The sequence below is a fragment of the Hippocampus bargibanti genome, linkage group LG01 (assembly GCF_051943395.1).
Source record: "Hippocampus bargibanti isolate YZ-2025 linkage group LG01, ASM5194339v1, whole genome shotgun sequence".
Lineage (NCBI taxonomy): Eukaryota > Metazoa > Chordata > Actinopteri > Syngnathiformes > Syngnathidae > Hippocampus > Hippocampus bargibanti.
The window spans coordinates 30,912,574-31,056,752 of NC_142734.1; the positions used below are offsets into that span (position 1 = coordinate 30,912,574).

Genomic DNA, 144,179 nt, shown 5'->3' on the forward strand with positions numbered 1-144,179 from the left:
AAACATCACAACACAGAGTCACAGAGAAATTTTGAGAAATTACAAATCATACACCCTTGTTCAGTTATCAACATGACTACTAGCAATGATCCTCGACTATTTTGTCACTGCATCACACGCCAACACCCACTGTCACTGGGGGGAGTACATTAGTTGGGCGAATATTCTTTGTCATTCCTTACCACTGTCATTCTTTCAGAATAACAAATGTTGCTAAGAGCAACAACAAAAATAGTCAACGCAAGCATCAATTACACAAATCTGTTGAAGCTGGCTCAAAAGAAAGATGAATAAAGGCCTGCGTGATGATGGTTGCTGATATCGCATAATGACCACTTCAAAAACAAAACGGAATGGGTTTTCAGGAAATTTTTGGATTGAACCTCCAAAGTACAACTGGAATACTTTCAAATGGTATACCAATTGTAAACTACCCAAGAGATCTATCTAATATGGAGGCCACATTATCTGTGAGGCTTATTCCTTGTCAGTGCATTCCTATGCGTCTTGTTTGCGCACCTCAACAAGCCAGTAATCATGTGTGGAATTCAAACAAACAACTCCCACTGACACATATCAAAACCTGCACTTCCAGTGTCAAGCACGGGTCCCCATGCAGCGGTCCGCGGACTGCTACCAACCCTCGGCTTGTTTGGGACTGGGCTGCACAGGGAAAGACTGGCGTGCGAGAAGAAAAATTTATCCTTTGGGCTTGACGTTGGAAATAAGCATCCCGCCAATGAATAAGAGAAGAAGCAGGCAACAGAAAGTTATCTTTGCAAATTAACCAAACACGTAGGGTAGCTATACACACAGCTAGCTGCTGGGCATCCATGACTTCCGAAGATAAAGCTATTTTGACAAGAGAAGTTCCTCCCCAAGCGACGTGGTGTTGTGCGTGCCATGTCATTAAAAAACAAGACAGGAACCCCTTTAAATTGCTTGAACTAGTAGCAAAAAACTTTACAGTAACGAACGTTTACCTTATCGAACATATTTCGAATTCCTAAATGGGCCATTTCTTAATTATTTCTCTTTGTTATGCTATTTTACTTTACATTCCTTGTGCTGTAGAATAATAACACTGAAAAGAATGAGTGTGAATTAAATGTGGAATGACACCGCAATTCTCTTTGTTTACAAATAAAAACTAAGCATGTACTTGTCTCAACCTGTAAGCGACACAAAAATTTTGATTTGATTTTACTCAGTTAAGAGTGCAGTTTCCCCAACATATATGGAATAATGCCAGAATTAAAAAAAGATCTCTCAATGCATCATTATTGCTTCTTTTTAATACACAAGGGAGAAATGAACATGTAATTATTTGTAGTTCCTTCTTTTCCACACACAGGTTGGAATGAGTTGCCATAAACAGCATACTAGCACACAATAACACCCTTACACCCTTTTATTAAAGATTCTTAAGATCTTTTAAAGCTTTTTATTTTCTGTACAAAGTTGTATCTTAGGTAGATGACAGACAGACAGACTGACTGACAGACAGATAGACAGACCGACAGACAAACAGTTAGATAGATCGACATACGAATATGAATCTGTAAATACATAAAAATGATACTCTTTTCAATACACATCACCCACGGTTTGAGTGACCCAAAAATAGGAGCTACTGGTTGTTGTCTGTGTGAGAAACGTCGCAGGGTGGCTTTTAGGAGCCTCTTCACTCTTCACAGAGAAGAGACAATGTGGAGACAAGCTGTCGCGCTCAACTTCCTTCTTTCAAATACCAGCAACCTCACACCTTCTTGTCAGCGCTCAACATTGTTCACCACTGATCCAGAGAATTCAACTTGCAAGCGGCGCATTGCTCCAAAGTAGTAACTAAGCAGATAATTATGTCGCTCTGGGGATCATCTCAAAGGCCTTGAGTGGTATTTAGTTGGCTTGGTGGAGCAGTTGAATGTGAGGAAAGAAAATAAAACACTCAAGTGAAGACATCTCTCACTAGATGGAGCACAATGACTCCATGCTCCGTTGTGTTTACATTTTCAGCAAGAACAACTTCCTTACTTAATGTTCAGCTGGCAGAAGATTTATTATTGTAGTGCTGCTACTTGATGTGTTCCTATTTCCGGTGTTGTGCAAGATATGCCTCGGTTAGATAATGGAGGTGTCAATTAATGTTAACACTTGCAGACATTCTACACGAAGAGCGTGGAGACAACCCCCTCCTTCCGACACCCTCAATACATTTCAACGGGCAACACTTCAATGCGGATTTTTGCTATTCACGGTCAGACCCCCATCGACGGATGCAACGAGCATTGCATGTCTGATGAAAAATCGATAACAGTTATGATATACAGAAATCAGTTAATTAGCACGATTGTGAGTGATGGCGATACACTGCATAGAAATATGACTTGTTAATGAATTGACTCTTGAGGATTCTGGTGATTGTGTGGAGCTGATTGATGGCTGTTAACATCAGTCTTGAGGAAACAGAGGTAAAGCAATGTGCAAAGCTAAGTTTTGTTTGGCACAAACAAAAACCCAACCTGCAAAAACAAAGCCAGTGAACGATCCTTCAGCATATTAAAGACGCGATCTGATGACAGGCCATATAGTATAACTACTTTTACGCACACGGTGACGACTTGTGATAAATGTGACTTTGTGATGTTGAGAAAGAGCAGCTGCTCGTCGCTCCTGTGGATTAACATTCATTTCCATAGGGCTCGGATTACAGAAAGTAAGGAAAGTTCATTTCACCTGCCCGGTCTTGTTGCAAATGCACACTGTGAACACTCACCCTGCATTTTAAACACAGAAAATGTGAATGTCAATTGAGATACACAAAGAATTTCCTGTCAATGAGGTTTTTTTTTTTCAGAAATCATGCAGGTGCAACCGACACAAAGGGATCAATAGAAATTCATGCACTGTTGCATATGTTTGCCTTTGTGTGTGTGTGTGCGTGTGCGTGTGTGTGCGCGTGTGTGTGTGTGTGTGTGTGTGTGTGCGTGTGTGTGTGTGTGTGTGTGTGTGTGTTTATGTCTGTGACGAATATGATGCATTAAAAAAAATCAATTTATGTATCGACCCATCCAAAGAGTGAAAGACATACTGCGTTTTCTGTTCTTATCTAATCATCTCTGTGATAAGAATCTGGCATAAACACAAATAATCAATATATGCCACGATGAGCTTAAGTAATGAAACGGCTGCTGCAACACTTTGAGAAAACAAGACAATGAGTCATATCAGGAGATCGCCCACGCTTGCAGCTTTGAACCGATGCCAAAATACTCTTGCGACTCTGAGCACGACAAGCCATTCTGTGATGACCGTCAAACTTCTCATTGATCAACTTTCTCAAGCAACGTTATTGTATTTGAAATAATACCTTACCAATGTTTTACGAATGTTTCAACTGTCACCGTGATAATACCACAAATAATTACACAGGCTTTGTTGTACTACAAACGATCAGTCATCCTTTCGTCTTATCACATAGTGACAGCTCCAATTCTCGATAAATCCAGATTTTATTGTCTCAAATTATTTTGGAGCAGCGACGTGGTTTTATTTGTTTTCGTCTGTTCCTTTTCTGATTCAGTGCAATATTTTGCCACAAAGTGCTTTCATAGGTCAGGGTGACATGGTGGCTTGCTACGGGCTTCTTCAGTCACGGCATTCTAATGTAAGGATGGAAAAATGAAAGGTGATCAAGGTTTGCAGTCCTTGGCTTTCAAAAAGTGGAGTTCACTACAATCTCAGCAAAAAGCTGCCTCTTCTGTAGTTATTTTTGAAAAAAGCAGTCAAAACCAGTTTGTTGGAGCTTTTTACTAAAAAGTGCTCATTTTGATTTTAACCACATGCAACCACTTTGTGAATCGTTTCCTGTGAAAAGTGTTTTATACATTTCATCAACTTACTTAACGGAAGCAGCACAGCTGCTCTGCCATTTATAAGACAACCGACTGACTGGGGTGGCGATGCTGTACAAAATTGCTGCATTTTCCGCCACCGAAATGCATTATGTTTCAATTTTCTTAAAAGCTGATCGTCCACCTTGTGTATGCCTTCTGATTTCTTGGACAAAGTACTTTAAATGTTTTTTTAAGTGCTTTGTCTATGACTGGGTGGTTTGGGAGAGTTCAATATGAATAATGCTGCATTGTATTGTATTGTATTGTATTCCCCATTAGTGTTGCTTCATCTATTCTAGTGGATGTATAATGCATTCACACCCACTTTTGTGGCTTTTATTATTTTCTAATGTTGTGCACCCCGTATGTAAAAACATTTTAAAATTGGCCATTCATTGAAGGTGCACCGTATACTTCAAAGAGCCTGATAGTGCGGAAAACATGGAAATTGCTGTAGGTGAATTTGCTTGCTTACTTAACAATACCTCCAAGGAGATTTTCTTCCTGTTTCTCATGCTCGTTCTTTCTTTTCAAAGTCATTCCTTTTGTGATAGTTAGTTTCACATCAGGCTAATTAGTTAATGCGCGCTTTTATGATAAACGACTACTGCACTGGCATCAAATAAGATATCAATATTGCTGCAGGTTGGGTTTTTAAGGTTACTACCTTAAAAAAGGAATTGAATATTATGTTGTATTGCTAAATGTAAAAATGTTTTTTTCTTTTCAGATGATTCCTAGACACAATTACGTGATTCATGAGATTAATACGACAAATTACAAAAACGGCATTATGATGGTAAATCAAGCTGAAGCACTTTATTAGCTGTTTGAATAAGATGATGAGCTCAGCTTGTTTTAACCTGGTCTGCGCCTAATCAGTTAATTAATGTTCTGGCGCCGGTCCAGTGGTGCTCAACAAGCAGGTAGGTCTAAATTACAGATGAGACAGCGACCAAAGGAGTTGTATTTTACCTAGCTCAGTCTGAATTACAGCCTGTCCAACATGGAGTGCTGACAAAGGTAAGCCAATGCAAGTGTTAAAGCTTTGTTCTGTTTGCATTTTTTTGAAGCTCCAGGAACAAATGGGATTGTTTCAGTCTGAGTGCCAAACAGAGTTTAATCGCCCTAAATGACTCGGCCCGCATTGATGCCGAAGCCTGACAGAGTTGCTGTTCGGACTGATCACTTTTTAATACGCCAGGCTAATTCAAATGTGTTGTTTTAGCTGGCGAAAATCGCAGCGTCACTTTGTCTCAGAGATTTATGGGCAGACATTTATTTAAAATCTCACTGGGGATTCCACAGAATAAAATTGTGTTTTTAACCACAGTTTAAATTTAAAATAAAATGTGGATGGGTTCCAGCATGCCCGCGGCTATGCGAGATGAGAAGAGAAGATTTGTGTAATTATTTTTTTTACTGTCATTTAAGGTGGAGTATTGACTTTGTCTCACAAGCATAGAAGACAAAACAGCACTAAGACACAGGAATTGACATACCGGTACAAAAAAAAAAAACAACAACAACAGGCACATTAAAAAAATGAATTGAGATATTACAAGAAACCAAAGGCGAAAACAAATATTTAAATTTTATCTTAACAATGGGTGCTGTCATTGCACGATAACAGATTTACTCATTATGAATCTTAGAAAACCCTGCTGTTAAAAGTGTTTCTGTTTTTTCAAGCGTCCATTTGTTTTGAGGAGCAATCTCAAACCAGAAAAATGATTTATGATTATTCCCTAAGTTAAAAGGCCTCAGGTTGGTATACCTTGCCACACAGGTATCAAAGCATACTATCATAAAAAAAAGGTGTGGTTAAGTGGACCATTGTTTACATGAAAGCTGCGGCACAGGAGTCATCAACACAGAAGGCAGGAGAGATGGAGGGTATGGGAAGTGGAGAGGCGGAGGGTGGCAGTCGAGTTTCTGTGGAAAATATTCATTGCACAGGAGAGGGAAATCCATGGGAATCCGTATCATTAGCATATGAATCAAATTCCAGCAGCAGGAAAGAACGGACAATCAGTTAAGGCGATAAATGGAGAAGAAAAAAAATGTCGAAATGTTTTGGGTTTAAAAAAAAAGTCTTTTGAGGACATTGGTCGAACCAACGTTCTGTCCGTTAGGTCAGAGCTGGCCATCAAGCTGCAATTTGGGACGCTCATTTTGACTCGACTATTTGACAGTCAACTTGTGACTTGGTCTTCAGAGATTGTCCACCGTCTTCAGAAGAGTGGCCTTAAGGAACAGTGTGTGTTTCGACAAGAACACAGAAACGCAGCGAGATGACTTATTGCAAATGCAAACAGGGAGAGTCAATCTTGCCAACAGATTTTTCAACCATGCTAGCGACCAACAAATATTTTAGGTGGTTTTCCCAATAGAATCTTCTGATTTAATAAATAAATAAATAAATAAATAACGGTAATATCCATGTTCATCTCTTGGATTGGATTAGCCTTGATTTGTCTCACAATGGAGAAATTTAAATTTCACAGCAGCCAAGTTATGGAAAGGAGAGAAAAGGAAGAAGTAGAAAAACAAAACGCAAGAGCTGCTGGAAATGCAGCCACTCTCGCGGCGCCATCTTGAAGTCAAAAGAGCAAAAAATAAATAAAATAAAAATAATCTGAAAACAGAAAGACAGTCATTCAATTTTAAGCACTTTCTGCACCCAATTTGTTGTATGGGACGTCATGGTGAAATGTGCATGTCTACTATGAGCGAAGCAAACACGAAGCTGTAGCATCCATTGATGAAAGATATTGTCTCACATCTCCTGTCCCACGTAAATCTGCTTCAATTTCAAGCTGCGATAGTTCCACATACGCATCGGCGCACTGTGCTGACGATCTTTTCTTCTCATCGTGGGCTCCTTCAGCCATGCATCCATCCAGCCGCAGACTGTCCAACAGCACCAACCTTTTCGCTGAACAAACTGGGGCTGTGAAAATGCTGCCCATTACAGGCGCAAAAAAAGCACGATCACCCCAGAGCTATCCAGCAATGACAGTTGAATGGCACAGACATTCCTCCCAATGTAAAACATGGTGCAGGCATATTCCTGCTTGCGAAAAGGCTTCAATGTTTTATTGGACTACACACGTGCGGGGTTTCTGTTTTGGCAAACAGGGAAATGACAATTGCGGCATTGACAAAAACGTCCAGTTAAATCTTTGACGTTTCAGCTTACTCCAAAGAATATTTGTCACATGAACACAAGCTGTTTTCTCTTCGTTTAGTTAAAAACAACAAACCTCATGATTTTTTTTCTTTGTTCAATTGGATGCACTTTCTGTGTACAACTTCTCATTATTTCATCAGCAATTTACTTCAAAATATTGAAGGCTGCGGAGAAAACAGTGTAAGTGTACGTGCCAAGACATTTTTGGATACAGGTTTAATCGTAATGCGCTCCGCCGGTTTTTTGTCCATCCAAGCATTAAGGGAGGCAATGAGTTTCCACACAGCGGCCACAACGTCAGCGCCAAATTCTTTTCTCTTATCAGCAATGAAAAGCTGTCTTATGATGAGGCCTAAATGGCACCGTCAGACGAGTTCTTTTCCAGTGACATGGCCTGATTTTCTAAAAGGCCACCTGCGGTGCCCCTTATTCCACAGGTTCCAGGACCAAAACAAAACAGTGCAGTGATCCGCAGAGGAATCCAGCGGGAGGTGCCCGTATACAAAGTGAATATTTACTTCCTTGTCTTGGACTTGCTGTCACTGTGCTCTTCATTTATGTCTCAAAGTGAGCGTTTGTACGAAAAAAATACATAGAAAGTCTTGACAGTAAGGCTACTGTTGTCTAGATGAATGCGTGTGAAGCCATCTCAAGTGCCAACACGCCATTGCTTCATCGAATGTTTCCATCAATGAGTAAATTGTATCAAAAATTATCTGACAAACACGATGAAAAAACAAAATGAACACATTTAGCTGACTTCTACACAAAGTAGTCATCATTCTACGTTGCAAAGTTCACTGATTATGGCCCAAAGCATTTTCGATCCTCTCACAAAGCCAACAAAGGCCTGATGTGTGTGAAAAATTATGTGAAATAAATCCTGTCGTGTTGTTGGATGTGTTGAATTCAATGTTCATCTGCGTGGAATACATTCAAGGTGTGTTAAAACGTTTTAGTATTTTCACTTCTACCTGGTCAACAAAGGCCACATAGCATACGTAGGACGTAGCGTACACTTTTAGCGACATCAATAAAGGAGCTACTAGCATCCAACATTTTAAAAATGACAAGGGAATGAGTTCTGAATTACGACACAGATAGCCAACACTGTTATATTCAGCTTTATTCCGTGTCCCTCCGCGACTGTGAATCTTTCTTCTTGACTCCTCAACAAATCAGCCTTGATATCAAAGCTAACAATAGCTTGGCGGTCCAGTAGTTAGTGCATTGACTTCATAGCACAATGGTAGTGGGTTTGATTCCAGCACTGTACAAGCCACTCTGATTGTACTTTTTTTTTATTACAACCATCCCACCTCCATAAATAGACACATGACAAGCCTTCACTTCAGTTGCTCGATTTCAAACCGGCAGCAAAGTTATTTGTCCCCCCCCCCCCCAATGTGCGAGCCATTCACTTCACCAAACAGTTGTCGCCTCCGTGAGCCGTCACCTTTGCCCTCCATCGGCAGGGCCGTGGGGCACAAAGAACAGCGCTCAAGACATTTACTGAGCGGTGGTAAACGAAATCCTCATCCCTCTGCGGCAGCACAGTTTGAGTTAGCTGGAGACAGCTTTTTTTCTTCAGTCTGCGAGACAGAGTGATGACTCAATCATATTGTGACTGTTAGCTCTCTTTTTTAAACCGCCGCGTTAACTATGATGAACTCTCCCGTCAGGACTTCTGAAAATATTACACAAGCATTCCAACTGTGCAATGTCCGTCTAAATAAATTGCCAGACAAAAACAAGCACGCACGCACACACACAGAAAGGCATACACAAACGTTGTGACTCGCTTTCACTCGTTTGACATCTTCAAACTAGTCAATTGAAAGCGGGTTGTGATACCCGGGTGTCGTTTAATCCTGTCGAGTCCAAACACGTCAGCCATGGCCTGAGGGCCATACATATTTGGCCCGCTACAGCATTTGAAGTGGCCCACGAAAGCAATTCATGGAGGTCGATTTCTATTATGTTCATCAACTCCTTCGCTGCCATTCCCAAATTTATTCGGGAATTGAAAAGTGTGACGTTGTCGAATTTGTTCGGGTTTGTTTTTTCTTGCGGGGGGTGCCGATAAAGCGCTGGTCAGACCTCTGACAATGTTTTTCCCTTCCACAAAGGGACAGAATTTGCTTTTTTCCATTCACTTTGTCACAGCTTCAGCTGTTGTTAAAGCGCTATGTAAATCTATATGTATGTATTGTATTTTGTACAGCCTACCCATTTCAAGATCAGATAACTCCAGACCCATATAACTTGGAAATTAACACTATTTTTCTGAGGAAAGAAGAGTCTAAGGTTTCTTATGCTGCATTGAATGTTTTTGTAGTTCTAAAAGTCAATATTCTGTGGGTCCTGCAATTTGAGTGAAAATGACAAAAACCCTGCCACTAGAGTAGACATATTTTTGCACATCGTTTGGCAGAGAATGAGTTATTCATCATTTTTTTTCTAAAATATGTGGAGTTGGTTAAACATTTAGATAGTCATAATGGTCTTTCAAGACAAACCACAAAAACAGAAATGTTTTGGATACCACTGTTGTTGCACCGTCACAGTAGATAAGATCATATAAAAAAGATGATATTGCCACCTTGCCCTCTCTGTCAAATCGCATTTCAAGCACTCAAAATATTCAGAGATGAAGAATTTTAAAATCAACTGCTCCAACAGTTTAAACTGCTAATTCACACAAATGATGTTAGCAAAATCATTGATATGTAAAATATGATTACGGCACCCCTCCAGTAACCCAAACTCAATTAACGTGTTTTCTTTTTTTTCCAAAGGGAGGAGTTGGAGCATTCGCCACACATGTTTTAAAAAGAACAGCCTTCTCTCCCACAGTTTCAGAAAGATTGATGCTCATTGAAATTCTTTGCGGCCTTCCGGTGATTATGAGGTAGCTTTGAAGCAATTTAGCATCTTAATCCAGTTCAGAAACTTTATGCGTTTTATCAGACAAAAGCAGATCCCACAGTCAAATAAATCCCTTCAAAGGACAAACATGTAATCATCTGAAATCCACTTAGACGGTGACAGAAAAAAAAACGATACTGCGGCTATAAAGAGTCCAGCCCCAGTTAAAATACCAGGGTGTTATGATATAAAATTTAGACCAACACAAATACTAATCTTCTTTATCTACCAATAATGTGACCTATAACTTGAACAGCATCTATGAAAAGCACATATTTTCGAATGGGGAAGTAAAAATAAACAACTGAGATAATGTACAATATTTTCAGCACTATAACGGGCTTAGCAATATAAGGGGCATCTTCTGTGAATTTCAAAACTGTTTTCATATGTAGGGTGCTCTCTATCTGCCTATTTACCTACCTACCTACCTACGTACCTGCCTGCCTACCTATCTACCTACCTGCCTCCCTTCCCCTCTCTCTATCTGTCTGCCTGTCTATAATAATAATAATAATAATAATAATAATAATAATAATAATAATAATAATAATCAAGTGTCCTATGATTTACTGGCAACCAATTCAGAGTGTCCCCCGCCTCGTGCCCGAAGACAGCTGGGATTGGCTCCAGCACCCCCCGCGACCCTTATGAGGAATAAGTGGTACGGAAAATGGATGGATGGATGGATGGATGGAATAACTCCCATAGGCACTTTGCAGTCACTGGATGAGAACTTTTCGCTATTTATTTATTCATTCATTTATTTATTCATTTATTTATTTATGTGTTTGTTCATTTAATTGTTGATGTGTTCAGTCTGTATTTATTGATGTGTTTTTGTTTGTTTGTATGTGTTTTTACTTGTTTATTTGTTTGTATGCTTATGTATTCATTTGTTTATTTATGTGTTTATTTATTTTTTATGTATAGCTTTCATAAGCACCTAAAAGCTCCCTTTTGGTTTAATCGGACTGCAACACATGTTCGTGTTTCAGAGGTAACTGCCACATGATCTCAGGGCCCAGGCATTGTTGAGGAAGAAAACAGGAGACTCTGTTCGCAGATCACTAAACGTTGCGCTCATGCCGAGGAAGCTCTCAATGAAAAATGGCTTGTGCTGTAAGTCGGAACTCCAAGAATGTATTTTTCTTTATCTCAAACCTGGCGGCCGTGTGGTCTTCTTCCATCCACTGTAGATGCGATCAAAACAGCTGAAGGCGACCATTTGTTTTTATTGTTTCCTATTTGTTCATGCAGAGGCAGCTTGAATAATGTTGTTTACTGTATGGAATTGGCTGCCATGGAGTTCCCCAGCTCATCACTGATTAAAAGGCTGAGAATGTCATCCGCTGCCTGGAGAGGCTCTGTTGGCACTTGTGTGGATAACAAAGCTCAGAGAGGGAAAAAAATCATAGCAACAAAAATAAATAAATAAAATACATACAGTGTTGCGACACACCACATCACGTGTACGACCGATGCCATCAATTTATCTTTCGAGTTTTTTGCTTTCCAACCCATCCAGGGAAGAGCGCGTACAGTCAGACTCTTGGACCGTCCGATTAAGCAATTACAGCAGCAATTATCTCCTGCTCCTTTTTTTATAAATAGGTGGAGAGAGCATGCCTGACATGTCGCAACATATGCTGCATATACTTGTCCCGTATTGGGGGATTGTCTGTAAGCACAACTGGAATAGCTGCCAAAACTATGCTACAGTCTGCTACTCCTGATAAGGGGGGTATTTTTATTTCCCCACTAAAATGTTTCTCTTTTTTTTCAACTTTGTTGTACAGGTTAGTGGGCTCATTAATTGAGGTTAAAAATGATTTTTCCTGTTCCCATAATTTTTGTTTCAATAACTCAAAACCTTGGCTTTTCAAACACCATACTTTGAAATTCAGTTTCCCAAACTTACCCCACTGAAGTTGGGTCAAAGATAACACTGACAAAGTGTAAAAAAGCAACACTGTGTCACGTTTTGCAAGGTGATGATGGCGGGTGCGGATCCCAAAAAGCAGGCAGGAGGGAGCAGGAGGTTGTTTAAAAAATTGTATTAAAATAAAGGTCAGCAGGAACAAAATGTAAAACATCAAAATGATCTGAACAGAAAAAAGTATCAAAAGAAAACCAAGTGTAAAAGTCCGCCAAGGTTAAACAAACACATGCACAGCATACAATGCATGCGATTGCATACAAAGCATGCAACAAACAATGAACCGACACCGGACCGTCGTGCCGGGAGTCCTTTTAAGTGTCACTGATTAAAACGACCAGCACCTGCGAGGCGTCGCTACCCGTTGGTCGCCAATCCGAACGTGGCAGTCCGCCACTGATCAGGACGACCAGCACCTGTGCAGGTGCAGGCGGGGCCGACAGCGCCACCCATTGGTCGCCAACCAGATCATGACACACTGTTGTCGCAGTCTGGTTAAAATGACAGTATACATTATTATTGGTTAAATTGAATAGAATTACAATTTTTAAATAATATACACACCACTGACGGAAAAATATTCAATTACTTCTGGATTTTAATATCCAAGAAGTACTGAATGTATACCCTCTCAAGTATGAAAAGGTGATATAAAGTACTAGACACAAAATAATTTGCTCTCATGATTTCAAAAAGATATTCTGTTTTAATTGGATAAAATATCTCAAGGTGTGACACGGTTTACACAAAATCATGATTATGAGAAGAAGTAAATTCCCTATTGTGGATTAAAAGGGTTTTGTGGTTACATTATTCAGTCAGTGGGAGAATATAATGAGAGAGAATTACACCTGTTTTAAAATAATGCTGGTTGTGATTATTACTATTGTGATTTTTTTTTTGCACAGTAAGAATACAAATTATGTAATTTCAGATCCTGTTATTATTTCTATCCACTATTAAATAATTTTCCATATTCATAGTTGAAAAAGTAAAAACAAATGGAAGTTTCTCATTACACTTTTCTTTTTCCCTTGGATGAGACAAATAAATATGAGAAAAATATGTTTTTTGTTTTGTTTTGTTTTCTGTAGCATATTGTGTCTGCGAAGCATTAAACGGTATTTATGAATGACTCCGGTTTTTTTTTATGCCGCGGCAAATTGGCAGCGGGTGAAAGACTTCATCTGCCACAAGCAAAGAAAATATTTCAGCACAGCAGTGATGGCGATTTCCTACCGCCTTAGATATCCTCAGGAGTGTCCGTAATATGAGCTTCAGTCCGATTCAGATGTCCTATCATCACATTCCTGGCAGGATTATGTTTTATTTTATTTATTTTTTTGGGGAGGGGGGTCCAAATTTCCTTTCCACTGGCAGCCACCAATTTCTTTGACTGAATCCGTCAAGCCACTGCAACTAAACCTGAAGTCTCAATGAGACCGTTCCTCTATTTTGGACGTGAAAGAGGTCAAAGGACACACACACCAGAAGACCGCGTGTGTTGTGTGTGCGTGTGACGACATTTACATACTATGAGAGGCATGCACCCAAAGGCTTAAGGGAAATATTGCACTCCGCATGTTTGCGCGTGCACCGTGTCAGTGTCTGTCCTCATTTGTAGGGCAACCTGAAGTGTTGTCTTTAACTTCCTTACACATCCGGTTGATTGATGAGTGATTATGGTTAATCCATGCATGTAATTGTGTTTTCGAGGGAAGCGGGCTTAGCCTCTGTCATTTTTATTTTGCTTTTTATGTCATTTGCATATACTTGGAGAAGAATGTCAATGAATCCCTGGAAGTGTACCACATTGCTTCAGTTGGTGCACTTTCCAGGAGTGTAGGTCATAGCATTTTCATCATGCTATGATAGCATTTCACAATTACTCCATAACTCCCTGAGCACAGGTATTGTATTTGAAGAATTTTTGAATGCTTGACATTTCCTATTTATTTGTTTGTTTGTTTATTTATTTATTTATTTATTTATTTATTTATTTATTTATTTATTTATATGTTTATTTATGCATTTATACATTTATTTATGCATTTATACGTTTATTTATGCATTTATTTATGCATTTATTTATTCATTTAGTTATGTATATATTTATTTACTTACTATTTATTTCTGTACATATTGTATTTATTTATCTGTGTATTTATTGATTTATTTATCTGTGTATTTATTTATTTATTTATTTATTTATTTTAAAAATATCACTAACAATAATTTCGATCAATTACAACTGACAATTTAAGTTGACCGAAATTGACTTCATTTTATTTAAATAGAAAAAAACATTTGGCCTCGTTATGGATCTAGATTGGCGGCACGGTGTGAGCAACTGGTGCCTCACAGTGCAAAGGTGTCTGTCTGGTCTTCCTGTGTGGAATTTGTATGTTCTCACCATCCCAGAGTGGGTTTTCTCCAGGTACTCCGGTTTCTTCCCACATTCAGAAAACATGTGTGGTAGGCTAAATTGTCCCTAGGCTAAATTGTGTGATTGTTAGTGTGGATAGTTGTTCGTTTATGTTTGCCCTGAGATCGACTTGCAACCGGTTCGGGGTAACCGTCACCTTGTGCCAGAAGACTGCTGGGATAGGCTCCAGCACCTGCCGCGACGCTTGTGAGGATAAGCGGATTAGAAAATGGGTGGATGTTTCTATATTCAGATGTATGCATCATTACGACAATGACTCATGATTTGGCAGACCGTGATGACCCAAAGAAGCAAATCTATATTATGACATATGTAGGCTTATTTATGTATGAGTTCCAAGAAATATGATTTTTGACACATGCATCCATCCATCCATTTTCTAATCAGCTGATTCTCACAAGAGTCACAGGTTTGCTGGAGCTTTTTCCGGGCAGTAGAAAAGGGAATACCCTGAACTGTTTGCCATTTAATCGCAGCATTTTAAAATGTAGATAAGTTAAATTATATATGCTAAAATTCTAAGGCCATCAGTCCGTGTTTGTGTGTGTGTGTGTGTGTGTGTGTGTGTGTGTGTGTGTGTGTGTGTGTGTGTGTGTGTGTGTGTGTGTGTGTGTGTGTGTGTGTGCGCGTCTGTGTGTGTGAGTGTGCAGTGTTGAAAGGAAGCTGTTGCAGTCACCTAAAGCGTTCGTTCCCATTCAGGAATGTGAAGTGCAATTTGAGAGCAATTAAAGCAATGAAGTGGTTCTCAGAGATGAAGAAAAAGTCAGTAACAGGCAACATTTGTTGTCTCGGTTAGGGTCGCTGGAGCCAATCCCAGATGACTTTGGGGGAGTTGGTACATCCCACTTTATCGCAGGGAATATGGTGAAATTACCCAGAGAGAACCCACGCAAGCAGAGGGAATAACTCCACAGAAGAAGGAGACGGCAGACGTGCTAACCGCTCATTACTGGGCCGCCCGTTTGAGAATGCATTCATCATTCTGACAATAATCCAATCCGGTGCCTTTAATAGATCATATGTAATTCATTTCGTGGTTGCTGTTATTTTTGGTCACAGATCATTTCAAAAGGTGTGTCATGATATCTCTAAACTTTGTTGGAGCAAGAATATTGGATGGTGTAAGATTTGGGGGAAAATGAATTTGGGGAAACCATTAGAATGCTTCTTCTCCTCCACATATTACAGAGAGACAACAAAACAAATAAACGAATAACTTGTTTTCAAATCTGAAGACAAGAATAATGACTGTTATTAAGGTTTACATGGGACAATTTGAAATGTTGGTTCGGACCATGGCACCATGGATCAAATAAAATGATGTGGCCGGCCAGATTTGGCCCCCGGGCCTTGACTTTGACACCTGTGCAGTAAAGTAACGTTTCAATGGTGTGGCATGAAAACTGCTCAGACTCTCCTGTGCGTTTTCACCTGTGCTACATTCTAGATTCCAAAATGTATAATTGTCGTCTTTAAATGGCTTGTAGGTGTCATGATCTGGTTGGCGACCAACGGGTGGAGCTGTCGGCCCCGCCTGCACCTGCACAGGTGCTGGTCGTGCCGATCAGTGGCGGACTGCCACGTTTGGATTGACGACCAACGGGTAGCGACGTCAGCCCTGCCTGCAGCCTCGCAGGTGCTGGTCGTTTTAATCAGTGACACTTAAAAGGATGCCCAGCACAACCATCCGGGGTCGGTTCATTGTTTATTGCATGCTTTGTCTGCAATTGCATGCATTGTATGCTGTGCATGTGTTTGTTTAACCTTGGTGGACTTTTACACTTGATTTTCTTTTGATACTTTTTTTCTGTTCAGATCATTTTGATGTTTTACATTTTGTTCCTGCTGACCTTTATTTTAATACAATTTGTCAAACAACCTCCTGCTCCCTCCTACCTGCTTTTTGGGATCCGCACCCGCCATCACCACCTCGCAAAACGTGACAGTCGGAACATATGGAAGTGCCGATGTTTTGTTGAGATGGTAACCAGTCTGAGGTATACCCCAGCTCTCACACAAGGTAAGGCTAATATGCTACAGCACACCTCTGGAAGACAAGATGATTGAATAGGATTTATTTATTTATTTATTTATTTATTTATTTATTTTACTGCCATGGTTCACCCTAGTAATATTTCGGTAGCCTGACCCAATCGCAGTGGAGGATTCCCCCTCACACGCACACCCTTTTACCTCAAGTCACGCTAAAAATCCCCCTGATGCCAAGTTCTAACTGTAAGCATCAGCCTTCATTTCAAGAAGCCAAAAAAAAACATTCTCATTTCAGCTTGAATCTGCCTTGAACGCTATGGCTTGAACCTTGACCTTTCCCCCCCCCCTCTCTGGAGAATAGTGCTGGCACTCCCCAAATTGTCACTCATTAAAAAGGTTGTGCTCCGCTGACCTGTAAATCTCGCCGTGTTTGGCTGCGGCTCAAAACACTTTACTCCTCATAATTGACACATGTCCATTCCTCAGCATGTGTTAGTGATGTCAGAAGTAATTCTGGACTGGATTAAAAAAAAAACAAGCTCCCCCGCCCTCCTTCCCCTCAAAATTGACAACTTCACATTCAAGAAGCAAAAGCAACGCACTGATGGGCAGTGTGTTCAAACCTGCCATTTGTTTATATTGACCTTTGTGGCCATTTGCCAACGGTGAAGTGAAGAAACTCAGAAATCTGTAAGATATATTTGAGTGAAGGAGGCACACCTGGTGATTGGTATTACATATAAATCCCTCAATATCCTTTCGTCCCTCAATATCGCGGTTGTCCGGGATGAGACGAGGCTCCTGTGGTTGAACAATGCCCCCTAGTGACATCTCAAACTGGCGGCGGAAACCAGAGGATCAACAAAAAAGGTCGACAGACTCGAAAATCACGTTGACAGCCTTGCAGTTTAAAGGGAATTAAAAAGCAACAGGTTTCTCGATTTACATTATGATGTGATAACAGATTCTCTGTCTGCTTTTGACTCTGAAGCAAAGTTCAAATGTATGTCTTCATTTTTTGAAGCGGGCGTCCTCGTCGCTTCTATTCAACGTGATGATGTGTGGAGGAGGAAATAAATGTTTTCAAGACGTTTTCAAAAGTGATGTTGACTGCTATTCACCATCTGGGCTGAAAGCAAAAGTAGTTGCGGAGAGATAGTTATAGGAAGCCGGAATGCAAGGAAATGAACTTGAAAAAGTTTGAATGAGTGAGTCAGATCCTATACATATCATTCGTCTTAGGCATTTGAAAAAAAATACATTTGTTTTGATTACCGTCAAATGTTCAATTACATTTCAAACTCTTGCCCCACCATTAAAACAGTAAGTGTCTACTTGTTTGAATGGGAACCAAATATGCTTCCTGGAATACTCTGCAAGCATTCAAGGGGGCAAGCTCATCAAGACATCCGGCTTCCGTGTATTCAACATCGCACAAAAAAATCATCTCTGCAATTTGTCTTTTTTTTCATTGAATCTTTTCACAAAGTGAAGCTGCTCGTTTGGCAAAGTCCGTCAACTTAACACGAGCTGTTTCCGTGCATCCAATTTTATTATGTGGCAGTCGACTCTGCTCTTTCATTTTGGGGGGGAAGTAAAATCCTCTTCTGTGTGAAAATGGGATGAAATGTGTGAGAAGAGAAGGGCTTGTTTTCTGGAATTGGACATTCCATCTGAAAAAAAAGAAGCCATTGAGAGAATATCGAGCATCTGTATTATATCTGAGGAGAGACTTCACTGATTTTTATGGACTGATTACGGCCTGTAGACAACACTAGGACCATCAAGTGCCCCCATGCAAAAAAGCTGCACCGCGCTGTGCAAATTGATGAGAAGTTAACAGCTATGTGATGGATGCTAAATGGAGACTGGCTGGGAACACATGCTGACTGAATAGTGCGGTCAAAGCCTTCAGCTCCCAATCATTAATTTGACTCAAGAGGATACCGGATTTGCATGGAAGGGCTGAGGAGTTACATCATCACCATTTAACAGCATTACACGCAGCTCGTTAGATTATTGGTGCTTCAGGGGAAGAATTGAAATGGTAAATGACTTTAATAAACACGCACATTTGCGAAGTGTCAAAGGAGCGGCATTCATGTTGCTCAAGGCTCTCGTAATTTTCAAAAATGCTGCCTTTTAATGTGCTGTTGAAGCTCTTTTTTACAGTAAATCCATAGTTTTGCAGTATGGTAGAGAAATTATGGGAGTTGGATACAAAACCTACAACGCAGATGACACTTCACCAACACACCAAGCAGTTCTTTTCCAAGCTTCAGTCCCTGAGAGGTTTAAAAAATGGCCGACGATAATGTCTGGAAACATTCATAGGGAAATAATAATCTTCAAGTTTTTAAATTATGATTGAGTTTTGCTCTAATAAACAAGCCTTTGCTCGTTGTATACCTTACTGGTTTTGAAATTGTATGTATGTATGTATGTATGTATGTATGTAGGTATGTAGGTATGTACAGTGATACCTCTGATTATGAACCCCTTGGCTTAAAAAAACATTTTGGTTTACGAACGTTACATTTATGAAAATGTTACCTTGGCATACAAACTATTTTTCGGGATACACACGGAGCTGCCACAATGAGTGATGTGTCGTTCGTGAACGAGCCTGTTCTCCGAACAAGTAAATGGTGGCTACTGTTTTTCTCCTCTATTGCCCGCCCACAGTCTTCGGTTAAAGCCATGTGATTGGTCAAGAACGCAGCAGTGAGGGGGTGGGGTTACAGACAGAGAGAGAGTGAGGCCTTCTCCAAAAAACAAAATGGTGTCTTCGGTTAAAGCCACGTGATTGGTCAAGAACGCAGCATGGGGGGAGGTTAAACATTAAAGAGACAGGCAGACGACAGACAGAGAGTGAGAAAACACACACACACACACACACACACACAAAAAGGAGACGACAGAGCTTGAAACAAAAAAACAAAAGTGAAAAAAACCAAAAGTGAAATGGTGAGAAAATGGACAGAAAACAGTGAAATTTGGACTCGTTTCAACTTTGGTTCAAAAGCAGAGTGTGGACTGGAAGGTTAAAATATCCCATCAATCAGGCGACACAAATAACCCGCACAAGTCACAACCCAACTAAACATCACACAATTGATGAGGAACTAGGCAAAATGATATTTATGTTAAACATCTGTATTTTGTCATTGCTATCATACAGTTGAACCGTGTGGAATTTATCGAAGCATAATTAGGGTCAAAATATAATGAGAGGCTAATCTTCTCTTTTGGGTTGATTTATTTATTTATTTCATTTCCAGCTCCAGAGGCGTGAGTTTCTCACCAGGCCTGCCTGAACCTCTCCGCACGCCACTGGCATAAACTGGCAATTTCTCCACACCGACGGGCCCCCCTAGTGTTAGCTGGAATGTGTGGTCGAGTCTCGGCACAGTCAGAGTAGCAGATAACGGATGATGCATACTAATCGTGCTGATTCTAAAATAATCCTTAATGTTAATGAAAACGAGTAAATAATTCACGCATTTGAAATCCAAGCTGGACATTGTAAAACAGATTGGCTCACCTTGCACCGGATACTGATCATTCATCCATACATGATGGGCACAATTACAACATGGCCCCTTTTCAACACAGTCTAATATGCTAGCAGCTTCTAAAGCGCAAGAGATCATTGCTACATCGACGAGAGCGGAGAGAGAAAACATTCATTAGAAAGAGACTATTGAAAATCAATAGAGGTCTGCACCTAGGTCCGAGACATATTCAAAACCCACTCACTGGTTATGGATTGTTTTTATCGAACGCACGAGCACTTTGTGTCTAAACAAACAGCACAGAACCTTAACTTCTCTTGGGCACGCATCGGAAAAGAATGTTGGAGAACAACTTTATTGCTTGTTCCACTGGACTTTGCAGATCACTCACATATATGCTTTTGAAACACTCCAGAGGAAGTAAACACAACACTAAAATGCTTGCTTATCTCACCGAGGAGGCAAACATCTCTTTGATAGTCTGACAGCACGCACTGGCCTCAAGAGCATTGCTTCATAATGGTACTCTCCCTCCCATTAGATTTCTCATGTATAAAAAGAAAATCTGTGGCGCTTTGTGTGAAGGCGCAAAAAAAGATTTTTGGGGTTGCTTAAAAGAAATTGAATCTACCCCGCCACCCCAACCACTCGAATATTAAAGAAAATATCACTCAGACATTTTAAAATGAGGCACAAACAGATACTGAGGGCTTTTGTCCGAGACGAACCAAAACCACAGAAAGCGTGACGGCAACATGTCTTCTTGAGTCAGAACCCTTATGGACGATCTGACACTTCAGACAACTCAATATCGGTCTCTCTCTTGTTGAGTCCCAATAGTGTGGTGTTGCTAAATTGTCAGCTATTCAAGTCAAAGTCATCTAATTTATTTCAATTTCACTTTGGAAAATATCATGTTTATGTTGCTGCACTTTTATATTTGGGTAATGCTGAAGACTGAAACGCCAACACGGTGGGTGTTGAATAGCAGATAGATACAGTGTCACATCATTTAACCGTTTTTTCTTCAGTGCAGTGCTCTGATAATGAATGAAAATTTACGGTTTGAAAGATGCTGGCGGGATGGCAGTTTGAATTCCGCTAGCGCGTGAAGAGCACAGTGATCATCTTCCTGCAGAGCAAAGCTTACATCAGCACCGTGTGGTGATTTTAAGATCCTTTCATTCCTTTTTCTCCTGCCAAATAGCCAGGCGATGAGGAGAACTATCGCTAACACTCCTATATTAATACAAACACTGTCCTGGAGTTTGAAAAACATATAGGCAGCTGGAGCAACAGATGAAAATAGTGCTAAAAATTGTTTTTTTGGGTTTGGTGTGCCGTCACAAACAAGTACATTATATGTGGCATACGATAGTGAGCCTTTTTTCCCAGTGGAAATCATGAGAGGACAAACCATGAGACGGAAGGACAGTGAACAGTGTTCGATTGGGCTTTCCCGTGTGGACTTTACATTTTGGCCCATGTCTGCGTATGCTTTGTCAGTGTACTTACCAGATTTTCTGGTATATAGGGCGCACCGTAGTATAAGGCAAACCCCCAATGAATGATGTATTTTCAAACATTTTCCATATGTAAGGCGCACCGGACTATAAGGCTTACCTTCAATGAATATAAAAAGTTTTTCAATCTAATATATGAATGTATAAACTTATTCCATATATAAGGCACACCACATTACGCCAGGCGATGCAGTATAGGCTGCAGTTACTTCTCACACAAGGCCCATCTGTGGATAAGGCGCAGGGTCCTCTTTTGAAGAAAATCAAGGCTTTTGGGTGCGCCATATACACTGGAAAATATTGACTGATATCCCAATTGATCTTCAGCTTCCATGTAATATTTTCATTGCTTCAGAATTTTTTAAAATATGACAACCCGGCCTAAAATTACCTAGACACACACACATGAGGTCTGGTTGGGGACAAAAGCTGCTGGTGTAGTGCTCAACGAAAGTGATAAACTAATAATGTACAAGATGGAAGGTCCTAAGATTGTAAAAATTGTTTTGAGTTTGCCTGGAAGCGGGTCGAGCACACACTTTGTTTTGCCAGACCAGCCAGTTTTGTGTGGTTTTCGAGTGATAACTTGTTTGAAGTGTCCCTGAAGCGCTGATGCTTCTAAGTAGAAAATTACAAGAAATTGTGAGCCAAACAGGCAGAGCTTGCTGTTCTGTCACCTTTATTACCGTGTCAAATCATTGTTTAGAGTTACTTTTATTAAGGTTGATAATTCTGGAGAAATTATTGGTTTTAACAAAACAAACAAGAGCTTTTTTTTGTATTTCAGCAAGTCATGCCTGACAAAGGACGTCGTGTTTAGCCGAGCGCCATTTGCAATCATGCTTCCTACGTGATTGTTTATGTGTGCACGTTTCATCTGCAAAGCGGAGCCTCTTAGGACGAGTTTTAAGATTGATCAGGGCTACAGAGTCGTGAAATAAAACCGCAAAGAGTCTGTGGATTACAGAATGTGAACTTCAAATGTTTCGCAGAACGTGAACATCCATTGTTTTGAAGCCGTCATTTGCCCAAGCGCCAAGTTTGAAATTAGATTTTGTAATAAGAGCTACCCCAGTTGCTCAATATGTGACCTTAGAAAGTTAAGAGCAGAGGTATTATTTAGTGGTTAAAAAAACGTTCGCTATTATTAACTCATTCACTGCCAGACGTGCAAAAATGTGTCCGCTCCAATGTAAAGGTTTTTGTCATTGTCACTCAAATTCCAGGACCCACACAATATTGAGTTTTAGGACTACATAAACATTCAGTGCAGCATAACAAACCTTAGACTCTCTTCTTACATCAGAAAAAAATACTTAATTCCTAAATTATATGGGTGTGGAGATATATGAGTTTGAAATGAGGACGGCTGTCCAAAATACAATGCAATACATACATATTGGTTTATATAGCATTATAACAACAGCTGAAACGAAGCACTGACTAATGGAAAAAAGGGCAATGGTGGAAGGGAAAAAAACATTGCCAGAGATCTGGCCAGCACTTGATTGGCACCCAAAAAAAACCAAAACCTAAACTAATTTGGGAATGGCGCTCTACATCATATTTTCAATTCCCGAATACATTTGTGAATGGCAGTGAATGAGTAAAGGTCTTTATCGTGGTCTTTTCAGAACGGTTTGTGTTTTTTCACAGCATGGAGTTTAATAGCTGCCATTTATCTTTTGTCATAATCACGGGTGTAATATGTTGGTGTTATTTAAATATAACTCATATGGAAATTTAAGCTTTAAAAAGAAAAGTCTAAAGGACATTTATTATTATTATTATTATTATTATTATTTCAAATGTCTCTCTCTTTCTTTTTCTCTCGCTCTCTCTCTCACTCTCTCTCAGAAAGTGCATTCACTCGGAAACAAGCGATGAAATATTTATAGGTAATGAATATTTAGGTGATAGTACATTTGTATCATCATCAGCGACACTTTCACTGTTTAAACATTGATATGTGCTGACAAAAAAGGGTGCAAACACACCACCTACATGTTCTGGATGTTGTAAACTACACTTGTCAGTCTCTATGGGAGAAAATAGCAGCATTAAGAAGCGCGAGTCAAACAAGAATGGCACCTAGTAGAGCACACAGTTTCAGTAAAGACAGATCATCCCAATATCCTAAGTGAAGACAAATTACAGACCTCATTCACAAAACTTGGAATGACACTTTTATAGCTTCTACGTGAGAAGGAATTCCACGTTCACAAAATAAGGGACTATAGCAACAATCAACGATTGGTTCTCTTAACTCCTCCAGAATTTGATGTAAAAAATATACATTCAAATTTGCTGTAAACGATGAAATCAATTCCACCATATAAAACAATGTGATGGGAACAAAAACGAAAATGTATTTAGCATTAGGCAAAGTTCATTGTCAATTTCAGCGTCAGTGCAGTGCGCCGATGCATATGTGGAACTGTCGCGGCTTGGAATTTGAGCGGATTTACGTGGGAGAGGAAATGTGAGAAAATCTCTTTTCGTCACTGGATGTGACACGTTCGTGTTTGCTGTCAACATTAACTTTCACATTCCACCATGATGTGTCTGATCCACTGGTGAAAAGGATGCTTTGATCCTCAACTCTTTCATCTAGAACTGCTGGATACAACAAAGAGGGTGAGAAAGTGCTCTTGATTGAATGGCTGTCTGTGTCTTTTGTGTTGTGTCACAATTGTTATTTAGTTTTTGTTGTTTTGACTTCAACATGACGCTGCGAGAGCGGCTGCCTTTTCAGCAGTTCCTGTATTTTGTTTTTCTAATTCTTCCTCTCCTTGCCTCTTAATTTCATCACTCTGCTGCTGTGAAATGTACATTTCTCCACTGCAAGACGAATAAAGACTAATCCAATTCAATCCAATCCAATTTGTGTTTCCTGGAATGTCTCAAGTCGGAGACCAAACGTCCAACTCCATGGAAGGTCAGCAGCTGATTGCCACTGGGCTTCGAGGTAAAACAGATGTGTGATGGAAGTTTCTTGTAGTGGTCTGATTGACAAATGAGCCCACTTGTGGTGTTGGTGCTAAATTTCTCAAAATGTCGCAAAGAGACATCTGGGTTGTTTTTGGCAGTGGCGATCAACTGATCAGCTGATAGTGGCGAGTAGGTCAATGGGGGGTAAATGCTAAAAAAAGGATAATGAGTCATTTGAGATAAATATATTTAAAATATGAGAGTATCTGTTTCGCCCTGCGACCAAAAAAACAAAGATTCTAATAGGAAAGAAGTAATTTATATGTTTGTGAGGTGCGAAGCCATGACATATAAGTCAGTATCTAATGTTGACAAATTCACAATCTGTGTCACGGATGTGATTTAAAAAAAGAAATATGTTTGGTAAAAACAATTATCTTTCATGCATACCTGATATTAAAGACCCCCTGGCTTCATTACCCTGAAAATGAGCCAGTAATGAATGCATAATTTCATCAATGATTGTTTCGTTCTCTGTTGTGTCTGAACTCTCATCAAGACGCTTGCAAGACTTCAAACCTTCTGATATTGTCATTTTAAATATTACACGTAGTGCTGAAAAACAAAAGTTATATGGTCATGACAATTACCCCCAGTTCATTATTTGGTCTACATTTTACATTTTCAAAGCAAAATGGAACTTTGGGGATTTGTGCATGATGCAACACAGTCCTGCTATAAAGAACACTGACAATAACATTTATTGGAGTATTGGATTGGATTGGATTTGCCTTTATTAGTCTCGCAGTGGAGACATTTACATTTCACATATACACATATATATTGAATATTCATATTCAACTGGATGATATATTTTACGTAGTTGTGACACGCTGCACAGCGTTTTTGTTGACGTGAATCAAATTAGATTTTGGAATTGCTCTAAAGCTAGTTGGTTAGCAGCACGGAAAGGGAATTTGACAAGAAAAAAATGTTGGTTAATGCAGTATTACCGTATTTTTTGCTGTATAAGGCGCACCCCATTGAATGGTGTATTTTCCAACCTTTTCAATATATAAAGCACACCGACTGTGAAAAATCCAAATCCAGTATCATATGTAAATGTATATATATTGTCCAAATATAAGGCACACCGCATTATGAGGTGCTATAGTTGAAGCTGGGGTTACGCACAACTTCTTCTACAGGGGGAAAATGAAGTTGGTGGATGCTGAAAGTAGTTGTGAGACCGGTTGTTGCTCAATATTACTTCTCATACAAAGCCCACCTGTGTATATGTCACGATATAGTTGGCGACCGATGGGTGGCGCTGTCGGGCACGCCGGCACCTGCACAGGTGTTGGTCGTTCCCATCCATGGCAGACTGTCACGTTCTGGTTGCCGACCAACGGATAGCCTCAGTTGCGCAGGTGTTGGTCATCCTCATCAGTGGCAGTTAAAAGGACTCCCAGCACAACCATTCGGGGTTGGGTCATTGCATTGTATTGCAGTGTATTGTATTGCAGTGTATGTGTTTGTTACACCCTGTCAGGTTGGTTTCATCTTGGCAGATTTTTACTTGTGGTTTTCTTTGATACTTTGTACTTTTCTGTTCAATTGACTTTGACTTTTTAGATTTTGTTCCTGCTGACTTTATTTTAATACAATTTGTCAAATACAGCCTACTACTCCCTCCTGCCTGCGTATTTTGGAAACCACAACCACCATCACTGCCTCGCAAACCGTGACAGTATAAGGTGCAGGGTCCTCTTTTGAAGAAAATCATGGCGCACCTTATATGCCGAAAAGTACAGTATTTTTGCAAATTTCCAAGAAAGTCCACTTCCGTGTTTTTCTATGCCTATTCTGGTCTTTCTGCATCTCAGCTAAGCTTCATGCCCACTTCCTTCCGAGGCCAATGGCAAGGTACTGCCAATCAACGATTATCTTGTCAGGTAGCGCTACCGGGTGCCTATTCAAATGGGAGTATGTTGATGCGATTAGAGAATAGACTTGCATATTTATTTATTTTTTTACATGAAAATACTTCAACAAGCTTGAGGCACGGCTGCACAAATCTACAACATGTTGAGGTGTTTATTTTATTAATGCCAAAATGCGTCAGTGGCGATTAAAGGACGTCAAGATAGAAGGTCATGTGGTAAAACTGGCACAATATGTTTATGTATTTTTGTGCTTCAAAAATGTCACTTCAAATCAGACACAAAACACAAAAAAGAGCCCCCTCCCAGGATGAAAATAATCTGCCTCTCGAATTCCATTGGGGAAGATGTGCATGGTGTTTGAAAGCGAGCAACCCATTTCTAGTTATTGCCCGTTGTAAGCGCTTGTTTTCACCCCTGCGCCGCACTTAACATCCTTCCAACCCTCCCTTCTCCTCCAATGTTGAAGCCATTTTGATTTGCTTATCACTGCATATGTCGTCACGGGCACAATCATTTCTGAGAGCGCGCGTGTGTGTGTGTGTGTGTGTGTGTGTGTGTGTGTGTGTGTGTGTGTGTGTGTGTGTGTGTGTGTGTGTGTGTGTGTGTGTGTGTGTGTGTGTGTGTGTGTGTGTGTGTGTGTGTGTGTGTGTGTGTGTGTGTGCGCGCACGTGTGTTGCCACGTGGGAGGGCTTGGCCAGTAATGTCTGCTGCCACCTGCTTTGCGCAACAAGGCCGCAGGCGGTGCAGCACCTCATTCCGCACAATTTAAAGAGCTTTTAGGGCACGTCAAAGGCCTTGAGAGATTATGATAGCCCAACAATTTATTCTTTTAATTTATTTATTTTTGTCTTTACCCGTCACACTGGCCCTCCGAGTGGCTACAAACTGTGATGCTCCACCAGTTTGATTTCTGGAGCCGCAGTAAAGGCCATTAAAAGTGGCATACTATCAGGCGTGATGTAGCTGTTGATACGCACCGAGAACGCGGCTAAGGAGTCCTTTAGTCAGACACTAAACAGCCAAATTACTGCCAGGACAATGTACTCCTTCTACAAGGAATTACTATGTCTTTTTTGTGCCTCCTGTGAACTTGAAAGACTCGACATTTAAACCGGCAGCTTCAAAAGCGCGTTAAAGTAAAGATGAGACGTCGCCGGTCGCTATTCAACTTTAAATGACTCACTTGTGTGAAGATGCCATTTTGTTGAACAGGTGTCGCAGAAGAAATTGCAAGTACTCCTTACACACCAGGGTGTATCAGGCTAATTGTTTGGTGCGGCTAAAGAAAATTCTCAATCAATACATTTTACAAACAGCAAAGGAGAAGTGGGGAGGGATGAGTGTGATGGGGGTGGTGGTGTTGTGTTGGTGGCGTGGGCCCTCACCAACTGCGACAAAAAAAACACACCAAACTGTGACATTTGCTCGATAACAGCGCAAATGAAAGCCGCTGAATGGCCATTGAGCTTCTCCTGCACATTCAGCCATTATGGGCATCGCCGCATTTGTCTCTTTTGTCGTTGAGTGCACAATTTAAAGGATGATGTGATATTTAAAGTTCAAGCCTCCATCTTGTTTGTGTATTCTTTTTTTTTTGGGGGGGGGGGCAGCGTGCAGCAGGTCGCCGGTTCGCATCCTGCTCCGGTGTTTGCATGTTCCCCATATGGGTTTTCTCCGGGTCCTCCGGTTTCCTCTCAGATTCTAAAAACATGCATGGCAGGTAGATTGAACACTCCAAATTCTCCATAGGTGTGAGTGTGAGAGTGACTGTTGCATGTCTATGTGTGCCCTGCGATCGGCTGGCAAACAATTCAGGGTGTCCCCCTCTGAGGGCCGGAAGACGGCTGGGATTGGCGGTACGGAAAATTCATGGATGGATGGATGGAGGGATATACTGTGTATGATACAGTAAATGCTACAAACACAGTGATCAAAGTGTTTCCCATCTTTTTGGAACTCAATACATTTTTTTTTTTGCTGTGGACCTATTGATCAATTATAGAACTATAAAAATGAATGTTTGTTGATTGTTCGAGAATTGTTGCTTCCCTGTTGCAAGAATGCACAAGTCCCTCACATTATTCGTCCCTACTCCCTTGTCCTTTTACTCTTGGTTCTTATGAATAATGTAGAGCATTCAAAGGCATAGTGAAGAGCGCTCTCTCTGCTTCTGGCTGAAAGACACGCAAAAAAATGGAGAATATTTCTCCCAAAAGTTTAGACTGTGAAATGTTCAAATTTGTCAGACTTAGCAGTAGTAACTATGACGAAGAGGGCGGTGAGAGTGCTATTGTTTAGTTAGTGACATAATACATTTAAAATCTCAATATTGGAACCCTTCCTTGAATGCCTGACACTGAAATGCATCTTGCAATATAAAATACGTCGGCTCATTAGTCCACTCCGAGAAGCTAATGTCCCTAGAATCAGAGAGTGAGAAGAGCATCAGCACACAAAGAAACCACATGAACTTTTTTTCACAAAATGAACATATGTGTTTTAATTAGACAGTCACTGATGTGAGTTATGCTTTGTGCTGTGCGAAATGATCGCAGAAAAAAGGACCGCAGCGTTGGTAAAGAGGGATTTCACCGTAAGTGAATGTGCTGTAGGGTTACCTGTTTGAAACATCGCTGTTAAATATTTTACGACATCATAAAGTAGGTTATATATTGTCTGCCGACCAATAGATTCGATAAAGATTTCATTTCAGGCCTCAATAATTTATGGCTCCATTAACTTTGCGGTTGAAATGTGTGTCAAAGGGCTCAGGGGGATCAAAATGCAGTGCTTGCGAGTCTGCAAAAACAAACATTGACCACAAGCACCACGATTGAAAATGTATCCTCAATAAGTAATCATGACATGAAAAAAAAAAAAAGAAATTAGTGCGTGTGTCATAAAAGTCCACAAATATCATTATTTTTTTCCTGGTCGACGGAGAAGATGAGATCACCAAAATGAACATCTTGATAGCCGCTCAACGTCTGCTCATTCATGATTGTATAATTGCATCGCATCAACTTTGAGCGAAATTGTTGCGTTTTGCTGTCTGCGAACCAATCGGCAAAGTGAGCAAATTAGGTGCCGACATCACCCTCTGTAAAACTGGGTTAAATATGAGGGGGAACGCCGCCTTCTTGCAGATCTTGCAAACATTTGCACTTTTCCAACTCTTGTTCTCCCGAAATGGAACAAGCTGCTATTGTAGAACAATTGAAAAATGATTCTAATGGCAAAAAAAACAAAAACAAAGCAAAACAAAACAAAACAAACCCCTACCCCCACCCAAAAAAAAAAAAAACAGCCCATAACATGCATCAAAGCCACAATAAGTAGTCTGCGTATCTCAAAACAACATTTAGTGAACTGGGGTGTGAGAAGGAAAATTAGGTCTACCATTACCATGGCAACACCACAACACCTACTTTAGTGATCTATAACATAGGTGGACTTGTATTAATTCCAAAAGCAATGCATGGGGATGGGGGAGGGGGGCTGTCTGAATTAATTAGAAAAAAAATCCAACAAAAACATGCCGCACATCTGTCCTTCTTTTCTCACCATTTTGGAGGACAGACTAGTACTAGCATTATGGGACAATTTGAAGAAATGAATTACATCAGAAACAGCTCAATCACTTAAAAAAAAAAAATCATATTACACTGTCCAATCAGTGCTGTGTGAAATTGAATTCGCTTAGTTGTCAAAGGATTGTGGTAGAACAGCGACAAAAAAAAAAAACATAAACCATATACATCTGTGTAAGCTCTCAGTCGTACAGGAGTGGTCGAAACCTTCACTTTTGTACAGATGACGGCTGAAGAAACCTTCTCATCGATAAACCATATACACTATATATATATATATATATATATATATGTCGCTGTTCTACCACAATACTGTATATTGTGGTTCTTATATCTAAGAACCAATGCAGAAAACAGAAAAGTCGCCAGCTATAGCGGCAAAGGTGCCAATTTGTTACATTGCACACAATACCAGTCACGGAACATTAAATCCATTTTTGATCATAAACAGCGTCTGAATAGCAGGTCTGCTTGAGATGGAGTACTATCAAGCCAAAGTGGGAAACCACATACAAATTGCAACTGACTAAAATAAAACATGTAAAAGAGCTCAACGTCACCCCACACAAACAACACCTTCTCTCATCCACATGGCTACTGATGCTCATCACTGACTATCATGGCACGTAAATTCTGGCCACAAGAAAAAGTGTCCCAAAAATTGCAAGGGGCCAAAGGAAAATATAATATACAGAAAAGGTTAAAAACTTGCATCCGCCATCACTTCCCAAGAGTAGAATGAAAAAAACAAGGCAGGACGCGTGGTGTGTCGGAAGAGTTCAGATGTAAAGTTGATGTCAAAAAACTGTGTGGCAACATTTTTGGTCTCAGTATCTCTGGAGTGTGATATATTATTAATTTATTCCCAACCGTCAAGTCTCGTCATTCCAAAGCCATTCTCTTGGATGTGCTGCTGCTATTGTATGTTTGTGGAGGTTAGCCGTTATTTTTTTTTTGGTTTGTTTGCCCAACGGCCTTCAGAAGCAGCAGTGCCTGCTGATATAATTTAAACGAAGACCGCGGTCAATATTTTATTTCACTGCTTTCTGTTTTTGTCATGTTGTTAGTTTAATATTGATTATGAAATGCAACCAGTTCAGGATGTCACGCGCCATTGCCTGAAGACAACTTGGATTGGCTCCAACTTCCCCGTGACTCTCGTCAGGCTAAGCAGATCAGAAAATGGATGGATGGATGATTGTGAACCATTGTGAACTGTTGCTGATTATGTGCATGGCATAACTGTACGATGTTATGTTGCATTATTGTTGCATAATAATGTTTTACATAATTGTGACCTTATATCAGTCAAATGAGGAGTTTGATTGGCTACAGAAATTGTTCCACCTTCACATTTTCATCAAAAATGTTTAAATTAGTTAACAGATTGCCACCTGTCATTAAGACATGAATGGATCTGTTCGGAACATGTGACGCCACCTCCAGAACGTTAGAATATCACAACTGTATGGGGGGGGGGGGTTACTCCTTAAAAGGCACTGTATCCATTGGCAGTGAACACAACATCAGATAGTGGTGCACTTGGGAGGAGAAAACGATACCTCCAGGAGCTCTTATTAAGGTAGTTCCTCCGCAGGGCTCAGGAGGAAAGTGATAAAATATTCTGTGAGGAAGATTTTCACAACAAGCGTCCAGGCTCAAGGGCATGAATAAATTACAGGTATAATTAAAGGAAATGTCAGCTGGCTTCTGTATTGAGCTATAATATTAACACCCTGTTCGCATAAAAAGGGACCCTGCGTCTGAGATGAAGATGATCAATGGAAGTGGTGATGTGTTGAGGGACTGTGGGACAGACGACAACACAATTACATCTCTGTAACTGGCACAGCGAATCCAACAACCGATGATGACTTGTGTGATATAGGAAAGGGCAATTATCTGATAATCGGAATGACCGGGGATTTAAGAATACCAGACACTCAGACAAGGATGAGTAGGGCAGTTGTGTATACGGCACATTGTTAATAAATTGAGGGACAAAGGGATATATATATGACTAAATAAACTAATTATTTCTTTATTTGAAAACTGAATTTTGTATTTCTTTGTGTTGCCTCTGAGTGATAGTAAAATTGGTTTGAGGATTTCAAATCTGAGTGTGTGTGATAGATGGGCAAAAAACCATATACATTACAATTGCAAGTATGACACTACTTTCTTCGTGATGCCACAATGTGAGCACTTTGTCGTTTTCTCTGGTCCTGAGCCCAGGAAGAATGAAATGAGGTCGCCAAGATGGGTGACCTCAGCGGCGCTCTGGGTGAGGAAGAAGCATGCGAACCCTTTCATGTACGGTGTAACCTGAAAATATGAGAAGCTTATCCACTCTAGTCCACTAAAAGGGTTAAAATAACTAAAAGTAAAAAAAAAAACAGCATGATATGAACCTTTTCAAGGAAGTCAGAGGATCCACTTCTATTGACATGGAAGCTAGACTTGTGCTCAGAATTAAATTAGTGTAATTCCAGCTGTGTGTTTGCACTCCGTTACAAACAAGATCTTTTTTGTTGTTGAAGTGGACAACTAAGCCAATGATTTTCTGAGCTATTGTAAAAAAGAAAGTGGCGCAGGATACCATGAAATGCTACACCATTGGAAAAATCCATCCATCCATCCATCCATCCATCCATCCATCCATCCATCCATCCATCCGTACATTCATACATTCTTCTACCGCTTATCCTTCTTTATGACGACAAAAAGTCTGTCTGCATCACAGCAAAATAACATCATAGTAAAAAGCATATAGCTAAACAAATAACTCTTGGTCAGTGAAAACTCCGCATCATGAGTTTAGGAACGGGAGTATCATCCACATCCCCCGCCTTTTGGGTTGGAAGTTGTGGAGGTGTATATTCATTTGTGGCTTTCGAGCGAATATGTCCCATTCAGGCACAATATTCATAATAGAAATAAAAGGAAGTTGAACTAAAGCCATAGAAGTGTGCTTTTGATGCTGAATTCCCCACGGGAAGCCTATTAGAACACAATTATTGTCAACATCAATAGTACTGAGGGTTGAGCTCTTTGTTTTTAACATCCCACGTATTGCTTGTGATATTTTCACAGCGTCCAGATGGTCATCGGTGGAAGCGTAGACAAGAGGTGCTCTCCATTCCCCTCCAAACAAATTTGGTGAAGTCCCTCGACTCCCTCCTTTTCAAAACACACTCTGCATGGACACAAAGACTTTTTGAGTAATTTTATCACCCACCCGTGCCACTTTTGTGTTTTTGGTCACTTCTGGCTCATTAGATTGGATTGGCGTTACATGTACAGGACGCTCTGGTCCAGGTGGCTTCGTCCGACCTCCCACGTTATATCTGGTGGCTGATACTCACACCTCATAAACTCACTCATTTGATGCCACATGGCCTGTGTGAAGCGAAAACTGAAACAGGGAGGAAACAAACCGGAAGAAAATAGACGAACGAGAAATATCGCCAGATGTGACAGTGTCTCCTGTAGGAAATTTTCCAGAGAGTGAAGCTAAGTTTGTTTCAGCTATGAGTTTTTATGATCACTTTCAGCTTGTAAGTATGCATCTAAAAATAGATTAATATTGATTGTGAGAACTGCTGCACTTCATCACATTACCGAAGCAATCCACCCATTTAGTGTGTGCTTGGCATTGGGATTGAAAGGTACATCTTGCAAAACTTGGCCAATTGGGGAAACCTGCCCAATTTCCTGCCCAGAACAACAGTGTGAATGGATTTTGCGACGTTCGCAAATAATAACAGACCTGTTTGTGTACGGTGGAAAGATTCCCACTCTCCATCCACTTGAACAGTGTGGCCTGGAAAATTCTGCTTCAGTCTGATTTTCCCCAATACTTTTACCACATATACCCAAGCTAAACATTTTTAAATAAACAAAAATAAATAAATAAATAAATAAAATAATACCATAAAAATACTAAATAGATAAATACATACATAATAATATATCAATAAAAATTCATAAACAAATACATACATACATACATACATACATACATACATACATACATACATAAATGCACAAATACAAAAAAAATTATAAATATACAAATGAATAAATAGAAAAATAAATATAAATAAATAAATAGACAAATATATACATTAATAATAGATACATTAAGAAAAAACCTAAATATTATGTAAATAAATAAATAAATGAATAAACGAATAAATAAATAAGCAGATAAACAAACAAACAAACACATACATAAACAAATAACTAAATACATAAATTAATAAATTAAATAATACATCGTTTCCTTTTGGCTTTTCCCTTCAGGGGTCACCACAGCGAATCAGTGTCATCCATCTAACCCTGTTTTATGCATCCTCTTCTCTCACACCAGCTACCTCCATGTCCTCGTTCACAACATCTATAAACCTCCTATTTAGTCTTCCTCTCTGTCTCCTGCCTGGCAGTTCAAAGGTCAGCATCCTTCTCATAAATAAATAAATAAATAAATAAATAAATAAATAATCAAATAATCAAATAAATAAATAAACATTTTTTCATATGAATTGAAAGTGAAAAATCGTAAATGGGGATGTGAAAAATCTCTCATTTCACCAATTCATTGAACTAACATGCAGGTAAAAACGTGCCGTCTCCGTTTGGTGGCAATGATGTGATGTGGCGCCGGGTGGCGCAGTTCCCTGCCAGGTGCTTATCCCACCGGCACCCTTAGGTGGCTGCACGTACACCCATGCTGCTGCTGCTGCTGCTGCTGCTGCTGCTTCTTCAGCTGCTATTCCATTGCCGTGCTGCCCACTTCTCCTTCCTCCTCCTTCCCCTCCTGCTCCTCCTCCTCCTCGCAGGGGAAGCTGACTTGATGCGCATAATAAATCACCTCTGCAAGATTGCCCCCTCCACCTCACCTCCTATTTTTTTCTCATCCAAAACCGGATTTGAAAGCTGCGCGCGTTGGATTGGAGACCGTCGAATCATTTCAACGTGATTCAGCGCCACCAGCAACGTGGGTGTTGTGCGTGAACGCGCGCGAACCGTTCGTTTGCGCGCGCCCATGCTGTTTTCCTTTTCCCCCCTTTTATTGATTTTATTTGTCATTTTCATGTATGAATGTGATGAGGAGCAGAGGAAGAGGCGAGAGCAGTAGCTATGAGGCGCGTGTCATCTCCACTCGATTTCACCTGTAGTAACGACCTTGCCATTGCGACCGAAATGTTCCTAAAAGGGTTTCCGTGGAGGATATACTTGTCGCCCATTCCCTGAGAGCTCAACCCGGTCGCTGTTTGTTTCAAGACACTCAAAGATACGCGGTAAGATGCACGCTCACGCATAAACACACACGCACATACGCACTCGCGCGCACCGCGTACACGCACACAAAGGCGACATACACTACAACCTGAGTGCCTGCATGGCTATTGTAAAGGTGCATGTACGTTAAATTATTTACGCAGCGGCATATGTCTTTTATTTGTTATTGCACCTAATGAGGTTCAGCGGTTCTTGTCTACTTTCTAGATTTGCCTCAGTCAATCATCTCATACACTCATTGCACCATATAACGGGCCAAAATAGTTTATTGTGGGCTAGAAAATGGTGATATGCTCTCAAAACTGCATCCAATGTCTACACATGGAGTTCATTTATTTATTTATTTTGGTGTAGATAAGCATATTTTACACCATATCAAATCTGCATGCATCGATTGCTGTTTTATTTTGGGTCAGATAGTGATGCATGGAGTTCTATTAGTCACAGAGTGGTCCATGCTACTGGGGGGGGGGGGTGCCCTACCTGGCGTGATGCTTCACTGGCTGCAGCCTCACTTGTGATCACTCTGTCAAATACATGGCAGGAACCCAAGAGCAACACATTTCACGCCCAACTCGTTCTCAGTGGATTGCATTGCAAATCATTTTATGCTTGGAGCACCTTTTGCACAGGCTAAGGAGATCCGATGCAAGCGTTGGACATCTTAAAGTGTGTCTTTTTGAAGATAATATCCAGTTTTGAGTGAAGCTGTCAGAGGGACTCAATGGTATGTGTAGCACTACCAATCGGGGATGTGTGATCAGAGGATGCTGTAAACAAAAATATGATTCAAGAAAGTTATCTTCAATTTTGGCACTTTATATTGATACTACACGATTAAAAGGTCAACATTTTAGAATTTGAATAATATCTGTTTAAGTGCATGGGCGAGATGTGCGGCAACGAGTTGCCTCGCCTCACCTCACATTGCACAATACCTCACCAGCTGGACTGAGGAGTCTTGTAATTGGCAAGCGCCCGTTTCTGTCCCTCTTCACGTCGCAGGTGTAAAGTTGTCAGACACTTTTTTGTGAGCATTCCAATTCTCCATATTCATGCTATTTAATATTTGCATGTTATATTTATTTTTACTGCATGCATCAAGAGGCAGATTAAAAATGCCCAAGGTGAAGCAAACACTACTGAAGGGGCATATAAGAACACACAGGTTGAATGCTGTTCTACATTGTGGCTACTTAGGAGCTGCAATTCTAAAATCAAGGGGATGTGTGTGTGTGTGCGTGTGTGTGTGTGTGTGTGTGTGTGTGTGTGTGTGTGTGTGTGTGTGTGTGTGTGTGTGTGTGTGTGTGCGTGTGTGCGTGTGTGTGTGTGTGTGTGTGTGTGTGTGTGTGTGTGTGTGTGTGTGTGTGTGTGTGTGTGTGTGCGTGCGTGTGTGTGTGCGTGCGTGCGTGTGTGTGTGTAGGTGCGTATTTGTGTATGTAGGTGCGTATTTGTGTATGTAGGTGCGTATTTGTGTATGTATGCATGTATGCATGTATGCATGTATGTATGTAGGCACAGTGATACCTCGGTTTACGAACCCCTTGGCTTTACGAACTTTTCGGTTTACGAACGTTACATTTATGAAAATCTTATGTTTGTATGGATGGATGTATGGAAGGAGGTATAGATGTATGTATGTATGTATGTATGTATGTATGTATGTATGTATGTATGTATGTATGTATGTATGTGTGTGTATTTCCACTTTTTAATGATTCGCTGCCATGCCACTCCGTCTCATAAATTTTTAATATACCTGGCCAGCCACGAATCTCACAGCTTGTCACTATTTTGTGAATATGAGGATTTTCTTTCTGTGAGATTGAAAGTATTTTCTGTGAATGGTTGAAATGTTACATTTAGAATTATACTTTAAAAAGTATTATAATTTATATAATTTAATAAAAGGTAAAATTCAGAACATGAAATTGCAAGTGGTTTAGCGTATGTCAAAAAATGTTGGGTGTGAAATTTGTAATACAGTATTTCCTTGAGATCCAAGTGACTTACGCTTGGTTGAAACTTTTTGTGATACAATACAATACATATTGCTTTATATATCGCTTTAACAACAGCTGAAGCTACAACAAAGCGCTTAACATGGACAGGTATCATATACACGAAATAAAGCAGTCACAAAGATAGTAGGAAGTGAAACCAAGAGTCAAATGATAAAGAGTACAAGTGAGTTTCGAGACGGTTTTTAAAGATGGGCAGCGAGGGGGCTTACCGAATGTTTAGTAGCAGGTGATACCAGAGAGTGGCTCCAGCAACGGAAAAGGATACGGTCACTATCTTTTATTTTACATGTATTTTATTTTTTGCTTGAATTTGCCAATGAAAACTTGAGATAGGCCTACGAGTGCTTGATGGCTGATCCACGTTTGAAATGAGTGAATATGAATCACAATTTGTGAGTCAGAATTCACATTTTGCACCTCATTCACGGTGCCCTGTGAGTGGGCATTTATGTGGAAAAACGCAGAGCTGCCAAATGTTCCAGGAATCACCAAATGCCAACTCATTCCAATTGTAACACGGCGTGATTTGATTAAATATAATTGAAAAACAATCGGAAAAGCTGCACTTTTTTGGAATTGCGAATGTAAATGTTATACTATAGGATTGCAAAAATAAGCCTTGCAGTTAAAGTAATCCCAAAGCAGTCACCAACCCTTCCCTTCGAGTCACTTTTTAAACTGACTGGCCGCACTCAGTCATATATCCAAGCGTTGACCTGCCTCATTTCATTGTGGGCCAACAAAAACCTGAAAAAAAACCTCACACTGGATGAAAAACAACAATTCATTGAGCTATATTGTGAGTAGTTACCCACGTCACACCAAAAAAGTTTATTTGGACAGCACATTTTACAGCAGTGAGTTCTTGACTGTGCCATCCGTCTCCTCGCCGCATTAAAAATGTAATCCTGCAAAATACTCCATGTCTTTTTTTTTGTACCTGTAATCTGATTATGTGCTTTATTTTCACACATTGTTTTTTGGATAATGAATACCTTGCGCCAGAACATTACCCCCCAAGCCTACTGACAGCTTTAGTTGTGCTTCAAAAATTGATCCTCAATTCATGAACCCTGTAACTTGATAACATGATAAAATGGCCACTGTTCTCTTGCTCGAGCTAAATCCAGTCCTTAAAATTGTACTTGAAGATAGTTTCTGAACAAGAGAATCATTCAAACACTTTTGTTGACACTCATGAGAACTTTAATGAACACTTGAAATGCTCTAGTTATCCTAATTTCCGAGTGATATTGTGAAAACGTCGACTGACATAAACAATATTTGTTGTGTTCCTAGTTAGCTGGTCTAAGATCATAAACTCGCAGCCATAAACCCTATTTTAATGTTGCATGCTGAAATGCGAGCTGCTCAAGTGAATTTGCACGAAGGCTGTTATTGCCTTTTAAATTTAATGACAAAACAGTATATTTTTGGTCCAAAAAATGCAGAGGGGAAGTTTAAATACATAATTGGTTGAAATTGCCCCGTGAAAAAGTTTCCAGATAAGTACAGTTTGCTGCTATGCAAAATTAACATTTAAGAATTGCGGACTGCTGATCACATTTTTAAAAACTGGAAGCGAATGTTGTGTGTGTTATGAAGTGAAATATATATAATAATAAAAAACATTATTTATTTCTATTTACACCCGTTTAGGGGATTTCATTTTCAGGAGGGACATCCATATGCTAAACTTAGATCATTGGAACCCTATCTGTGCATTGTATTGGTTCATTTTTATTGTTTTTAACCAATCACGGGTGGGTTTACGGCTCTGATGAGCGGCTTTATATATTGGACAAAAAGCAGCTTGTGCGCCATCTTGTGCATTTTATGGGCGCTACATCGGAGTGTAGATCTTCACCGGTTTCATTGCTGGCAGACGGCTGGAATTGATACGGAATGACTTCTTTAATCGATTTGAATCATATTCATAACTGAATGAGTAACGAGAAAGCATCTTCTCTGAATCTGAACTCTCTGAAGCCATTGTTTTGATTCTGGAACCAGGCAGTGTGTGTCCCATAGTGATGTCACGAACAAGGGGGCGGGACCTTCTGAATCGCCCCAGTTTCGAGCTCATTTGTGGCAGTTTTGGGACACTTTAAGTCATTTTTATTGGTGTTTTGCATTGAACTAAAAATATCAGCCTGCGTGTTTTGGCTATTTTAGATGCTATTAGACGTTTTTCTGATGTCAGTTAGGAAACAAAAAAATGATGTCTAATTTTGACAGGAAATGCATTCAGAAATACATTCGGTAAACACACACATATGCAAACACATTCACACACAGACGCACTTATTCAGTAGGTAATTGCATACTGGTATGCCACCATGTCAGCTAAAATAGCTGTGATGAATGCAGCTTGGGCCTTCAAAGTAAGTAGACTCCCACTCTTCCAGCTGCGCTGTTTGTTCAAGCATCACCCTACTTGGATGCTGACAGAGTGTGATGGAGGTGGTGGATGTCACCATCTTCTTTTTTTGTCATTTAAATCCAGGATGGAAGGTGTACACTCCTTGGCAGGGAGCGATTCACACAGTGAAGCTTTCACACCACCTTGTATTGCCATCATCGTTAGCGCCATTATTCAGTGCAAGCTGAGAATGCGCGTGGTGTGCGGTAAGCATTGGCAACGGCGCGCAAGTGACATGTGAATCACTCGTCTGCTTCTGCTCATGCTAATTTCCATGGCTGAGTTGAACATTAGCATTTGGTAGAGAGGTGCATGTAAACCGAAGGAGGGCGGAGGGGGAACACATTGGTATTTGCGCATGAACCCCCCACTCCAAGTCTACATTATTACCCAGTGTGCCCTTCATCACTTCTCACTCGAGGTGCCAACCAACTGTACGCTGTGCTCCCATCACTGAATTACGGCGTGCAGGACTCGTTGCAGCAAGGAAGCAAGCATAAAAATCCAATTCAGCCGACTTTGAAGCGGGAGAAAGGAAAAAAAAAAGCGGCCAGAGCACACATGAAAGGTGGTGAGGAAAATCCTGGCTGAGGCTCCACGTGTCTGACTTGACATCCAAGGCAGCTGACAAACAATTAGACCCTCTATAAGTAGTGCTGTGAACCAGGCTCTCTGGGGATTAGACCACAAATGAGCCACACATCACGGCTTATGTCTTCTAAATGGAAAGTGAGTGCATGTGTGGAGGCACGGTGTTCTTGGGTATGTGTGTGTGTGTGTGTGTGTGTGTGTGTGTGTGTGTGTGTGTGTGTGTGTGTGTGTGTGTGTGTGTGTGTGTGTGTGTGTGTGTGTGTGTGTGTGTGTGTGTGTGTGTGTGCATGCGTGTGTATGTGTGTGTTCTGTGACATTTTAGCAGATTGGTGTTGATATCTGTCTGTGGGACTCAAGTTATCAAGAACCCCTTTCCAAAAAAACAGTGAATTTATTCGATGTCAAATGTCAAACTTAAGGCCCGGGGGCCAGATCTGGCCCGCCAGGTCAATTTATGTGGGCCGTGAAAGCAAATCACATTTGTCAACTTGCTAAGTTCTGTACCAAAATCACACACTGTCAAGTGTAATAAATGAAATTGAGATTTTACAATCATTTTTTTGACCCTGTTTACGCTCACCTGAAAATTTTTTTATCAACCCGACTGATTTAAAAAATAGTACCTTATTTTCCAGTGTATAAGATTCACCGGAGTATAAGGCACACCCCCAATGAATGATGTATTTTCAAAGTTTTTTTTCCATATACAGGGAACATCTGATTTACGACCGGTGCAACTTACGACCACCCGTACATACCACCACGACTGCCAGACCCTATTTTTTTTCATTTTAATTCTACGCCTGACACTGCAACGCGCTAGCAGCCCAGCAACGCGTATGACAATTTTGGCCAGCCAGCATCTCACTCTCGCACAGCAATCGACCGTGTGATGGCACCGGAGGGAAGAGCCTACATCAACGGCGTCTGTGGCGCGGCCATGACTATAGGCAAGGCGGGTGGGCGTGTGCGCTGGGGCCCCCGCAACAACAAAAGGGGGAGGGCCGCCGCGGCGGGATCGCGCTACAAGAACACCGCAACAGAAACGCCGCGGCGTTGTCGTGGCGGCCTCTTTCAGACAGTTTGTTCTTTCTCGAGGCGAGGTGGCAGGTGGGGCACGTCAGCGCCGCAGACGGATGTGGGGTCTGGCCGCGCCTTGGTGCGGAGAGCGGGGTAAGGCCGGGGAGAGGGCAACCGGTAGACCGGCGACCCAGACACACGCCCGCCCTCCTCCGTGCCGTCCGAATCAGATCATTTGCAAGTCATTTAGCACCAAGTCTTTATTCAACATTCTGAATGGATTTCAATTTACGACCATTTTGACTTACGAACATTTGGTCGGAACGGAACACGGTCGTTAGTTGGATGTTACCTTTATAAGGCGCGCCGTCAATGAACAAAAAAGGTTTCGGAATATAATGTATAAATATGTAAAGGTTTTCCAAATATAAGGCACAACACATTATAAGGCGCTACAGTAGAAGCTGGGGTAACGCACTACTTGTTATACAGGGGTAATGGAGTCGTTGGCTGCTAACAGTTGTGAGAGCTTTTGTGGCTCAATCTTACATCACATCTAAGGCGCACCTGTGTATAAGGCGCATGTTCATCTTTTGAAGAAAATCAAGGCTTGTGGGTGTGTCTTATAAACCGGAAGATACTGTACTCATAATCATTTTATGGTTTCACTGTCATCATGGCTCTCCAAAGGAAGACCTCCAAATTGGCATTGTGACTAAAATGAGTTTGACAACCCTGTTCTATGTGTTCCAGTGTGTCGCAATGCAGGAGTACACTCGGTGGCACTTGATAAAGTACAAAAAAATAGTTGCCCAAACACTTAGCTATAGTTGGCAGATAACATTTAAAAATACTGCCTGTCTGCAAATGGGCATCATAGTGTGTCAGCTGATATAATCAGTTTGGTTGGCAAAATAGTGCGCATACCTCATGGTGTCTTGAAGCCGGTGAGGTAAAATGCAGTGGATGCGTCATTGATTTTGTCTCATTTCCATTTGTGTTCTCAAAAAACGTGCCATATCAGACCTAATAAGCTGCGCTGCTTACGTACAGGCCCCCAGAGTCGGAATTTCTGTCAGCTTTGGAGACAAATTGAATATTGTTAGGTGCGTCTTATAGTGCGGAAAATATGGTAATTGTCTGACAGTTAAATGAAGTTGGATAATTTCCCTCTGCGCACCTGATGAACTTCATGACACACGAGTTGGCTCATTGGTGAGGAAACACTTTTATGTTCAATCACACCGGCAATGAATTTGCGCACAACATTCATATTAAGGTAGCTACTTACCACAAAGTCTTTGAAACACTGCCATAAGTCAGCCGTGCCCACTGGGCTGTTAGAATGACACTGACGACACTACGCCACTGGAATCGGAAACAAGGAATTCATCCAGGCTAAACATACCAAAGGTTATCCTATATTATCCGGTGTATAAGGCGCACCCAAAAGCCTTGATTTTCTTCAAAAGAATACCCTGCACCTTATACGCAGATGCGCCTTATATGTGAAATAGAAATTAGCCAAAATAGGTCTCGCAACTACTGGCAGCAGCAACCGACTCTATTTGCCCTTGTAGAAGAAGTAGTCCATAACCCCAGCCTCTTCTGTCGCACCTTATAATGTGGTGAGACTTATATTTGGAAAACTTTAGCCTATTTATATATTATATTTAAAATCAAAAATATTCATGGTGCACCTTATATGTGGAAAACGTTTGAAAATACACCATTTATTGGCGGTGTGCATTATACTCCGGTGCGCCTTATACACTGCAAAATACCGCACTATGACATTTACAATGTGTTACATGCACATTGTATTCTTTTTGTATATCACCTTACTTCATGCTGATTGAATATTTTGACGAAGAACTGAACCGGGAAGAAAAACAAGATTTAATCTGAAATGATTCATAATCTAACACACATGTTCATTTCACCACTTAAATTTCACAATGAACACATTCACTGCCATTGCCGATTCATTCATTCATTCATTCATTCATTCTTTAATAAAATTGAAACATAACCATCCCATTAATAGCATTTGAATGAAAAATGTCTTTCTTCACTCATTCGCTGTCATTGCCCAATTTATTCGGGAATTGAAAAGTATGACGTGGAGCGGCATGGTGTTCCTTGCGGGAGGGGGGTCGATAAAGCGCTGGTCAGACCTCTGGCAATGTTTTTCTCATCCAGGCGGGGCAGCATTTGCCTTTTGTCCATGTTAGCGCTTTGTTACAACTTCAGCTGTTGTTAATGCGCAATATAAATCAATATGTATGAAATGTATTGTATTTTGTACATTTCAAGCTCAGATAACTCCAGACTCATATAATTTAGGAATTAACTCTAACTATAACTGCAGGACCCGCTTAATATTGAGTTTTAGGACTACATAAACATTCAATTCAGCGTAAGAAACCTTCGACTTTCTTCTTTCATCAGAAAAAAAGTGAAAATGACAAAAACCCTGGCACTGAAGTGGACACATTTTTGCACATTGTCTGGCAGTGAATGAGTTAAATTGTTGCTTTGCGTGGAATATAAAATACATTTCGGTGGAGCTGGCAGGCTCGCTAATGCACTTGCCAATGTGCAAAAACAGAACTTCATGTCCACTTATACTCACTCACCTTAGTACAGTGTTGAGGATTTTTATTTTGCGTGTGTGTGTGTGTGTGCGTGTGTGTGTGTGTGTGTGTGTGTGTGTGTGTGTGTGTGTGTGTGCGCGTGCGTGCAGACGTTTGACATTTTGTAATTGCATCATTACTCACTCCATCTGCCCCACTCCCCTCTTGCCATAAGCAAGCGCATGGCAATTTGCAAACACATGCTCCAAGCAGACAGACACTTGTCCTTGATTACGGACCCGGGTGGAATGGCTTCCTCATTGGGCTGTCCACATCCACATCAGAATGTGGTTGAAAACGCATTTTGCCACTGTGGGTAGATCTAATTGATTGGATAGCACCTTATTGTCAAGGCCAAGTGTCCTGAGGCTGCCAGAAAGTGAACCCGTCGGAGTGATAGATGAGTTGTGTTGTGGGTCGCTTCCCTAATAGTGTAACACTACCTCAGGTTCTGTAGACCTGCCATGTCGCCGTCTAAGACACCTCTGGGGTCACTGTGACCACCACCAAGACTGAAAATGCGGCGTGATGAAACTCTCATCGTACAGGATTTGAAGTATTATTTCATTTTGTCATTCGCTACGCCATCCGGATGAGGTTATGGAAACGCATGAAACTGTTTGCGTCACATAAAAAATATGATTGGCTGCTGAGTTTGGCATTTTCAAGCAAAATTATCTTTTTGAAACAGGTCAAGTGCTGTCTCACCAGGATCACAAGTGCCATTTCAAAGCTTATTGGATGAAAGTGTCCTTTGCCCTTGGTTGCCAAAGATGACGTTGCCATGGAAACATATTCTGCTGTTATCGATCATCGAGTGTTTGGCAGGTAAGCCGCACTTGTATATTTTTTATGGGTGTCATTATTCTCTTGCATTTAGACATTTACAGATGCAGGATGCTCACTGAGCAGATGAAAATAATTTCATTGTCGGAGGCTTGGGGGCAGGGGTCCCATGCACTCACAAACACCCACTGCTCCTCAGTCTCTTTTTACTGTTGCAGTTTTGTTTAGTGTCACACTGAGAAATGTCTGTAATTTGTCTTCTACACAATATTAAAACAGAAAGAGATACAAATACTACTCCATTCGTGCATATTGATGAATATTTTAACATCTGAAATAGTTTCTGCTCTTCACCAGTCAGATTTTCACAGTGAGAAAATTGACTCCATTTTCGTCCCAAGTGTAACGCTCGCATGAGGCAGGGTCTTGCCCTGAGCAGAGGCAGGTTAGACCTCGATATGGAATTTTCACAAATCAGTACAAGCCAGCACTGTGTGGCAAGAAACAAAGAAACCATTGTCAGCAAAAAAAAACAGATTCTCTATTCGTTTAAAATCAACACGTAAGCGGTGCAAGGCCCCCCCACCCTCATCCACTCCAGCAGTGACTCATGGTGCTTGTCATCTTTATGAATGCTCTATGAGAAAATCTGCCACACGTCTGCGGTGTACAGGATAGTTCTTCCTGTGCCCCCATCAAATTCACCAAAATCCCATTACGCCAATGCTGACACACGGACGGTTCCAGTAGGCATAAAGTTTCATCGGGTCAAAGGGAAGGCCCTTGGTCCACCTGGACGGCCATCACGGCGCAGAAGAGCCTGCCAAATTCCCGAAACTGGAAAAATGAGGCTGGCACCGGCCGGCAAATGAAAACAAGCGGCGCCAGTTTTTATGCTCCAGTGCATATACGCCGTCTCCAAATACAAAGCCCACTATGTTGATAATTAGAGTTGTACTGTAATGTGTAGTCTTATTAAGCGCCTTGCAAGGCGAGGAACGTGTCTTTGTATCGCACCAATTATGGAAATCCAGAGTGCTTTACAGAGGTGACGGAAACTTGTTCCAAAATAAGGTCGTGAAGTATGAAAAAAACAAGATTACTTCTTCAAGGCGAAACAAAACACAAAAAGACCAAATCCCACTCATGATGAAGTGAAGATCACACATATAAAAGCTAAACGGTGAAATCAATATGTTTGATTGATGCAAAAAGCCGCTGTGAACAATAAAGTTTTCTGGACAGATTGACCTGAAGCGACGAATGAGATACCAGGGGTTCAGGAAGTTTGTTGTGTAGTTGAGACAGAAAATTGATTTGATTTATGTATTTCTCTTTCTGAAAACAGTAAATAAAGCCATACTCATAGCGGGACTTCAAGTAATTGAACATAATTTGCTACTGAAAGGTTTTTCCATTTTTTTGCCCATCCAAATGATCCAGCTAAAAAATTCGAGCCACTTCTCAGTATGATGCAATAAAAAAACAAATAACTATCTAACTGTGACAATCAAACCACGGTATTGTCTTTCACGGGGTATAAAGTGTGATTTTTGTATTGAGCTCTTGCTTTTCAATATCATCACAAAGGTGATTGTATTTGCCATCGAGGGAGCCCGTTGAGTATTTGAACCTGAGAGATGTTCACACACCAGTCAGAATGTTAATCAAATCGCAATTTGCAATTTCTACCGCACTACAACAAAACAGCCAGGCCGAAATTTGAAGTGAGTTGAAGACACAAAATATTTTTTGGGGGAGAGGTAATCATAGACGTTGCACCTTTGCGAACCGCAATTCCAAGACAGAATTTCCGAAAAAGGCCAACAATGTTTTATCATTACATATACTGCAGGAATACTTTAATTTTCATCATTTATGTCCTCGACAGATTGTCTGGATAGTGGGTTGTACCACGGTCCAAGATGGCGGATGGAGCCAGGCGATCTATTTATTCCAGTGGACTCCATTGACGAAGAGGCGACTTTGACTTGTGACGCCAAAAGTACCCCTCCTCCACAGTACAGGTTGAAGCAATTCTATTTGTTCTATTTTGTATACAATGTATCAATGTTAAATCAGCAACCTGGGTAGAAAACAGGATTAGAACCTTTTAATTTGGACAGCACTCCGGGCTGTCAGCGGCGCACGATTCTCGAGTGGAAGGCTTCCTCTCTCAATGCGCTATCGTAGCACATCATGGAAACGGTTCATCTCCACCCAGCCGAGCGTGCCCAGAACCTAATTTGTGCTCTGTGCACCTCGGAATAATTTACAAGATAAACTCAAACCACAGATTCAATGTTGAGATATCTCACAGAGGAATGTTATTTTTCTAGACTGAGAGTAGACTCGGGAGTCTTCTTTCATTGCGCAACGTGTAATTGTGATTAATGAAGGCGCTTTTGTTTTCGTATCTATTTTTTTTGCCCTCGTTTTATCCCCATGATGGAATTTATTTGCCAATTTATAGGTCGCAATATTGCTTTTAAATCCTGAAAACAGAGGCTTTTGATGTGTGGAAAAGTTCATTAGATCCATCCAACCATCCATCAATCCAACCATCCATTCATTCATCCGTCCGTCCATCCAGCCATCCATCCAACCATCCATCCATGCATGCATGCATGGATGCATGTATGTACGTATGTATGTATGTATGTATGCATGTATATATATATATATATATAGCCGCTCACTCACACGAACTGTGTCAGTGAGCAGGTCCATCAAAATATCTCCCCTCCAAATGCTTGAGACCCACTGTGCTGGACTATAAACGTCACCTGAGCTCTGCGTTCAATTACCGCAGCACGAAGGAGCCGAATGATAGTGGAGTGCATTATGTCAGCTCATTATTTCTCTCCGTGTGCCCAAGACCAGGTATCTCCATGTCGTGATTAAAGGTGAACGGAGCACGTTTCGACGTAGTGTCTTGTCAAGCTGGCTGTGCATGATTCTGCTTGCCCTCAGCATCTCCCCACTTCTTCTCTTGAAGTGTAAATGGGCCCCTATTGTGATGTCCTTTTTTTCCCCTGTCCCCTTGCATCTGATAGTCCTGTCACTCGGGCAGACAGATGATGTTTCCACAAGCAATAATTCTCTTCGTAGGGAAAAATAAATAAATAAAATACAAGACAATTTTGCACAGGAATGTGTAAAAGTCATTCAAGATGAGTTCCTTAATACAAAGGGACAAACTGGATCTCCAAATGACCCTGAATTTGAGAGTCAACAGTATAATTCACTTCAAAGATGTTATTTCAGTCTTCTGCCAGCAATTGAAACACCAATTCAGTCAAGTTTGTTTCATGTTCTGATATTTAAGTGCTCTTATTCAAAATGTGCACAATATGACATTAAAATATATTCTTCTTTTTGGAGAGCCGTTGGAGAATCACTCCTTCAAACAATTTGAAACACAATAAATAATTGAAAGAGAATATAATTTTCATTGACTTTTAAAAGCAGGAACAAATCTTTAGCTCATCAGTAATATTAAAAAAACAATATGATCCATCTTCATTTCTTGAGCGCTTTCACAACAACTACATTACTGTACAACTGTAGATTTAACACAAAATAAGAATAAAGAGCATAGATTACCCCCATTGTGCAGGGACTAAAACGGTTTACGCTCCATAAAGTATCCACCGCCCAGCTCCAGAAATTTAAAACTGCTTAATTGCATGTTTAGCAGACCATGCTTAAGGCTAATCTCTCGATGCCAAGTTATTATCTACTTTGCTAAATGATTGACACAGCACGAACAAGGCTTTATATTTATTACTATATTCTATTTGGCAGGGTATTGTTAAACTTTAGAATGTATGTTTGTGTTTCGTTTTAAGGGTGAATAAAAGTACAAACTCATTTTGATAATCTCAGACTGAAGGTATTTCGCACCTGCCTGAAATATTTGTGCCGGAATTATATCATGGAATTTATCCGAACGCACACCCAAACACAGAATCTTCGACAGTAAGCACGCATTGATTTGCAATGATTCGTATTTATTTATTCATTCATTCCGTTTTTTGAAGGTTAGACATGACAGCTTTTGTAAAATTTGCCATTTCCTCCACACCTTTCATTTCATCAGCGTACGGTCATGTGGCCAAGGAAATTATTTTACCTCAGGAACATTCTCGAATAGGTTCTGGCCTTGAACTTATCCAGGGTTTGTTATTCCACAGCTTCAAAGAGCGATGCATTGCTACAGTCGTTGAGATGTTCTTTGGATTTCATTTTTCAAGAGAATATTTTCCACACTATAAGGTGCACCTAAAAGCATTCAATTTTCTTCAGGGTTCACTTTATAATCCAATATGGCGTATATATTGATCAATGTTGAGTTTCCTTGGACATAGTATTTTGAACATTTTCTAAAGTGCTTTGTTACAGCTGCAGTTAATTATGAAGGCTATGGATAAGTAACGCTGTCTTATTGTATTGTATTGTATTGTATTGTATTGTATTGTATTCCCTTTAGTGTATCTCCATCTAGTGGAGGCAGCCAGGGCTCCTTATAAATAAAGCCGTACTCTATTATATCCCGTTTGCGTAGCGTGATCTAGTGAATGTATATAAATACAGTTGGATTGTATTATATTCCCTTTAGCGTCGCGTCATAACTATTGTAGCTTCTATTCTATGTGCCTTATCATGCAGTGCACCCTATAAATGAAAACGGGTTTTAAAAAGGCCATTCATTAATGCCGCATCTTGTACTCCAACTAAATTGACCTTCTTATATTTGTACAAATTGTTCAATTTGCAATTTTTTTGTGTCATACTTTTACATTGCCCCTTCAGTGTGCAGGAGGCGCACTATAATGTTAAAAGTAGCACAAAAGCTATTTCCGTGCCATGACAATGTCTCCTACCTCATGCTATTTTTTTTATCATAATGAGGGGCCAAGGTGGAAGAATGTCATATGATGTCAATCTAATGTGACAGTGAAGACGAAGTGCGATATTGATAATGTCTAAAATACCTTTTCAAACCTTCATCTTCTGTTCTCCTTTAAATAGCCGAGGACAGCTTTGTGCTTGATCCACTCAGATTAAAATTTAACGGTCCCAATGGGGAAAGCGAGATTGTTGCCTCAGCAGGCAGTGATAGTTGAAAGACACTATGGATTAAAATTGATAGAAAGGGAATATGACCGCCACATGCTTCCTGTGTAAATAAAACATGTCTGCTATGTTTTTACATAAATTAACTAGAGTTGCAAATCTTTGCCCTAATTAAGACATATCTTGATTGAATAGACTTGGATTAACAGGAAAACATACTCAATAACGCATTGTAATTTAACTCTAAAACAACAATGATTGCATTCTAATCAGGAGAATAGTGACTGAAGTTGCCATGGCAACCTCACATCACCTTTTTCAATGGTCTCTAAATGTGCTACAAAGGCGGACTATTCACCGAGGAGGAACACATTTTGCAGGGCAGAAAGAAGATCCTGCGACTGAGCCTATTGAGAGGCTGTGGATCATTTGGGGAAGGGAGCGACAGCACTGAACAACATACTTAAGCAATTTTAAGGAGGGTTGTCATGAAGAAATAGTGTCAGAGTCGATTAGTCCACCACATTTTCATTAAGTTTCAAAACATTTTTTCTTGTTTATTTGTTATTCTTCTGTGATTAAAAAAAACAACAACCAACCAACAATTGCCCGTAGGCAGAGGGATTGATGTTGTACTTAGCGACTGTTTTGAGGTGAGTCATTCCGTCATTGTTTTGGAAAGTAAATGCTTGCAAATGTCAATTTTCATTCAACACAAAAAAAGATAATGTCTCTGTTTTCATGAAGGGCTGCATAAATTAGAAAATAATTATTATTAAGAGGCTCAATGCCTGGACGAGTTTCAGTTAAACGGTGCATGTGAAACTTCGGTGTCAAACTCAAAGCCCGGAGGCCAGATCTGGCCCACCACATCATTTTATATGGCCCATGAATGTAAATCAAAGACAACGACGTTCATGATGCTTGTTAAAATCTCCACACACAATTAAAATTCTCACACGAGTGATACTGTGTGCATTTTCTTCTTACCAAACCCTTCATTACAAAAACGTAAACATTAGATGAATAAATCGTTCTGAACTTCCTTCGGTGTTAACGCACACCCCAGGGCAAACTGGAACTTAAATCTGGCTCAAGGCAAAAATGAGTTTGACACCCTTGTTCTGACCGATGAGTCAATCATTCAAATATCGTACAGACTCTTCCCACCTTAGAAACGAGATACGTTCCGAGCGGTCGTTCGTAAGGTGAATCTGATCATAAGTTGCTTCAGTGCTATATTTTGAATGGATTGTATGTTTAAGTCAAACACTGAACAGGGAAGTATAAAACACAGATGCTCGAACAGTCGTAAAATAAATTCACACCTACTGTTGTACGATGACATATATCCTTGGGTCTTCAATAAGCCATTACTGAAGCTGCTGGCACATAATTATCGAATATGTGCCATTACCTTTTGTTATGCATCGCCATTCGCCGCCTCCCACATACTCTACACAGCCAATCGTAAGCGAGCTCAGCGGATCGGGGCCTGAACTCGTTGACAACACTTCAGCATAGAGACCAAGCTACAGGTGTTGCTTGGTCAGCCATGGTGTCCGTAGCGTAAACATCCAGCCCTGGAAACCTCTAATGTGTCTAATGCAGGGGTGGGCAAACTTTTTGACTCGCGGGCCGCATTGGGTTCTAAAATTTGACAGAGGGGCCGGGCCAGGAGCATTTGGAGGGAGTGTTTGGGCCGGAAATACTAAACCTAAAGCATTAAAGGACAACCGACGCCTCCTGACAAGTTATCTCCATAATTTATAAAATCACTTCAAATGACTTCGACTGAGCGTATTTTACAAAGATTCCACAGCATATAGCTATAGTTTACGTTTTAAGACTTACACATTCCTTAATTTCATTTTCATTTTTTAAATTTTTATTTTATTTTATTTTATTTATTTATTTATTTATTTATTTATTTATTTATTTATTTATTTTTACATTGCCCTGACTTCTGAAATTGTCCACACATAAGACTTTTCAGTTGTCACATTATTCGTTTGTGGGAACAGAAGCTTTGAGGCAGCGCTAGGAGAATTCATAACAACTTAACCTTTCACGTCACACCATGCATTTGACACCGAGAGTGAGTGGATATTCAGGATATATTATTCATACTCAACTTCTCCCATTGCGTCTTGCTTGGTTGCAGAAAACGAATGGCGCATTCTGCCAGGGACTGATGGTGTTCTTGCCCTCACAGATGGTCGCTGAATGGGACTTTCATAAATCTGAGCCTGGATCGACGGCGGCGTCTGTCAGGGGGCAACCTCATTATAAGCAGCCTGGACCGCTATCAGGATATAGGCGTCTACCAGTGTATGGCCTACAACACTGCAGGAGCCATCCTCAGCAGGAGAGCACATCTCAAGTTTGCCTGTAAGTCACTCCCTGTCACTTTGTGTCTCTCGTCACTCAGAGGTGGCGTGGCCGTCGCACTCGGTCAGCAAATAACATGGAGGCAATTATTTGCAATATTTATCAGACCGCCGTAGCCTGCGTGTGAAGCTGCATGAAATGTTAAAAGTGTGTGTGGGCGTTTAGTGTGAAGACCTCTGACTCATCACTTTCAACTACATGACTGGAAAACAACCCTGATGACTTGTTCTTCTGAAGTATGATATAATATTGGGTCATCTGGGAGAAGCCAACCAGCAATTAGGTTTCTTTATGGTGAAGACAAAAGACACCAGAATCCTGTTTCACACCATGCAAATGCAGACAATGAAAAGAAAGAGTGGTTAAAATAAAGGATCTTTACCGCTCATTAAGGACTCTTCTCATGCAGATCACCTACGCTCGGAGCCATATAGCCACGCGCCGTTGGTTCCAATCAGAAGGCTTTTAACACATCCGCTTGCTGAGTTACGGTCAGATTTGTTGAGAATGCGATTTGTTGGAAACATGGAAAATAGATGTAAATATTTTGCCCTTCTTTGCGGAAACATTATTGCCATTAAAACTTAAGAGAAAAAAATCACCAGCGAAGGGGGCCAGTGAAGAAAGTCGGAACTGTTTTTCAATACAAATAAAGTGCGTTGCCACCATTAATCCAACGCTGCGAGCGTCAAAGATTATAAAAAATCAAACAAAGCAATTTCATGTAATGTTCTCGCACATTAGAATTAATGGTTGTTTAACAAAACCAAATGATTCCAAATGAATGGAACTCTCGTCGGAAATCAAACCTGGTATATTTGCATACCGTAATACGCTTGTTAGTTTTGTCCGTAAAAAGGAAATTCGGCTAAAAAAATCATTCATTAATAAAATTGAAACATAACCATCCCATTAAAAGCATTTGAATGAAAAATGTCTTTCTTCACTCATTCGCTGTCATTGCCCAATTTATTCGGGAATTGAAAAGTATGACGTGGAGCGGCATGGTGTTCCTTGCGGGAGGGGGGTCGATAAAGCGCAGATCTGACCTTGGGCAATGTTTTTCTCTTCCATGACGAAGGGGTAGCATTTGCCTTTTGTCAATGTTAGCGCTTTGTGACAGCTTCAGCTGTTATGAAAGCGCTATATAAATCAATATGTATATATTTTATTGTATTTTGTACAGTCGCCCCTATTTTAAGCTCAGATAACTCCAGAACTGTATAATTTAGGAATTAACTATTTTTTTTCTGACAAAAGAAAAGAGTCTAAGGTTTATTATGCTGAATTGAATGTTTATGTAGTCCTAAAACTCAATATTCTGTGGGTCCTGCAATTTGAGTGAAAATGACATAAATCCTGGCACTGGAGTGGACACACATGGAATGTATTAGAATTATTTTTAAGTGTGGAGTCTTCACATTAGAGTTGTTGTTTTTTAGCGTAGCTGGTCAATCACCATCCTGTCTCTCAACTGATTGTTCTTCTGCCTGCTAGCAAACTAGCTCGTTAGGTGGCCTCTCTCGTGGAAGGAGAGAGATGTCAGCACATTGTTATAATCTGCCGCAAACCTCTTCCCACCAGAGACATCGTATAAATATGTGGAGAGATATCCATGTGATAAAAGTTCTGATTTAAGAAGCCTTTTCCGTGAAGGTGAAACATCTCCAGCAAACAATAACCATTTGTTTTGCCTGAATGTCACATATGCTAATTTTACTAGGATGTTCAACAAACTGAATATTCAAGAGATAAAGATAATTGGTATGCATTAGCTGTAAAATATCTATTCTTAAAAGTGTTCATTATCATTATCATTAAATTGGGGCTGCTACATTATAGAGTAATTTTAATATATGCAAATTCCTTGTGCAATTTTTACTCACAAACAAACCCATTTTCTGATTTTCTGTTTATCCTCGCAAGGGTCGCAATCATGCGCGAGCCCATCCCGGCTGTCTTTGGGCTGTCAGCCGGTAACACCCTGAACCGTTTGCTAGACAATTGCAGGGCACACATAGATGAACAACTATATATATATATATATATATATATATATATATATATAGAGGATGGGTCAGCTCTCGGTTCCAATTTTAGGAGGGCTTTTTAAGTTTTCAGTTGGAGTGTCTTTAGTGTGTCTATCTGTATCACTCTCCCTCTTTCTGTGTTGCTCAGGCGTGGCTGAAGTGCAATTCCCCCAACAATCCTCTCTAATGGATTTGTGTCGGTGTGCTGCTCAAAGCTTTTACCCTGTCTCTGTTCCACTCATACTCAGTCAGTATGTCAGCTCCTGTCATCATGTCCCTTTTGTCTTCTCTCCCATCCCAGACCTGGATCATTTCAAAGTCCACACCAGAAGCGCCGTGTCCGTTAGAGAGGGACAAGGAGTAGTGTTGCTCTGTGGAACGCCCACGTCCTCAGGAGGTTTGAAAACAAACCATTGAAAGACACGACTTCCCTGAAAATGTTACGTCATGGTCAATATCTTCTTTTTCTGTTGCAGATCTTACATATGCATGGGTGTTTAATGAGTACCCGTACTTCGTCCAGCAAGACAATCGCCGCTTCGTCTCTCAGCAGACGGGAAATCTTTACATTGCCAAGGTGGAACCGTCCGACGTGGGCAACTACACCTGTGTCGTGATGAACAGCGTCACAAAGGGCAAAGTTCACAGCTCGCCTACATCCCTCATCCTCAGGACAGATGGTGAGAAAATAAATTGCCATGCCCTTTTTTATTTTGGAAAATGAGAGCTTTTTGTGTTTCGGCAGTAGTTTTGCACCTTGGTTGAATCGCTGACATCATCGAATTTAGCGTCACTTGTGCCGTGTATGGCAACAAAACAATGGACGTCACTTGCTTCCTTGCTCACTTTCAAAGCGCTCGCTGGTGAATTTCCAGGCCTCATTCTCTTCTGGTGCACTTTCACAAAAATAGTGACTAAAGATTGGTTTTGAAATGAATTAAACATAAGCCATACATCAGTGAACCATTACATTGAGTGTTCCAGTGGCTCGACCGGTTACTTTCCACTCATTGCGCAGTACATGTCTTCAATTCGGCCGGAAGTTTAAAATAGACACGCCGTTCAGCATTTAAAAATAATTCCGCTCAAGAGCAGATTTAAATTATTCCACATGACATTGTTGTGCATGCTTTCAACAGATTTTTTTTTTCTTTATATTATGGACGTCCATGTTTTTGTTCCTGTATTGCTTTTACAGCCTCTAATTTATATCATATTGCTTGTAAGTCCTGAATAATGGAAGAATGTGATCTTGTGCTTTCTCTTGGTAGGAGTGATGGGTGAATACGAGCCAAAAATAGAAGTTAATTTCCCAGACAATGTACCCGCCGCAAAAGGATCAACAGTTACGCTGGAGTGTTTCGCTCTCGGGAAGTAAGCTGGATTCCTCAATGCTTGTTTTCAATCCCTCCCCGTTGGGATGAGAAACTTGCGGATAAAGAAAAGTTACTGTCGCAATTATATTTTCTTAAATGGCAGAATTTTAAACCTTGACGGGGTCTGATTTTGTTGACGGCTTCCGTCCTCGTTTCTCTCGACTCAATCTCGAGACTTTTCAGCGGAACTTGAAATGAGAACGTGTGCTTTCTCCCTTGCAGTCCTGTCCCCGAGATCACTTGGAAAAGGGCCAACGGAGTTCCGTTCCCCAGCAAAGTCAAAATGAAGTACGCCAACGCAGTGCTGGAGATCCCCAGCTTCCAGCAGGAGGATACGGGAGGATATGAGTGTGTGGTTGAGAATAAGATGGGCAAGAATACCGCCGCGGGACTCCTGGCTTTCTATGGTACTCTCTTTTTAATTTCAAATGTCAAACATTCACTTTTGAAAGAAAAAAAACAACAGTTCATCCCTCACTAAATTTCGAGCGAGTCATGACTTGAACTGAACAAGTCTTCCGTCACACATACTTGTTGAGTCACACAGTACCTATCTATTCATACATAAGCCACTTTGCATTCCATCTCCCAAGTGGCATTAGTTTGCCTTTTTTTCTGAAACCAATCTCTGCACCATCGGTTGGAATATGCACATTTCAAAACGCAAGGCATGCACAATTTCATAACGCATCCATCCATTATCTGTCGCTTATCAAAGGTTGGGTCTCAGGGGAAGTAGCTTCATTAGGGAAGCCCACACTTCCCCTCCCCAGCCACTTCTTCCAGATCCAGAGCGTTCCCAGCTGGGTGACGTAGTCACTCCAACATGTCCTGGGTCGACCCCGGGGTCTTCTGACAGTGGGGCATGCCCGAAACACCTCACCAGGGAGGCGTCCAGTAGGCATCGTAATCAGATGCCCGAGCCACCTCATCTGGCTCAGCTCTACGTGGAGGAGAAACGGCTTGACTATGAGCCCCTCACCTGATCTCTCAGGGAGAGCCCGGACACCCTACGGAGAAAGCTCATTTCGGCCGCTTGTTTCCGGGATCTCGTTGCTTTGGTCGTGACCCATAGCTCGCGACCATAGATGTGGGTTCAAAGTCCGCATCACAGCAGAACCCGCACCGATCTGCCTGTCGATCTCTCGCTCATCCGACCCTCATACGTGAACAAGACTCCCAGATACTTAAACTCCCCCACTTGGAGTAAGATCTCCTCTCCGACCCACTTCTGACTTTCTACAGTCAGTAAAAGACATATTCATGTCATTTAACCCTCTCGTAGTTTGTTCCCTCCTCATTCCAAAAGTGTGTTTCCACGCTTCGCCTGATAGCCTTCTCAAACTTTATGACTTTTTAAAGTGCCGTTTCTTTGACCGGGTGAGATGTCACATGACAACTCACTTTTATATTATTTATTATTATTTTATTTTATTTCATTTTATTTTTTTAATGGGGAAGTGTACGATACACTCAACAACATGGTCATTTAATTGAACCAATTTTCACCTATACAGTCTGAACGGCGCATTGCAATATTCTCACAGCTGGCTTTCCTTTAATGCCAGTTATTACTGTTTTATTTTGGGTGGCATACGTTTGCCTGTTAAATTGAGAGTGCAATAAAATTGTACTTGATGTGATATTGGATTTGACCACTGTGTGTTTTTCCAATATTGTGTCCGAGGAAATGAACAAAAAGCCTTAAACTGTGCACACACAAAGAAAAAAAATATGCACTATGGGCATGCTCCATATGAGCATGGGCTGATGTGACCTGTTTTCATTCCGGTGACACCATTTTACCCCTTCCAAATATCTCGGCTTGGTGTTTGTGTTCCCTCAGCCAAGCCTCAGTGGATTCAAACCATAAAGGACACAGCTCTTGCCATAGAGGACAATTTGGACTGGGAGTGTCGGGCCAGCGGTAAACCCAAACCGATTTACACGTGGCTGAAGAACGGCCAGCCGCTGCTCTCCAGGGTAAAAATGGGCCTCTTGTCTTCACCGGTGTTTTATTCTCAAGACTTAATAATTCCTTTCAACTCATCCTTTGATCGTCCACCCCCAACATCAAACTCATTGCCGCTTTTCCAAGTGCAATTCATAGAGAGGGTAAACATGTCACCGAGTGAAAAGACACGGTTGCTCATCTACCTCGGCAGATCACATCGAGTGCAGCGCGGCGGTCCCGGCGGAGGTTGCTCCATTTCATCCGAATCGAGTCACTGGCAGCTCTTCATTATTAATGGCGCATATTTAAGACCGTCTTGATTAAGGGACAGCGAGCTTAATCTGGTTTGAAATACACCTCGCCACAGTCCGTGGAAGCCTTATGCGAGAACCACAGCTTTTTGCTTGATTGTCTTTCGCCTTGCGGTGATTTATTGATGCGTGTCGAATAACGCCTGACTGTCGGCCTTATTTAATGAGATTGACCCTGAACACAATCTGTCTGGTAAGAGCATTTATTTCAACTGGACGTGTCGTTTTTATCCTTCAACTAGATGCCTTTTCAGGTATTTACCGTGTAAGCAAATATTAAACGAGCTTGCCGGGCAGATCATCAGAAGCCAAATGATCAGCCTCGGCAATTAGAAGGTGCTTAGTGGGGCTTCAATTACTCCCAGGTTATTTTTCTGAATATTCACAACCGTGCTTTGGTCCCTGGCCTTCGTGAATAATGGAGAAGGAGGTGGATGATACACTGAAAAAAAAATCGGAATTTACTCAGTTTTATTTCTTCATCCAGATTGATTTTTTAAAAGTAGTTTACACCGTTTCATTTTTCTCTGAACCATTTCCTGCTCATTGTCATTCGGAACAGCCAGGAAGACAGTCCGCATTGTTTGTGGTTGTGGTTCAGGTTACTGTTGCAATGCAAGTCTGATGCAATTAACAATTTGCTAGGATGCTATAATGACATCCTGACTGACATGTCGAACTTTCCGGTGATTGTATGAACAGACATGTTGGCCAATTATAGCACAGTAACAGGCGCGCAGGAAGACGGAACCTAGAGACACGGGGAAATTCGTTTACAAACAATGCATAGGTTGCTGAGGCATTCATTTAACAATGTGTCTCATTACATGATGTTGGGTGTCAGGATTGGACAAGGTTTTCACATCTCAGTGTCTGAGTAATTGGATGTACTGGGCTAAAATAAATGTGATAAACATCATGTAGAAAGATAACATATTTCTTCCTCAAAATGACAGCAGAAAAGGATACAGATTTTACCACAGATTTGACAAAGCGTTGAATTGGTAATGGCTCTCATCTCCTCTCTGATGGCTTTCTTGCTTTCTGGGAACCAATTAAATTCGTACGCCAAGGTATCACTGTATTTATTTGTCACTTCATCCATTTCCAATACATTTTATCATGTTCATTGGGGTGAGAGTTTGCTGGGCTGTATTTTGGCAGGCACAAATATGGTTTCCACCTGGATTGATATATTTCGTATTTGTTAATCCAGTATTGATCCAGGCCCAATCCAATGCCTATTAAGCTTTGCCAGAGCCCACCGAGTAAAGCAAAGTGTCAGCCAATAATTACTTTCTTTCATTCCTCACAGGATCGGATCCTTGTGAAGGACGGCGCGCTCTCTGTGTCCGTGCTAACACTTTCCGATGCCGGAATGTACCAGTGTGTGGCCGAGAACGAGCACAGCGTTATATATTTTGCTGCCGAACTAATGGTTTTAGGTAGGGTGGCATTTATCTCTCCCTTAAATCATCAAATCATTGCTCCGGAATTTTAAAGGTCATTTGACTGACATTCGGAAAGGTTGTCCGGCTTAGCGGATAATGGGGTCAGTCAGGATGTTTTAGTGGAGGGCAAACACATTTAAAATACAGCTTCTGATATTTACCAGCAATGAGTACAGAAATGCCACAAAATGTTTGTTTGAAGTGTAACACTAATAATTTGATCAACAAACTCTTTGATTTTTTTAAATAAATTGAAACCATGATAACATTTCATTTCATAGCCAATTAGGGCTGCCAAGGTTTGTTGACTAGTCATGACTATATCGGCATTTATGACAATTGGTGTTTTTTTTTGGGGGGGGGGGGGTTACCATTTTGTTGAACATATAAACTAAATTCAAAATTGTAACCCTGCTGTATTGAGGTTCCACTGCTGTTCTCACCTTTCTACCATCGTTTTATGAAGTTAACATGGTGATTTTTTTTCCTATCAGCCTCTCCTCCAGACTTCACTGGGACTGTCCTCAGAGCTTTGCTTAAGGCGAAGGCAGGAAGTACAGTGACACTGGAGTGCAAACCTCAAGCATATCCCTTGGCAAGCATTTTATGGAAGAAAGGGAACCATCCTATTCTCACTAATAACAGGTAAGCACTGAAGTCGTCATATTTATTTTGCATTTGAGATCAATATATACATAAAATTGATAACCTTGAAGACATTCTGTCTTTTTAAGGATTTAATAAAATTCCCCATTGGAACATAAACAGCAAATAAAGTTGATTTGGGCACACGCAAAGTGCTCATTGACCGGGATCAGACTCCCGGACTCCAGTCGGGACTCTTAACGTAATGTCATGATAGAATCACTTAACATGAATTGATGTTGGCTCCAAAACTGCTGTGTGTGTCACTGGGCTCTTCTAGGATCACCCTTTCACCAGATGGAACTTTGAGGCTTGCCAATGTGAGCAAGTCCGACGCAGGCAGCTATTCGTGCTTTGCTAGGAATCGATTTGGAATGTCCAGTACAACAGGAAGGCTCCTTGTCACAGGTAAGGTAAACCTGAACCAATATATGGATCCGGTTTCTGAATCTATTTGTTTGTCAAAGCTGAATTATTTTATATATATAAAATGTATGTGATGGGTTAAAAATGATCCTTCCCTCTGGTTCATGGCTCTTCCCTCATGATCCTTCCCTCTGGTTCATGGCTGTTGTTAGAAGTGTGTTAGAAGATGGTAGTAAAATCGGCAGGAAGGTGTTGAATAAAATAGATTATTTTAATCTTATAGACAGCAGAGACAATGTGAGGTTGGTTGAGGAGGGCCAGAGAGAGAGATGGGGCGTGTTGGGAGAGCTTTTATAAAGACGGATAGGATGTGACATCATGTATAGGGGGGCAGAAATGTGACGTCATGTAAAGGCAGGCAGGACGCAACATGACAGGAAGTCCAAGAAAAACAAAATGACGTTAGCATGGGGCTTGTCAAAGTGCCACTGATATTCAACTGTTTCATTCATGGTATTGTTTCATTGCAAATTAGAATCACGGCAGAACATTTTCTCTCCACAAAGGCGAATCCTTTTTTTTTTACTCGTCGGGCATATTTAAAAGGGGGTGTTTACCTGTTTCGACATCAACGGCTATAGGTCAGTATCATCCAATCAAAAATGCGCTCTCTGCCAACTACCGCCCAAACCAGAAATGAACAGCGAAAAAGCGAGAATATGTGTTTAGTTTTATCGGCGAGCCAGATGCAATCATCAAAAGAGCCATATATGGCTCGTGAGCCATAGGTTCCTGACCGCTGCTCTCGAGCCTTGACACAACGAACTGACTCGATAGCTTAATATTTTGCGCGTTTTCTGCTAGGTTAATGAACGTGTCGCATACTATTGTCTCCAATGAAAAACTGTCATGGCCCATTATTCTTTTAAATTACCAATATTTTTTTCCCCCAGCTATATTGCGGCCAGTGACACAGAGCCATGACCTCGACATTGATTATGACCACCAACAGTCGCGAGGGAACACTCTTTCGATGTATTTTTTTTAATCATTTGGCAAGGTTTAAAAGGGTGTGGCATGAGAGCAAAGCTTCTTTGTTGCGCTTCGATTCATTTCAGTAGAATTGACTTGCCTTTCAAAAGAGGTGATTCAAGGGCCAACTTCAAAGGATGAAGCAAGTCGAAAGTTCAGTCGTGGTGATGCTGCATTGGGGCGTAACTTCAACAAAATTGGGTTTATCAACACACCTGAGTGAAGTAGAAGTAGTTAGATAATTCATTGAATATTATCATTTAAAGGACAACCGACGCCTCAGTACCAGTTGTGTCCATAATTTGTAAAATCAATTCAAATGACTTCTACTGACCGGATTTTACAAAGATTCTACGGCAGGCATGTGAAGGCGAGAGCGTCAGTGAGGAGTTTGTTGAGCGCGCGGTCAGGACAAACCATCTATGATTTGGCGGAATTTAACACAAGTAGGTATTATTGAGCTTGAATATTTCGTTGTGTAATAATATGTTTTGAATGTTGAAAGTGATTCCATTTTTCAATAAATGTTGATTTCTTTGCCCCTTCGATGGAAACTTAAAAACAGACGCAATCTTGATAAATCACAGTGCATGTTATTTTAATCTATTTCCATTTCCTCCTCCAAGTATCTGCGAAATAGTCTGTAAATGCCATATCTTGCCTATTCCTTGAGACAAATTTATTAACTGATCAGGGATATTTTTCACATTTGAAAGACAGTTAATAAATTGGGTTGTAGTGTTTTTACTGTGCTATGAGGTTTGTACATACTACATTTAAAGGACAACCGGCACCATTTTTTGTTTTTGTTTCCCACTGACATCAGAAAAACGTTTTATAGCATGTAAAATACCCAAATCAGGCTATAGCTTACGTTATATGCCGTTATATTTTACGTTTTAAGACTCGCGCTGAATATTCAGGAAGTCTTGTTTTCGAGTTGATGACGATGCCTGACGTGACGTCACGTCTGGAACGCCCCTGACCGAGAAAGCGACACATAATGCATTTTGTGTACTTTGTTTGGTCTGAAAACTTCGTATTGATCTGTGTTGATGGTGAAATTAGAAGGAAAACACATAAATAATGTGATGGTGAATCGTTGTGTGTTGCACCAAGACTACTATTTGATACTAGTTGACACAAATTCCCAGCAGACAAATCAGCCCATTTCCAACGGAGCTTGGGCGCCATCTCGTGCATTTTCTGGGCGCTACATTGGAGTCCAGACGCCTCAAAATGGTACGGAAGGACTTCTTTGATCGATTGCAAACATTTATGCTTTCCTCTTCAGAACTATTTGAATCATATTCATAACTGGATGTGTATCAAGAAAGCATCTTCTCTGAATCTGAAGCTATTGTTATGATTCTACAGCAAGGCAAGACGTTTTGATGTGACGTCATGAACAAGGGAGCGGGACCTTCTGAAACTCGGCATCTCCTGTGTCATTTTGAAGTAGTTTTGGGACACTTGAACTCATTTTTATTGGTGCTTTGCATTTAACTAAACATATCAGCCTGCGTGTTTTGGGTATTTTAGAAGGGTATTTAAAATTCTGTGAAACAAACTCCACGCGAGTAAATATATTGTCGATAAAATGAAAAAGTGAAAACGCTTTTGCACCGCTCAAATAAGTACAGTGTATTTCAGTCCTGTCAAGTCCGATTCATTTGATTTAAGCATCTCGAGTGTGAATAATTTCTGATTCCCTTCATCCTCCATTAATGCAGACAAGTTGTCTGTGCGCTTTCAGTGAGAATAAGACATACAATAGACATTAATTTTTAAACATTTAGATTCGGTTAAATCAAGCACTTTTGTTTCTAACTGAGAGTGCTGTGGCCCAATCCAAAAACAACTCAGGCCCACATGAGACAAGGTTAAAAAGTTCCCAAATATATATCATATCCATCAGACAGGCAAACAATAAGAAACACATACTTTTCCTAAGAAAAACAAAAAACGAAAATAAAACAAAAGCACAAAAAAAGTGACTCTCAAACATGGCAACAACCTCACAAGCGTTTTGCCAAAAATACCGTGGCAAAATGCTTGTAGAATCACTCAGCATTAATGTTGGGTAATTTCATTTTTTTGTTTCTGTTTTTTTTTTTTTTTTTTTTTTTTTTTTTGAAGATGTATGTGTTTCGCTTGGCTTCTTGTGTGATTGATTATCTCCATCGGGACTGTTTATGATCGCTTCAAAGATAGCTTTGAAAAAACGTGTTGTAGCACATTAAAAGGGATTTTTTTTTTATTATTAGTCTTCGTCTTAGTACTGTATTAGTATTAGTATTAGTATTAGTATTAGTATTAGTATTAGTATTAGTATTACTGTCATTGTTGTGATTATTATTATTGTTGTGGTTATTGATTGTTATTTTTTGTGACAGTTTTGGGGGTGAACATTAACTCATTCACTGCCATTTCCTTAATTTGTTTGGGTTTTAGTTTTTCTTGTAGGGTGCCGATAAAGCGCTGGTCAGACCTCTGGCAATGTTTCCCCTTCCACTAGGGGGCAGCATTTGCCTTTCGTGCATGCACTTTGTTACAGCTACAGCTGTTCTTATAGCGCTACATAAATCAATATGTAGGCATTGTATTTTGTTCAGCCACCCCCATTTCAAGCTCAGATAACTCTAGACCCATATAACTTGGAAATTAACTCATTTTCTGATGAAAGAAGAGAGTCTAAGGTTTCTAATGCTGGATTGAATGTTTATATAATCCTAAAACTCAATATTCTTTGGGTCCTGAAATTTAAATGAAAATGACAAAAACCCTGGCACTGGAATGGACACATTTTTGCACATCATCTGGCAGTGAATGAGTTAATGGAGCACTGAGAAACGTTCACAATGTTGGAGCAATTGATTACAAAATATTCTGCTGTTAGCCAAGAGCGTCACGAAGGTGACAGGGATAAAATTTAAGACTATTTACTTTCACTTGCAACCACATTTGCTGGTTACTGAGTCTCCCATCTCCCTCATCCTTAAAAAGAACAAAAAAAACAACTCGTGCCTCCTCTCCCCACTGGCCAAATCATGTCTGCTGAAATGTGAAGGTCTGAAATGCATCGGCAATGTCGTGTATGTATTACAGATGGGCCCTTTTTTTTAAACTTAGGATGACTTTTTAATGCAATTTATTATCACCGCTGGACCTCTCCGCTCGAAGTTGACAAATTACTTGCAGAAAATGCAGTGCAGAAAATGTCTTTGATCACGTGGAGGTATCTATTTTACAATTTACAGTAGAGAGGTTTGGCTCTGACAAGAGCTTTGACAGATGAGTGAAACTACCGTATTCACCCCCTCCAGCCCTAATGAGGACAGAACACTACCCAGTCAGCATACGTTTGTCTTCATAGCTCCATTCCGAGTCCCGTTTTGTATGCCTTCGCTATCGAGCCCCTTTCCGTTGCATTTTGTAGTGGCCCTCTCATTTCAGGTATTTTGGGAAAGAGGGTGCAACAAAGGTCCCTTTTTATCCTGACGATTTGCCCCGCTACATCTCTAATTTCTCTTCGTTTGACTCAGGAGGTGTCACACCAGACGACAAACTCAATTTGAATTAAAGTGACTCATTCCCTTCGAATAAGCCACCGCATGGGTACCTGCTCCGAAGCTTGACATTTACCACATAAGATGCTTAAAAGCCCTTAATCAAAAGGAATTGGGAAACTGAATTGTTTTTAATCTGAACTTGAAAAGCGTGTACCCGTGGGGCTGACTTCACTTCAGACGGCATACTTATTTTGTTGGCATGCAGCGTAGCAGCTAAACGCCTCTTCACCATGTTTGCTTTGAAACTCTGGACTGAACAAGTTGACCCCATTCAGATGAATTGAGCATCTCCTGATCCTGTAATCCTTCAATCTTAATATGCCTCCATATACCTCTCACAGCCATGCCGTTAAACATGGAAAAACCATGGGGATCTGAAGACTCAGCGGGGACAGTGATCAATCGATAGTCTATATGAGAGGTGTTGGTTGGTTTACATGTTTGGATGAGGGGGAGAACCAAAACAGGAAGAGTTCAGAAATCACACATGGTAAACGATAGGAGAAACAGGGTAGAGTTTAGAGAGAAAGGATTAAACTGTTTGTAGTTTATTTAGGAAAACAGGACATGGAAGTGAGACAGACAATATCAAGAATGACTGAACATAATTAGAAGCACAGTAGGATACTGGAAAAATTGGGGTTTGGCACTCGGGGCGAAGATGATTGTTGCGGGTGTGTTAATGGTGTTGGTTAATGGCTGATTCGATAGTATGGGAATAGTTGCAAAAGAAGTGATAGAAAATGATCGCAAATATGGAGGGTTAAAGCTATTGAATCAAGATGAAAAACATCACCAAAGGTGAAAAACCAAGCTGAAATATCGAAGGGAGATTGATGACCAAGTGTAAAAAGTGATTGGGGCTCAACAAATGTGGACGCTAATTTTTTTACACTCTATAAGAGGGGGTTTGAATACAACTGAGCAACAGGTTGATAAATGGAGGATAAATGGAGGTTATCAAGATTATTGGTTATATCGGAGGCCGACTGAGTTTGAAACCACAAGTCACATTTTAACTGAAATAACAAAACATCAAAAATGTTGTACTTCATATCAATTTTGTGATGGCCGCACAGTCGAATGACAGTCAATATTAACATGTTTATTCATCATTATAATTATAATAGTAAAAAAATAATGTATAATCAGAAAGAATGATTGCCGGGATGCACAATATAATGATGACTGCTTGAGAATAACATTTTTTAGGAAATAGGAGTGCTATTAGAGGAATTTTATACTTTGACTTATGAGTATCCACATATGGGGTGCAACTGAAACAGCATCGACACCACTGTGGACCACCTTGAGTTCAATTCGGGGAGCTCTGGGAAATCGGGCACGTTCCATGATTTCAACACTAAAGCCTTCATTTGTCTTATACGCCTTGTGTGAATTTGAAAGCGATCAGATAAAACACCTCGAAGGAGAAGATTGATATATGACATTTGTTGACATTTGCTGGCGGAGTTGTGACTAATTAAGCAAAGAGATCTCTTCAGGGTGGGAACTCAATCCTTCTTGACCTTGAGGAGTTTGCTCTGTCATGAGTCCGCAAATGTCATCAATCGTGTGTTCTTGAGATTTCTTCATTAATTTATGTATGTACTTATTGGTGGCACGAGTTACAAGAGATAAACTGATAATCTAATGCTGTGAAAAGTAAAACCAAACATTCCAGTGTTAGCGATGAAGTCAACTCACGGCTACCATGAGAATATTATAAAAACATCAAATGGCACGAAATATTTAACTCATTCACTGCCAAACAATGTGCAACAATGTATCCACTCCAGTGCCTGGGTTTTTGTCATTTTCACTCAAATTGTAGGGTCCACAGAATATTGAGTTTTAGGACTGGATAAACATTCAATGCGGCGTAAAAAAAACCTTCGACTCACTTCTTTCATCAGAAAAAAATGTTTATTTTGACCTTACTTTTTTTGTAGAGTTATCCTGATTGAAAGTGGGGGCGGCTGAACAAAACGTAAATGTTGCCCCCTCGTGGGAGGGAAAAACATTGCCAGAGGTCAGACCAGCGCTTTATTGGCACGCCCCTGCAAGAAAAACAAAAACCCGAACAAATTCGGGAATGGCGATCCACGTCATGCTTTCCGATTCCCAAATAAATTTGGGAATGGCAGTGAAGGAGTAAATTTATCTAACTGAAATAATTCAAAACATCTGTTAATGGTATTTTATCTATCTATCTATCTATCTATCTATCTATCTATCTATCTATCTATCTATCTATCTATCTATCTATCTATCTATCTATCTATCTGTCTGTCTGTCTGTCTGTCTGTCTGTCTGTCTGTCTGTCTGTCTGTCTGTTTATTAATCTATTGTTTTTTTGTGCTAGATCCAACCAGAATTACTCAGGGACCACTCAACATGGAAATCATCGTAGGAGAGAGCATTGTATTACCCTGTCAAGTGACCAGCGATCCAGTCCTCGACGTTTCCTTTTCCTGGGCCTTCAACGGACAGCTCATTGCCATCGATGACGGTCACTTCGAGCTGGTGGGCGGAGTGAGTGACCTTCGTCCGTCTTCCTCTTCAAAATGTGTGAATGGGCAGTTGGCACGTCTATTCCACCCCCGCTTTCACTTCATCTATGCTGTCTGTTTGGGGAGGGAGTTTGACATTGAGATAGTCCTTGGGAGGAAAAAAAGAGGAGAGTGCAACTCGTGTGATGCTACTTGTTTCTTTTTGACTATAACTGCTGTGGGATGGGGACACCCTTATAGATTTTCATTTTACTCGGATGAATGGGTTTTGTGTTGCTTGCTCTGTCAAAATACATCTTTTGTGAGTGTTGTTTTCATTTCTTTCTCACTCAGCCCGGCTGCTCTTTTCGGTTTCAGATGTTACTCTTACATTGTCACACGAAACAGAAAGCGGATACGCATAATTAAAGGTGTCTTTAAAAAGAACGAAAGCATGGCAAAGCCCCAAATGACGGCGCACTTTCAGAAGACCCACGCACGCTTCAAGATGAATCATTCTTCGTGCGCGTGTTTTCTTATCTGAACAGAGACTGCCTTCCCCGGAAATGCTTGAATGTCCCCAGCTCAGAGAGATTATCAATTTAACTTTGCTGCTTCAAGAAATCTAATTTCCATAATTAAACCACGTTGGCACAACTTGCACATTTTCCTCGCCGATGCGATTAGAACAATTTCTCCGCTGATTCACTATTCGGTTTTACAAATTCTTTTTTTTTACCCTCAATTGTCTCTGTAATCCAACAAACCTATAACTGCGCAAGCATGAAGGCCCAATCGGCTCATTGAGGGTGGTGCAAAGATTGCCATTCCTTAAAAAATAAAATAAAATACATAACTATCAAAATAAATAAATCAATAAATTAATAAATACATTGGTAGATAAATAAATGAATAAACAACTAAATAAATAAATACATAAATAAATGGATGGATAAATAAATGAATAAACAATTACATACATAAGCAAATGAATAAATGAATGAATAAATACATTAATTTCTGGACAGATCGATCAATAAACGAAGAACCAACTAAAAAAAATAAGCAAACAAATAAATAAATAAATGAATACATAAATGATTACATAAATAATTACATACATAATTACATAAATACATGATAGATCATGATAGATAAATAAATGAATAAACAAAGAAATAAACAGATGGATAGATAAATAAATGAATAAACTACATAAATACGCAAATCAAGAAATGAATTAATGAATTCATGAATTAATTAAGTAATTAAGTAATTAATGAACAAATAACCAAATAGATAGACATATAATAAAAATCAATAAATAAATAAATAACCAGATAAATAAACAACTAAATAAATAAATAAATACATGGATAGATAGATAAATAAACAAATAAACAACTAGTGAATGAATGAATGAATACATACATACATACATACATACATACATACATACATACATACATACTCACATACTCACATACATACATAAACGTAGATAAATAAATAAATGAATTAATCAATGAATGAATGAATGAAGAGGTGGGGGAGAAAACATGGTGACAGTTTTTAATCTTTGACCACTTCTCACCAGAAGACTACGTTTTTTATTACTGTCAATGCTGAGTCATGTTGGTCTTGATTCTATTAACGTTTCTTCTTCCCACTCCTTTTTTGTTGTCACTGTGACTTTTTTTAAATAAATGTATCACATTGTCATTTGATTTCTAAAAAAAGGAAAGAGAGAGAGAGAGAGAGAGAGAGAGAGAGAGAGAGAGAGAGAGAGAGAGAGAGAGAGAGAGAGAGAGAGAGCGAAAGAAAGATTTGTGCTAGCCTGCTCAAAAACAAACAAAAGAAAACGAAATCAATCAATCAAAGACTGTATCTATCATTCCAAGCAGGTCTTTCAAGAAAAATATCTGCAGCATCTGCAAAACCATTTTTCTTCTCTTTTATTCACACCACCTGAAACTCGCACCCCACCCCCCTTCCATCCGCTACAAAGTTGTCACACGCTCTATAATCTTCCATGCAACATTAATCTTTCCATGCAAATCTTTCTGTTCTCCTTGCCAGAGAACTGCAGGAGATCTGATGATCAGGAATATTCAGCTAAACCACACGGGCAAATACATCTGCGTGGTGGACACGGATGTGGAAAGCCTCTCAGCCGTAGCTGTATTGATCGTGAAAGGTAAGAGGAGGTCTCCACCGCTCCGGATGCGCTAATTAAAATGGGGCTCAGAGCAAAGGGTCTGTTTGAAAGTCCTGCATGGTAGAAATTAAAGCTCCCAGCCAACTTTGAAAGTCTGTGAAAGCCACACATTGATCCAAAATAGTATTTCGGCCCTATGAGTCGGCAAACTGTTTTGTTCTGAAAAGATAAAGTGTAATTTATCTTTGGAGAAAAGTCATCATGCACGCATGCTTCTCTCCGGCTGCGTATTGTTCACTCAGGCTTTTAAGCTCAAACAGGCTTGGTTTCAGGCAGTGAATGGAAGGAGGCTAAATAGCCCACGTTGTCATCAATATTACTTCGCGGGTTTTATTTGCAGGTTTTGTTTGCAGGTTTTGTTTGAATTGTCACACACTTGATGACAACCAAACCAACAGCCTTGTTTTTCTATCCGCCATCTTTCCGCTATTCCAGCCAATCGTTATGCATGACGATATGGGCTCCCTTTGTCATGAGCGACATCAGACATTTTATTTTATTTAATAAAGCTGATTTGTATGGCAGCTGGGTAAGAGAGCTTGGCTCCTCGATTGGATCAATGTGCCAAATTGCGGCGCAAATTGACACTGCACAAACGTGTTAAATGCCAAAGCCAAGCAAGTGCAGAGAGGATGTGCAAAGGTTCCAAATCCACAGGCTCACCGTCACAAAACCTTATCCGTCACCGTCACAAAACCTTATCAACTGTTTAGGCATTTCTTAACTTCCGTCAAGTAGAAAATGTGTGTGATAGGAATATATATATATATATATATATATATATATATATATATATATATATATATATATATATATATATATTATATATATATATATATAGAGAGAGAGAATTTGTAATATATATATATATATATATATATATATCATATATATATAATATATATATATATATATATATATATATATATCACACACATACCGGTGACTCTACACTATTTATACAGAACATCCTGCTGACGGCAGCTGTCACCACTGTGCCATTCAACACGCATCAAGCGGCTTCAAACGTTAGGCAGCAAACCATGAAGCCGGTGGCAACCAAGCGATGTGTCATTTCAGATATTACTTTCCAGTGCAGCTGCCAGCTGATATGATGCGTGGAAACCTTGCCCGCTTTAAACCTGTGGCCAATCTATAATGATAACAAGAAAAAAGGCTCTTTAAACAATGATTACAATACAGAAACAGAATTTGTAATGCCCGCAATTGGGCGATCCCACGTTTACAGCAGTCGAATGGACAGCAGCAGCACATAGTGTTCATTTCACAGGATCAAAAATTCACCAAACATCTCCATCAATTGTTGTCACTCTCACATTCTCCGGGTAGTCCGGTTTCATGCCGTGTTCCGAAAAACATGTATAGCTCGTTAATGAAACACCCTAAATTGTTCCTAGGTGTGAATGTGAGGACAGATGTTCGTTCGTCTCTGTGTCCCTTACGATTAGCTGGCAAGCGGTTCAGGGTGTCCCTGCTGACTGCACAAAGACAGCTGGGATAGACACCACGACCCTTGTGAAGATAAGCTCATCAGAAAATGGATGGATGTTATTTATCAGTTGGTAATTAAATTGAAATAACGATGCTACACACATTGTCAAGTGGCAAGTAGGCATTGGCAATGTTTGTGATTTTTGCACAGCACATCGGATCAACAACGTAAAAGAAACGAGCAATCATAACTCCGCAGTGAAACATTGTAATCATTTTCGGCTGAGTAAATTTTTACACTGTTCTCAATGCCACTGAAGGTCAATGATCTTTTTTCCTCTTGGCGCTCCGGAATAGTTATTGCTCACTTCCCTGTCCCTCCCCCCTCATTATATTTACCACGGGAGGGTTTTTGATTCCACTCTACTTAGTATTTCATAAACAGTGCACCGTGGCATGATGGCCCTCGGGAAAGTCAATGCTTAAAGACGATATACCTTGTGAATGAGGTCTGAAATTGTTGTCATTGTCCCTGTCCTCTAGACAGATGACAATTTGATCATCTTACCCAAGCTGTCACATTTACGTATCGTTTCTATATGACAAAGCACGTTATTCTCATGCCACGTGTTTAACCCGAGCCTTATCTATCGCCATAAAGATCTAGAACCCCCCCCTAATTGGCACACATTTTCGCTCCTTCCAGCAAAATGTAATCAAGAATATTTAGAATTGAGTGTTGATTGCTTTTGAGTCGCCATGACGACTGTATTTGCAAAGCCATAGGTTGTTACTTTTCTGATCAAGAACCACAAATGACTTCTTGAGATCAATACTGGGAATTTCTCAATTGTGTGACCAGTAATGGTTGCCTTCTCTTATCTTATGTGACCAGTAATGGTTGCCTTCTCTTATCTTATTTTATCGTATCGTATCATATCTTAGCGTATCTTATCGTATCATGTTGTGTCTTGCCGTGTCTTATTCTGTCGTATCGTTTCTTATTGTATCTTACCGTATTTTAGAGTATCTTATCATATCTTATCATATCTTATTGTATCTTATTGAATCAGAATCATCTTTATTGCCAAGTATGCAGAACACACAAGGAATTTGTTTCCGGTAGAACATGCTGCACTAGTATCATCATCAAAAAATTGATAAGTGGCACAATACAGTTCCATTTGGGCTACTGTTGAAAGAGTTCAAAGAGTTCAATATCTTATCGTATATTATTTTATCGTATCGTATCTTATCTTATTGTATCGTACCTATCGTATCTTGTCGCTCTTGTGTCTTATTGTGTCTTGTCATATCGTGTCATATCATATCGTATCTTCGCGTAGCTTATTGTATGTTATCATATCGTATCGTGTCGTATCTTGTTGTGTTGTATCGTGTCGTTTCGTATCATATCGTGTGTTGTCGTATCTTATCTTATCGAAACTTAGCGTATATTATCATATATTATCGTACTGTATCGTATCTCGTCATATCTTATCATATCGTATTGTATCGTGCTGTATCGTACTTTGTCGTATGTTGTCGTAGCTTGTCGTGTCTTGTCGTCTCTCATCTTGTTGTGTCTTGTCGTGTCTTGTCATATCGTGTCGTGTTGTATACTAGTATAGTAGTAGTAGTTGTCTTGTCTTGTCTTGTTTTGTCTTGTCGTGTCGTGCAGTGTCTTATCATATCGTATTATATCGTATCTTAGCGTATCTTATCGTTTTGTATTGTATTGTATCGTGTCATATCTTGTCGTGTCTTGCCGTGTCTTGTCGTATCTTGTCGTTTCGTATCGTGTCACATCATATCGTATCATATCTTGTCGTGTCTTATCCTATCTTATCTTATCTTATCTTATCTTATCTTATCTTATCTTATCTTATCTTTGTTGAAAGTACAAATATATCCCGCCGAGGTGGAGAACAACAGGCGAAAATGGAAATACCGTCAGTGGACTGTACAAATTCATCATACCTCAAAACCTATTGTTTGCTGGTTAAAAAAACATGTAACCCCTTCCATAATTAGAGTATATAATTTGTATCTGTTTAAAAGCCAGTTTAGTGCGTGAGCCCTGGCTCGGGAGGGGGGGTTATTCTGCGGTGTCCCTCATAGCTCCATGGAGGTTTATTATTTCTGATGAGCTGACACCTTCATTAGAACATTAAACGGGAGATGAGGATGAATCACCCCTCAAAAGAAGGAGTAATAGAAATAAATGATTAAATGCTCATCCTTCTCAACTGTGAAACCCTTTTTCATCTTTCATTTTCTTTTTTAACGCGACTCCCGGCATCTACTCGTGTTTGCTCTTTCATCGATCAGTTACCAGGAGGGCCATGAAAGGAAGTCTTGTGGCGTGAATGAATATTACGGGATAAATTGTGAATTCAATTTTAATTCCCCGTGAAGGGCATCACCTCTATTTGAACCCGAAACTCAAGAAATATTGCCCCTTGCTCAGATCGATTTGAAGGTGTTAAGACTTTTCGCCTGATGGCTAACGATCACTGGGAGAAATATTTTATTCACGGCAACACGTTTCTTGGGGCGTGCTGCATTAGTTCGTACGCCCCATGTGGAGCATACCTCTCAATGTGTGTGTCGTTCTGATTGAGCCAGGCCCGCCCAGCCCACCAGACTCTGTGACGGTGGAGGAGGTGACAGACAGCACAGCCCAGCTGGTGTGGACCCCTGGCCGGGACAACGGGAGCCCTCTCATCAGTTACATCATTCAGACCAGGACGCTTTTCACAGTGGGCTGGCAAAGGGTGAACACCGGTAGGAAACCCTTCAAAGAATTGTTCATTTAATTGCACACTTTCTCTGACATCTTGCGGCCCTCCGTAGGGAGATTCAACTCGAACTCTGTGAAGTGGACAGAGTTAGAGGTCAGAGGCACGGGTGGGTGGGGTGCCTTGCTTAATCAATGTGGTGGTCAGTCATGCTCACCAGAACCACTTCACACCTGTTTCAGTCAAACCAAAGGCTGCACATCTTCTCCTCGGGTTAACCCTTTATTGTGCAAGGAGAAATGGTTTGTTTAGTAGCCGCAACTACGTCACCGGCAAGAAAAATGGCGGAACCTAACTTTTTTTTTTTCCATATATTGTGCATGAAATGATACAATTTTGCATGAATTGTAATTCTGTGTTCCGAATATTGGAATTTCCATTGTAGGGAATCGATCGTTGCTATCATTTGGTGGTAAAAAAAAACTATATATACTCATATACGTTTTTTCCCAGATTAAGAAATATCTGTTTGACAGAATACTTACTGTATTGCAGAAAACTGATATCCCCATTTTTGTCATTCAAAATGTTTTTATCTTGAAGTAAAAAATATCACATTCATTTTTTTTTAATGATAACACTGGAAAATAATGTTTTTTTTTCACATGATTGCAATGATGTCCAAACATAACAAAAAGGGTGCCAGGCATTGACCTAGAATGGGACGCCACATGTCATGGCCATTCGATCAGATTCAAAACTTCGGTTGGTCACAGAGTAACTGCTTTCCTCTACGTAGGACCTGAACCATTTTAGAACTGTTTCTTTTCATCTCAACATTTGCCACCTTTTCAAAAGTACTGTATACGTACTGTTCTGTTTTATGATCAATTGTATCAAATAATGTGATGGAATAATACAGTTCCCTTTGTCTGTGTTTGATCTTATGCCATTTAAATTTTAAATAAGAGCACATTTTGTTCTGCAATGAGGTCACAAACCTTATTGGGATTGATCAAAAGGTCAGTTTGACTTTAAGGAATTGCTGAGGTGATTAAAAATAACATTCTGGACTATCTTTCAATTAAGAAAGAAAAGGTCGTAGTCGGTCTATTATTTGCTAACAAGGAGACGTCCAGCATTTTTTTTAAATAGATACATAGTAGTTACTTGGCAGGGGCTATTTTCGGTTGGTGAGAAAAATTGCCTGACTGAAGTGAACGATTCGTTATTTTTACTCAGGAACTCAGTTTGAATAGATTTCATGACAGTTCTGGAAAAAGTAACATCAAGTCAAAATACTGAGGGTGTGGTTTCAACTGCTAACCAAATCTGTTTGTTTTTTCTTTTTGTTTTTGATCCACTGTATCAAAATCTGTTCTGTTATGTGTTACTTGTGGGGGATTTTAAGTGGTGGATCATGTTATAATTTTAGTGTTTTGTGATGAAACTATATTTGACATTATGAATTGCACCATATTTTCCCGTGTATGAGGCGCAAAAAATCAGAATCAGAATCAGAATCATCTTTCAAAAAGCCTTTATTTTCTTCAAAAGATGACCCTGCGCCTTATATGCAGGTGCGCCTTACACTATATATAATATTGAGCTACAACAGGTCTCGCAACTACTGTCACCAGCCACCGACTCCATTTCCCCCTGAAGAAGTAGCACGTAACGCCAACCTCTACTGTAGCGCCTTATAATGTATTGTGACTTATATTTGGAAAACTTTTTTTCATTCAATGAAGGTGCACCTTATATATGGAAAAAGTTTGAAAAGACACCATTCATTGGAGATGCGCCTTATACTCTGGTGCGCCTTATACACTGGAAAATATAGGACTTAAAAACATTTTACAGGCAAAGTCATAGCACCTATCTGTTGAGAGGAGTTTTGACGCTTTTTGGTGGGTTTGTGTGTTATTTGACCAAAGCAAATGGCATACAAGGATTGTTTCGGTTTTTGATAATAACTTCTGGGGGGGAAAAAGAATTGTCTAGCTTTTGCTAACTTTTTCTGAAAATTACAGACGTAGAACTGAGAAAAAAACAAGGGGGAATGAGGGTCTTGGATAGCACTTGAGTAATTGTCTGGTGCTGAACATTTGCGTTACGGAAAATAAGATTTCATTAGAAGAACATGTGGTAGAAATGTGTTTGGACAAAAGCAGCATAGACAGGACTATTGGAATAAGGCTGTTATAATTGGAAAAAAGAAGTGGTGAGCGCAATGACTCATTCAAAAATAATGTTCCTCTCAATTCAGTTCAAGTAGTCTTTATCAATTCAGTTCTTTCACCATTCAGGGTCCCTGGGAAGATCGAGGCTAACAGGTTATTTTTAGAGGAGAAGCATTGTGAACTGATTGTGTGTTACTCACAGGGCACACGCTGTACAGACAAATAATTTATATATATCGCTACAGGTGATTTTTCAATTAATCACCTTGGGAGTAAAAATTAGAGCATTGACGCATGGAGGAGAACATGCTAACTCCATACATAGGATATATTTTTGATTTTCTTCGTGTCATCTAAATCAGAGGCCGCGGACTGGTACCAGTCCGTGGGTCATTTGGTACCGGGCCGTGTGGAAAGAATAAATAATTTAAATAATTTCTGTTTTATTTATTATCTGAGTCCGAACTATGTTTTATTTTGAAAAATGAATAATTACCAGATTACATCCGTCTATGATTTACTCTTGACGCATGTCAAAACACTTGTCTAGGTCACGTAGGTATCATTTTATGTTGTTGTATTTATCCGCCGGTCCATGAAAATATTGTCTGACATTAAACCGGTCCGTGGCGCAAAAAAGGTTGGGGACCACTGATCTAAATAACATACCGTTTTTTTAGAGTTAGTCTTTGAACGCCTCTTAAGCCAGATGAGGAAGAAAAGGCACATTGTGGGCGAGAGACGTCCTTGTGTTCATCTGAGAGTTTTAAAGACTTAATCGAGTGGACATTAAAAAAAATAACGCTGCAGATCGTTTTGTCGCGAAGCTGCAACAAAAAGTGTAGTAAGCAATGTAAACCTGTAATTTTTTTGTCAGTAAGACTCAACACTCATGTAGTGTTTCTAGACCTGTGATTTAAGATAGCGAAACATCCCCTCCCCCCCCCCCCCAAAAAAAAAATGGTTGCTGAATACATTTTTCTTTTCTATCTTGCAAACTAGCTTTTTGCCCTGCGATGCTGTTGTGATTATGAAAATGTACTGGCCCGTGTGATTACATTTTTGGATGTCAACTCTGTTGGGGACCTACAAAACAAATAATAATAATAATCTCTTGCAATAATTTATTACAGCGGTTCGTAATGTGAAATATAGTCTCAGTACACTGCTTTTTCTAAAGATAGTGTGGAACAAGAGTTGAATATGTCGTGAATCCTCTGGAGGATAAAGATTGGACCATTTAGAAAAAGCCTACACAGGCAAGAAAGGGGGAAAAAAGTCCCATTCATGTCCAAGGTCCAGCTTTCTAGAAGAAGGAATGAGAATAAAACAAATTTTGAACTCTGCCTCCAGATCAGGTGAACACAAACTTTCTTAATTGGATATCATCAATTCACAGTTGGTCAGCAAACATCTCTTATGCACTGGAGACCCATGAACCTGAATTTCACGTCACCATTGCCCATTCCTGACCAACTCCAATTTTCGGCTCGACTCTGAATCATCTAAATTGTCCTCAGATTATGGAACGCACAATTGGCCTTCAAATTCCACATTCATGGTCATTAAAAGTCTGTTTCATTAGCAAATGTTACAATTTTTCAATGGCTCATCTGTATCACTTGGCTTATCTGCATCACACCTCATATTAACTCATTCACTGCCAGACGAAGTGCAACAATGTGTCTACTCCAGTGCCAGGGTTTTTGTCATTTTCACTTAAATTCCAGCACCTACAGAATATTGAGTTTTAGGACTTCATAAACATTCAATTAAGCGTAAGAAACTTTAGACGCTCTTCTTTTATCAGAAAAAAAGAGTTAATTCCCAAGTTATATGTGTCTGGAGTTATCTGAGCTTGAAATGGGGGTGGCTGTACCAAATACAATTTAATACGTATATTTTGATTTGTAAAGTGCTTTAACTACAGTTAAAGCTGTAACAAGGCGTTAGCATGGACAAAAGGCAAATGCTACCCCCTCATGTGAGGGAAAAGCATTGCCAGAGGTCTGACCAGCACTTTATCGGCACATACATGTTAAATTTCAGAAATCAGAAATCGGGAGATGTTGGTACTGGCGACTCTGGTGCATGTTAAAATAATGTGTGTGTTACAAAAGTGTAAATTAGAAGTAAATAAAACAAAAATGTTTTCATTGTTTATTTATAAATTTAATTGGTGTAAAAATGTAATGAGTTAAGTCCAGAAATGTGAAAATATTCTCGCCCAATACCGTAGCTGTCCTCCGATGGCCAAAGAAACAAATAAATCCACTATTATAGATTTGTTAATTAACATATTTCTGGGGGTGGAGGGTGAGACCAAAATACTTGAGGAAAACATGAAAATGACAGAAAAGCTCGACATTTATTCTCCTTTTCTGAGTCTGCATGGCATACTAATCATGTGCCCCGCCATGCTGCCTGCACTTTTCAACAACAAAACAAGCTTAGTATTTGACTGAATTAGGTCGTCATCTTTTTTTTTGTTTTTGTTTCATTATTAATAAACGTTTTGTCACTCTTGTGGAACGACTACTCTTAATGTGAGGATTTGTTTTCAGTTTTCCATCCATTCCCATTGACAGGTATTTTTTTTCCTCCGGAATTTCCACGACGGCGTGGTTTCAATTGTGCTTTATTTTCTATCTGTTTTTTTTTTTCAGTTCCAAAGACAATTGAAGGCAGCACGCTGACGGCTACTGTGGTAGATCTTAATGCCTGGGTGGAGTATGAGTTTCGGGTATTGGCTAGAAACAGCGTTGGCGTAGGAGAACCCAGCCCTGTGTCACTCAAGACAAGGACTGAGGATGCAGGTACGTCAATTTAAAAAAGATAATTTGGCTTTTTTTTAACTATAACTATTTTGTCAACTTCAGCTTGTCCAATAACTGTATTTTCCAGTGTATGAGGTGCACCAAAAAAACATTCATTTTCTTCAAAAGATGCCCTGCGCCTTATACCCAGGTGCACCTTATATGTGAAGTAATATTGAGCCACAACAGGTGTCGCAACTACTGTCAGCAGCCACCAACTCCGCCCGCCAACCACCCCATAGAAGAAGTAGCACGCGTAACCGCAGCCTCTACGGTAGCACCTTTTAATGTGGTGTGCCTTATATTTGGAAAACCTTTATATTTTTTTCATTATTATTATTTTTATTTTAACTTTTATATTTCATTCATTCATTTCATTCATTGAAGTTGCGCCTTACAGTCCGGTGCGCCTTATATATAGAAAAAGTTAGAAAATGCACCATTCATTGTGGGTGCGCCTTATATTCCAGTGCACCTTATACAGCGGAAAATATGGTATGTATCGGTGCAATTTCAATGGCAGTATTTGTTTGGGTCTGAAGTTGATATTTAACCTTCTCATGAATACGACCATGGATGACTTATCATATGAGGTCACTGGGTGCATGAAAGGGTAAAAATGCTTCCTCCATGTCTTCTTATTAGACTATTTCCATTTATGATGTCATTAAAAAATATTTTTTCCTCGGCCAAACTTTGAAACATCTTTGCCCGCTTTTATTTGATTGTATCCAATTTGGTTGTGTACGCACTATTTGCAGAATTAGTTTTATCTCGACCTGATTTAGATGATAGTAATTAAAATTCCTCATTGAAAATCCGGTCAAGAGCCTATTAAACGCCCTCAGTCTCACCAAATCATACCGTAGAGGTTCTCATGAAATTGAGTTCCCTTGAATGCAGAGAAAATTCTTATTTTGATGATAACCTTGTCTCTTTGAAGCCTCGGCAAATGTCTCTGCTCTCTGTGTGCTCTTGTTCTTTTTCAAAAGTTTTGTTGTTGGTGGAGGTGTTGACAAGTTGTCTGTTGTGTAGTCCCTGATGCGGCGCCAGGTGATGTGGGCGGAGGAGGCGGAAGCAGGTCAGAGTTGGTCATCACGTGGGAGGTAAGTCATCGATCTTATTTTGTTCCTTTTTTTAAAAGAGATCGTAAACCCGCAGAGATGTCAAAGTAACCGCAGACAATTTTTCAAGACGCTGGCCTGTTTACTATTCTCCCATCAGCTGTGCAATGCAATGAAGTGGTGGCACGTGTCACTTACTCTCAGTGTAATTGAAGATACAGAAGTCAGGCGGTCGAGTGGTGTACTGCAGAGGTCGTGGGTCGGTTCGATTCCAGCTATGGATATCCTATAGGGAGTTTGCATGTTCTCCTGTTGCATGCGTGGGTTTTCTTCGGGTGTTCCGGTTTCCTCCCACATCCCAACATCGGCATGACAGGCTGATTGAGCACTCGAAATTTACTCTAGGTGTGAGTGTGAGCGCAGATGATTATTCGTCTCTGTGTTCCCTGCGATTGGCTGGCAAGCGGTTCTGGGTGTCACCAACCTACGCACTGAAGACACTCCAACACCTCGGGCAACCCTTGTTGAGGAAAAAGTGGATCATAAGCGGTCCATACACACAACTCCATAAGCCCACTGAAACATTTTGAATCTTTAGGCTTTACGGCAATTGTGGTTGAAATTAATTCTGTCAATCAACAAGTAGTCAGCCATAGAGGTGACATCCAAAAGCATACTACGATCGGACGATATGCACATTCATTTATTCATTTATTCATTTATTCATTCATTCATTCATTCATTCATTCATTTATTTATTTATTTATTTATTTATGTATTCATCCAGCCATCATGTCTTTATCAGTTTTTTATTTATTTTTATGACTGTGTATTTATTTATTTATTTATTTATTTATTTATTTATTCATCCATCCATTTATCTATTTTTCTGTTGTTATTTATTTTCATATTTATTTGCTTATGAATTTATTTATTTGCTTATCTAATTATTTGCTTATTTATGTATTTATTCATTCATTTGTTTCTATATTATTTTGCGCTGTCTGTTTTTTTTGGCATTTTTTTACTGGTATGCAACCCCATGACTATAAGTTCATACTGAACCTGTAAAAGACTGCACGGCGAGTAGGGTTTTCTTGTTTTAATGAGTAGACCTCAATGAGACGAATGTGCATGTATAAAAGGTGAATGCAGTTTATATTAAAAAAAAATCATCATTCCTGTTAAAATGTCAGGCGCTTCATTTTCATTTTCATGACAGGAGGGCTCATAAATGTGTTAAGCACCACGTGTAACGGTTTCATTGGCACGATGCACTGTTGTGAGCACGGACACTTTTGAAGCCATTCATTTTCTTGGTTCCATATTGTCTGATGGGTCTCAAAAGCAGTTTGAGGGTCACACAAACCGATCGCGTCGGCCCAAAGGCAGGATAAACGTGAGTGGTTTGTATATGTTTTAATATCACTATAGTTTTGTGTTTCAATCTCAGCCTGTCCCAGAAGAACTGCAGAATGGCGAAAGCTTTGGTTACATCATCGCTTTCCGCGCTTTCGGAGAAGTCAGCTGGACCCACGTGGCCACCTCTGCCCCTGGCGCATCCCGCTATGTGTACCGCAATGAAAGCATTGCGCCTTTTTCACCCTTCCACGTCAAGGTGGGCACTTATAACAGCAAAGGGCAGGGTCCCTTCAGCGCCGTGGTCACGATCTACTCCGCAGAGATAGGTAAGCCCATGAGGACTCGGAAAAAAATAACAATAATAATGAGGAAAAGGTTTCTTCAGCCGTCATCTGTACTTCTTTGAAGGTGTCAGATGTTCCGCTCCTCATCCGAAGAGCTTCGTCAGCAAACTACAGTTGTGCTGGTAACCCTGGCACTATATCCCAAATGGACAGAAATGGCCGTGCCAGACCTCTGCTCTGATTGGATTGGATTGGATTGGATTGGATTGGATTGGATTGGATTGGATTGGATTGGATTTGCCTTTATTAGTTAGATAGGTCTCTGTGCCGCACCCCGGGAGCAGTGGACCATTCCCTGAAGCTAATCTGATTACTCCTATTATTCTATCCCTGGCTCTGATTTCACCTCATTAGCCAATCTAATGTTCTATCCCTGGCTCTAGTTTACCTCATTAGCATGACGAAGCCTACGTGGTATTCGGCCCAAGATGTCTGTTGTAAGCATGGTCTAAATTAAACCTTAAACCACCATGCCGATTTAGTGAAGGGTTTTGCTGTTTTACAAAAAAATTGCTTCTTTCACTCCTGTTTCAAACCAATGAAGATTTTCAATTCATTATAAAAATGAATATAATAATGAAACTAAACAAATGCTCAAAAATAGACTTTGTCAATATTGTATGGACAATGCAGTTGGCCTCAATCTACAGTACATCTGCACCTAAAAGCGAGCAACCGCTCATTTAACGACAGTGAGGTTAAAATCTTACCTGAAGAAAATGGATGGTTTGAAGCAGAGTCCATTGTAATAATCTGTCCATTATGGATATAGGGCCAGGGTTACTGGCACAACTTTAGTTCACTGACGAAGCTCTTCGGATAACGAGCGAAACGTCCGACACCTTCAAATATGTACAGATAACAGCTGAAGAAACCTTTTCCTCGACGGACCACTCCTGTACGACTAAGAGCCTACACAGACGAAATAATAATAATATTCGCTAGCCTAAGAAACTTTGTGAATGGCAAATAAGAATAAAGGTGACCGAAATGTTTTCGGTGCTCGAAAATACCACACGCGTTCCGAGCAGGGCAAAATAAATCTTCAGATTGATGGTTCAAAACGACAAGATTGCTTGGAAATACTATTTTGTATATTTTGAAAACTCAGAATGCAGTGCCATTTACATCCACACCCTTTGAAAAGGTTTGTTCTTGCCATCATTTTGAAATGCGACCAACGTAATTCATGTTTAGGGAGACAGATTCATTCTTTGTGCTGATGTAAGAAGGCCGTGATGTTAAATCCGCCCCTTATTGTCTGCTTCAGAGCCAAGTGGGCTGCCTGTGGGAGTTTGGGCCAGAAGCGTCTCAGCCTATGAGATCCAAGTGAATTGGCAGGCTCTTTCGTTCAGCCCTGAAAGGGTTCTCGGCTATGAGGTACATTTGACTTCATTTCTCCACTTGAGAAACACAAATTTTACGTAATTCAATTCACATATTCTTCATCAACATTTGTTACTCTGGGAAATGATTGCTTCACAATAGTCATTGTTGCTATTGCCGAAAATGATAAAGTGCTTTGTACCATTGCGACAGGCAATATGACAATGACAAACGGTTTGCACTGAAACAAAAGAAAACCATGCGCCTGCACTTTTCTCCGTGGCGATCAATGTGGGGTGACATGGTCAATGTATCGGGCAGTCAAATTGGGTGAAACGGGGAAAACTTGATTTTATCCAAAACTTCCCTTTCGTATTCTGTATGTGGTACTTGCATCGACTGTCTGAGTGTGATTTTTTTAAGATGATAATGTTTATAATTTGTTCAATGAATTGATTTATACTTACCACGCACGTCCACAAAATCCCCCAATCTATCCGTCTTTGCCTCCATTAAATATCGTATTTTCCGGTGTATAAGGCGCGCCCAATAGCCTTGATTTTCTTCCGAAGATGATCCTGCGTCTTATACGCAGGTGCGCCTTGTATGTGAAGTAATATTCCTTCCCTCCCTCCACCTCTGCGTGCCCTCTGCCCGTCTCCCCACGATGGGGTGCAGAGCCTTCAGCCGCTCTGCTACCAAACTCTGGGACTCACTTCCACCCAACATCCGTAATACTGACTTTCTTCCCACTTTCAAATCCCACCTCAAAACCCATCTGTTTAAAATTGCATTCACAGTTTAGTTTAATCAGCTCTTTTATTATTTAGCATTTTGTTTATGGTTTGATTGTTCTGCTGTTTATTGTTCTTTTAATTCCAAAGTGTCCTTGGGTGGTTTGAAAGGTGCTTATAAATGAAATGTATTATTATTATTATTATTATTATTATTATTATTATTATTATTATTATTATTATTATTATATACTTCAGCATGATTGGTCAGCCTTGGTGTCCGTCATGTAAACATCCACCCCTTGAAACCTACAATGTCTGTGTGCATGCCTGTGCATGAGGCAAAGTACACAGCTCGGCCGGAAAGAGGCATGCAATACAAAATCTAACTCACAGCACACAGTACGTATCGTCGTAACTTGAATGTTCGTAAGTTGGGCAGCGTCTGTAAATGGAAAAAGTTTGGAAGTACACCATTCATTGGGGGTGTGCTTTATACTCTGGTGTGCCTTATACACCGGAAAATATGGTATTTCTATATTATATTTGGAAAACCTTTATATATTTATATATTAGATTTGGAAAATGTTTTTTCTACCATTGAAGGTGCACCTTATATTCTGGTGCGATTGATATATGGAAAAGGTTTGAAAATACACCATTCATTAGTGGTGAGCCTTATACTCCGGTGCGCCTTATACACCAGAAAATACGGTAAAACAAAATTGCGTAGACCACCTGCCCTTCAAAACAAATATTTCAATGTCTTGTTTTTTTCCATCAAATTGCAAGTTTCGCAGAGGGGGCACAGCAGGAACGCCAGTGAGGCGTAGCACGTCAACTCAATTCACAAACACGCTGAATTACTCCTTGTCTCTGTCACGAACATTTTTTCTTTTTACACAGAGTGAGGACTACATTCTGTTCCCGAATTAGCAGATGCGTCAGGGGCACGGCTGATTTATACGCTGGCGCTCCGAAACAGGCGCAACGTGTCTCCCAACATGCTAGACTCGATGTTAAACCCATTTTTATGCTGGGTCTATGAAAATAGGGCCCTCAGAATGTGTTCCTGATATATGAAGCTCGATTTCCAACCCAAAAAGCTCGTCTTGAATTCAATAATATGTCGAGATTTTATTATTGATTTTTCCTCCACGAACAACACTGTATGCAGCGGTGCAATGGTTGTTTTAAAGGTATATATAAGTAAAGTTGTTTGAATGTATGTAAACAGAAGGAAAGCATAGCCTGGGAGACATTATTTACTTACAGGGAAGTTTTGGGGATTTGATTTTTAATCCAAATGTGTCATCTGCTATGCTTTTATGGATGATAATAAGTCACTCACTCTTTGGATTATACGAAAAGTTCATCTTTATTGCAGCTTTATTGCTTTTTGGAGATGCTTTGTAACTCTGACTTGGCATATTGTGATGAAAAAAACTAAACAACTTATCAAAATACCTGTATCCAATATTTGCTTAAAATTGTCCGTCTCATAAAGTTTCTTTTTGTGCCATTTCAATACAATAATGTATGCGAGTTTTTTAAATTGAAAACCTGTTTTGCTTTAAAATCGGCCCTTTAGGATACTTGAGTATTGACTTTGTATTGAGATATAGGCAACAGATGGATCTGTGTCCCTACAGCAATTTTTATTATTTTTTTTAAATAATTTTATTATAAAATAATGTATATATCCAGATTAAATCATATTTTTACAACTGGAAAGATGTTGTAATTGAAATATTGTTTTGATTAAAATAAACAAATTAATTAATTAATGGATACATATATGTATGAATGAATGAATGAATGAATGAATGAATGAATGAATGAATGAATGAATGTGAGCTGTCGTTTTTAGATCCAATATGAAATAAACTGGATGACGGCATCAATCGTATATAATGGTTTTATTTCTCGGAACATCTATTCTGTTGTTAGCAGTCATTTTCGACTCAGGCATACTATTCTTTTTCTCTCTTTGCCGGTATAATAAGATATCTTCAGAGTAAAATAAAATAAAGTCCGGCTGACTGACATCTCAGCGGACAGTTCAAATCCTGTGATCTCTCTTCAGAGGATGCAGTCGGAGGTGATCATTTAACAAGACCGCATGCTGACAGAGCCCAAACAAATCGGCCCTAATGGTTTTGTGCCACGCGTGAAATGACGCTTTCGTCCATCACTTTCCCATAAAACTTCTAATTCGTAACACTTTGAGTCGATTCATGTCAATTGATGTCCCACCTAGGTGGTGTACTGGGAAGACGACACAAAACCAGAGACCATGGGGAAGGTTCGTGTTCCGTGGAACCATACCTCTGTGACGGTTAGCGGCTTGGCAGGGCACACGCAGTATTTCCTGACTGTCAGCGCCTTCAACACAGCGGGCACTGGGCCCTTCCTTCCGGCAATCAATGTTACCACGAAAAAACCGCGTAAGTCTTCCAGACACCCCGCTGCTCTGCTGCTTCTTTTTGTTTACACTGGGATGATTATATCGAGGCAAAAACTGTGGAGGCTACCAAGTTCTTTGTCCTTTTGTCTTGGCTTTCTGATGTAATCTGCGATGTCAGGGAAGACAAAGTCAATTACAGAGTGCCGGTACGTCCTATTCCCAGTGCGACAAATAACTAACTCTTTATTCGGCCATTAGAAAACTGTCAGACTTGAACTAAAATTCCCGCTCCCTCTCCTGTTCCCCATTGGCTTGCACTCACATGTGAATCACATCTGCAAATTTCCCCATTTTGGGACTATTAAAGGCTTTCTGATTCTTGTTCTGCCTTGACTTTTCCATACAGCGTTACATCGTGGCAGTTTTCCCCGATTCTGCGGATTAATTATTTGCGGTAGTCTGTTTATCAATATTCTGCAAGTTGAATAACTGGCGAGAGGGGCAATCACTTGCTTCACGACGCCCCGCAACACATACTGTATGCATGTGCTTGTCCATTCGGCGTGTCCGTTTATTACTTGACATAAATACTGTAGGTATGCTGTGTGCTCATTTGCATGAAGTTCCACTGACTTTATCAATACGCGAATATGTCTAAGTTGAATTTATTTATGTTGTGCATGGTGGCATTTCACATGAATCACAAGCGAGACTGACCGTCAAAATAATGACCCGATAGCATCAACTTATTCCAAAAGTTGCCAGTTGAGTATGAATAGGATAATGTATGTCTCTGTCTATGCAGTACTTATTAAACAGTTTTAAAAATACAAAATACAAATACTCCCCAAATACCGCGAGGATGACGACCCTATTTTCCTCATTATAAGGCACACCTTTCGGGATTACAATTTTCTCAAAAGCTGACAGTGCACTTTATAATCCAACATGCTTTAAACATGAACCAATCTTCCCATTTTTGGATAGAGTATTTTAAATGTTCTGTGAAGTGTTTTGTTACAGCCGCAGCAGTTGCGAAATCTCTGTACAAATCAAACTGTATTGTATTGTATTGTATTGTATTGTATTGTAATTTATTCCGTGCAGCATGGCTGCACCTAGTGGATGCATATTGAAACGACGGTCGCAATTGTAGCTTTTATTCTATGCGCCTGTTTCAAAATAGATCCAAGAAGCGTTTTCATACCAACAAAGTATATATGTTATTATAATTTATAGTGCAATACTTTTTTTCATCAATATATTGTTAATGTAAGCTAAACGAAAAAAAAATGTCACCGGACCGCTCCGACTGTGTGTTCCAATATGACTGTTCAGCTCTTTTTTTTAATTATTGATGACTGAAATGTATTCATAATATTCATTTAGCCCTTTCAGTCAATTATTTACCTCGCCAAGGCACCACAAAGTCCTTTGCTGTTTTGCTCACTCTTCTTATGATCCTTGCTTGACTAGGACGACAGTATATCTCGTCATCTCGTCATTTTGTCACAATTCCTAACTTTGCAACTATCTCACGTTGCAGCACCATCTCAACCGCCGCTGGATATTGAATGGACTCTAATTGGCTCGCAACTTTCTCTCTACTGGGAACCTGTGGTGGCACTGGAATCGGAGTCAGAAGTTACAGGTTACCAAGTGAGTTATTGCATCTTTTAACATCACCATGTGTAATGCTTAGCAAACATATTCACTGACGCTCAAAGGTACTCCTCTTCTTTCTTCTTTTCCTTTCGGCTTTTCCCTTCAAGGGGTCGCCACAGCGAATCAGTAACCTCCTGATTTGCTAAAATAAAATCTTTGATGTCTACCATTATTCGTTTCACAATGGAGAAATTCCAATTTACAGCAACAAAGTGATGAAAGGAAGAGAGTAGACGAACAAAAGTATGAGTGGCTAGAAAGGCAGCCACTCTCGCAGTTCCATCTTGAAGTCATAATAACATAACAACTAAATAATACGACACAACACATGCGACACAGACGGTCATTGAATTTTAACTATTTTTCTGCATACTTTTTGTATTGTGCAGACAGAGAGAGAGAAAGAGAGGGAGAGAAAGATGGGGAGACAGGGGAGGGAAATGGAAAGAGAGAGAGAGAGAAAAGGGCAAAGAGAGAGACGTGGGAGGGAAATGGGGGGAGAGTCAGAGAGAGAGAGACAGAAGAGAGAGATGGGGGCGAGAGAAAGATAAAGGGGCAGAGACAGAGAAAGAGAGAGTGTGAAACAGAGATGAAGAAAGCGAGAGAGGGGGGTGATGGGTGAGCGAGAGAGGGGGGGCGACAAGTGAGAGGGAGAGAGAGAAAGAGAGCAAGAGCGAGATAGAGATAGAGAGAAAGAGATGGTTGTCGAGAGAGAGAAAAGAGAGAGAGAGACAAAATCTTTACTTATGAACAAGGCTTGCTTGGGCTTCTTATCTGGCCGTGTTTATTTCAGCCACCTTTTTTTCCCTTTCAGTTGTCATATAGGAGAAGTCAACTCAAAGACATAAACACACTCACAACAACCAATTCAACAGCGGAGTTGAAGCTTCCTGAGGTCGACGATGAATACATCATTCACATTCAGTCGCTGAGTGAAGGAGGCCTGGGCCCCGCTTCAGATGCTATTCGAGTCCACCAGCTTAGTAAGCACCTTCTTTCACCTTTAAGTGGTTCAAGGAAACTTCTTTTTTTCACTTGCATGAAAGGCAAACACTGACGACAACACTTTTATTTGCCCACCTCAAACGGCATGTTTTACTTCAACACTTTGATTCCTCATCTTGCCGAGCGCACCGAACGTGACATGAGGATACGCTGGGTCGTCTGAAAGATCTGTATTTTTCTCAAATTGAAAAATTCTTAAAAAGAAAACACTTCACACTTTTAACGGACGGTAATTTGACCGAGAGTTCACACCCCACCTTGCTTAAGTCCCCATACCACTCAGCGGGATGGAACTGGTTTCGATTTGGCTAAATATCGCGGCGCAATTCATCCCTGTCTCAGGTTGACTTCCTGCATAACCACATTCAGTGACTGTCCTGTGTGACTCCACGGGGGCTCGTCTTCAAGTGGAGATGCTCATTTGCATATAAAGCTACCTTTTATGCTCAGTCCCAGAGAAAAAAAAAACAGTGAAGGGATATTTGAGTCTCAATGTCTGATGACGTAAAAACTATTTCTTTATGTGCTGACACCTTTGAAGGACAACCGACACCATTTTTTTTGTTTCCTAACTGACATCAGAAAAAGGTTTTATAGCATCTAAAATACCCAAAACATCAATAAAAATGAGTTAAAGTGTCCCAAAACTACTTCAAAATGACCCAAACTGTTCATATGACATACACAAACTGTCAGCAAATTGCGTTTCCGTCCTACACAAACTGCTGCCATAAAACAGCATTGAACTTGAACTTTAAAGGAGAACCGACGTCACTTTTTTGTTTCCTAACTGACATCAGAAAAACGTTTTATAGCATCTAAAATACCCAAAATGCAGTATGATATTTTTAGTCAAATGCAAAACACCAATAAAAATAAAGTAAAGTGTCTATAAAGTACTTCAATTTGAAACCGGAAGTGGCCAGTTTCAGAAGGTCCCGCCCCTATGTTCGTGGTGTCACGGCAAGACGTCTTGCCTTGCTCGAGAATCAAAACAATGGCTTTAGATTCGGAGAATATGCTTTCTTGTTACTCATCCAGTTATGAATATGATTTAAATAGTTCTGAAGAGGAAAGCATACATGTTTGCAATCGATCAAATAATTTATTCCGTGTCATTTTGAGGGGGGAAATGTAGCACCGAATGTGTGTCATCTGGGGGCGGGGGTGAAAGTAGCACCGAAAAGAGGCAGGGCGACTCAGTGGAAACGGGCTGATTAATTCCTTACAATTTCTGTCAGTGAATATCAAATAGATGCTCGGTGCCACACACACAAGGATTCACCATCGCATTATTTATGTGTTTTCCTTCTAATTTCGCCATCAACACGGATTAACACGAAGTTTTCAGACCAAACAAAATATTGCAAAATGCATTGAGGTGATGCAAGGTATGTCGTTTCTCACTGAGGGGCGTTCCTTCAGTGACGTAGGGTGAGGACTCGTCACCAACTCAAAAACAAGACTTCCGGAATATTCAGCGCGAGTCTTAAAACGTAAAATATAGCTATATGCGGTGGAGTCATTTGAAGCCATTTTACAAATTATGGACACACCTTGTCCGGAGACGTCGGTTGTCCTTTAAAACAGTCATTTATAGTCCTTTTAAAAATCTGTTATTAAATCTTCTGGTTCTCCATCTGGACTATCTGATTTCGACAAGAACCGATTCGCTCGGGTGGCTTTTTGAAATCGCTTTCTGTCTTCTACAGGTATGAGCGCTCGCGGCTCGAGAGCCTTGAATGCTGACGCATCCCTGCCCTCCCTGCTCCTCCCCGTTGTCATATCAACATTCAGGTTGACACTGTGATGCTTTCGCTCAATTTTATTTTGGTTTTATTTAAAATTTTTGAAGTGTGTCTTTTGGTTTGGAGATATTTTGCGGGTATGAAGTAGAAGAGGTGTGGAAGCACTGGCTGTCTCCATTTTCAGCCTTTTTGTTTCCTCTCTAATCGAGAATGATGCAGATGCCTTACTTCCATTCATGTGCCACAGTTGTTTCGACCTTCCTTTTATTATGATCCCATATGCAGATTTTCATTAGTGAAGATCTTTGCGTAATCCGGGCCACCGGATGAGAGGTGACGGTTTATCTTTTGTTTTATTTATTTATATTTTTTTTCTCCCTCCAAATTGGCACGCAGGAGCACAATACTTCTCATGCGTCTGTGCCTTTTAAACTCATTGACAGAACAAAGCGACACTTTCAACTATCTTCATCTTTACTTGCTTGTCAGCAATCCTGTTCCATACTCCAACTCATAAAAGTCAATTTACCTGATGTGATTTGACGATGGGAGCGCTCCGTTTAGCATGAGGTTTTTATGCTTGGGAGCGGTCCTTGTGGTTTCCCGCACACTGATGGATCGGATTTTACTGAGCATTTACCAAGACTGCATTGCGTGGTGATTGAGTCAGAGAGGTCTTTGAGTACCGCGGCGGTGCAAAAATCAATCCGACTTCTCCTTTGGTTTTGAGGCGGGGGGGTGTGCTAATCAATACATCACAAGCTAACTCATTGGCACTTTATATGACAGCAGTTAATAGATAAAAATTGAAAGATCGCTGTTTAAACATAATTACCAAAATAATGACATGGTCAGGTGCCAATGTTTTTTTTTTGAGCTTGTGTACACAATGGGCCCACAAAAATGCAGGAGGGGGCGTTGCTCCACGTTCTCAGCATAAATTATGTCCAGTAAATAATTGTTGCTATATAGTAACCTTATGGAAGGCCTTGTTGGCATTACTGTGGGTATTCAGTATCATATACAGAGTACAACGGAAACAATAGAAAAAAGAACAAATTAGGCATCTCAAAGTCATTTTCTTCTTTTTTTTTTTTTGTTTAATATCGACAAAATGATATACAGTCAAACCTCGGTTTTCTAACGTCTCGGTTCTTGACCAATTTGGTTTTCGACCAAAAATTTCGGGTTTTTGATGCCTCGGTTTACACCCAGATGACGGCTGAAGAAACCTTCTCATCCATGTTGTATTACCACCATTATATAGTCCACCACTGCGTACGTGTTAATTCAACCGCGCTTCCGCTATTTTAGGACTGTCACTGTCATTTTGCAAGGGAAACAAAATTGTCTTGAGTTAGAAAGTGTTTGGACCACTTCACAAAACAAAAATGTACTTTTTTTTAACTCTTAGTGCTATTCTTTCCACCTCACATGCCGATTTGACAAAGTAACTTTGAGTTCCGGGAAAACAGTTACAAGCGTTCTCTGATTTCATGTATGACATTTTTGTTTAATTAATAAGACGTACATTAAACAAATTAATCAACAGCGAAATCCCTCTGGGTGATGCCGTTGCCTGGGGGCTCAGTTTGCTGTCAGCAGGAGAAGCTTTGAGAGCTGCCACAAAAAAAACAAACAAACAAAACAAAAAATAGACGCCAGTCTGATCATAGCAATCTCTCCACCGGCTTCTTTTGGCAAAATGTACATTCAGCTGTGTTTATCACTTTGTGAATCCCTCCGCTGTTGCGTATTTGGATCGGCATCTTTCCACAATGTGTGTTATTTGTCGTCATTGTTTGTTGTATTCAAGCCGGCCGGCCTCAACTACTTCATCTTTCGAATGCTCTTTTCGTGGCCAGATAGGTGCTGTCATCAGATGTCTGACAACTTGTGCCACAAGTGGCTCGGTTTGAATACCGACACAATGAATGGAGAATCCCAAAGGCCCTTAATGAGCAGACATTGAAACAGCTTCATATATTTGATGAGGCTTGGGGAGGCAGGGTGACAAACACAAGTTGGAATACCAGGTTTCTCTCAAACAACTTTGAGGGCAGAGCGAGTCTTGATGTTCGCTGGATTGGAGGATTTTATTTTGAAAAATTACCCAAACCTATGTTAGATACGTCTACAGCTGGGGTGTCCTAAACTTTTGCAAAGGGGGCCAAATTTGGTGTGTTACAAATGTAAGGGGTGGGTGGGGGCAACCATGGCGGGTGTTTTTTACATATAACAACAATTATTTTAAATACATTTCAACGAGCCATTCTGTTTTTATGTATTTCAGTGAAGCAGTTGCCCAATTTCCTCCCATCCTTGAACCATCTGCGCTTGCAGTCAATGTTCCTCCTTTTATTGATTGTCACCATTTTACAACATTGGGGGGCTCATTCAGTCTATTACTCATATAGTAATTTGCTGTTCCGAATTGATCCTCTATATGGCAGCATTTAGCACAAGCAGGTATCAGCACTACTGCCCAATGTAATAATTCTACATGTGAGCCAGACATTCTTGATTTTATGACGGGCAAGCTGGATGAAAATTGATCACGGGGCACATTTGGCCCCCGAGCCAGATTTTGGACATACACTGTACTAGTCTACAGTATGTCATTCTTGACGCAGGCCAAGGTGCGCTTCTCTGTCATATGATAGGTTACCGCTAAAATGAAACCCAGGAGATAGCAAAAAGACTTGAAAACAAACGTCTTTGGAAAGTTTCTTTGGAAATGAGAGAAAAAAAAACAGTATCAGGAGACTTAGTTTAAAAATTGATTTTTCTCAACGGGAGATTCCCACGCACCAAGCTCACTCGGTTTAGAATGCGGCGATGGTGAGCCATATTTTCCAAGCACTTTGTATTTGTAATGTATCTTATTTTGAAGACACATTGGCACATTTAAATGTTACCGTTGTAACGTTTAAATGTTGCGACCAGATAGGACGTTCCTTGTGTCATGATTCGTATTTGGTATTCTATTTAGAAATTACTATCATTTTCATGCAGGGTCCATCATATTATTTTGTTGTCCCTGAAAATATTGTCTGACATTAAATCGGTTTGTGGGGCAAAAAAATATATAAATTTAGGGGCCGCTACATTAGAGGACAAAATGCTACTGTCCATCATGAACATTTGTCATTTCTTGCATCATTGTATGCGGTTCTTTTGTGTACAAATCTGTTACTTTAAGTAATGTAATTTTACCAGTGTTGACATGGGAAACATATCTTTCAGTTTTTAAATAACGTAGTGAATAGTTAAAAAATGCAATTTTTCATTAATTTCCAAGGAAGCAATGGCGGCATCTTTGTTTTTGTATAGTAGCAGTACTGTGGCGATGTTTTAATGAATAAGTGTGAGCGCTGCCAAGCACCTCCACGTTTTGTTTATTTCCTGACCTGGATTTTTGGATTTTTGTTTTTAATTGAAATTCTGCACAAAGGTCAAGTGTTGCTTTGAAAGAAATCGGAACACGATGACAAAATTATGTTCATGTGTCAAACTTGAAAAATATATGAGTGGGTGGTAACATTTCTTAAGTTGAGACAACACGGGCGACCTGGCATCGTCTTTCTTATTCGATCAGAGACAAAAAGCTGCCAAAACGGTTTACAGTGTCACAAAATGACAAGTTGCGCGGCCCAGCATGTCAACGCTTGGCCTTTCTGTTCACTCTCGTATGTATTTTGCCGTGCGAGTGATCTCTGTGAGATCGTGGCAGCAGCGTTTTCACATTGAAAAGTCATTTGCTGATCATGTAATGCTGAAGCTGTGCATGTATAATATCGTTTGGTGCATTATGTGTTTTCTAAAGGAGGCGGTTAATAAAAACAAACAAAAAACTGTGATTTTTGACTGGATATTTGCGAGACACTATAAAGATGTACGTTATAATGTGATCGTCATTTTCAGCATCGGTAGCTTCATTGTCTTTAACTGCAGGTTAATTATAAGTGGAGCCGCGCGGGGTGGGGGGTACAGAAGCTATAAAATGCAAATTAAATGACAATGTTGTCTTTCTTCATAATCAAATGTTAGGGGGTAGATAAATGTGAATCCGTTATTCATTTCTGAATTGATCTCATAAGGGGATTCATCACATGGAATCTTACGCTTTTGCACTGGAGCATCTAACGTTGGCTGTTTTATCTCATTCTTCGAACATGTGTAGGGGGGAATGGCTTTTAAAAATAAACACATTGACATCAACATTATGAATGAAAAGATGCAGAAAGAAGAATACCTTTAATGATTTGGCCTTTATACACACACACATGCACCATAATTGATCTCTAGTTGTTGATTATGGTAGCGTAGGCTCTCGGCTATTAACCCCTTTGACAAGAATATGGAATTCAGCATTTATAATTCCGGTTAGTTGGTGTCGAGCAAGGGTGTCAAACTCATTTTTTACCGTGGGCCACATTGAACTTACAATTTCCTCTGGAGGGCTTTTATAAATTTATTACATATAGAGTGCACAACAAATTCACGAATAACCAATTTGCAATTTTGAAGTAAAAAATAATGACTGTTATTGTTGTTGACGTGGAACAATCTGAAATTTTGGTTTAAACTAAACAAGCATCATGGCACTTAACATGATTGATTTGATTTTGTGGGCGGGATAAAATGATGAGGTGGGCCGGATCTGGCCCCCGGGCCTTGACTTTGACACCTGTGGTGTGGAGTGACTCAATTTTCAAGCCTACAAAAGTATTTGGACAATTGACATGAACCGTATCTGATTAAGATGCCCCCTGCACGCCTCCCTGGTGAGGTGTTCCGAGCATGACCCTGGGGATGATCCAGGACACGCTGGAGAGACTATGTCTCCCGGCTGGCCTGGATAATCCCCGGGATCTGCCAGGACGAGCTGGAATACGTGGCTGGAGAGAGGGAAGTCCGGGCTTCCCTCCTGATGCTGCTGCCCCCGCGACCCGTACCGGGATAAGTGGCAGAAGATGGATGGATGGATGGATGGATGGATGGATCGATGGATCGATGGATGGAAATGAGCCGTATTTTCCAGTGTATAAGGCGCACTGAAGTATAAGTCGCACCCCCATTGAATGATGTATGTGTTTCCAAACATTTTCCATATACTGTATATGTATATATACTGTATATCCCTAATGTCTGGACATTAGGGATATATAAATGGGGCCGATACGACCAGTCAGACTTTAGTTCGCTGACGAAGCCTCTTGGATAGGAGGCGAAACGTCCGAAACCTTCACTTTTGTACAGATGACGGCTGAAGAAACCTTCTCATCGATATACTGTATAAAGTACATCAGACTAAGGTGCACCTTCAATGAATTTAAAAAAATCAAAATACAATATGTAAATATCGCAAAGTTTACCAAATATAAGGCATACAACATTATAAGGCGCTACAGTAAAAGGTGGGATTATACACTATAGGGGCAAATGGAGTGGCTGGTGACAGTAGTTGCAAGACCTGTTGTGGCTCAATATTGCTTCACATAAAAGGCACATCTGCGTATCAGGCGCAGGCTCATCTTTTGAAGAAAATCTAGGTTTTTAGGTGCGCCTTATACACTGGAAAATACGGTACTGTAATTGATTACAGTTCATGACTGATCTCCCAGGAAATGCTGAGTCGAGCCTGATCATCTGATCCCTAAGCCTGATAATGATGTTGTTCAGGTATGTTGGAAGATTGAGAGACATCGAAAACATGCTGGATAAGTGCTCTGGGGGAGCGGACTGGAGCACCCCTGCTCCATTGTGCATTGTGCTACCTATCCATCTGCATAGTAAACTGCTGTCCTATCAATCTTCTTTCACCAGTATGTCACATCATCAATAAAGACCCGTGAGCAAAACATTATTCATTTTATGAAAATATTTCATAGCTGAAGCATGAAGTTATATTTTACTCTAGATACAGATACAGTATACCCAAAACAAAGTGCCTGCAAATTGTTAGCTCGTACTTTTTTAAGGCAGTTTGACTCCCACTGTTTCGTAATAGGAGAACAGAAAGGCCAGCTCAAAGACTGATTTTCAGTAATGAGCAGAAAACTAAAGATTTGGACATGGAATCATTGATTTTTTACACTTGATGGATTGGCAAGACAATCCAAAGTCCAGGCATAACTATTTGTACACAACTCATAAAACAAATCGATTTTCACGATTACTGTACATCCCATTGAACTCATGGACTCGCAAGTATCATTTCATTAAAGTTCTAAATTACCCAAGTCCACATCGTTAGCACTAAAACAACAGAATGGCATAAAAATGTGCTGTGGATTATCGATCCAAGGCAGTGTTGTGGAGATGCTTTTAAGATAATAAGGAGTCGAGGACCCCGTAGAGAAATCAATGAGGAAAGAAAGTAAGGAAAAAAGAAATTTCTCGTCACACGCCACAGATCATCCATAACGAGGTGGAGTGTCGATACTTTGCAATGGCTCCTCACCTTCATGTATTGACCACTTTGTCTCCGCGTCAGGAAACTTAAACTTTCTTTTGCAGCGCAGACAGGAGGAAATAGTTACGTAACTTCTGCAGACTCAGTACACACCGTTTTCTACGAATACTGTATCTATTGCAGAATCGCAACTTGTGTTGATTCACTCCTCGAGTGGGATGGGCTGAGAAGGCATACGCTGTGGATCACCTCTCATCAATGAATCAATCAATGAGCAGTGAATCATTGCCATCCGTTTTCCGTGTCGCTTATCGTGATTATTGGTTGCAGTTGAGCTGGAACTGACAACAGCTGACTTTGCGCAAGTGGTGGAGTACATTCTGGACTTTCACAAACCGGGCATTGAGAATAATCAAAAAACACTAACGTTCACACAGTGGTGAGTGGTCCATTTGGTTTCTGGGCCTTCAGTAGGGATCACTATCACATGACAAATTTAGAGTCAACCCTTCACAAAACCCCAATAAAATAGCATGTAAGTGTGCTAAATGTATAATTTTGTCAACAGTAAATTTTAACCAGATAAAGCAATAACGTATTCTTGCCATTCTTGCTCTTTAACGTATTCTTGCCATTGATCTAAAAACAGTGATGAAAGCACATCCGTTTCTTTTTTTTTTTTAGAGTGGCACGGTGGTGCGATTGTGAGCGTTTATCTTTGAGTACCCTGCCGTTGGCTGGCAAGCTGTTCAAGGTGTCCCCAGCCTTCTATCCAAATAAACGTATGGATAAGCAGATTGGAAAATGGATCGGGGAATGTTTGTTTGAGTTAGAAAAGCTTGTGCAATATCGATTTTACCGTGTGCTGTAATTCATGGTGTTCCATAAGAAAATATTATACTTATTACTATTATTCATATTATTTTGAGTATGATACATGTAGTATTACATAAAAATATACATAAAAAATAAAAATAAAATAATAATACTAATAATACTCATACTACTACTACTAATGCTGCTACTACTACTACTACTACTACTACTACTACTACTACTACTACTACTACTAATAATAATAATAATAATAATAATTGACTCAGCAGCAAAGCTGAGCTGGCCCGAAATTCCCACTACCTCATTCACAACACAAACAGACTATTTTGATACTTTTAAGTACCCACAATCACAAAATAAAATAGGAAAAGTCCATACGTGAAATGAGATATGAACTCTGTCAAAACCGTGTAACCGTGCTACTACAATTTCAGCGAAATAAGTGAATAGCAGCCGACATCAAATGTCAACACTGCCTCCCTGCGAGTCAAGGGTCTTGGTGCAGTCAGTGTACGTATAAAGTTGAAGATGATACAGTGCAATACATGACCAATAACAAAAAAAAATCCCCCAAGTCAGTCAAATCAAACAAAATGGAAACATTAGACACACGTAAATGCTATTTGTAGTCTTACTATTTATCTAATATTATTGAGACTGCAGTTACGTTTGAAGGCCGCTAAATGCCAAATCGCTACAGAGCTCTTGTCCATATTTTGGAGCAGCGTAAAAGAAGAAAATACGGAAGTAGTTAGCGAAACTCTCACATGTATACAAATTACACTATAGGATGGACTCTTTAAATAAAAACGACGATGCAAATCGATCTTTACAAGACACTAAACCTGGTGACCGAGAAGGGGAGGTCAAAGAGTTCTGTCCAGGTTACCAAGACGTCGATGCTTTTGTAAATGTAAGTGGCGGTGTTCGTGTTTAGCGAAACAAGTACTTACGAGTCGATAATAGTAACGTGCATGCGCGTTCACTCATTTTTGGTTCACTCCAATTTCAATCATTGATATTTTAAAGCATTAATAGTACAACTCCTTCGGCTGTCGTCGAACCACCGAGGGCGCGATCCGCTATTTTAATAAGTTAACAATTATGAATTAAAGAGGAATCTAGAAAATATGGTGTTGAATTTGCCATTGAAAACGATATTCCTTGGGAGTTCACAACACATCTTACATTTTCAAGGTGCATTGTTAACAACTGAAGATAAACATGACAACTCAAAGTCAAATATTAATTACACAAAATACGCCCTCTGTGTTTTACACTGATGTATTGGCATTGATCTCGTCCGAGGAAAGTACCTTACACGGTACTGTATCTTTTGTTTTGGAATGTGTGGAAGGTGTGTAATGTTACATCCCGTGTAATAGCATCGCCGACAGATGCCAGTCAAAATATATTTTCCCAATAAAAGACGAGTCCCACCAGGGCCTAATTTTAATGGGCCGTTTTTGCATCCAGACTTGTCACTTGAAAATCCCTGGTGTATTGGAGCAAGTGTAGTTACTGCTACTGTTTTGGTAGAAGTTCGCGAGTTGTTATGGAGTTACCCCTCTCCCCTTGCCCCCATCACTCTTGGCTGTGGTATATGTTGTGCTCCAAATATCAACAGTTTTGTTGGCTACCCCATTTATGTTGTAGCTGCACTCTTGTATTGCTAGATGCAAAGGCATCCCTGGGTTTCTGAAGTGATTTATTCTGAGCATGTTTTTTTATGTATTTTATGTCTCCTCTTCTCAGCATGGATTGGCTTCGGTTTTGTTGGCCACCAAAGCATCTGGCAACTTGCCTCAAGCTGGGGATGAATTTGATTTCTATCGCAGTTTCCCCGGTTTCCAGGAATTCTGTGAAGTTCAAGGGGATCAGCTCTTGCTCTGGTGAGTTTACAACATCAAGCATGATGATGCTCCCTTTGAGGCAATAAACATCCACCTGTTAGAGCAGATATTCAATGTCAAAAGTCAAAGTCAGCCATAATGTCAAATATGCTAATATGCATGACATACAGCACAGATATTGACTGCAAAGTAGAATGAAAATAGGCCTTTGTGTAAATAAAGTCAACGTTTGCTTTTTTGATATATGTAACCCTCCAAAACTGAAGAGTTGCTGTAGTTTATATAAGCTAAATATAAGAGATGTCAACAGCTCAGCTTATTTTTCTACCAGACATTTACATATGCCTCTGATACACATCCCTGTGCACAAATTTTCATATTTTTAGTCCAAGGTGAATTAATTAGGTGAGCAGTGGGAGTGAAACAGCTAAAATTAAAACATATTCAAGTGAATAAAACTTAGCATTTAGTTCTCAATTATTTGCTTGCAATAGATGTTTATCTGAGATTGACCAAAAAATGTTCCTTCTTCTTCTGTGGTGCCTTTGCTGGGTTTTTCTTTTTTTTTCCTCTTTAGTAGGTAAAATGCATGTGATGTACGGCTTAGGGCCAGACACATACTAGGAGGTAAAATTGTGGAAGACTTGGTCATGTGAGGGCTAGTAAAAGATTTTAAATCTTGTTCACCTGAATCCATTTCAGTCAATCTATTCCAATACTTTTGCATACCTTATAAATTAGTTAAGACATATATATATATATATATATAAGTCGCTGCAAATTAAAATGCAACAGTGGATTTCTTGCCTCATATTCTCTAATTGATGTCAAAACCAAGTCAGTACTTTTGAAGAGCCATCTAAATACTGACACGTATCTCTGCATTAGCATGAGTCAGATCATGCGGCACCACAGCTGCCGATCCCGTATGAGAGACCGCGATAAGCTCACCGGGTTGGAGGAGCGGTTTGACTTGGTGGTGGATTCCAACGACGTTATCCTGGAGAAAGTGGTATTTGCTACCATATTTTGGCACCGCGGTTTGAACACCCCCCCCCCCCCCCCAAAAAAAAGATACACATTAACCAGAGATATGAAATCCAATTCCCAGGGGAATCTTCTGGATGAGGCTGATGGCGTGCACAGGAACCAACAGCCCGTCATGCCCGCAGGCTTTCAGCCTCCCAAGATTGTCGTTTCCAGTTGGAATCGCAAGGTTGGTTGATTCGCCGCTCGTCTTCCAGATACGAGTCTTCTGGCGCTTATCTGAGCTAAAAAGCCATGCTTATATTGATCAGGGTTCAAGCTCTAGACGTCGCTCCGAGACCTTCAGACTGCTCCAAGCCAAGAATATCCCGAGGCCTCAGCTGAAATTCAAGGAAAAAATTGACAACAGCAACACACCATTTATTCCCAAGATTTTCATCAAGCCTAACGCGCTTAAACCACTTCCTTCATGTAAGATCATGGTCACATTATCGATGCAATCCCCTGTAAGATTACTTGAACGTAAAAAAAATGTTTCATAACTTTCTTTAGAGGTATTTTGAGACTTATCACATTTTTAACCACTTGTCTGGATTGTTATATTATGTTTGTGGATAGATTTCACGAATAAAATCCATAAAGAGAAGCCGGAAGATCTGGATGTCCCACCAGCACTGGCTGACTTGATTCACCAGAAACGAACGCAAGAAAACGTCGAAGACATGTAAGGACTTTACCTTCATGAAATATTTGGCTTATTCTGAGTCTCTTAAACATTGCCCCCCCTCCCCAATAGGTTTGTACATCCTTACCAGTTTGAATTGGATCATCTGACCGTGCCTGATAGCCTTCTGTCCAAAACGGAGCCTCAGGTAGGATGCAGAAGTGCTTGGGGGAGGGGTGTTCCGATGGACACTTGAAAAATGTTTTTCCAGTGATTTAGAATTCCAATTGTGTGGATGGAAGGAATATGCATGTCCATTTAATCATTTTTCAAGTGTGGTCTCAACTCCTGCTTCCTGCATTTGCAGATGTACAAACCAATTGAAGAGACAAACTGCTCCTTCGTCGACACTTTGGAGGAACTAGCGGCTCTGAACGAGAAGCTAATTGAGGTGTCTGAATTTGCGGTGGACCTCGAGGTACAAAAACGATTCCAGTATCTCACGAAATTCATGCCACTCATCGTCCAGGTACGACGTCACTGCCAGTTTGCTAACTGACTTATCCGCAACTCCTGGACAGGCCCATTCGTATAGGAGCTTCCTGGGAGTCACATGTCTGATGCAGATTTCCACCAGAGAGCAGGACTTCATCATTGACACCTTGGAGCTCCGCAGTGAGATGTACATCCTGAATGAGGCCTTCACCAACCCATCTACAGTCAAAGTATTCCAATTACTTTGCTTATTCATTGATTTATTTGATTGGTTTTTGTGGTGTTATGTTTGGAGTAGTGATGGGGAAACAAAGCTTAATGAAGCACATATTTTTAGACTCTTGGTTTAAATAAAGATTATTACAAAGGAGATGTCTAGCTATATGTGCTGGAATCTTTGTAAAATACACACAGTATAAGTCATTTGAAGTGATTTTACAAATTATGGACACAACTTGTCCGGAGGCGTTGGTTGTCCTTTAAATGCTAGCAACCTTTATATTGCAGAATACGTGTCAGCCTTTGTACTACAATACAGACTCTTCCCTACTTACGAGCATTCGTGTTACGAACAACGGTACATACGAACATTTTTGCGGGTATGTCAAAAATGTTCGTACAGAGATGCTGTAAGTTATATTTTATTTGCACGCCTTTTTCCGTCGGTCTCCACTGTGCTACACGCACGCACACTGGATGTTTCATGGGCTGGATGTTTACACAACAGACACCAAGACTGACGAATCGGCGCATGGCTATGCTGATATGTTGCCAACAAGTTCAAGCCCCGATCCGCCGAGCTCGCTTGCGATCGGCTGCGTAGAGTATGTAGGCGGGGAGTAAATCCCTCTTCCCAATTGAGGCTCCAGGAGGACGCGATGCATAACAAAAAGTAATGGTAGCACGCAACTACTGAATTGCGTGCCAGCAGCTTCAGTAATGGCTTACTGAAGACCCAAGGATATATGTCGTCCTACTACAGTAGGTGTGAATTTATTTTACGACTGTTAGAGTGTTTGTGTTTTATATTTTGCCGTTCAGTGTTTGACAGAAACATACATTCCATACAAAATATAGCACAAAACCAATTTATGAACAAATTCACCTCACAAACGACCGCTCGGAAGGTATCTTGTTCTTGAGGTGTGGAGCGTGTGTACACTAATAGTCTACGATAACCAAAATAGCCTGAAAATGATCGATTGGTATGTTAAAATGCAAACCACACAATTTCATTATTTATTTTCTTCTTGGAGCATTGTGTCCAGGAATCAGGATCTAAAAGGAACTTGTTTGTTGGTGTTAATTGAATGCAACCCAACCTCGACTTGATTTTAATTCTCTACGTGGCCCTCAGGTGTTTCACGGAGCAGATTTGGACATCGAGTGGCTCCAGAGGGACTTCGGCTTGTATGTAGTCAACTTGTTTGACACGCACCAAGCCAGTCGGGTGTTAAACCTGGCCCGGAATTCGCTCGACCACCTGCTCAAGCACTACTGCAGCGTGAATTCGGATAAACGCTATCAGCTTGCTGATTGGAGGATCCGGTAGCGTGCCTTTTTTTGTTTTTGTTTTTTTAAGTAGGATCCGATTCAGTGATTGCAAATATGCTCAAACCGTTGACTCCGCAGGCCACTGCCGGATGAGATGGTGCTCTATGCTCGCAGTGACACCCACTATCTCCTTTACATCTACGATCGTATGAAGGCGCAGCTCTTGGACTTCAACCACGGGCAGACTGGTCTGCTGCAGAGTGTCTGGAACAAGAGCAAAGACATTTCACTGAAAGTTTGTACAACTCTTGACTTGTCGCTCCCAAGAGATTGTACTGCCACTCCGACGTTGTCTTCTTTACTCCTTGTCTTCTCTCTCCCTCTAATATTTCTTCTAATTCTCACCATGGTCCTTTCACCCACGCAGAGATATAACCAAGCCAATATTCACAGAGGAATCCTATCTGGAGTTGCAGAGGAAGCAGAAAAGGTCTTTTAACACCCAGCAGCTCACTGCCTTCAGACTGCTGTTTGCCTGGAGGGACAAGCTGGCTCGGCAGGAAGATGAAAGCACCGGGTAGGGGTGTTTGGGGAAGGGATCTCAACTCTTTCAGACAGGTTTTCGCAGCCCACGTGTTCAGCGAAGATGTCAGCGTACTCTTCTCAACACAGTTGATGTTTGCTTTTTTGTTTTTTGTTTTAGATATGTCTTGCCCACCCACATGATGATCAAGATATCTGAGGAGCTGCCCAAGTAAGTTGACTAAGTCTCCCGCTTGAACAATCGTCCGTCTGTTCAGTCAATTCTCACATCTTTGTGCGTGACTTTTGTGTTTTATTCATAAACACGACACATCATTTTGTTATTTTCCTACTTAGGGAGCCTCAGGGCATCATTGCCTGCTGTAACCCCGTACCCCCGCTGGTACGGCAGCAGGTCAACGAGCTACATTTGTTGGTGCAAGAGGCTCGAGAAATGCCTCTCCTCAAGGTGTGAGGCACTTTATCCTCCTGCCACGATCGCCCTGTTTGACTTATTTTTTCACTACTATGAGTTTCTGTGTGCAGGCTGAAATTGCGATGCAAAAAAGAAAAGGACTCACGCCAGTCAAGAAGGTGAGAGAGAATCCTGTCAATCAACACAACCATTCCCTGTAGTAAACGCTGATTGTTTACAATTTCAATTTTATTGTATTTTTTTTTCAGCCACAGGTTACGTTGTTTGGTCCTCACGATACATCCAGGGTCCCTGAGTGCGCTGAACGTCACATTTCTACTGACGGTGAGCGGTAGAGTCTCAATGTATCTTTATTAGCCATTTGCGGATTGCGATGCATATGTAGCAGCAACAAATGGCCATAAAAAGTACTTATCCTCAGACCGTTATCAACCAAAAGAGGTCTAGACAAAAGCCACGACCAGAAAAGGCAGACGTGGATGGATGGATGGCATTATGGCAAACAAAAATACATTGAGGAAAAGTAAAATAGTCATCGGTATAAAATTAAAATATCAGTGAGTCAATGTCGCACGGGACATCCCGCTTATTCTCATTCACGTTACGGGTGAGTTGGCGCCTGTACCAGCAACCAACAAGTTCAAATATCTGTCGGGAAAAAAATCACTCAGCAAGGAGCGTGTCTGAGCTGAGATCCGAATTTCTTAACTCATTAGAAGTCATACGAGCCACTTCCATCATGCTAAAACTTCACATTTTTGAGTGTGATGTGTCTTACAAGCAAGTCAAGCAAAAGGGGGAAAATCCTGTGCTAAATTTAACGGCAATGATAACATTAAAATACAATTGGACAGTAGACCCAAGTGCTCATGAAAATTAACTGATTCACTGCCAAACAATGTGGAAAAATGTGCACTCCAGTGCCAGGGTTTTGTCATTTTCACTCAAATTGCAGGACCCACAGAGTATTGAGTTTTAGGACTACATAAACATTCAATGCAGCGTAAGAAACCTTAGTCTCTCTCCTTTCATCTCAAAAACAGAGTTAATTCCTAATTTGTATGGGTCTGGAGAACAAAAGGCAAATGCTGCACCCTCATCGGAGGGAAAAGCATTGCCAGAGATCTGACCAGCGCTTTATCGGCACCCCCATCAAGAAAAAACAAAACCCAAACAAATTTGGGAATGGCGCTCCACGTCATGCTTTTCATTTCCCCAATAAATTTGGGAATGGCAGTGAATGAGTTAATACAGAGGTTACAATCTGAAAAACTATATATATATCATCGAGCAAGCTCCTGTAACATGGCGCTAATCCCAGTCGTCTCCGGGCAGTAGGCGGGGGGCACCCTGAACTGATTGCCACCTAATCGCCGGGCACACAAAGACAACCATCTGCGCTCATGCCTACGGACAGTTACAATCAGCCTCCCATGCATGTTTTTGGAATGTGGGGGGAAGCCCTTCATTTGTCAATGATTTTCCCTCTTCAGAACTGCCTGTGAAACAAGGAGTACTCTTCTCTGATGACGGCCACAAATCCGACGATGTTGAGAAAATACATCGTCTTGTGGCACCTGCCAAAATTACACTGTTTGAGGTAACCTTAACCTTTATTCCAATTGTTTGAACAGGAAGCCAAGGCAGCTGTCCTGACAGATGTTTGTCTTTTTTCAGGAACCAGAAACAAAAGAAATCCAACAGTCCTTTGCTCAAAAGAAAGCTCGGCGAATTATTGAGTCCTTTGAAAACCCTTTCAGAATGGTAAGAGTTGATCATACATCAGCCCCCAAAGAATAATATGTATACCATATGAACCCGGGGTGCCCGAGTCCTGTTCTCAAGAGGCCCTAAACAGCTCTTTGTTTTATGATTTCCTCCTGCAACATACCCGATTCAAATGATACCGAATTACAGAAGGCTTCTGATCATTTGTACCAGATGTATTGCAGGGAACCATAAACCAGGCTTGTTTGATGCTTGAGAGGACTGGACTTTGGCTCCCCTGATCTAAACTGAAGCATAATATTTGTTGTTCTTGTGTGATTGCAGTACTTGCCTTCCAGTGGTGTGCATGTCAATGAGAGTGCAAAGTTAGACCCTTCATCAAAGATATATGAGGTATTGCACACAGCTGTACGTTGAAAAAAAAAATGAATTAAAAAAAGAAATAAATTAACATGCGACCCTAAGTCAACTTTTAATTTTTCAGATCAGCAAAAGATGGAAACTGCAGAGTATGGAACAGCAGCAGGGTGAGTTGGAGTCAGCGAAGAAAAGAAAGGACGAAGCCAAACAGCAAGCAAAGAAGGCAGCAGGTACTAAATATGATCCGGCACGTAGGAGCTCATTTTTGTTTCACCTCTTATTGACAGAGGAGCAATGCGGGAGGAGGTAGAAATATTTTGAAGAAATCAATTAAACGTGCCTCCTAGTTCCTTGGACATATCTCGTCAGCTAAAAAAACGACGTTACATCACTGCCACGCATGATAAAGGAATTACTACTTTCACCGCGTCAATGCTACGCTCCATGTTACAAGTGGAATTACTTTAAAGTCAAATTCAAGACAATAATATTCCTCAAAACCCTGCGCCTCCTATATTGGACTCTGATTGCTGGATGTATGCAAATCAGTTGTTTATACTGCTGATGCATGGCATTCATATCCCATTTAGATCCACATACAAAGGAATTATGAGTCCGATTTGGGGAAAAAAATCAGAATTTGCTATTTTCACCAAATGAACAAATCAGATATGTCTCATACAAGAAAAAAAAAAAGCAACTAATAATAAATCTGGATGAAGCGCCCGTGTGAAAATAGCTTTCTCTGTCTCTCAGTTGTGTTTCGCCTCACCTCAATTTGCTGCATACAAGTTCCTACTTTGGAGGGTTTTACGCCATCTTGTGCCATCGTGGAGCGATGTAGAGTAGAAAAAAACTAATGGTGATTTTTTTTCAGCAATTACTTAAGGTTGGGTTCCACAGAAAACCCAAATTGGTAAATTCAAAAACAAAATATACACTGGCTTTCACTTTATGTGTCATTGTAAAGTCAATTTTCCATGCTTCTACTTTGATACTGCTCATTATAATCCAAATGACATTTTATTGTTGTTTTCATCAGAAGAAAGACAGAAGGCTAAACAAAGCTATCAAGAGTCCCTGCAGAATGTGGCCTCCGTGCGCCAGCAAGCCGCCGTGAGTAATTTTCCCTTTTACTGTTGTTTTTTTTTTCTTTTTAAAATCCATTCAATTTCACTAAATGGACACCGTGCACTATCAGTGACCCCTTTTTGAAAGACTTTTTAAACTTCCCAACACTATTCTTGACACATGGCTTACTTAAAAGCCCGCTGATACATTTGATGTCTCACAAAGGTGAACTTTTACGATTTATGTGCTTATCACATAATGCGCTTGGGGGAAAGAACCCTTCCATGGAGGCAAAGAGTCACTCGTCAAAGACTGACGGTTTTAGTGAAGCTGTGATTTCCTACTAAAACGCAAGTGGCACACTGGCAACCAATAATAATAATAATACATTACATTTTAAGCACCTTTCAAAGCTCTCAAGGACACTTTACAATCACAGACAAGCATAGGTACTATAAAAAATAAAATACAATCACAAATAGAATACAATAAATGAAATACAATTATAAACTAGAAATAGAGAGCTACACAGAAAATGCAATTGTAAAGAGGTGGGTTTTGAGATGGGACTTGAAGGTGGTGGGAAGAGAATCGATGTTACCAATGTTGGGACGAAGTGAGTTCCAGAGTTTGGGGGCAGAGCAGCTGAAGGCTCTGTCACCCATCGTGCTGAGATAGAGCAATAAAAGATCATCCGCGGTGCTGTAGCTAGTTAGCCAAGTTTCCCTTCATTTATGTCAAAAATTGTTTGATTTTCAATACCAAACATATGGTTGTTTATTAAACTACTAATAATAAGAATCCATGTTATTTATAGGCGCCTTTCGTAACACTCAAGGTCACTTTACAGTCACAGTCACAATACACTGACAATAAAACCACAGATAAAATTAGAAATAAATGCATACATACATAAATACACACATGCATAGATAAATAAATAGATAAATACATAAACAAATACACAAATGCGTAGATAGATAAATACATGAATAAATACATGCCTACATACATACATAAAACCATAATTTATGTGACATCCTACCACCGGCTTCTTGTGAGCTTCTTTGCTTTATCTTCAATTAAATGGGGCCAGATTTCACCATCATGAAATCGATTTCTAACATTTGAACCAATGCTTGTCACGTTTATTTATGTGGTTTTTTTTTGGGCGGGGAGCTACTTCTCAATGCTTTTCGAAAGCACCTTCAGTCTGCATTGCAGAACAGTTTCTCCACGAGTGTGTGAGCACTGAGCCATCAATCACTTGCACACATGCATGTCCTGGTTGAATATTGGTGGACATGTTTTACCTTCTGAATAAACAGTCACTAAAAGATGTGGTTGGGAAAAAAAAGCTCGCAGTAGCTGCGTGTGTACAGTCAGTGTTGTGGCGTGTGGATAGTCATCGGTGCGGGGGCAAAAATAAAACAGGACTTCTTCACCTCCTGCAGTGAAAAGATCTTCATTATAACACAAAGACTGTGATTCACTTGTTGGTTTCAAAATTTTAATCATCAAAGTGGGAGGTCATATTTTTATTTAAAGGATTAATTCGGTACACATCTGAGTCGTACTTTATTTTATTTATTTGTATATTTCTTTGTTTATTTATTGGTCTCGCTCATATCCTCACTGAGCATACTCTATTTAGAGATGGCGGTACTTCTTTGGAATGGGTGCGGTTGCCTCTGGAATCTGATTGAATAAACATATCAAATGCAGATACAATGTTCGCCCGGCAACAACATATTTTGACTTGAAGACACAGACGTTAACCATTCATTACAGAAAGCGAAATGTTTTGTGCGTACCTCTAACTGTTGACAAACAGGAACATTCGGAAAGTTGAGGTTTCCCTGAACTTTTGGCTCTCAAACATAATGTAATGATTCTAATCTTGGGCTTTCCCGTTTGATCAGGAATGTGCAAAAGCAGTTGGGAAGAAACGTGAGAGGGTCGCCAGTGAGCCTGGAGAGTCGACTCCCAAGCTGAATAAGAAACTGAAGTCCGTCGAGAAAAAAAAGGCCAAAGCTGCTCCAACTCAAGAGAGCTTCAAGCCTTTTGACTACAGCCAGTCTGACCTCAAAGTATTTTCCAGTATGTTGCTTGATGTATTTACATATGAAAAATACATAATTTTTCTGCAAGCCTGTACTCTTCAATATATACTTGCATTTTTTAATACAGATGTGAAATCAAAGGATAAGTCACAGTTTGATCCAAACAGACAATCCTGTGACCCTAAGAAAAAGGTATTATTATTGTTATTATTTATCTATTTATTCAGTTTTTATTTAATACAAATGTAAATAAAACTGTGGACTTGTTTCTTCTTTGATTTTTTTTTTTTCTTCTCATTTTACAGAAAACACCTGGCGGGAAAAAAAATAATCCAGGGGCCGGAAATCGAAGTATGTCATACTTAGCTGGAACTTCAAACAGGTAAGTAAATGTAAATATTATATACAATTATATATTTTCTTCTCATCACTGAGGTATTATTTCATCTTATTCTTTCCAGAGGATTTCGCCACAACTGGCCCAAAAGATAGGTATTTATTTTCAACCGCTGGGATTTTAATTAAAAAAAATGCAACCGTTTTCAATCCCCACCCCATCTATGTGAACAGCAGTGCAGCATTAAAGATGATTTTATTAAAAACGGATTGCTTGTCACTTTGTTATGAAAACATATTTCAACTATGGTAACTTCCCAAACTCCATTCATCAAGGGTGTGGATGAAGCGGTACCAAGCCAAATGTTGGCTAACGAACCTTCTTCCACATTTGGATGCCCCCAGGCAAGTACATGTCAGTTACTTGCCACTTTATTGACAATTTCAAAGTGGGGACCTGTCTGCTGGATTGTTTTGAGTTCAATGAAAGACACATTTCTGAGAACTTAGTGGAGGATCTGGGGAGGTACTACAGGACGCATGCACTGTTGTAGACCCCATTCACTGGAGATCAGTGTAGACAGGTACAGTGGACAAATGTTATGACGTTATGCTGTTATTACTATTCAATTATCATTTTTACTAGTTGGTATTATAGCATTATTAATATGAAATGCAAATTAGTGACAGCTGACGATATGACCAGAGTAACCACAGGGAAAGTGAAAGTTAGTGGATGCTTTCTGTGCACGTATAAATACAATTATTTGATATTGTGTATTTTTTACGTGAGTAATTTGTTTTTCGCATAATTTTACATGTCTCTGTAAGCTCTCAGTCGTACGGGAGTGGTCCATCGACGAAAAGGTTTCTTCAGCCGTCATTTGTACTTTTTTGGAAAAAAAAACGGTGATAATTGATAATTTTACATGCTTTTTGGTAGTTAATTAATTTAGGCAACAGAAAAACTGAGGAGTCATTCTGGAGCCAAAAGAGCAAGAACGTTTTAGGCAGCCGAGCCAAAAAACGGTCTCTGAAAGGAGCCGGAATTCCCATCGCTACTATTAAACATATTTCTTCACCCTTCCCTGGTCAATCCAAAACCGCGCAGGCGCATTGGCTCCCACGTCGTACCCACGTTGGCTCCCATGTCTCACGTGGGCTTCGGGGGGTGCTGGCGCGTGCGTTACGAGTCAAGCAAACTATGCTACCAACCTTCATCTCCTCGCAACCCATTGGTTCGCCCCGCTATGCGTCGTGACATCAGAGGCCTGCTATTCGTTCCAGTGGCTCAAGTAGCATGTATGGCTGTCAGTCATATCCAAAGTGTCAAAACCTAGTCGCGTGTCACGTAGGCTCGTTTATAAACACGTTTACCTCAGCGCGCAGGGCACCGGCATGGATAATATCACGGATGGCTGGTTTAAAGAGACGTGCACGTTATGGCCCGGTCAAGCTACTAGTCTCCAAGTAGACGAGGTCCTCTATCACCAGAAGTCCAAATTTCAAGATGTGTTGGTGTTCAAGAGGTGCGTTCTTTACACTTGGCTAACGATGCTGCTAGCTTCGGAGTGCTGCACTACAGATGGACTTTCTATTCTAAAACAACAAACCAGCACCTTCCTAAAATCACAGCGATTGCTATTCTCATATTCTCATTTCTGATAGATTCAACACCAGGGCGTGTACATTCCAAAATATTTTTTTAAAAAAGGTTAAGGTAAACAGGACTACGCAGAGTTATCCAAGTTTGTGCAGTCTAAAGCAGTTTTTGTGCAACCCTATGAGTTGTGTAACATACATGTTTCAGTAAAACGTACGGCAACGTGTTGGTATTGGATGGAGTGATCCAGTGCACGGAGAGAGATGAGTTTGCGTATCAGGAAATGATTGCCAACCTTCCACTGTACAGCCACCCCTGCCCCAATAAGGTAGCACATGCACGTGAACAGTAATTGCATTTATTTCATGTCATATTGTTTGTTTTTTGAACACATTTATGCATGAGTACCAAGACAAAGTCCCTGTCACATTTTTAAAGGTTCTCATTATTGGAGGCGGTGATGGTGGCGTGCTGAGGGAAGTGGTGAAAAATCACCTGGTTGACTCGGTGGTTCTCTGTGAGATTGATGAGGTGAGGGCAAATGACACTCAGCAAATGACCTTAACTCCCCGCCCTTCCCTCATACACACATACATAAGAAAGAGGACTTTCTTGATTTTACAGGAAAATGCCCATTCAAACTTCACCCGTTTTCTGTTGCGTGCACAGGACGTTATTAATGTCTCAAAGAAGTTCCTCCCGGGCATGGCCAAAGGCTTTTTTAGTCCAAAGGTTACCGTCCACGTTGGAGATGGCTTTGAGTTTATGAAACAGAACCAAAATGCCTTTGACATCATCATTACCGACTCATCGGACCCCGTTGGTAAGTGCGTCGACGTCTCCCTTCAACGGTTCTGATCAGGGCAAGCTAACTTGACTTGCCTGATTTTGAATGTGCTCATGTTGCAGGCCCTGCTGAGAGTTTATTCAAGGAGAGTTATTATCAGCTGATGAAGACGGCATTGACCAAAGGTGGAATTCTCTGCTCCCAAGGTACTTTTTATTGCATTCCTTCTCAGGGCTGTAAAACCAATTGATGTTTATTTGGAACATCAGTTTTGAAAAGAAAAAAAAAGTAAATGCAATATTGTGCCACTCGGATCCGCAATGTCGTTCAAGTTTTATTTCAAGTTTGCTGTGGAAAATGGCCAAAATAATCATCAAAGCTAATATGAGATGTTTGGTTATTCATTCATTTACATGTTTTTCAATACTTTTTATGGGTCCAATCATAATAGACCCGTCTAACCACATTTCAATTAAAACATGAATGTGAAACTAGTTCAGGTTGGTCTCAATAATTCACTGGTTGGGTGTGAGGGCGTGAAAAGAGATGCAAGTGCCTACGCAGCATCATTTTTCACCTGGCAGCGAACGTGGCTGCCATATGTATATGTATGCTATTTAAACGTTATTCTGATGTCAGTTAGGAAACAAAAATGTGACGTCGGTTGTCCTTTAAACATACATTCCATACAACATATAGCACTGAAGCAACTTACGAACAAATTCACCTTACGAGGACCGTTCCGAACGTATCTTGTTCGTAATTTGGGGAGCATCTGTACAATCACATATGCCCCGATTCCCGTAGTGTTTCAATAACTTCTGTGACAACTACTTTTCAAAGTTGACCTTTGCATGTTTGCACCCTTCGTGTGACATTTGAACTCAACTACGCCACAGGTATGGTTCTTGGTTTTTTTCAATTTGTTCTTGTCGTGTGCGCAGGAGAGTGTCAATGGTTGCATTTGGACCTGATCAAGGAAATGCAAACCTTCTGCAAAACTTTATTCCCGGTGGTGGATTACGCCTACGGCACCATCCCAACATATCCCAGTGGCCAAATTGGATTCATGCTCTGCAGTAAGAATCCTGTAAGCATCCCCCGCTCCACCAAAGAAAACGCATAAAGATACACACTTGCTTGTTGTTTCGCCAGTGACTGTTTGGAGTCATTATTTCAGGAAACGCATTTCCAGACGCCGGTGAAAGAACTGTCAAAAGGAGAACTGGAAAGCATGAACCTGAAATATTATAACACGGAGATTCACAAAGCGGCATTTGTCCTTCCTGAGTTTGCAAGAAAGGTCAGTGTGCTTCACAAATGGGTGGTCATATGGGTGGGGTGGGTTGTTTGTCCTTTTATTATGCCTCACAATGAACCTCGGCCACGCGGCGAATATGTGCCTTCACGTTTTTTAACTAATTGACTGCCGGACGATATGCAAAAAGGTGTCCATTCCAGTGGCAGGATTTTTGTCATTTGCACTCAAATTGCAGGACCCACAGACTATTGAGTTTTAGGACTACACAAACATTCAATTCAGCGTAAGAAACCTTAGACCAGGGGTGTCAAAAATAATTTTTTGCCGCGGGCCACATTGTAGTTATGGTTTCCGCTCAGGGGCCGTTATACATTTGGGGAAACCATTAGAATGTTTAATCCCCTCCACATATTACATATAGAGTGCTCAACAAATAAAAACTAATAACAATAACTAGTTTCAAATCTTAAGTCAAAAATAATGACTGTTTTTGCGGTTTACATCCAAAAATATGAAAAATTGATTTTAGCCAGCATCATGGAATTACACTCGTTTGATTTGCTTTTGCGGGCCGAAAAAAATGATTTGGCGGGCTGGAGTTGGCCCTCGGGCCTTGACTTTGACACCTGTGCCTTAGACTCTTCTTTCAACAGAGAGTTAATTCTTAAGTTATATGGGTCTGGAGTTATCTAAGCTTCAAATGGGAGTGTCTGTACAAAATACAATGCAATTGATTTACATCGCACTTTAACAACAGCTGAAGCTGTAACAAAGCGCTAACATGGCCAGAGGTTTGAGCAGCGCTTTATCGGCACCCCGCAAGAAAAAAACAAAACCCAAGCAAATTCGGGAATGGCATTGAATGAGTTAATAAATGTTGGCTTGCTAAAGTATACACTCCCCCCCTAATTTTTTTGGGGGGGCGTTTGCCACATTTCAGGCTTGAAACGTAAAGCTATGAAATTGGATTTGGGGCACCCCGTGCCTGTGTGGGTTTTCTTCTGGTACTCAAGCTTACTCCCGGATTCCAGACATGCATGGGATGCTTTTGAACACTCTAAATTGTCCCTAACTGTGAGTGTGAGTGTGAGTGTGATCGTCGGTTGTCTGTGTGTGCCCTGCAATTGTTAGGCCACCGGTTCAGGTTGTCCCCCATCTACTGCTCGATACTGGGATAGGCTGAAGCACCACCTCACTGGGTAGATCAGAAAATGGGCGGATAGAAAGGTTCAAAACTAAACATATCCGAGTGCTATCATGGCTCATTCCAAATGAGAATCCGTGGAAAGATCTGACAACTGTTGTTCACAAACGCTCTCCATCAAACCTTTCGGATTTTTTGCAAGGAAGAAGAAGCAGAAATGTCAATCTCAAGATCGGATCACGAAACAAAGCAGTGACGTGACCTTTCAGGGTCTTTCAAGTCAAATATGTCTCGGCTCCATAACGGGAACACTGGTCTAACATCTGGTTTTTTTTTTTCAATGGTGGCCGGCAGGTCCTCAAAGAAGCTTGATTGGCCCCAGCAGAGCAGCGTATGTCCCCTCCACCTGTTCCTCGGTCCACTGACGGACAAATACAAATCATCCTCCTCCGCACCGTTCACCAACCCACCCTTTCTAAAGTGTATCCTCCTGGAAATTTCTAGATGTGTGCGGGGTGAGGGGGACTTTTTCTCTCGTTTCTTTCCAAAATTCCAAGTACTAAGCAACACCAGTGTTTATTTCCTCACGCCTTTTGTTTGTCATCTTCTTTCCGAGCTCTTTTCATGAGCAATCAATGATGACGACATCCAACCTCACGCTCCAGGACTACCCTGTTCAAACGGCATCGTATGACTGCGTGTAACTGCAACGTATCTCCTGCACGTTTCAGCGGAAACGTGCTTCGCTCCCCGCTGCGTTCGGCGCTTGCCGTGTGCATACGTAAAGAACACAACTATTTGCTCGCCAACTCGGAAACAGGCGCTTCTTTAACGGGTTCTTTGTTCAATCTGTTTGTGTATGTTTTTTACGGGCAGGTTCAAAACGCTCCCTTTTAAAAAGCCAATAACTGCTTGATGCTCTGCTTTGGTGTGAATGAAATGTTTCATATTTAGAAGCTGCGACATTTGATGAAAAGTGACGATGCAATTTACTGGGTATTTGGCTAAAAGGCGGGAAGCTTGTGCGGTTTATATAACAGTGTGGTTGTTAAGCTAACATCACAAACCAGTTGCTGTTGAGTCTATAAGAAAAACACTTTTAAAGAAAAATAAAACTCATGAATTGTAATAAATCTGTTACAAAAAACAAACATCTGTTGTGAATGAAATCTACAACACTTGAATAGTTCTTGATACATTAGATCATTCCATTGTCCACAGGTCTTAAAGCCGTCAGCAATATCCGGCAGATGAGCCATCTGCTCGGGTGCATGACATTGTTAATGATCATCTTTGTTCATTACATTTCTCGATTGGCAGGCAGTAGAATGAACTTAAAGGCCTAAATCCACTCTGCCGTTTTTAATAAATTTGTGCTCAGTCGAACTGGACCACTTGCTTGAAAATATATTTTGTGCCTGTACCTGTAGCATATGCCACACTGCTACTTAACGTTGCGACATTGTCGTAAAGCAGCGGTGACGACACGCCAGCCTGTTGACCAACATGGGGCACAATAAAGACAGTTGTCAAAGCAAGTTGTCTCCTCATGTTCCTCCGGACTCAACAGTGATTCCCCATAAGCTTGTATGATATAAAATGTGTGGCTAGGCTCTAAAAAGGTTCAGAAACACTCAAAGGGGTGCAGCATGTCAAATCAAGAAGTCTGGATACTTGGATTTTTTTTTTTTTGGCGATGATTCCCACAAATCACCCGTCAATCACAGGACTGACGAAGACGCAAACAGTCCTAAATTCATCTTGAACCAAAATTGTTCAACATATATAAGGTCCACAAAGTGTTCCTATAAAGAAAGTTTGAATGCGTTTTGTCTTTTGGGACAAAGGAGTCAATATGTATTAAAACAACCACCTTAGTGCTTTTGGATGAAGAGGTGTCACAAAAATCCACAAGAGTTCGGATGTATTTGGGGAGGATAAATACCCACGAAATGTATTTTCTTTTTTTTGTGGTCGAAGGGAGAATGGGCGTCTGAAGTTCGCACAAAGAACGTGGAAACGATGCTCTCGGTTGTAATTTCACGTCCCAGACATTAGATGGCAGCCTATAATTTGATGTGGTTCCATATCACGTTTCGACGGGTTTTGGCAGGTTGGTTAGGATTCCTCCAGTTTGAACATTCGTAACAAATATGACTTTCTCACATAATATATTTGTAAACGACGATTCTTTAAAGTGTTTTACAATATACTGTTGCGTGTTTTCATTGTATTTCTATCTCTGAGGTGGACAAATTTACGACAATCAACTCACAAACGCCATTAAGATTATGAGGAAAAAATATAGATATTTAAACAAAATGAAATTAATAAAAACGAATAGTACGGACGTGTATTGCTGCCACGCTCGGGGACCGGGGGGCAAACACGAAACTTTAGTACAGTACGCGTCAGCAACCTCATCATGCGAAAGCATCGTAATTTTCATTTAAAATATGACAGCCTACTTATCACGTCAAAACCTGTCACATTGAAACACAATGGATGCCGTGGTTCATTGAAATGATGTGATGACGCTCCATTTCATGTGCGATTGAGAAAAAATGGCGAGATTTTAGGTTTCGGCTGCAGGATGGGACCCAAGTCGCAAAAGAAGTTGGAGATTCCGGAGGCCAATTTTGTCGTCATTTGTACTTCTCGCGTTTCCACAATGATTTCTACGTGATAAGTTTCATTCCCCCCACCCCAGGTGTAGCAGCAATCCGCTTCCATAACTGACAAAATTACCAAAACAAGTAGCGCAAATCGAGAATAGATAGGACTGAACTTTCAGAAAAGCGCACGAAGAAGCAACATTAAAGCTTATTACTCATATGATATTTATTCATAAACATAAAACATTCCCTCTCAGAAATTGTTGCTGTTTTTAAATATTTACATTTCACATTTTCTAATTCCTCAACCATCAACCCCCCAACTCCCCTGGAAAATATGCAACTTTTTCTCAATGAAGAGTATTGTTTAACAGATTTTTTAAATCTTTTTTTGTATGCAGTCAATTATTAAATATAAAGAACATGACTTTCATCCAGTCAATTATTATCTCAGTCACTTATATTTGCAAGTTTGAAGGACGTGCTGGAGCTTAATCCATCTGTCTTCGGGCAATAGGCGGTGGACACCTTGAACTGGTTTCCAGCCCGTCACAGGACACACATTGAAAAACAAACAATATTGCTAGCAATCACGCCCAAGGACAATTTGGAACGTTCAATCGACCTTCAATGCATGTTTTTGAAATGTGGGTGGAAACCGGAGTACCTGGAGAAAACCCATGCAGGTATGGAAAGAACATGCAAACCCCGCACAGGAAGTACTGAGCTCCTATCATGCATGTTTTTGAAATGTGGGCGGAAACCAGAGTATGGGGAGTACATGAAAACCCCGCAAAGTAAGTCCAGAGCAAGAATCAAACCTGGTACCTCTGCAGTGTGTAGTTGACCTACAAACCAAGCCTACATGGCCTTTTTTCTTCAAAATATACAACTATCATGTAGCTTTTTCAACTATGGTTTAATCTTTCGATTTGCTCGAGGCCATGGAGAGATCAAGTAGCAAGTGAGCTATATATTTCCAAAACACATCTGAGAGCACGGCCAATCAATTTCTACACACCAACCACGAAGTACTGACCGGAATGCTCTGATCCCTGCCACTGGCCTCGTCTGCGCACGTCACAACAGCGCATCCGAAATGTGCTGTATCACACATGTATTAGCAAAATGTAAATCACTTTGGCAATAGATTAAAAATCATATGAAGCAAATTGTCGTATGCGAGCGGAAGTGCCATTTACGTTTTGCAAGCGTCACATACCGCAGTCCATTTTATTCCCAAAAAGAAGCATCTCATTCCAACGTAGATAGCAATTAGTCGTTAATATGTTGCGGATAATACACATGTGGCAGTATTTTAGGATGTGAGGCATTTGCGTCAAACATTTGGAAGGAAAACATGATTACGTCCTACTGGAAAGTTCTGAATAATAATCAGCACACCATATTCATGTTGCGTTTATGAGTTTATGTTCGGCTTTGTAAAATAACTATGCAGTGACTTAGCTGTTATTTGGATTGGATCCCACTTATAATTAAGCCTGTCTATGCTCGCCATGGCAACCAAGCAGGTTGCAGGTTCATTATGTTCCTTTCTGCTCGTGGAAGAGCATTTCATTGTTCTGCCTTTCACTATACATAACCATCAGTGACATGGGAAGAGGTATAAAGATCGGTTCGTTTGGTTCAGGATATTGTAACTCCGTGGCAAATTTGACAATTTGGAAACCTGGCATACTTGCAGGTTGGTGTTTGTGGAGTTGAATATATCTGTTTTATTTATTTTTTTCTTAAAAACGTCAACTACAGTAAAGTCTCGTTATATCGATATCGGATATATCGGTAGTCCCGGTTATAACGATACTATTTCTATGCACGCACGGAGAAAATTACATGCAAACAGGGTCGGATATATCGATAGTCCCAGTTATATCGATATTTTTTTCAGACTCCCTTGAATATCGATATAACGAGACTTTACTGTATGTACTGTTTTGGTGCTCCCTCTATTGGTGCCATGGAATTATGTTGTGGAGGATTTTTATTTAGGCAAACGTAGTCATTGGTTGTCGGCTTGTGACATTAATTGGCAATTCCAATGACAGGATTGATTGATTTGTTGTAGTAACCAGTCTAGGTATCCCGATATTTTATTATTATTATTTTATATCCCAATTTTTATTATATTTTCGGGTATGCTGCAATGAATATGCATGAAAATGTGTTCTACTGCAATGTATTTCACAAAGAGTTGCAATATGACGGGCTGACGATAAAATATCAAGTTCTTTCCAAAGAACAGTCAGCACCCGTAAGAGCGCCATTGTTCATAACCGTCCGTGTAAATTAGATTGATGCGTTCGGTTACATTTCAGCTTCGTTTCCTCACTGGAGAAAATCAACTCCCGTGTATATTTTGAAACGTATCCTTGGGCCAGATTTTCTTGTCTTTTTTGGGTCCCGCGTCAGACCAGTTGATTGTCATTTGGTGGTGTCACCAGAAGCTGTTTGACACGGGCACCATGTCATGGACAACAAGTCAGCTTATGGTCACTTGTTGATGTTTGAAAGATCCTTTTTGTAAATTCATTTTTTGTGTGTTTGGATGGCTGTGTGAAGCATTCTTTTTTTTTTTTTGGTGGGTGGGTGACGTATGCGCTGCAGCAAATTGGACCACATGAATGCATCCACCTGATCATGAAGGTTAACTGTTCACTCCTTCCATTTGTTCTGTTTTGACCCTTCCCTACACCCCCGCCCAAAGCCCCCCCAAACTCACGCACACATACCCACTCCGTCATACTCCCACCACCTTCCACGTCAGACAGCCGTATAAAAACAGCAAAGGGGCACAGAGGCGAAGCAGTAATCTCTCCGACTTCCAAAATTTGGTGACCACCAGACGCGCTACTTAGCGATACGACTTCCACTCCCGCTGCTCCATCTCCTGCTCAGGATCTCTCCAAAGTCACAGCATGCAGATCCTGCTGGTGTTAGCGGCTTCAATGGGGGCTCTGCTCACTGTTAGAGCAGCCGCCGTGCTTCCCGTGGAGGACAGGAGCCTCGTGCAGGAGCTGAATAGGGTGAGGAGGAAGCACTTTTGTGTTGTTTTTATTTGCCAATTTTTATGTGTGAACACTTGCAACATTCTGCCTTTCTGGAGAAGTTCTGTGTTTTGATTAACACTGTCAGAGGGATATTTATTTTCCAATATGTTTGTTATTGTAGTTTGCAAAGGTGGATTTGTTTTGTCACTCGAATGCAAATTTTTGCGTAACTACTATACAACTAATATACAACTATACTCAGAGGCAGTTTTTCAACCGGAATAATGAATACATTGTTCAATGAGTGTGTACTCTGGAATTGTGAACAAATATTTTCAAGTTGAACAATTTCTGAAGAATCTGGACTCATACGATGAAGGGAAACTGATTATATTGAACAGATGCTTATGTAGTGACAGACAAATTGATCGACAACGACAAATAAAGCATAACAGTTCCTTGTTCAAATTCCTCTTTGAAATATGAAGAAGTCAATATACTGTCCCATGCGAAAGGAAACTCAATTTCAGTGCGCTCCTTTGTTCCTCCAGGGACAAGACTTGAGCAAACCACGCAAAGAGCTAATCCTGAAGCTGGTGTCCAGCTTACTCGAGGGGCCCTTGGAGACCAACATGCTTCCCGAGATGTTACCCGAGGAGCCGGAGGACCCGCTGCATTCGCGATTGGAGCAAAGGGCCATCTACAACAGGCTATCGCTGCCTCAGCGTGACCGTAAGGCGCCTTGTAAAAACTTCTTCTGGAAAACCTTCACTTCCTGCTAACAGAAAACAAGAAACAAACAGCCCAACCTCCGTCGGGGCCCCTCATGAACTGTAGTGGACCCCCCAGATGTGCACGTCACCTCCATCTGTCAGCCAGGCAGCATTGATGGACTTCGCATGACGCACTGTGTCACTTGAACAACACATGTACTGTCTTTACATGCCTATTTATTTGTCCATAATTTCCATGTATTTATGGATATGACATCTTTCATTTCAGGGTGAAAATTAATCTCATTTGGTGTAGATATGATATAAGTGCACTCCATGGTCCACTTTCCAGTTGTAATATTTGGACGCGATAAAAGTTTTTTTTTCTTTCAAATAGAAGCATCAGATAGCAAAACGCATCACCGCTTTATTGTTGTTAGCAATCGTTGCATTATAGGCTAACAAAGATGCTAAAAAAACGCTGTTTAAACAAGTGAAGCAATGGAATTTAATAGTTTCCAAGACTCCATATTCAGCTCTGTCAATCAATTATGAGCTATTTATAGGTATTGTATGTTCTATTATTTAAAAAAATAATCCAAACTCCCATCTTATCATTTCAATCATTAATTTGACGAAAATGGAAAAAATGGTTACGACCTCCACCCCATACATAAAATCCACTTGTTTTTCTGGCATATTTTTTGTTGAATTTTTCCCCAGAAATCCATATCAGTAACAAAGCAAAAGGCAGCGAGACCGTGCCATGAGGAATGTGATTAATAAAGTGCATTATCAAATATGAATGTAAATGTCCAGATGATCGATTTTTAAAATATAATCATGTTTTAAGACTCATCAATGAACCCTGAAGTTTATTTTCATTTGGTCATCGATTACTGATCAGAGGATGTGAAGCCCGAGGGAAAATAACCAATTTTCGTGTTTACGGAATGTTGCCACGTTTGTAATTAGACTGTCAACAATGATCAGAAGAGGAAAGTTGCTTCCCCATCACCTTGACGTTTGTTTTGTCATCAAACAAACGCTCTCCTGAGTTCTTTTCTGGTGTCATGTGAATGTCCAGAATTTGGAAGCAAAACATTTTGATATTGATTTGTAACTGAAAATCTTGTCGGTGGTGTTCATGGCCAATTCTGTTACTCGTGCTCACTTGAATAAACATCTAAGCACTTGAAGTCAAATCATTCTGCTGAATAAAAACAATCTGGAATGGCATCCATCCATTTTTTAAATCCGTTTTATCCCCATAAGGGTCGCGGGGCGGACAAGAGCCTATCCTGGCCGTCTTCGGGGGGCACCCTGAACTGGTTACCAGCCAATTTCAGAGCACATAGAGACAAACAAACATCCATGCTAACACTTGCATGTTGGGAACATTTTAGAGTGTTCAATCAGCCTGCCATGTATGTTTTTCCAATGTGGGAGGAACCCGGACTACCCGGAGTAAACTCATGCAGTACTGTATTATCCATCCATCCATTTTCCATACTGCTTATTCCTCACTAGGGTCGCGGGGGGTGCTGGAGCCTATCCCAGCTGTCTTCGGGCACGAGGCTGGGACACCCTGAATTGGTTGCCAGCCAATCGCAGGGCACACAAAGACATACAACAGTCACACTCACACCGAGGGACAATTTGGAGTGTTCAATCTGCCTGCCATGCATGTTTTTGGAATGTGGGAGGAAACCCGAGGGCCAGGAGAAAACCCACGCAGGCCCGGGGAGAACATGCAAACTCCACACAGGGAGGCCGGAGCGGGACACGAAGCGGCGACCTCTGCACTGTGAAGCCGGCGTGCTAACCACTCGACTACCGGATCGCCCGTACTGTATTATTTGGGATATTTTTTTAATTTTATTTTTGGGCGGGGGGTGGCTATTTTCTCTCAAAAATTATGGAATCCTTTTTAAACTGGCAGTTGATCTGATCTCAACGTTTCATCCACACAGGCCTCGTTACCAGTCAATCACACCCATTGACCCAAATAATGAATCCTAATCATGTCCATGCTTCCTTTGTGTCTTCATCCAAATTGAATGTTTTGGGAATGTGGGATGAACTTTACTGCTGTGTAATGTAAATTTCTCCACTGCGAGATGAATAAAGGCAAATCCAATCCAAATGCAACTCCACTGCACCTACGGAGCCAAGATTTGAATACAGAATCTCTTGCGGTTTGGCAGAAACCTGCATATGACCTCTCTCTCTCTCTCTCTCTCTCTCTCTCTCTCTCTCTCTCTCTCTCTCTCTCTCTCTCTCTCTCTCTCTCTCTCTCTCTCTCTCTATATATATATATATATATATATATATATATATATATATATATATATATATATATATATATATATATATATATTTACAGTAAAGTCTCGTTATATCGATATCGGATATATCGATAGTCCCGGTTATATCGATACTATTTCTATGCACGCACGGAGAAAATTACATGCAAACAGGGTCGGATATATCGATAGTCCCGGTTATATCGATATTTTTTCGGACTCCCTTGAATATCGATATAACGAGACTTTACTGTATATATAAATCCTCGTCTCACCCACCATGGGTGGTGTCTGTCACCCATTTTAGCTCGGGTCCTCTACCAGAGGCCAGGAAGCTTCAGGGTTCTGCGCAGTATCCGTGCTGTTCCTAGCACTGCGCTTTTCTGTACCGAGATATCTGATGTTGTTCCCGGGATCTGTTGCAACCACTCGTCTAGTTTGGTGGTCACTGCCTCGAGTGCTCCGACCACCACAGGCACGACTGTCACCTTTACCTTCCAGGCTCTCTCCAGCTCCTCTCTGAGCCCCTGGTATTTCTCGATTTTCTCATGTTCCTTCTTTCTGATGTTTCCATCACTCGGGACCGCTACATCCACGACAACGGCTTTCCTTTGCCCTTTATCTATGACAACGATATCTGGTTGGTTGGCCATTACCATCTTGTCAGTCTGTATCTGGAAGTCCCACAGGATCTTTGCTCGGTCATTCTCTACTACCTTGGGAGGTGTTACCCATTTTGACCTTGGGGTTTCCAGTCGATAGTCCGCACAGATGTTTCGGTAGACTATGCCAGCCACCTGGTTATGGCGCTCCATGTAGGCTTTCCCTGCCAGCATCTTACACCCTGCAGTTATGTGTTGGATTGTCTCAGGTGCCTCTTTGCACAACCAACACCTTGGGTCTTGTCTGGTGTGGTATATCCCTGCCTCTATGGCTCTGGTGTTCAGGGCCTGCTCTTGAGCAGCCAGGATGAGTGCCTCTGTGCTGTCCTTGAGGCCAGCCTGGTCATGTTGACATCGGCCTCTCTAGCCACTGATAGGACTTCTTGAGATCAGCCACTTCAGTTATGGTTCGGTGGTACATCCCGTGTAGAGGCTTTTCCTCCCATGATTGTCCCTCTTCCAGCACCGCATCCTCTGTTCCCCATTGTCTGAGACATTCTCTGAGTACATCATCCGTTGGAGCCTTCTCTTTGGTGTATTCATTGAGCTTGGATGTTTCATCCTGTACAGTGGCTCTCACACTCATCTCCTAGTCCGCGGCCTCCTTCCTTACGGCTTGTGTACAGTCTCAGGGTACTGGACTTGGGATGGAACCCTCCATGCATGGTGAGGAGTTTTCGGGTCTTAACATCCGTGGTCTGGATCTCTTCCTTTGGCCACCTTATTATTCCTGCAGGGTATCTGATCACTGGCAGGGCATAGCTGTTTATTGCCCGGGTCTTGTTCTTGCCATGGAGCTGGCTTCTCAGGACTTGCCTCACCCGCTGGAGGTATTTGGTCGTCACCGCTTTCCTTGTTGCTAGTTCGACAAGGAAAGCGATGATATATATATATATATATATATTATTTTCCAATTGCTCTGTCTCCCCACATCTGTCTCTCTCTCTCGTCCCCCCGTCGCTCTCTCCATACATCGCTCTCTCTCTCCCCATCTCTCTCTATCTCCCCCATCTCTCTCTCTGTTTTCCCGTTGGTCTCTCCCCTCATCTGTCTCTCTCTCTCTTCTCCCCATCGCTCTCTTTCTCCCTAGATCTCTCTCTCTCCCCATCTTCCATCTCCCTCTGTCTCTTTGTTTTCCCCGTTGCTCTCTCCCCACATATCTCTCTTTCTCTCTCACACTCTCTGTCTCTCCCCCCCACATCTCTCGATAGATAGATAGATAGATAGATAGATAGATAGATAGATAGATAGATAGATAGATAGATAGATAGATAGAGATAGATAGATAGATAAAGAGAGAGATACATATAGAGATATGTGTGTGTGCGTGCGTGCGTGTGTGTGTGTGTGTGTGTGTGTGTGTGTGTGTGTGTGTGTGTGTGTGTGTGTGTGCGTGTGTGTGTGTGTGTGTGTGTGTGTGTAATTTCTTTTTTGCAACCAAACAGAAGAGCAAAGTGCAATGTGTTTTGACTGCACGACTGGATCACTTTCTAACTGCTCGGAAGAAGATGAATAAGATAATAATGACTCAGAAATGTGTTTTTTTTTTCACAGGTGCAAAGGTTGAGTTAACATTGTTCACGACACTGACTGAATCATGACTGCAACGTGAAAGGTTGCAATGATGTAATTCTTCTGTTGCTCGTCGTGTGGGCTTGCAAGAAAAGCTTTAATGACCCATCTTGCAAACTTTGAAGAGACAGTCGCTAGATGGTAAGTAAGTCCTCAAAGCCGTATAATTACATCCTTTGGCTGGTGCGTGGATCAAGGCATCTGTGGGATGATTATTCTTTCATCATGGCGTCACATCGTATCGAAATGAATGGATCATGAACACGTGGGTGTCGATGGTACTGAATCAAAGAGTCTAAAAAAAAAGTAGATTCCTTCAGATATTGAGTTTGTATTGAAGAAGGTGGATGTGTCAGTTTGATATGTGTGTGTGTTTGTGTGCGTGCATGTATGTACCACATTGTGCACATTGATCGGCACTCCCCCCTCTATGCAAACCTGCCAATCATAAAAATAATCATTATAAGATGGTTAAGAGATAGCATTGAAAAAATGCCAAAGCTGCGGAAGACCGACTTGATTCTAAACATGACACAATTTGAGTTGCTGCTCACTTCCGAACTCCTTCAACGGAGCGCCAATGAGCATGCACAGGACCAACATCAAAGCAGATGCCTGCAAGCCAAGCATTTTGTTTGCCTTTCTTTTGATCTGAAGGATGCAGAAAGGAATGGGCAGCTTGAAAAGTGTCATTACAGATCCTAACGAAGAAAAAAAAAACAGCTTCAAAGTGCACGAAGCCATGACTGGAGAATGTTTTACCCACCCAAAAAATTGACATTGTATGGCAAAATACCGAGACTTATTTTGAAATGGAAATTGTTTTATGTTGGGAGTTGGATTTGCACAGCTCCGGAAATGCTCCAATTTATCGGAAATGGTCAAAAGAAATATTTGCGTGCTAATTGGACCAAGTGATTTGTAAGTCTCCTTCATCTAGATTGTCCAAAGTTCATTTGTGACATTTTGGATGGCTTGTGTGCACAGTGCTTCGTCGTTGCGCCTTAAAGGACAACCGACGCCTCCGGACAAGTTGTGTCCATAATTTGTAAAATCACTTCAAATGACTTCTACTGAGCGTATTTTACAAAGATTCCTCCGCATATAGCTATATTTTACGTTTTAAGACTTGCGCTGAATATTCAGTAAGTCTTGTTTTTGAGTTGGTGACGAGTCCGTACGTGACGTCACTGAAGGAACACCCCTGACTGAAAAAAGGACACACTGTAGCAGTCCTTCCATCACTTCAATGCATTTTGCGGTACTCTGGTCTGAAAACGTTGTGTAGGACCAAAAAGAGGCAGAAGAGGGTTATTAAAGCTCCATGTAAGGAATTAATCAGCCTGTGGAAACGGGCTGATTAATTCCTTCCACGGCTTTGTCGCCATTTTCTGCCTTTTTTCGGTGCGACATTTCCCACCCCTGATGCCTCAAAATGCAAACATGTATGCTTTCTTCTTCAGGACTATTTGAATCATATTCATAACTGGATGATCGATGAGAAGGTTTCTTCAGCCGTCATCTGTACAAAAGTGAAGGTTTCGGACGTTTCGCCTCCTATCCAAGAGACTTCGTCAGCGAACTAAAGTCTGACTGGTCGTATCGGACACAGCCGGCACCACTAGGTCTGGACATTAGGGATATATAAATGGGGCCGATACGACCAGTCAGACTTTAGTTCGCTGACGAAGTCTCTTGGATAGGAGGCGAAACGTCCGAAACCTTCACTTTTGTACAGATGACGGCTGAAGAAACCTTCTCATCGATGGACCACTCCTGTACGACTGAGAGCTTACACAGACGCATAACTGGATGAGTAACAAGAAAGTATATTCTCCGAATCTGGAGCCATTGGAGCCGTTCAAGTAAAGACTGTGTTTTTGTAGAACAGTGGAGCACTTAAAGGTGACTTTTGCACGATGATTTCGCAGACTCTGTGAAAAAACTGGACACTTGTAAATATGGGTTGATGCAATACAGCTACATATATCAATATGCCTTTCTTGATACTTGCACTATGTACAGTTTTTTTATGAAACGGTTTTGCACATTTACAGTATACAGGTGACATTTTTATTTTGCTATGCTTAGAATATCTTGTTTCTATCCTTTCACACCCCCCTCCACCCCATCCCCTTTTAAATTGCTGCTGTGGACTGAAAATTTCCCCATTGTGGGACGAATAAAGGTTTTCTGATTCTGATTCTGATGGTCATCCCATCAAGAGTAGCTCGGATTGAAAGCTCTCTACATTCTCTTGACCGGGTTGAAGTGTAGATGATGTATGTCTCTTTTGACTGTTCTGTTCTTGTTTGGCGATGGAAATGGAGAGCTTGTTTTTCCCAATGGCGGCAAAAGACGGCTGATGGTTTACTCAAGTGTGCATTGCCCTCGCTATGCTCAACTGATTATTACGGGCCCCCCGAGTGCTCTTTCACTGCTAAAACAGGAGCCCCAGAAAATGAGCTGCCACCAACATGAGAAATTGGGATTGTAAATGACAGGCACGTGCGGTGACCCTTTTGTAAAATTTGGATGCCAATACGTAGGTCAGCAGCTTTAGTGTGTGTGTTTGTGTGTTTTATTTTGCGTGACGAGAATAGATTGGATTGGATTTACCTTTATTAGTCTCGCAGTGGATACATTTACATTTCACCGCAGCAAAGTTATGAAAGGAAGATGAAAGGAAAGAAAGAGGTCGAAAAACAAAATACAGGAGCTGCTGGAAAGGCAGCCATTCTCACGCCGCCATCTTGAAGTCAAAAGAACAAAAAAAAAACAAAATATGTGATGGAAGGACTGCTACAATGTGTCCTCTTCAGTGACATCACGTACGGACTCGTCACCAACTCAAAAACAAGACTTCCGGAATATTCAGCGCGAGTCTGAAAACGTAAAATATAGCTATATGCGGTGGAATCTTTGTAAAATACACTCAGTAGAAGTCATTTGAAGCCATTTTACAAATTATGGACACAACTTGTCCGGAGATGTCGGTTGTCCTTTAAGCTGGTAACCGCTTTAGGGTCTACCCTGCTGACTGCCCAAATGCAGCTGCGATGTCCCTCCACCCCCAATGATTGCAATCCCGATGAGGGTACGTGCATTTAGAGAGTGGTCAATTTCGATATACATAAAATAATATAATGACTGAAACAATGGACTTGACATGGTTTTGAAGCCATCAGGGTTGAACAAAACGTTGAAATCACAAAAGTAAACTCCATTAATTGTTCCACTACTTTTACTTGTTTTGGGTTTTATCACAGTTATTTGTGTTACTTCTTTCTGTCAGAGTGGGTTGCAGCCATCCCATTATAGTGCTTGAACACTTTTATACCTGTTTTTGTTTCATTCCTGACTGGTAGCCACTCATGTTAAAAGAGTCATTAAAGGAATCAGAGTGCAGAGGGGGACGTAAGTGCCACAAGGTGTGATAGAATCTACTTTTTGAAGCACTACAAAGTCCTGTGCAATGTGTACAATACAGCTTTCTAATCACACCCCCGTGATTAGTTTCCCGGACCACAACGGTCCTCGTCTGGCGTAGCCTTTGCACCTATTATAGATTTGTTGCCTCAGTAGCAGATGAGGGTCCACGATAGGCTGCTTAAGACCATTTTCAGAACAATCGGGTCCTTGTGGCATAGCAATGCGGCTGATTGAAGTTGCTGTAACGACGCAAAATCCCATTATGTCAAACGGTTCGGTACGCGACATGCAGACAGACAGACGCACGAACACATGCTCAAACACACACAAACACAATTCATATAAAACACCTGGGTGACCATTGAGATCCTAAATGTCAGCACACATAGGTGACAGTTAACGTCTGCTGTGAATTAATGGCATGAGAACACCTCACTGCCGTCAACGCTCGTGCTTGTATTGGAAATCCATGTTTCTTGTAAAAACGATTTTTCTTCAGCCCAGCAGACCAGAAAATGTCCCATCAATTATCCTACCAAAAAAAAAAAAAACATAACCCGTCGCCCCACCGGAGTTATTGAGTCATGTTCCGTCAGTATTGTCATTTTACAGCCATGATATTTGCTTTTTGAGTCAACCTTTCACAGGGTTTATGGCATGTTTGTCTGTTGTGGCTATTTTTAAAATCCCGTGTTGGCCTTGAAACGTAAACAGTTTGAGGCGTAATGGCGGCCAAGCAAGGTAATGAAGGAATCAGTGACAAGCGCCGCACCTGCGTGCCATTTCTCATCATTGCTTTCCGGCAACAATGTCACAGGGCGCAGATTTAGAGTCTCACGGTTGACCCGGTCGGATTTTTCAACCTGAGGCTTGATGTGAATTGGCGAGGAAATGACCGTATTTGTTATGTGTGGGCAAAAGGCACCCCTGGCGCACCAAATTGAAAGAATAATGGGTCTGACGTCAGCAACGGAGTCCGGCACAGACGGCCTCAACATTAATCCATCTACGATCGTTTTTGATCAATAACACCGGGGAGCGCTTTGAAACATGGTGAGCAATGCATGATAAAGTTGAACTCGTTGGGGATTTTTGGAACAGTAATCCATACGTTTGTGTTTCATCTGGTGCTTATAGCTAAACAGTACCGACAATTGTTCATATCAAAGGCCAATTAAAGGACAACAGAAACCTCCCGACATAGTTGCATCCATAATTTGTAAAATCCCTTCGAATGACTTCTACGGACCACATTTTCAATTCCACCGCATATATATATATATATATATATATATATATATATATATATATATATATATATATATATATATATATATATATATATATATATATATATATATATATTTAATTTGTGACATATCGTATAGTGATATGCCGGGAGTGACATATCTTTCGGAACCCCCTGAGGCAGGACCCCCTCGTTGTTGTTTGTTGACATTGTGAATTGAGCGAGAATGCGATACACAGGAGCTTTTGAGTGCATTTTTGGTACTTTGTTTAGTCTGAAAACACTGTGTCGAGCACGAAATTTGAAGGAAAACGACATAAATAACGTGATGGTGAATCGTTATGTGGCAGCCAATTGCGGTAACACATATAAAGAAGCTGTACGTTTACACAAATTCCCAGTGGAAAAAGCAGCAATTTTGGCGGAACGGGAAATACAAGTCTAAAGAACCAGTTAAAAGCGGAAGAAATTCCTACAATATTTGAAAGGAAAGTGTCCTCAACAACAGATGGAACAGGCGCGCCGCCTCCAACCAAAAGACCCCGCACAGCGTTTGCCAAACAGAAGAGGTCCAGGATAAGTGTATTGATCTAGTCTAGAATTCTAAAATATGCTTTGACCCATATACATACATATAGTTTGAATTTGTAGGCCAAGGTCTACAGTCTAGTAATATTAATACATTTTATAGCATCTACTATCTAGACACTGCTAAATGCAATTCCTATTCAATAAAATCTTCTCCTTCACCGGTTTCGTTGTTTGCATACGGCTCGAATTGATACGGAAGGTCTTACATACCACTTATGCTTTCCTCTTCAGAATTATTTGAATCATATTCACATTTTGATGAGACAAGAAAGCATCTTCTCCAAATCTGAACTCTCTGAAGCCATTGTTTTGATTCTGAAGCAAGGCAGTTTCGTTTGCTAGGATCGGCGGACTCGCCCAGAAGGTTCCCAATGTGACGTCACGAATATGGCGGCAGGACTCCTGCATCTCTGCAGGTTGGAGATCGCCAGTGGCATTTTGGGCAACTTTAAGTCATTTTTATTGGTGTTTTACGTTTGACTAAAAATATCAGCCTGCGTGTTTTGGGTATTTTAGATGCTGTAAAACGTTTTCTGATGTCAGTTAGGCACCAAAAAAAATGGTGTCTGATGTCCTTTAAAAAAAAGTCTTTCTCGTAAAGGGCCCATTTAGACATTCTGTGTTCCTTGAGCAAGATAATAATGAAGATAATAGCAACTATTTTTATTTTCACATTTCTTTTTAATCTGCATAGCTATGTGGTCACTCATATTTGTCATCGCAAAAAAATTGCCCGTGAGTGTTACACTTATACATACATTACTTTAAAAAATGCAGTCCTCTAAATAAGTGTGGCTCTGTTCGTGTCAATTTACTCTATTGCCAAGTTTCCCTCTGCTGTCAATGTTCCTATGTGATTGGATTGGATTAGCTTTTATTAGTCTCACAGTGGAGAAATTTTCATTTCACAGCGGCAAAGTTAAAGGAAAGGAAAGGAAAGGAAAGGAAAGGAAAGGAAAGGAAAGGATGAAGTAGAACAAATACAGAAACTGCTGAAAAGGCAACCACTGTCGTGGCACCATCTTGACCTCAAAATAAAAAAAATAAAAATATGACAGCAAAGACACAGCCATTTAATCTTAAGCACTCTTTATTGCATGAAACAGTTCTAGATGAAAAAGGACAGGATCAAAGCGTCCTTTTCACCACTGGATCAGAGACGTAATGGTGGAATGTGCACGTCTGTTACAAGCGAAATGTTGAAAGCAAACACGATGCTGTAGTTTGCATTGACGAAAAGAGATTCTCTCACATCTCCAGCTCCACATAAATCCGCTTCTATTCCAAGCCGTGATGGTTCCACATACACACTGATCATAACATTATGTATTGAGTCTAACATTGATTTTTACCCAATTTTCTTGCTAATTGTATTCCTTCGAAGTCAGACTTGCCAAAAACTAAAAATAAATAAATGCATAAATAAAAAACTAAATAAAATTCACTGGGCAAATTTGCTTGACAAAAACCAATACCATGACAATTACGACAGTTCCCATAATCAACCGTTTGGTATTCTACATTTTGCATTTCTGCTTTAGAGTGCTGGGGTTGTAGGCTCAAATCTATCCTTTGCTTTCCTGTGTGGAGTTTGCATGATTTTGTTTGCTTGTGTGGATTTTCTCTGGGTATTCTGGTTTACTCACATTTCAAAAAGATGGTAGATTAATTGAGCCCTAAATTTTTGCTAGGTATGAATGTTGTGTCTATTGTGGTTATTGTCAGGCCTGGTGAAACATCCATGCCAGACTGCCTCCTGAATTTGAACAAACTTTAGCGTAGCTAAATGTCAGTAAATCATGATCAGCCGTGCCAAAAATTCTACTACTGTGGTACACCTTAAAACCTTTCCCTACAAAAAGAATGAGCACAATGTTTTTGGTTTGATGGAGGTAATCGTGGTTTTTGCTCAGATGAGCTCATTTTTGATTAACCATCCATCCGTGATCTGGACCGCAATGATCCCGGCTGTCTTTGGGAAATAGGCGGGGTACACCTTGAAATAGTTGTGAGACACTTGCAGAGACAAACGCTTCTCAATCACATCTCGGGACAATATGTGTTCAATTAACTTCTGGCGCATATTATTGGAATGTGATTCCCCGCAGAAAACCCACGCAGCCACAATCAAAACATTTTTTTTGCCATCTAGACCCGAGGTCCCCAACCCCCGTGCCGCGGACCGGTACCGGTCCGTGGGTCATTTGGTACCGGGCCGCGCAGAAAGGCTAAATAATTTACATAATTTCCGTTTTATTTATTATGTGAGTCTGAAATATGTTTTATTAAAAAAAATGAAAAATTACCAGCTTACATCCGTCTATGACTTACTCTTGAAGCATGTCAAAACGCTTGTCTAGTGATACATACTGCCAAAATTTGCCCACCGTAAGCTAGCAAAATGAGTCCGCCGGTCCATGAAAATATTATCTGACAACAAACCGGCCCGTGGCGCAAAAAAGGTTGGGGACCACTGATCTAGGCCCATGTATCTGGACTCCTTTGAATGACCACAAGATGACCAGTATGGATGAAGCTGGTTTCAATTTGACCAAAATAGAAGGAGAAACAATCTGATTAATTTATGCGGTGATGAAGGTGAGGTTGTGCTGATTGCATTTAGTTTAGCAGACGACATTTTCCCAACCCTGAGAGTCAATCTATTTCAATCCATCAAACACTTTTTACTACTCAAAAAGGGGACACGATGCCAACATTGCCTTCGTTTGCAGGATGGAGCATGTGCTGTGCTAAACCATCGCTTCTCCACCACTTTCGCATGGACCAGCAAATTACAGTGGATTCAATCTACATGTACTCAATGTTCGCCTCAGGTGAAACAGTCCGTAATTACGTATACAATTTACAACATGCGAGCGTGATTGCAGGCCATGGACGGGGAAAGCTGCCAAGATAGGTTACGGTTAAAGGACAACCGACACCATTTTTTTGTTTCCTAACTGACGTCAGAAAAACGTTTTATAACATCTAAAATACGCAAGACATGCAGGATGATACTTTAGTCAAATGCAAAACACCAATAAAAATGACTTAAAGTGTCAAAAAAACTACTTCAAATTGAACCTGGAAGTGGCCAGTTTCAGAAGGTCCCGCCCCCTTCTTCGTGATGTCACGCCAAGACGTCTTGCCTTGCTCGAGAACCAAAACAATGGCTTCAGATTCGGAGAAGATGCTTTCTTGTTACTCATCCAGTTATGAATATGATTCAAATAGTTCTGAAGAGGAAAGCATTAATGTTTGCAATCGATTTAAAGAATTTATTCCGTGTCATTTTGAGGAATCTGGACAGAAATGTAGCACCCGGAAAATGCAGAAGATGGCGCCAAAGCTCCGTTGGAAATGGTCTGATTTGTCTCCTGGGAATTTGTGTCAGTGAATATCAAATAATTGTCTTGGTGCAACACACAAAGATTCACCATCGCGTTATTTATGTGTTTTCCTTCTAATTTCACCATCAACACGGATCAACACGAAGTTTTCAGACCAAACAAAGTACCGCAAAATGCATTGTGTGTTCTTTCTCGGTCAGGGGCGTTCCTTCCGTGACGTCAGTAATCCTCACCAACTCAAAAACAAGACTTCCTGAATATTCAGCGCAAGTCTTAAACGTAAAATATAGCTATATGCGGTGGAATCTTTGTAGAATACGCTCAGTAGAAGTCATTTGAAGCGATTTTACAAATTATGGACACAACTTGTCCGGAGGCGTCTGTTGTGCTTTTAGTAGTGGAACGAAGAATGCCAAAAAATTACCGTATGGTCACAAAAATCTGATAAATTCCGGATTTTTTTTCCCCTTTCTCGTTCAAGAGATTTAAACAGACACTGCGTCACCACTGACACGTCAGATTGACGCCAGCAGAGGGAAATGAACAACATGCATAATAAAGTGAAAGGCTTTCAAAACCAGATTTGTTTTTCTTCCGAGGCTCAGGGTCCCCAGTTGCTCACTCTTTTGATCTTTTCAATTGGTTGCTGCGTATTTAATGACTGGTTGACTTCCTCGAAGAAAGCACTTTGTTCAAAGCACGGTAGCACGAGCACAGAATACAGGCAGGTGACATCCTCCACGCGTTCCCGCTCGTTTGGACTTCATGCTCGTGTGTGTGTGTGTGTGTGAATTATTTCAATTATGAATGGTCCTTGCACAAGCACATGCTGCACCAATCTCGGGTGAACGGAGCTCCTTTGTGACGCAGGTGTTAAGTTTGTGTTTGCCGTCTAGAGATTATCCGACAAAATGCAAGAGGCATTCATTTCTGATTCTTTCTTGGTTGTCTTGTCAAATATATTTTGAGATCAGTTTTCACATGGAAGATAGACAATTGAGAAAATTTGATGAATTAGACAACACGGAAAATAAATTTTCACGCTCTGTCTAGATTGCGCTTTGGTTTCAGCTGCAGTGAAGCAGGTGAACCTGGAACTTGTTTCCTCATAATGCCAAACTTGGAATTTAATTCATTCACTGCCATTCCCAATTTTATTCGGGAATTGAAAAGCACGACATCGAGCGCCATTCCCGAATTTGTTGGGGCTTTAATTTTTCTTGCGGGGGGTGGGGGGTGTACTGATAAAGTGCTGGTCAGACCTCTGGCAATATTTATATTTTTCCCTCCCACGGGTGGACAGCATTTGCCTTTTGTACAGCCACCCCCATTTCAAGCTCAGATAACTCCAGCCCCATATAACTTAAAAATGAACTTTTTTTTCTGATGAAAGAAGATCGTCTAAGGTTTCTTACGCTGCTGCATGGAATGTTTATGTAGTCCTAAAACTCAATCTTCTGTGGGTCCTGCAATTTCAGTGAAAATGACAAAAACCCTGGCGCTGGAGTGGACACATTTTTGCACATCATCTGGCAGTGAATTAGTTAAGGACGCTGATTTCTACAAGAAGTCAGAATATGGACCTTGCTTGCTTTTAGGTTCAAATGTGATTATTTTAGATATTCTGATGGCATTCATTGTCAAACTCGGTTTTTGATATTTGTTATTAATTTATTGTTTTTGTTTTGGTGGACTTTTGGATATTTCGTGTGTGTATTTTCATTGTTGTATTGAACCGTGCCTTTGCAAACGTGGTTGGTTTCATGCATTGTTTTTCCTTGTGACAAGCGTTCTTACTTTTGACTCTAATTTTCTTCCAAGATTTTGTAATCTCACTTTATCTGAGGCTGCATTTTGGGAATCCTACATTATTCAAAACAGAAAAGGAATTGTCACCATTCGCTTCGCTGAGGTTTACTTTGGACTGTGCAAAACAATTTTGGTCGATATATACATACTGAATCGATGTATATTTGTCTAGTGAAAGAAAACATCACACTTAATGGGTGACCATGGAGCATGAAGCCATGTTTGATCAGTATGACTTCCTTTCTTTTTTATTTCTTTAATAAATAGGAGATATTGTGCCGTTCGGCCAAGCTTGATCTTTCTTTAAGCGAACAAATTTGACAGCCGTGTCAATAAAACATTGAAGCATTAAAATATGAAGGACGGGTTCTCCGTCTTGCAACGTCTAATCATCGTGGCATTTGAGTGTCAAGTCCTCGAGTGACATTCAGAGCCACTTGGCAAAGGTCTAAGCTTGAAAGATCGCCTTAAGACGTTATTTGACACCAGAATACTTTTAATGAAGACGCATGGTCGTAAACAAATGTGCTCTGACTCTAGCACAGTCAACAAAGTCTGCATTAGGTACACACGAGCGCTTCAAGGAAATTCTTCACTTGTGAAACTACCTGTTTGAAGGCATGGGTGACGAACGTGTTACAAGCGAGCGCTTATGTGAAAAGGCTGACACATCTCCCATAAAGCCTCTGTGTCACAAATGTGCTAATTGGAACATTATGTTACCCAGCAGTGTTTTACAACTTTTCAATCAAGTGTTGAGGAAATCTGCAACTAATGGGAAGTAGTAATTTTACAACCAGTGCGTAATGATAGGCAAAATGCTACCTATTGAGATACCAAAATTTATTTTACCTATTGGAGGAAACGGACATGACAACCAAAATGACTGATGAGTCATTAGAATGAATGAATGAATGAAGGAAGGAATGAATGAATGAAGCAATGAATGAATGAATGAATGAATGAATGAATTGTCCCATAGTTCTTTTTGATTGTAAGGTCTCCTTGGGTTTTTTGAAATGCGCTTGTAAATCATTCATCCATCCATCATCCATCCATCGATCCATTAATTTTCCAGACCACTTAATCTTCATTAAGGTCGCAGGGGGTGCTGGAACCTATCCCGGCCATCTTCGGGCACGAAGTGGGGGACACCCTGAATTGGTTGCCAGCCATTCGCGGGGCACACAGAGACAAACGCCCTTCAACACTCACACCTAGGAACAATTTGGAGTGGTCAATCAGCCTGCCATGCATGTTTTTGGAATGTGGGAGGAAACCGGAGGACCAGAGAAAACCCACGGAGAGAACATGCAAACTCCACACAGCAAGGCTGGACCTGGTCTTAAATTCACAACCTCTGCATGCACTGTAAAGCCGGCGTGCTAACCACTTGACTACCGGGTCGCCTATAAAATGTATTATTATTATTATTATTATTATTATTATTATTATTAATTTTATTTATGTATTTTATTATTATTATTATTATTATAAGTAGTAGTAGGAGTAGTAGTAGTAGTAGTAGTTATTTTTTATTATGAAGAAATGAATGAATAAATAAATAAATACATAAATAAATACATTAATGAATAAACAAATAACAAAATAAACAAATGAATAAATACACAAATAAATAAATAAATACACGAATGAATAAACAAATGAATAAACAAATAAATTAATCAATATACTGCATCAGAATAGAAAAATAGATATACACTATCAATCAATCGATATATACAGAGATAAATGTGTAAATAAATAGATACATAAACAGATAAACAGATACATAAACACTAATAAATAAATAAATAAATAAATAAATAAATGGCATCATTATATTTTTAGTGCCTACTTTTCCAGAGAGTATTTGTTTTGAGTCACAGGGTGACATTCTGAAGCGTCAAAGGTACAGTGGCATCTGGATGGCATTCAAAAAAAAAGAACTTCTGCCAACAAAACGTGCCTTGCGTTGCAACTCAACATCACCTAAGCTCACACATGGTAGAATTTTTTTTCAAATTGGCCCAATTTGAAAGCGTACCCTCCGAGAGGTCATTTGCAAAAGGGAGTTAACAACGATGTTCATGTGGTTAATTATAGTAATTCACCGCTGGCCAGAAAATGTGCGTTTGGGCATTAAACGCTGAACAAAATGTTAAAAACAAAAGGTGTTCCACTTGAAAGGGCCTTATACCAATTGAATATTATCAATATGTGCACTCTATCAAAAGCTATTTTCATTTCATAGTCTGTAATTATACAAGTTATCATGATGGAAGGCTGACATTGTAAGCATTGCACAGACAGGAAAAAAAACATCCTGCATAGATTCACTTGAAAAGTGAAAGATGTCCAAACAAAAAGAGATTTTCTGCTGAAAACGATGGGAAAGGGGTGGGGGGAAAAGCATTGTCATTGTTCCGTGGCTTTTATTTAACCGCTTCACCACTTAATACCCATGATAGCAGGCTGTGAAATAATTAGCTCTGTGAGTCTTGTCTGATTTGCATCAATGTCCAACCAGTCTGGTCACATATGAATAACAATTTACACATCGTGTTACCTCCTCAAACCGATGTTGTCATTGTGGGTTTTTGTTTAGATGATTATAATAAACGACGCACTGTAAAAAGAAACAACAAAAAAAAAAACCTGTGACAAATACAGCATTGTTATAAGGCTTAACACAATTTTCAGTTTTTAGCCTTTTATATCGGATATCCTGCGACTGTAAAATGTACTTTAGAGTTTTGAAAGGTGCGTGTAAATACAATGTAAATACAAAAATGGATCTAAATAAAAGAAAGATACACAAAATTGTGGATATCTTAAAGGACAGCCGACATTGGAAGAACGTTTTATAGAATCTAAAATACCCAAAACACACAGGCTGATATTTTTTGTCAAATGCAAAACACCAATAAAAATGACTTAAAGTGTCCAAAATCTGCCACAAATCAGCTCGAAACTGGTGATTTTCAGAAAGTCCCGACCCCAGTTCTTGACGTCACGCCAAGTCGTCTTGCCTTGCTCAAGAAAAAAAAAACCCCAATGGGCTCACAGAGTTCAGATTCGGAGAAGATGCTTTCTATTTACTCATCCAGTTATGAATATGTTTCGAATAGTTCTGAAGAGGAAAGCATACATGTTTGCAATCGATTAAAGGAGTTCTCCGATATCAATCCGAGCCGTCAATGACAGCAATGTAGTGTCCCAGAAAATGCAAAAGATAGCGCCCAAGCTCCGTTGGAAATGGTCTGATTTGTCTCCTGGGAATTTGTGTCAGTGAATATCAAATAGTTGTCTTGGTGCAACACACAATGATTCACCATCGTATTATTTATGTGTTTTCCTTCTAATTTCGCCATCAACACGGATCAACACAAAGTTTTCAGACTAAACAAAGTCCCGCAAAATGTATTGTGTGTTGCTTTCACGGTCAGGGGTTCCTGTCGTGACGTGACGTCAGGAATCGTCAACAACTCAAAAACAAGACTTCCTGAATATTCAGCGCGACTCTTAAAACGTAAAATATAGCTATATGCAGTGGAATCTTATTAAAAAATGCTCAGTAAAAGTCATTTGAAGCGATTTTACAAATTATGGACACAACTTGTCAGGAGGCGTCACTTGTCCTTTAAGGAAATTATATTCCCATATTTAAAAAAAAGATATCGTACACTTTTGGACAAAGTCGGTGCATCAACCATTAAAAATAATACAAATTATTATTGTACATGGGACAACATTCTTATCTTATTTAAAAAAATGTAATCTGTCAAAGTTTGGAGGTGGTGAGGTGGCTCATATTCAACTACTGTTTAACTTTTCTTTATATAAATGTGTTGTATGTTTAATAAAGGGATTGATGAGCTTCCGACTTGTAGAGCGGCAAGATGTAGAGGTTTCTACATACTATTGATGTCGAGCTCCTCCGACATCTGTGACCAGGGGAGGTGGGTGATGATGACGCGGATCATGTGCCTGTCGTACTTTGTTTACTAAACTGTCAGATAGTAAGGACACACAGGTTCAATTACCCGCAGAGCACTGAGCTGAGGAGGACACAATTCAAAAAGAAACAACATATTTGAAGACCGATGTTAACATGACCAGGTGAGCGTCATTTCATAATTTTTTTGAACATATACTCCATAAAACTGCTGCTCTCACACATAGTCGTGATAGCTGTGGCTGCGTATTTGTCCTATTCTGCCTCTTCCATGTGTCGCTGAGTGTGGAAATGACAGCCTTATACGGCAACTTTACCACCCCTGACTTCCCCCAGCCATACCCTGATAACGCATACATGGTGTGGAACATCACCGTCCCACAGGGTCACAGGGTCAAACTCTACTTCACTCACTTCAGCGTTGAACCCTCAAACCTGTGCGAATACGACTACATTCAGGTACGGTCTTTTGACTTCATATGATTGTTAGCTAAAAGTGCCTTGACCCTGTCTGAACAGGTTTTGGCAGAGGGGAATGACACCGTGAGGTTCTGTGGAGAAGAAGAGCAGAACGATGAAAGCACCCCGAGGAACACCGTCATCCTGTCAGCCGGCAACCACATGTCAGTGGTCTTTAGGAGCGACTACTCTAACGAGGAGCGATTCACCGGCTTCCAAGCATTTTACACCTCCGAAGGTGATGTACAATTGTGACACTTTTTCTTCTTGCTGAAGGCTTACATTTGCCTGAATCTGGCTATCTCTGATGACGGTGGTCAAATTAGCAATTATAAGATAGTGTTTAAAATAATAATAGCTTACCTTTAAAATTGGACTTGGGAATATTAGTTATAGAAGTAAACATTTTCACATGACAACCAATTTTATGTAAATGAAGCAGATGAAAGAAAATATCATACTCAAAAGTAGTCCATAGTCGGTTAGCCGCCGGTTAGCTGCTGGTTAGTTGCGTTAACCACCGGTTAGCCGCCGGTTAGCCGCCAGCTTGCTGCCGGTTAGCCGCCATTAGCCGCCGGTTAGCCGCCAGTTAGCCGCCGGTTAGCCTTGGATTAGCGAGTTTTTACCTCGTGTTCAATTGCGATAAGAAATTATTGTAAAAAAAGGGCAAGCAATTAGGGTCAAAGACATAGTAGTGCCTAAAACAACAATAATAATAATAATAATAATAATAATAATAATAATAATACATTTTACAAAAGCATCAGTGGATTGTTTTTTCCGCACCCAGCTCTGCTGCTCTCTGCTGTTACTTTGTACTTTGTACTTTGTACTTTGTATATCCTGACTCTCTTTTTCCACTTTCGTGTCTGTTCCTCACATATTTGTAATGGTATAATATCCTTTGAAACACATTCATTGATATTTATTTACCAGTTTGTGTCCGTTTCCACTCGTGTGTGTTGATATATATCCGTGACATTATTCACGGACTAGCTTGTCAAAAGGATTCCACTTAACTTGGAATGGTGTCCACCATATTAACATAGATTGTTAAAATAAATGACAATTTTCCAAAGCCATAATAATACACACTCATCATTGATATTTAAAGTCAATCATGTCACTATAACAGACTAACATCACAACCAATGATGACAATTGAATCGTTTCGTGAGCCTGGACATGAGTCACCTGCACTCATTAGTTGAGTCTCAAGTGGAAATGACCTCAATGACGATCCGTCTTGTTATCCAGCTTCGTCTTGTGTCCAATTTAAATTCCCTCCAAATGGACATTCAAAACAAATGCCAATATAAAATCAGGCAACTTTTGGCAACCTTGACCAACAACCTCCCTTTAACACCAATCTCATACGATCAATTGACACTCATTGAGACCAAGTCTGTCCTGGAACATGAACTTTCACCCTCTGATTATCTTTTGCAGACATCAATGAGTGTCAATCCAATACAAACGAAGAGAAAACATGCGACCATTTCTGCCACAATTACATTGGTGGTTTTTACTGCACATGCAGGCCAGGATATCTTCTTCATGTCAACAAAAGATCATGTACAGGTGAGAAAGAGGGAGTCATATTCGATATCAGTCGAGAGATTAATAAAATCAACTAAAAAAATGATGTTGTAATTAATCAACATACAAAATTAAGTCCATTATATTGCTGTACCAGTAAGATTTTCATGAATTTTTAGAGATTAGTGTTTAGAAGATAAAAAAGTCTAATTTGTTGATTGTATTAATCTTCTGATATGTCAGAACATTTTCATGTGCGTTCTAATTGTAAATGTGTTTTTAAGTCCAATCAATTCTCATGTCCCAATATTACAATAGTGACATATTTAACTCCAAATATGAGAAATCAAAACTCAACATTTTTAATGTGCGTTGAAAATAAAACAATTACATTTTGCAACCTATACTCACACAATGTGATGTAACTGCATGTGATGATGTTTTTATTTTATTTACACACCCAGTAAATGTGGAGCCTGGAACTCCTCTCCGCGACCACAGAGAGACTTTGGATGACTGTGTCCGAAATGTTTAAATATGAAGTCAAACGCAACAAATGGGAACTGGAAATCAACCAAGTTAACATACAGCATTGATAAAAAAAACATTCGTCACAAAGTGCCACAACAGGTCCAGAAAAGAAGCACCCCCTTCGCACTCTCTCTCAATTCATCATTACTGCAGTCTATTTGTGAGAGATTTCAATTTCCATTCAAGCGGGCCAGTGCTGATAGATTTGACAGTCAAATTGCATGAAGCATTTGATCTCTGCCAAGCTGTCAAAAGACACGGCTAATTAATGTTGACTCTCCCGTAAGAGGCAACTTCGAATTGATATTAAAAATGGACACCTGTGCGCAATGCTAATCGTGTACTGGCATGAGGTAATGCATCACAATTAATGATTTGACATACATTGACTTGGTCGTTATTTGCTGGAGGAGAATGAAGGGAGAGCAAATAAATCAAGCAGTGAGGAGGCAAAAAAAAAGATTATCTGCCCACAGATTTTACTAATTATATCATTTACAGCGTCTTTGCAACAATCATTTGTATTATCTGGGACAACATCTGCACACGTGCTGTGTCACTAATGCAAACTTAATGAACACCATTAATTATGGCGCAGAGATGAGTCAGTTGGAATATATATTTTTATTTAAAAAAAGCAATAACTTATTTTTGTTTTTTCCTAAGTAACTTAAGTGACAGAAACCAGGTTTTGATATTGGGAAATTTGTTTTTGGTTGTCTTATTTTTTAATATGATTGTTGCCAAATCAATAAAAACACCAATGTACTGTACTTTTGACAAATTGTTTCATTTGGTTTTACGAAAATGTGAAAATAGACTAAATGTATTTGAAAGCTATTCACACAGTAGTCCAAGAAACTTCACTCATTTACTGTCGGACGATGTGCAAAAATGTGTTTACTTCAGTGCCAGGGTTTTTGTGATTTTTCACTTAAATTGCAGGACCCACAGAATATTGAGTTTTAGGACTACATAAACATTAAATTCAGCGTAAGAAACCTTAGACTCTCTTTCATCAGAAAAAAAAGAGTTACTGTATTTATTCGAGTATAACGCACACACCTATGTAACACGCACCCCTAATTTTCAATTAAAAATCGGTATAAAAATGTGTTTCACTTTTTCTCAGCTCAGACCAAGCATTGTGATATGTGTGGATGAAGTGGATTAGAAAATGGACAGACGGAAGTATTGTGAACACAGATGCAAAAAACACAGCAGCACATTTCTATGTTGAATGGTATATCTCAACAGTGCCGTGTCTCAGCTTGACGTTGACCAACATGTCAGGACATCTGACAAGTCCAGAATACCCGAGCCCTTATCCACCCATGAGTCTCTGCAACCACACCATTAATCTACCAGAGGGCTACGAAATAATCCTGGACTTTATGGAACCTTTTGACATTGAAGGACACCCAAACGTCACATGTCCATATGACATGTTGAAGGTCAGTTCTGAGACTTGTAAGTCATGACTGAATGAATTCATCCTCGTGCAAACGTAGGCAGTCTGTCGCTGGCTTAGGTGGTGTACCGTTGAGCCAAATCACCCTCTCTGCTTCTTATTTGGTAGATTTCGACAGCAGGACGAGAATATGGACCGTACTGCGGATCTGCAACACCAGAAAGCATCCAAAGTGGGAGTCACCAAGTGCACTTCACATTCAGGTCAGACTCAAGTGGGAAAAACAAAGGATGGATGATCAAATACACGAGTATCAAGTCTGCCGCCCTCATTTAAATCAAAATGTGTAGACAAATAAAACAAATACAAACTACACTAAATGTCTTTTTAATGAATGTAATTTAGACGCAATCATTTAGTAGGAGCGATTTAGAACAAATGTGTCTTTTTTTTTTGCCGCAGGCCACAT

General features: G+C 40.4%; 5 protein-coding genes across 6 annotated transcripts in view; all 5 read left to right on the top strand.

The window, feature by feature from the left end:
* Positions 1–34,776: 34,776 nt before the first annotated feature.
* Positions 34,777–94,299, top strand: LOC148903880 (contactin-3-like). 2 transcript variants are annotated; one of them, XM_089010318.1, is made up of 24 exons: positions 34,777–34,898; positions 35,019–35,202; positions 44,588–44,724; positions 46,574–46,709; positions 51,977–52,152; positions 54,484–54,579; positions 54,659–54,862; positions 55,454–55,556; positions 55,781–55,965; positions 57,405–57,541; positions 59,139–59,268; positions 59,769–59,919; positions 60,200–60,327; positions 67,255–67,424; positions 69,461–69,578; positions 73,680–73,838; positions 78,642–78,791; positions 79,827–79,897; positions 81,309–81,543; positions 82,832–82,941; positions 85,882–86,068; positions 87,575–87,687; positions 88,508–88,676; positions 90,411–94,299. In XM_089010318.1, the coding sequence occupies exons 3-24, from the start codon at positions 44,670–44,672 to the stop codon at positions 90,506–90,508; spliced, it is 3,081 nt and encodes a 1,026-aa protein (XP_088866444.1). In that variant the 5' UTR covers positions 34,777–34,898; positions 35,019–35,202; positions 44,588–44,669; the 3' UTR covers positions 90,509–94,299. The 2 variants fall into 2 exon arrangements, with proteins under 2 accessions (XP_088866444.1, XP_088866435.1); XM_089010309.1 differs by having other exon boundaries at positions 34,815–35,202.
* Positions 94,300–98,451: 4,152 nt separating this feature from the next.
* On the top strand, positions 98,452–110,441 carry exosc10 (exosome component 10). Its single transcript, XM_089010331.1, has 25 exons — positions 98,452–98,614; positions 99,457–99,593; positions 100,443–100,566; positions 100,666–100,770; positions 100,853–101,012; positions 101,160–101,265; positions 101,338–101,413; positions 101,573–101,683; positions 101,787–101,930; positions 103,058–103,248; positions 103,333–103,493; positions 103,624–103,771; positions 103,898–103,948; positions 104,074–104,185; positions 104,263–104,310; positions 104,401–104,476; positions 105,646–105,752; positions 105,830–105,916; positions 106,205–106,273; positions 106,365–106,470; positions 107,283–107,356; positions 109,234–109,411; positions 109,502–109,566; positions 109,680–109,756; positions 109,836–110,441. Exons 1-25 carry the CDS (start codon positions 98,492–98,494, stop codon positions 109,864–109,866), a joined length of 2,667 nt encoding a protein of 888 aa, XP_088866457.1. The 5' UTR covers positions 98,452–98,491; the 3' UTR covers positions 109,867–110,441.
* A 573-nt stretch (positions 110,442–111,014) lies between these two features.
* On the top strand, positions 111,015–115,896 carry srm (spermidine synthase). The gene is made up of 8 exons (XM_089010344.1): positions 111,015–111,239; positions 111,521–111,641; positions 111,752–111,844; positions 111,983–112,136; positions 112,223–112,306; positions 113,045–113,190; positions 113,281–113,403; positions 114,860–115,896. The coding sequence occupies exons 1-8, from the start codon at positions 111,109–111,111 to the stop codon at positions 114,875–114,877; spliced, it is 870 nt and encodes a 289-aa protein (XP_088866470.1). The 5' UTR covers positions 111,015–111,108; the 3' UTR covers positions 114,878–115,896.
* A 4,025-nt stretch (positions 115,897–119,921) lies between these two features.
* On the top strand, positions 119,922–122,080 carry LOC148903883 (somatostatin-1B-like). The gene is made up of 2 exons (XM_089003495.1): positions 119,922–120,164; positions 120,680–122,080. The coding sequence occupies exons 1-2, from the start codon at positions 120,057–120,059 to the stop codon at positions 120,908–120,910; spliced, it is 339 nt and encodes a 112-aa protein (XP_088859621.1). The 5' UTR covers positions 119,922–120,056; the 3' UTR covers positions 120,911–122,080.
* Positions 122,081–139,776: 17,696 nt separating this feature from the next.
* Positions 139,777–144,179, top strand: part of masp2 (MBL associated serine protease 2) — a 5,294-nt gene continuing 891 nt past the window's right edge. The window contains exons 1-6 of the mRNA XM_089010390.1: positions 139,777–139,934; positions 140,007–140,229; positions 140,290–140,467; positions 141,679–141,810; positions 143,557–143,753; positions 143,879–144,179. The exon at positions 143,879–144,179 is cut by the window's right edge and continues 891 nt beyond it. Coding sequence (XP_088866516.1) covers positions 139,927–139,934; positions 140,007–140,229; positions 140,290–140,467; positions 141,679–141,810; positions 143,557–143,753; positions 143,879–144,046 — 906 coding nt within the window. The 5' untranslated portion in view covers positions 139,777–139,926 and the 3' untranslated portion in view covers positions 144,047–144,179. The remainder of the gene's footprint in view (positions 139,935–140,006; positions 140,230–140,289; positions 140,468–141,678; positions 141,811–143,556; positions 143,754–143,878) is intronic.

Bases quoted from the DNA above. Each gene is read 5' to 3' on its own strand.
- LOC148903883 (XM_089003495.1), top strand. From the start codon at position 120,057: ATGCAGATCCTGCTGGTGTTAGCGGCTTCAATGGGGGCTCTGCTCACT. The intron at 120,165-120,679 runs GTGAGGAGGAAG...TTGTTCCTCCAG, and splicing joins TCGTGCAGGAGCTGAATAGG to GGACAAGACTTGAGCAAACC.
- srm (XM_089010344.1), top strand. From the start codon at position 111,109: ATGGATAATATCACGGATGGCTGGTTTAAAGAGACGTGCACGTTATGG. The intron at 111,642-111,751 runs GTAGCACATGCA...ACATTTTTAAAG, and splicing joins GCCACCCCTGCCCCAATAAG to GTTCTCATTATTGGAGGCGG. The intron at 111,845-111,982 runs GTGAGGGCAAAT...TTGCGTGCACAG, and splicing joins TTCTCTGTGAGATTGATGAG to GACGTTATTAATGTCTCAAA.
- LOC148903880 (XM_089010318.1), top strand. From the start codon at position 44,670: ATGACGTTGCCATGGAAACATATTCTGCTGTTATCGATCATCGAGTGT. The intron at 78,792-79,826 runs GTACGTCAATTT...TCTGTTGTGTAG, and splicing joins GACAAGGACTGAGGATGCAG to TCCCTGATGCGGCGCCAGGT. The intron at 81,544-82,831 runs GTAAGCCCATGA...TGTCTGCTTCAG, and splicing joins GATCTACTCCGCAGAGATAG to AGCCAAGTGGGCTGCCTGTG.
- exosc10 (XM_089010331.1), top strand. From the start codon at position 98,492: ATGGACTCTTTAAATAAAAACGACGATGCAAATCGATCTTTACAAGAC. The intron at 101,266-101,337 runs GTAAGGACTTTA...CCTCCCCAATAG, and splicing joins CAAGAAAACGTCGAAGACAT to GTTTGTACATCCTTACCAGT. The intron at 103,772-103,897 runs GTAGGGGTGTTT...TTTTTGTTTTAG, and splicing joins CAGGAAGATGAAAGCACCGG to ATATGTCTTGCCCACCCACA.